General features: G+C 40.8%; 4 protein-coding genes across 6 annotated transcripts in view; 3 read left to right on the top strand and 1 right to left on the bottom strand.

Annotated features, from left to right (window-relative positions):
- Window positions 1–1481: 1481 nt before the first annotated feature.
- On the top strand, window positions 1482–14080 carry MDM2 (MDM2 proto-oncogene; the record flags this gene model as incomplete). Its single annotated transcript, XM_081996488.1, has 10 exons — window positions 1482–1550; window positions 3699–3773; window positions 4142–4275; window positions 4434–4483; window positions 5795–5862; window positions 6012–6105; window positions 8621–8781; window positions 9714–9869; window positions 11918–11995; window positions 13511–14080. The coding sequence occupies 10 exons, from the start codon at window positions 1482–1484 to the stop codon at window positions 14078–14080; spliced, it is 1455 nt and encodes a 484-aa protein (XP_081852614.1).
- Window positions 14081–21421: 7341 nt separating this feature from the next.
- Window positions 21422–57067, bottom strand: CPM (carboxypeptidase M; the record flags this gene model as incomplete). Its single annotated transcript, XM_082012606.1, has 9 exons — window positions 55974–57067; window positions 55645–55795; window positions 34949–35046; window positions 25929–26101; window positions 24458–24642; window positions 24062–24232; window positions 23602–23754; window positions 22404–22552; window positions 21422–21655 (listed from the first exon to the last, which is right to left on the bottom strand). Exons 1-9 carry the CDS (start codon window positions 56088–56090, stop codon window positions 21422–21424), a joined length of 1431 nt encoding a protein of 476 aa, XP_081868732.1. The 5' UTR covers window positions 56091–57067.
- Window positions 57068–92418: 35351 nt separating this feature from the next.
- Window positions 92419–111307, top strand: CPSF6 (cleavage and polyadenylation specific factor 6; the record flags this gene model as incomplete). Of its 2 annotated transcripts, none has more annotated exons than XM_082006510.1 (9): window positions 92419–92478; window positions 101521–101730; window positions 103543–103646; window positions 104426–104571; window positions 105269–105478; window positions 106542–107046; window positions 109365–109480; window positions 109811–109964; window positions 110998–111307. In XM_082006510.1, 9 exons carry the CDS (start codon window positions 92419–92421, stop codon window positions 111182–111184), a joined length of 1692 nt encoding a protein of 563 aa, XP_081862636.1. In that variant the 3' UTR covers window positions 111185–111307. The 2 variants fall into 2 exon arrangements, with proteins under 2 accessions (XP_081862636.1, XP_081862637.1); XM_082006511.1 differs by having other exon boundaries at window positions 105269–105442.
- Window positions 111308–142385: 31078 nt separating this feature from the next.
- YEATS4 (YEATS domain containing 4) overlaps window positions 142386–144179 on the top strand; it is a gene marked incomplete at its 5' end in the record, with an annotated part of 5340 nt that continues 3546 nt past the window's right edge. Inside the window, 4 exons of one of the 2 annotated variants that reach the window (XM_082014320.1) lie at window positions 142386–142436; window positions 142609–142728; window positions 143186–143252; window positions 143356–143450. In XM_082014320.1, coding sequence (XP_081870446.1) covers window positions 142386–142436; window positions 142609–142728; window positions 143186–143252; window positions 143356–143450 — 333 coding nt within the window. The remainder of the gene's footprint in view (window positions 142437–142608; window positions 142729–143185; window positions 143253–143355; window positions 143451–144179) is intronic. The other variant, XM_082014321.1, reaches the window with a different exon arrangement.

The following is a 144179-nucleotide window of genomic DNA, read 5'->3' on the forward strand; positions in this document are numbered from 1 at the left end:
AAGGCCTGATGTTTCAGAACTGGTGTTCATGAAATGGGGCCGCAGAGGGCTGCCACAGGCCAGAGGGCTGCACGGCCTCACCCCATGAGGGCAGGGCCGCGCCTCAAAACTGCCGGATGTGTCTGAGGGGAAGTCAGACAGATGTTCAACATCAACAGATTTTTTAAAATTTTTAGTAAAGTGAGGCTCTGTAGGCAACATTCATACTTTTATGCTCGCAGTTAGCAACAAACCCTGCTATACCAGCTCTGTCTCCTCAATGCTTCATATCCACAAGCTACAACATGTTTTGTTTACCACAACCAGACGGTTTTTGTGGAGTGGCCGTAAACACAGTCGGGAAGGGATAAAAGGGACAATGGAGTAGAAGAGGAGGGACGCAGGCGAGAAAAGAAAAAGCCGCCGGCAAAGCACAAACACAAGCCCCAGCCTCCCGCTTCCCGCAGCCCTCCGGGGCGGGTCTCATAGCGCCTGCAGCTGCCAGGCCTTCGCCTTCTTGTCCCTCAGCCCGGGGACCGCTTTTCTGTTCCGCCCGACGCCGCGCGCCCGGGCTCTGGCCCTCCATCCCCTAACGCCCCGGGGACGGAGGGTCAGCCCGGTCCGCCAGCCGCCCGTGGGAGAGGCGTCGCGCCAGCCTGGCGCGCGGCGCTCTACAGCCGTTACCTCGCTGCCGTTGCCCCGCTGCCTGCGCGCGGCGCGGGCGTTGCCCCGAGCCCGTTAGGGGGCGCTGGACAGAGCAGCGGCCCGCGCGGTGCGGTGGCTAAAATGGCGGCGTTGGGGGCGCAGCGCGCTGCGGCCTGCTAGGGCCCGCGGTCCTCCGCCCGCCGCGGGCCCGGCAGCGGAGCGAGCGCGGCTGGTGGTGCGTGGGGATTCCCGGCTCGCTCGGGGGCAGGGGCTTAGGGGTCGCTCGGGGCTCGCTTTTCGCGCGTGGCAGCCTCGGTGCTGGGGGAGGGGCGGCTGAAAGCGCGGCGGGGCCTCTCTCTCCGGGCGCGGCGCTGAGACGAGACCCGCGGCTTCCGCCCACCGGCGGAGCGACGCCGGCGGGGCATCAGGGGAGGGGGCGCGGAGACGCTGTTTCACCCCGCCGCCGCTCCGCTCCACCACCCCCCACGTCTGGCGGCCGCGGTGAGTCAGCGTCGGCCGCCGCCTGCCCCCCGTGGTAACCGGGCAGCGCCGCCGCTCCTGGTCATGCTCAGGCATGTCGGGCAGCGGCCGGCGGAAGAGCTAAGCCCCGACTTGCCTCCTCTTGGCAGCGCTATATAAGGCCTGGCCCGGCCCGACTCGTCTCAGATACCCGCTGCCGGAGCCCGGCGTGTGGGCTGGACGGGGGCGCACCGAGGTGAGTGGGCACCTCCGGGGTGTAGCAGCGTGGACCTGCGCTCGCCCTGTGGTGTTTCCGCGCGGGGCGGGGGCGGGGAGAAGCCGGGGTTGTGCAAATGTGTTCCACGTTTTGAGGTGGTTCTCCCTTTAATTGCAGGCAAATGTGCAATACCAAGATGTCCTCCCTTACGGATGCCTCTTCTGTTACCGCTTCGGAGCAAGAGGCGCTGGTCAGTAGCTCTGTTGCACGCGCGAGTTTTTCATGCTTTTTCCAGAATTCTTATCTGCTAATTCAGAGGGGCCGCTTTGCTCAGTGAGCGATGGTTAGAGAAAAGCCAGGAAATCAGGTGAAGATGAGGTCTCTTTGATCGTGTAGTTGTGAAGCAAACTTTTCTCATTCGTGGTTGAGAGGGTGATGGTTTAACTCTAGCCTCATGTTTCCTGGAGACCTTTAATGGTCAGGTTGCTTTCTTTTAATAAAAAGGATTTTATGGTCCGACTTGATCATGGTAAATGTTTCGTGTTGGAAATTGTTAACAGTTTGTAACTGAAGAGTTACGGAACATCTATGTTGTGCAAAATTTAACACTGTGAGATAATCTTGTTACAACTGAAGGCTTTTGAACTTGGTATTTTCACTTTAACCTCTATTGGATTTCATAAGTAAATTTTAGTAAGAGTCTTCATTTGTGTTTATGGCTTTGCATATCCAGGCTTTCCATGATACAGTGACAGTTACTGCTGTCCTGGCTTTCTGTGTAAGTTTTCCTGAGGATGGAAGCCTATGTGTTGTATCTGAGGTGCAAGTTAAAAACGGCATGTGTGTAATGACGGTTGAACTGCATTACTTTTTGTAGAAGAGTAAAGTGCAGACTGATAGCAGAACTTCAAAAAAGCGAAGTAAGAGAACAGCAGACTGTTGAAAGTTTTGTTTTGTTTTTTTCCGGTTTGTTTCTTATTTTTTGAAGTCGTAATGTGTTGCTACCGTCTGCTGTCAGATCTGCATGGCGGAAGAACTGCATACTTGCAGTAGTCGGGGAGAGAGGGCTGGGGAGTAAAAGGATCAGAACCCAGAGAGCTAGTTGTGGATTCGAAGATCTGAAACTGTACTTTCCTATATGCTCAGCTGTCATTCAATAAGTTACTGTTTGCTTCCTTTATGAAACACTAATATATGCTGCGTGCTCTAAATAATTCAGCACTTAGGAAGGGGGGAATAGACATTTAACGGCCACGAGCTTGTTTATTATTTTCATTATGTGTGATTCCTGCAACTCATCTCTTGTTAATGCATTAAAACTTAACATTGGTTTTAGCAGATATTTAGAAATTGAATGTAGGGAAGCTCCCTCCACACCCCTTAGGCGTTTATTCCTTGTCTGATATTTTATTCACGCTTTCCTATGAAGTTTCTTTTTTATATATTTTTTCTTATTTTAGGTAATATGTTAGGATAGGTAAATACTAGTCTGTTCTTAGAACGGTGATGCTGTTGTTAAAGTGGCAATACTGGGATATACTGCACTGGAACTGTCAGTGGCTCCATGGGCATTTTCCTTGCAGTTGTGGCAGCCCTTGCAGCTTGTTCTCATCTGCACTGGTACTGGCACTGTTGCTGGTGGAGCAGTGCAGTGAGTGGGGTCAGGACACTAGTCTGTCCAGAAGGCGGGGTTGGGGGGAAGGAGAGGGAAAGCTATTCTTATTTTTTAAAAACCTTTTCCTTCTTCTACTTCAGAAATTGTCGTAGACCAGCTGCAGATTTAAGTCTGCTGGCATAGCAGGTGGGAGGCCGTTGCGGAGTGAAATAAGGAGGTAGGAGTGATTGAAATAGGATGGAAAGGACCGGCTGCCTTTACCCCAGCTAAGAAAAGTCTTCAGAGGTAAAGCAGCCCAGCTGGCAAATGCAAAACCGCAGCCCCGGAAACTGTCACAGGAAGATACTAGGAAAGAGGTGGACCTATGCTTTGCGACTTGCACTCTGGACCTGACAGTCGCAAAGGTCCGTTTGCCTTCCTCCCTCCCCTTTGGGAGTCACCCTAATGACTAAAGGAGTTAAGTTGAATACCTCAGGACCCAGCCCTGCGCTCGGAGCCACCAAATGAATCCTGTGGCTCAAATCGAGGAATCTGTGTAACCAGTGAAAGATTGGGGTTTGAGCTAAGATGTACGGTGTATCAGAAGTTTAGTATGATTGGCTTGGTGTTATTTTCTTTTAAGTTTAACTTTGCAGAGTAAAAAACTTGGATGTGGATAGGTTTTCATGTAGTTGTGTATTTGTGTATCAGATCAATACAGGAGGAGGCAGCCAACCTGCATAAGTAGTGTTTTGTTTGGTGAATAATTGGTGCATGCTGTTCTTTTTCTTCTTCCCCACACAGGTTAAACCAAAGCCACTATTGTTGAAGTTGTTAAAGATAGCTGGTGCAGAAAAGGACACTTTTACTATGAAGGAGGTGAGAACTTTCAATCACTAACAGTAGATTACAGTGAATGCAGATAGATTATTCTTTTATTTTGGGTGAATGGGGGGCAGTGTAGTTCACAGCTTATCTGAACGATATTGAGACAAGGTAATGTTTTATTCTCCTGCTGACTTGTTAGGTGGTGTTTAGCAAGTTTCTCAAAATCTGAACAAAAGTATCTAGTGGTCAGTAGAATAGCAGAGTACTTGGGGAATGGTAGATAAAAATCACAGTTCAACAGGATTTTTAGGCAATCAAAGTCAGAACAGCTAATTTCAATGAATTTAATGTATTTTCTCTTACACTTGAGACAACGTAACCTGTGTATTTAATGTCTCTGTATGTCATTTATTTTACAGGTAATATTCTATCTTGGACAATATATTATGTCTAAACAATTATATGATGAAAAACAGCAACATATTGTACACTGTGCAAATGATCTCCTGGGGGATTTATTTGGAGTAACAAGCTTTTCAGTAAAAGAACACAGGTAAAATGGGATTCTTTTCTGAGAGTCTGGTTGTGAAATAATGGAGAACATAATGCGTATGGCCTTTTTTAACTCTTTGCATCTTCAGTGATGGTAAGCTATCTTTTATAATTACATGTAGCTAACTTGCAACATCTCTTTCTTTATCCCCATCTAAGGAGACTGTATTCAATGATTTCCAGAAATCTGATAGCAATCAATCAACAAGGTAAGCTAGTTTGGGAGGACCTTTTATTTTGGGAAATAGTAGTAGGGAAAATGTAATTTACATTTAATGCATCTTGCATGTAGTGATCAGATAACATCGATCTCTCCATAATTAGCTGTTTGGCTTTACACACTACTGTCCAGAGCGATCACAAATAGTGAATGAAAGCAAACACTGTTTCTCCTGGGTGAGAAAAAAACCTAAAATCAGCATTTGGGTAATTCAGACTAGAACCAGAACGAGCACAATCAGAGCTGAACACAAAGAGGACTAAATTGAAAAATTAGTAGTTTGCTTATATTTCTTACAGATAAAGCCCTCAACAACATAAACATTTTTAATATAAAAAATTGCAGAAAAAGTAAATGCTTTTTATTCTTTCTGTTAGTGTTCTGTTTTAATTCTCAAAAATGTATGTAGTACATTTAGAACTGGTCACCCTCAGCTGTACCCTCAGCTATGCTGAGTCCTCTATTAAAAGGTCTGTATACTTAAAAAAGTAGCTTTGTGCGAACTTTGTGGATAGCCCCTCCATAAATGGAGAATTGTTACATACAGTCATCTTTCCTGCAGTATGAAAATGCTCAACATAGCTGTAACTTTTGTCTAATACAAGGAGTGAACCAGAAGTTAAACAATGGAAGCCATTTTGTAAATTGGTTTCTAAATCCATATTGAGACACCCTTTGATTCTGATTCTTCCTAAAGGCGAGTGTTCAGCTGCTGAAGATGGGAAACATGCTCTCTGTCGTATCCCTTGTTGTTATGCTTGCAAAATTAAATTATCTTTTAAATTCTTTTCTTGAAAGATAATTTCTTAATTCAGGGTCTGTCTGGTAGTAAGCATATATAATTAACAACAGTTAATTTTTCTTCTATTTAATATCTTTTAAATTCTGTGTTCCCATAAGATGATAGCTAGTAAAACATACTTTGGAAAGGAAGAAGTGTAAAATATTTCCTGCCTGTGTTCTTTCATATCTGCAGAATCCCAGCTAATGCACAGCCTTCATCTGAAGGCATTTATAATAAAATTCTGAGCTACTTTGCAGTTGAGATTTATTCTTCCTCCCCACTTTCCCACTTCAGTAATGTTACAGGGAAGGTGCTGCACACACCTGAAAAGCGAAGGAATGGGCTGTTTTTTTCCATTGTTGCAAAATGTCCGGATTGTAAGTTCTGTTTAGAATGTGCTTTGTAAATGCTGTGTGCCATTAACTTTTCTCCCTTGCTTTTACTCTAATGCTGTTGAGCCTGAAATTGACTTTTTCTGTTGTGCTGTATTAGCTTTTTTTTTCGGTTTGATTTCAGACTCTACGCTTCCTGACACACCTGAGGATGATGCCAGATTTCAGCTTGAAGAAGAAAATGTTCTAAAGGTGACTTCCCCTCCACCCCCCACAATGTTTTGAGATGTAAATTCTATTTAGTTTTGCGTGATAGTGTCAATAGTTTAGATGCAATTAGTTGATTCTAGCCTTCTACCTCGTATTCATGCTCAGGCGTACTCGGTATTTCTGTTAACTAGGAGTCTATGCAAGAGTTAGAAGAGAAGCAGACTTCATCAAACGTGACTTCCAGACCAACTACGTCTTCTAGGAGGAGAACACACAGTGAATCTGGTATGTGCAGATTTATGATGCAGAACATTTAGTAGCTTGGCCACTTAGGGGGAAAAAAGTACGTTCTGTTGCCTTACTGACTTTGAAAGATGCTGTGAAATACTATTTGTGTTTCTCTGCTTATCTAAAACAAAATGTTCCGTCTGGAAGAAATACACAAGTCTTTGCGTTGCTCCAATATGATGTTACAGTTCAGATCTCTAGAACTGTTAGTAAGATGATGGAATAACTTGTTCCACAGATCTGTTAAACTTGTTCATATCAGTGGGACTTAATCTTGTTGTCTTCATGATGAGAACACTTTTGTTTGTAATAGACTGATGTAGTCAAAATAATTTCAGTTCCCTCTGTAGACAGCCACAAAATTTTACATTTTGTTTACTCTTGAAAAGCAGTTTTCATTGGATTTCAATTGGTGTCAAAGACATCAAAGGTCTAGTAGTAACATGGGATGATTTTACATATATTTAGGTACCTGACTGTTTCTTAAGCACTTTTTAAAAAGTCCGGTGACTTCAGCATCGTATTTGTCTCCTCTTTCTCTTTACTGTGGCAATTCAATAATCACTGGCAAATACATTTTCAAAATGTGGAATGTTTCTTCCAGTAATTAGCAAATAACAAGCTGGTCAGCATAAACCTGAATAACTTCAGATTTCTCAATGGAAGTGTTCTCTACGGTTCTACTTAAATACTATTCTGTGGAATTTCTTACGTTAGTTTGTTCCATCACTTACTTCTGTCACCTTGTGGCTTGACAGTTGTAATTACCTGGGCAGTGATAACCTTCTGCCACTGCATATAATTTTCTTTTCTTTGGTTGCTTGGGAACATTTTTCAGTTCCTCAGTTGTTTGGTTTTTTGGGGTTGGTTTTTTTTTTTGTGTTCATCGTAGGCCACTGTTAATGTTAGTCAGTCCAAAAACTGTGCTGCGTTGCTGAGCGGTTTGCACTAAATTAAAAGAACATTTTAATGTTGTAACAAAAACTGGTGAAAGGATGGAAAGTCTCGGTTAAACATCATAACCTGTAATATTTAGGCATGACACAGTGCATAAGGTTCTGTGTTGTGCTTACTTATTGTAGGTTTGATTATTAACTCTTGTCTTTGCATCCGTTTATTAGTTTGTTACAACCTTAAAAGTTCTTTTAATATAGTGTTTTTATATACACTTTTTTTCTAATTTATAGGAAATCTTCCTTTTAAACCACTATTCTTGTTAAATTGGGATGGTAGCGGCTCCTTTGGAGCCGCTTATATAGTGTATAGAAACCTTGTGGTGATACAGTATCAGTACGGCATGGAGCCATGACAACTAAATGAGGACAACGATGGACAGGAGCAACCCTTGGGCCTGGGGGCACCAAAATTGGTGGGGCTCTCAGGGCGGAAAAAGAAAAGAGAGGGGCTGAGCCAAGAAGCACCAAGGGAAAGTAAGAGAAGTCTCAAAGTATGTACAAGTGTTTTGTTCTCTTTTCTTTTACAATGAAAGATTCAAGACTTGAAGACTCGTGGATTGTCAGGGTGTGTTTTGCAAGGCAAGGGAGAAGCTGGGCAATAGAGGGTGGGTGCAAAAGGCACCTGTTAGGAGGGCAGCAGGCTCTTCTTAAGAGGTCTGCTGAACCAAGTTGTTAGGCCTCTTCGGGAGTTTTCACTCCACTGCACTTACATACTGACTTTGCAATGCCTTTTTAAATAGAACAGTTTCTTACCAAACACTCTAAAAGTCAGTGGAGCTGAATTTTGACTCACCTACCCCTAAAATGCTGTCCCCCTACTCCTTATGCTGCTGTAGGTGGTTGTTTCAAAATGTGATGTATTTAAAAAGCATTGTCTTTTTGCCTTCAAACTAATCATATTTAATAAGCACAACTTAAAGCAATGCTTTCAGGGTTCAGTTTTTACATAGTATGCCTTCAAGATTTTCTTGCCAGTGTGTGGTGAAAGTCGTAACTGTTTGTTACAAAAATCCTGTTGAGTGAATACATACAGTCCAACTATTAGCTTATACATTTGTTGAGGTATCTGAAACTTGAACCTGAACTTACCTTGCCTAGCATGAGGTCCTTTGTCTGCATGTGACATGGGAGCTAGTTGCTCTGTCTCCCTGCAAATTCTGGGATGGCCTCAGAAGCCCTCTGAAAGTGCCTGCCTGTCTACTGACTGTAGAGGGAGCTAGGACAATTAAGATCCTAACTGTATTCCTTAAAATTAGAAGGGGTTTAATGCGTCATATATGGAGCAAAAGTGGAGTAAAAATGCTTCCAAATTTGCAATTATTTCCTGCATGTGAAGACCGCCATTTACAAGCTGTACTGATGGGACAAGTGGGGAAAGCCAGCCCCCAAAATACTCGCTTTGGGAATGTTTCACACTTTCAATGTTTCTCAGTGTTACTATGTCTTATTTAAAAAAGTTTTTGGTGCCTTTACTGTTTTCCCCCATAAAATAATCTATTCAAAACTGCATATTGCATAGATGTTTTTGAATAATAAAAATTCTTGAATGTGCCCAGAAGAAAATTCTTCAGATGATCTGCACAGTGACAGAAGAAAACGACACAAGTCAGACAGCATTTCATTGACGTTTGATGAAAGTCTCTCATGGTGTGTAGTCAGTGGTCTGTGCCGTGAAAGAAGCAATAGCAGTGATTCAACAGATTCTCTTTCCATTCCTGTAAGTCAAAATACATATTTTCGTAGTACAAATTTTGCAGATACCACAAGTACAAATATGCATCTTAAAACATCATGTTCTTAATTAAAAGCAGCAGTGCCTTCAGTGGTGTCTGAGGAGGGAAAAGACGCCGAAAGAAAAATCGGTGTGTGGGTGGAGTGGCATCTTTTGTAGACCTGCTGACAAAGCTGAAGTGAAATTTTAAAAAATATAACTGTGAACATTCTTTTAAAAAACAGATTCTTACTGCTTGGCGCAGTATTGAAAAAAAACTGAGATATATTTTGTGTTTTAAATAAGTTTCTTAGAAGGCTAAGAGAAGAAAAGCAGTCACAGATGCTCCGTAATTCAGAATAGTGCTTCTGGTAGTTCTGGTACAGCCTCTGTAATTGTACATAGTACTGCCCTGATGATAATGCTGTATTCATTTTCCAGGCTTTTACTGTTTTTTATTGTTGTTTTCAGCAAACACTTGAGGCAAAGTATCTGTGGCTGGGAAACTAACAGTATTCCTAGTCATATACTGTATTCTTAATTGACAGAACTACTACTGTATTTTCTGTCATGGTATTTTATAATTATTTATCTACTGTCTCAAGGTTAACAAAGTTGATGAGAATAGGGAATTTAATGACATGCAGCCAAAAGACGGCATCTTCTTGCATCTGTTCTTTCACTCTACGATAGCCTTTGTGAAATAGTAGCAACAGTTTTCAAGCTGGCTGTAGGTTGACTGCAGCCTCTATTTTGACCTACCTATGATTCATTTATCCCATAAAAGAAGCTCTATCTAACAGCAGCTGGTCTCACTTCTTCCATAGTTAATTAAACTGAGTAGTTTGGTTTTATCTTAAGAGCCATCTTAACAGTAATGGTTATAGATATGGACTAGTGAAGTTGAGTGTGTACTTTCTTTCTTGACTTTTTTTCAGGATCTTGATGCCAGTTCATTAAGCGAAAACTCTGATTGGCTTGACCACAGTTCTGTTTCAGACCAGTTCAGTGTAGAGTTTGAAGTTGAGTCTATTTATTCAGAAGATTACAGCCATAATGAAGAAGGACAGGAGCTCACAGATGAAGATGATGAGGTATGTATTTTTGTTTGGGGTATTTTTGACTGAGGGAGGGGGAAGGAAACTTAACAGGAATACTTCACGCTGAGATTCCAACAAGAAGTAGTAACTTCAGGTTTATTTCAGGACTGCGTGTGCTATGTCACAAACTGCACCCAGTCGTTCATTAAATGAAATTACATGTCTGTGCAGTTGGGTCATCATTATACACCCACCAGGCAGCAACCAGAACAGTGCTAAGGCTTTCCGTAGGCTCTGAAACAAACTTTTGACAGTCTGGAAAAGTCCATTTAACTTCACTGACTAGCTGTTGGGGTTGGTGGCAGCACATGTACTTCAGTTTGTTTCTACATTTTTAATTATAGAAGTATGTGTGAGCTTTGACAACACTTTTCATACAGAAGGAGAACTTCTCTGGTAACTGTTTGCAAAGGGATATTTCTGAATCATTTGCCTTCATGAATATAAATGGTTCATAGAGATGCTGAAACACAATTTTAGAAATTTTCATTAGGAAGCAAGAAGACAGTAAAATTGTGGTTACCATCATATTAAAGAGCTCTAGATATCTGGGGTGTTAGGAATGAAATGGGAAATTTTTTTTTATTTTTTTTTTTCTGGGTTAGTTTTCTGTTACCTCAAAGAGGTGAATTAGCTCATGGCAAGATTGGGTAAGTACCAGAGGCAGAATTTGCCAGGGACATAGATGATTGTGATACTTGAGAGGCTGAATAGGACTGACTACTGATGTACAACCGGTTATAATGCTGCTGCGGAGCTGCACCCTGAGATAAGACGGTGATTTGGGGAAAGAAAGGCTGGAGATGTGTCCCTGCTCCAACAGCAGTGTGGAGAATTGCAGAATGGTTGAGGTTGGAAGGGGCTTCTGGAAGTCATCTTATCCACCTCAGGCAGAGCTGATTGTCCCGGGCCATGTCCTGATGACTTTTCAATATCTCTGAGGGTGGAGGCTCCACAGCTGCTCAGGGCAACCTGTGCCAGTGCTCGATCACCCTCACAGTAAAAAAAGTGTCTCCTGATGTTCAGACAGAACCTCCTGTGTTTTAATTTGAGCCAGTTGCCTCTTGTCCTGTTGCTGGACACCACTGAAAAGAGCCTGGCTCCATCTTTCCTACACCCTCCTTTCAGGTATTTATGCACACTCATAAGGTCTCCCTTGAGCCTTCTCTAGGCTGAACAGTTGCAGCTCTCTCAGCCTCATGTGAGAGCTCCTCCAATCCCATAATCGTCTTGGTGGCCCTTCGCTGGACTCTCTCCAGTAGCTCCATACCTCTCATGTACTGGGGAGCCCAGAGCTGGGCACAGTGCTCCAGGTGTGGCCTCATCAGCGCTGAGCGGAGCGAAAGGATCACCTCTGTTCTAGAAAGTGGTACCTTCTATCTGTGTAGTCTACATTTTTCTTCAAACTCTTGTGTTACAAATGTGAGCAGAAATCTTTTCCTCCAAACCAGTCATCAAATTTTGTGGAGTTACTTGCTAATGTAAATTAACAGGATGGAACACCTCTCCTATGAGGACAGGCTGAGAAAGTTGGGGTTGTTCAGTCTGAGAAGAGAAGGCTCTGGGGACACCTTGCAGCCTTCCAGTAGTTCAAGGGGGCCTATAAGAAAGATGGGGACAGGCTTCTTAGCAGGGCCTGCTGTCGTAAGACAATGGATAATGGTTTTGAAGTAAAAGAGGGTAGATTCAGACTTGGATCTAAGGAAGAAATTTTTCACAGTGAGGATGGTGAAACACTGGCACAGGTTGCACAGAGAGGTGGGAGATGCCCCATCCCTGGAAACATTCCAGGTCAGGTGGGACGGGGCTCTGAGCAACCTGATCTGGTTGAAGATGTCCCTGCTTATTGCAGGGCAGTTGGACTAGATGGCCTTTAAAAGTCCCTTCCAACCCAAACTGTTCTATGATTCTATGAGTGTACATGCGTTACTGCATTTGATTAAAAGTCTATCAGAAAATCTGTCAGATTAAAAATCTTACCAGATTTTTAATTGAATGCCAAAAACCAGTTGCATCAATAGTTTTTTTTTTATTTCAACCAGGTATATCAGCTGACTATTTACCAGGATGAAGATAGTGATGCTGATTCATTTGATGAAGATCCAGAGATTTCTCTAGCTGTGAGTAAAAACTTGACTGGCAGAACTTCATAAGTTGGGTGAACTGACAAAGTAGATCAAGGCATATAGATGAATTCTATTGCTACCAGTGATTTTTAAATAATTAAATCAGCTTCTTGTATGCTTGAAGATTCCAAGACACTGTTTTAATTATTGAACATGTGATTATTGAGGAACCTTGATTTTTTTGTTTGTTTGTTTAAATTCCTAATCCATTTAAGCAAAAACAAACACACTAACTTATGGTTTCACTGACTTAATGGAAGGAAATATTTTAGGAGCCAAAATCTGACTTTTTGCACAAAATGCAAAAAAACCCCAAACTTAGTCATGTATATTTAAAAAAACTCTTCCTATAAATTGTAATATCTAGTTGTATTGTCCAACCTGAATTAAGGAATCTGTAGCATACAGATGTGAAGGCAAACATGTTTTCAGAACAGCACTGTAAAATTAATAGATTTTGAGGCTTTTTCTAAATTCTGAGAGACCATTCTTGAAGCATGGGAAGAAATTCAGGGGGTTGAGCCAAAGTATGCAGACATGTGAAAAAAGCACACACTAGAATTAAAAAGCAGCGTATCTTTTAATTTTTGTTACATTTTTGGTGTTCAAAACAGTCAGAAGTGTTCTAGTCCCTTTATGGTTTCTCGAGCTGAGGGGCTTTACTATGCGTGTAAAACACAGGGCTAGCCACCATCTGAAAACATAGCACTACTTATGTGTGGAAAAACATGTTTCTATGTTATTTTTAGGAACTAAAATTGGTCTCTTAAGCTTTTGATGTCACTGATGTTATGCAGGACTCGAATAAGAAAGCGCTTTGAATCTCCTAAATAAGTTTTGGTTTGTTTCTTTTTTTTATTCCCCTTATGACATGCGTTATTACTAAAAAGGGGACTTATCTTTAAAAAGGAAATGTATTTTTAATGCGATAGTGGCTTATATTCAGTGTAGCATATGGAGTAACCTCGGAGACAGTGATGCAGCCTTTTTTTTTTTTTAATTAAATGGCCGATGGCTTCTACTATCTAATACTATTGTGTCAGAGTGCCCTCATCTGGCCATTGTGCACACCAACAGCTTAGCATCCCACAGGTTAAGTGTCCCTTCAATCTTGAATAGTTTCCATTTTGGAAGTCCGTTGTTGAAAATAACGGGAATGGTGGCCACTTTCTGAGAAAGAAGTTTTTCAGGAGGTTCTTTGAAGACTTTTTTGGTCTGGTTTCTTCAATTTTGCGTAAGAAATAATAAATCATGATTGTTCTACCTCTTTTTTTTATTTCACAAATCTACTGCAAAAAGAAAGAAAATCAGCAGTCTCGATTTTAAAAACTCGTTAATCTAGACTTGTAAAATGGGGCCAAACACTGAATGGAATTTTTAAATTATAAACAAGTCGATAGCTCAAGATAATTATTTTTTGGGCAGTAATAAATTGTTTATAATCTCTGAATACTTCAGTTGTAAGCATTCCAAGTAGCTTAAGCTGTTCCAACCTTTAATTCACTAAAGGATTATTGGAAGTGTCCTGAATGTAGCGAAATGAATCCTCCGCTTCCACGACATTGCCACAGATGCTGGGCCCTTCGTGAGGACTGGCTTCCAGATGAAAAGAGTGACAAATTGTTAAAGAGCAAATCAGAAAGTTCTTTCCCCCTAGAGTCTGAAGAAGGTTTTGATGTTCCTGACTGCAAGAAAGTGAAAATGACTGAAGATAAAGAACCATCTGTAGAGGAGAACGAGGATAAAGCAGTACAAATTTCTGAGTCCCAGGAGAGTGAAGATTATTCTCAGCCATCGACATCGAGCAGCATGTTTTGTAGCAGTCAGGAGGACTATAAGGAGCCTGAGAAGAGAGAAGTGCAAGACAAAGAGGAAAGCATGGAATCCAGTCTGCCTGTTTCCAGCATAGAGCCCTGTGTTATATGTCAGAGCAGACCTAAAAATGGCTGCATAGTACATGGCAAAACGGGACACCTCATGTCATGTTTTACATGCGCGAGAAAACTTAAGAAGAGGAACAAGCCCTGTCCGGTGTGCAGACAGCCCATACAAATGATTGTATTAACTTATTTTAGTTAGATGGATGTTGACTGGAAAGCAGAAAAAGAAACTTCATAAACTGGTTAAGAGAGTAAGAAACTATTTTTTTATGCTTATTGGAAAATTAATATTTTGGATCTCTTTACATTTGGTATGAAAAGTAATTGCTGAAATGAATGCACTGGAGCTGTTAAGAGGTTAGCCTAATATTTGTAAGTCAACTTGAAGATTTTAAATCCCTCTCAACAGAAAGAACCAATTCCTGTAAACTCTCTGCATCTCCAAGTGTTTTATGTTCCATACCAGTTAGTGATATTTGTTTTACTGGATTAAATACACGTGTTAAAAACCCAAATTCAGTGATTATGAGAGGCGAGACATGTTGAAGAGTTTGTTAATGTGAGTTCCTCCCCTTAAGAAGGTAGAAGATTCTCCAGATTCCAGTATCTGTTGCCTGGTTGAAGACACCAGGCTCAATCAGAACCCTCTGAATAAGTCAATAAAGTCAATAATGAGAATCTTGTCTCTCTCATTCCCCAAATGCAAATTTCTCCAAGTAACCAAATTAGGGGGGAGATCTTACCAGAAAGTGGGGGAAGATGCGATAGAAAATTGCATTTAAGGTTTTGGAAATAGAAAAGGGTACTGGGTGTTTTTTATAATGTACATTGTAAACTTCAGGGCTGTGTGTCCTGACAAGGCGTTTATTCCAGTTCTCTTAAACATCCTGAGAAACCAGCTTTTTAAAACACTTTGTGCGTTTGGAGGTCTGTACTGTCGCGCTTATTATTTTAGGAGTGTGAGAAAAGAACAGGCAAGATAAATGAAGGAGATGCTATGTAATACCAAGTCAGGTAATTTTAGAGGTCAGTTGTCATCTTTTTCTGCACTTATGTTTGACTTCAGCCGTATAGCATGCAGCTTGATCACTATATTCACTTGAATAAAAATAGTAAAGAAAAAGAAAAGTCCGCCTCCATCTGCAGAAACAAATAAGCTGTGTTGTTATCGTTCACATAGACATTCTTTAAATTTAGTAGTCTTTCCAACTTACACTGTTTGTGTCGCAAGAATTGTGAAAATCTGTTGCAAGGTGTTTAGCCAACTCAAAATTGGTCTCATTGGACCTGTCCTTTACCGCTGCTGGCTCTTGTCTCCTCACTGTACTTTGTCAAAGTTTAAAAACTCCTCCATGTTTAAAAACTTTGTGAAACTTACTAAGGAGTCTACTAACTGATGCAGTTCTGTGGTGCGTTCAGAGTAGGTAATATGAGTCTTTTCTTGTAAGCTCAGGTGTCTTCAGGGTAGAGTTGGGTTACTCATCTAAGCTGTTTTTCAGATGCAGATTTTCTGTACCAGTAAATTGTATTTATTCCTTTGGAAAACCAGATTACAAGAGGAGTTGCATGGTTTTAGGACCTTTTAATTTTGCAGGTAGTTGCTGATCATCTGCCCAACAGAGGATGGCAAATCAGTAGTTTCAGCATCAAGGGAGTGCCAGGAACAGAGACGTAGCCTAAATGCAGGAGTCGTGCCGCATTACCACCCTGCAGGCCAAGGTCACACAGCTTGCTTACCCCCACTAGTACGAAACTGCCTGACGCCTGTGTGCTAGCACAAAGACTTGTCCTGATGTAATTACCTTCATGGTGGAGTCAAAAAGTTATTCTGGTATAAAGTGTCTGTAAACTGGGGCTGCAGACACCTGGAATAGGAGGAAGTACCTAGGGAAAGGACGCAGAGCTGTACAGGAGAGGCTCGGTACACCCGTGGCGCTTACTTGCCTGCAAAGAGATACCTTTGTAGGTAAAGGCTGAATGACCGGGATCAGTCATGTTTCGTTCGTACATTGGAGCTCATTTTTGAAAAATACTACTAAAAGATACTGGTATCTCTCAAGTTTTAACATAATTCATTTCAGCTAAACAAAATGTAACCCCTAGTTGTATGCATTTCTTCAACTTCTGACTTGCAAGTTCCTTGCCCCTTAGAATTTATAAAGCAGCAGCAGGTAGCTGGAAGTTCTTGAAATTCTGTGGTCAGCAGTAACCTTTCATGGGGTTTGGTAGTCCTTCAGGCCAGGATAGAGAAGGCCTAGGGGCAGATAATAAAATTTTTCAAGTAGAGGTGCTTCTAATAGATGGTTTCCTGCCTTAATTCACACTGCTTCCTGTTTCTATTTCTTAATTTTTTATTTGATAAACTTAAGTGCAGGGAAGCTTGCAGAGGCTCTTCCATTGCACTTCCAGGTCGGAACCAAATAGCAGTCATGTCGTGTCTGGAATCTGCAGCCGAGAGAGAACTTGCAGAGGTGCATATTTGGGAGGAGCATTGATAACATGGGGACTGTACTTAAAAAACTTCGTCTGTTATGTTGCCTCCTAGACGTTACGCTTTTTCAGCGCAATACCTCCTCCACGGTTGCTGTGGTAGCTGCAGGGCTGCAGTCCTGGGAGAGCAGCTGCTCTTACTCCATTCCTGCAGATTGGGTTGTACCATCCTGCTCTTGACATTCTCTTCCGCTCCCCTTAAGTGACCTCCATGTTTAAAAAGCAAAACAAAACACCCTTCAGCTCTCAGAAAGGCAGGTATGGCCAGAGCAATGATCCGTGCTGTTCACAACCATGCAGCTCTGGGATTTTTCTTCAAAAACAGTTTCATCTGCCTAATACTTTATGCTTTGGCAAAAGATAAGAGCATACAGCGTAATGAATTTTCCCTTTTATGATCTAAAGTTGTATCTTCCCTGGCATGTCTTCTGTTACAGAGGATAGCCCTGGAAATACCCTTCGCTCCGTATGATACTGAGGAAATAATTTTGATTTCTGCATCTATGGCCAAACTGCTGTGTCAGAGTCAGTCTTTGTTCTGAATTATATTTTGTGGCTTAGTATTAATAACTTCTGGTAAAACGCTAGGGTTTGGTTGGTTTGGGGTTCTACCCACCTCCTGCTCCCCCCCAGCATGCCTTATAAATGAGGGAGTGATGAGTGTCGGTGTCTAGTCTGGTCCCTGTAGGAGATGCCGTCAGGCAAGTGGGCTCCTGGGGTTTGGGGGGTGTGTACGTAGCAGTGCTGCAGCCCCACCCTGGGGTCTTCAGCCCAAAATCCATGGGTCTGCCACTCGGCATCTGTGGGGTAAGTGGTGACCAGCCTCATGGTGATAGCTCTGTTTTTTCTGGTCTGTAAATGTGTTTCTGGCCTCAGGTGGTGGCAAAATTTTAGCACAAAAGTCTGGAATTGTTCTTAACTTGGTGAGGTCTTGGAGATCCATATTTAGTATCGTACGGATTTTAATCTTTAATTTATTGCAGTTTGTAAATATTCTTGTGCTTACAGTTAGTGTTTTGAGCTTTAATTTATTGAATTAGTCTATTGGTACGTGTGTAGATACATAAATATGCATACTTGGTAAATCACAGTCACAAGAACAATATTTAAGAAATTGTAGCATTAAAATAGAGAGAAATAATGAGATTATATGCAGAGTAAGAGGGGCATAGGAAGATTTATGGCTTTGATTTCTTTTTTTTTTTCCTTTTCTTAAAACAACTTATGCATTGAACCTGAACAACATCGACTAAATAGAGGTGGAGGCTGGTGCAGTGTTAGCAGAGTGAAAATGTTTTGATGGTGGTATTTTCCTTGGAATGCTTTTGCATCCCTGAGTATAGCCAAGAAGTTGACTGACTGCTTGGTTCTGCTGGTGACATTGGAGGTGACGATCTGGAAGATGCGGTGAGGGGGTGAGAGGCTTCCAGGTTGGTTTGCAACGGGTCGGAGTTGCTTTTGCCTTTGAACACATGGTCCAATGCTGACAAAATGTGACAGTGCACAACTTTCAATAATTGTCTCAGTCTGTTCCTTTGTGCACATAAGGTAGATGGTAGCTATGTGCAAATGCTACAGGAACTCGCATTTATTCTTGTTTTATAAAGTATAATAAACCCACTTTTTGATCAGATACGACTTTCGCTATGTAGCTATTTATTAGTATTGAAATTCAGCTCTCACCCCAAGGAGGCGAAGCGCAAAGTGAAGTACTCGAGGCAGGTGGCAAAATCGCTTTGTTTTAGTGTCTGACTTTCTCAAAAATGCTTGAAGCTTTGAATATTAAAATATTTGAGAACCTTTAATACTGCTTCTTCACTTAAGATTTATTAGTTACGGAGTTTGCTGCTTTGCTTTAGTCCTTCAAAAATCTCTGAAGCAGAAGTAGCTGGATTGCAGCATGAAAAATCAGCAAAGATTAGGCTTTCTGTTGAGCAGCACTCCTGGAATGCTGGTCGCTTATGTTTGCAGTGAGCACGGCGGAAGAAAGGTGTGCCGTGCCTTACCACGCAGGGGCTGTGGCAGCTGCTGCAGTCAGCAGGTTGATTGGAAAGGAGGAAAGTGCTACAAAATTTGAATTGATGGGAAACGTTACGGTTGTTGTAACAGCCTGGTACAGTTTATCACTGGGTTCTGTTGGCTGTAAAATTGTTTAAATGTCACTTTCTGAAATGCCTGTCCGTGGGTATGAAGCCACAGGCAAGACTTTAGGCAGATTTTGCTCCTTTAATATGAGGGAAAAACGATTCCTGATTCTTGCACAAGGTGTCAACAAGAGTAATCATTCCTGAAAATTGTGTTCTTACAAGAGGGAGATTAGAAAATTATTAGAGGCATAATGAAACTGAATAAACTGAAGTGAATAAACAGGATTAATACACAGGTGAAAAACTCTTATTTCCCGTTGTTATTTAATGCTGCTGTTGTGTCAGGGTGTAATTTCAGCAGCAGAATTTATGATTTTAAAGCAGTTAGTTAATTTGTTCAGCCCGTTAACTTGCCACGCATAGGGCAGGGCGCAGTTACCCCAGGAAGGTACGGCACTTCGCTGTGCAGCCTGAAGAGGGACATTCGCTGCTGTGGTGCTTCACGCTGGGAGAGAGCGGTGAGCGGGTGCACGGGGCTCGTGGCAGGGCAGTGCTCATACCTGCCCTGAGCTCCACCGGCTGCTCTCCTGGTCTGGCATGGTGCCGGCAGGTGGATGCAGGACTTGAGTGGCGGTAGGGTCACCTATGTATGTCATAAAGCGTGTTATGTAGCATGTTTGTACTCTTAATTTGTGCCCCCTGCATTCTTGTACATCCAACTCCTGCAGGTCAGCGCTTCCTTAGAGCTTTGGCTGTCCTGGCTGGCAGGTAACCCCTCTGTTCCGGGGTGTTACCTCCTGCCTAACAGAACTTTTCCAGCTCATTCATACCTCAAGCAAAGTCTTACTTTAAGTTACGTGTTGATTAAAAGTTGCGCAAGCAATGTAAAGCAAAAAATAATGCCCCCTGCCACAAAAACCTGGCTTTAAGGTACCTTTTAACAATGGATTGCACTTGGTGAACATTAAAAATGGTTGCTTTTAACCAACTAATGTGTGCTTTTTAGTACAGATGCACTAAAAGGTTAAGTGAATGCCTCTCTGTAGTGTGTGTGTATCTATCTATCTAATCTCCGACATGTAAAATTTGTTGATGATACTTAAAAAGGTGTTGTCTCCCCTTTTCAGTAGATGTTGCCTTAACTTAGCAGCCTGACTTCTAAAGGACAGTTCTTGTTTTTGAGCTAAATTAATGGCTGTCAGCACAACGATTACATAATAACTAAAATACCACATAGCTTTTCCAAAAGCAGAGTCTTAGTTGTCTGACTACACATAGCTGGAATGACTATTAAACAGACCAGTTTATAGTGAATTTAACTAACTATGCAATTCTGCCACTACTGATGATCACATTTTCCAGAACTTGTCATGGTGTGTACCTTCTAGATACCCAGTGCACATAGTACCACAGTTGGTAACTATTAACATGCAAATAAATATACAGCGTATAGATCCATTTATGAGAAGGATTTTCATGTGTACTGTGTTTGTCTTTTGGTTTCCAGTTTTTCCTTTTCTGAGGAAATGAAATAGTATGTTCCATTTAAAAGCTTTAAATAAAGATTTGTTTATATAATCTGTGATGTTCCTTTTTCATGTCAAGGACTTGATTGTTGAAAGTTCTGCTACTTGATTTTCATACAGTTTTTAATTCTCTGCCCTTGCTGAGCTGCTGGGCCACGGACTTCTCAGAGTTCATGCTTTTGGGGGATTTTAAACTGCAAGGGGCTCTAGTTCATCTTGCTGTGAGTGACAGAATGGGAACCGAGTGAGGGATTACTAGATAATTCTTTACTCCTCTGACTGGTAAACAGTCCCCCAGCAGTTGAGAGAAAGACATTAGAAAAATTAATACTAATTAGAAAATTAGTATTGCCAACTTCAGAAAACGATGGGCAGCTAAAGTGTTAAACACAGGAGAGGGTACATCCTGGCTTTTTGTGATAAATTTTGAGTTTATTGGACAGCTTCAAAGGGCCCCAGCAATGACTTGCACCTGTTCATTCTGCATGCAGTAGAGTCCAGCTGGGGAGCACGGGTGGTTCAGCCGTCACCAAAACCAGGGTCTGGTTTGCGTCCTGCTTGAGCGTGCCTGCCAGCCTTGGCCCAAACCAGGTAGTAGCAGGGCTGTGAAACGTCCTTAAGCAATCTAAAGCCATTGCTAGAACCATGCGGATTCAACAATTCTGAAGTGTACATGGTTCTGTTCCATGCTGAACTCAGTAAACGGACACCCGCAACAGTGTACAGCTGCCGCTGACCGTCACCGCATTGTTTTCAACAACTCTGTCTTAGGGGAACACCGTTTTCAGAGACCCACATTACTCTCTTTTGCCTGATGGCATAGATTAGCATCAGGCTTTCAGCAACACGGCCCTTTGGGGAGATCTTACACTTCATGTCTGTCTTATCTTACAATGTGTCCGTGCTGCTGGTCTTTACCTTATTTCAGCCCTGTGCAGTCTCATCTGTCCAGGTAAGAAAGAACATACATAAAAATGCCATTCCTCATTTTATAGCAATGGCTTTATTGTGAGAAATTAGGATTGAGCTAATTGCCACACAACTGTAAGCACATAAGGCTGGTTCAATGAGGAACCTGACTTTGCACAAAACATCTGCAGTACAATCCTAGACTTTGTTGAACTCAGGCAAATTCTTCAGAATGTGCCTTGTACTTCTGCATCAAAACCCTGCAGACAGATACCTCCATAGGCTGCACAGAACTTTTTTAGAGTAAAATACTTATGTAGAAAAATATGATAGTCATAACTAAAGTAAAACATTCAATTGTCAAGCCAGTATTTTACAAAATACAATAAACATGATGGATTGATTGATTGTAAATCTGAGAATTTGGTTTATAAAAAACAAACATTCTTTTGCACATACAATTCCTTGACCAAAAAGCCACATTTGAGAAGGAATATTTTGCCGTGCCATCTCACATCATGCCTGGCTTTATTTGAAAAGGGCAAGAATAACGGTCATTAAAACCAAGATATGTGGAGTTGGTTTTACCACAGCTGAAGCCTGTTGGAGCTCATGGTAGAGGGGAGTTTTGGGACACGAAGCAGCTCCTGATCTGATAGGGACTTCCGAGAAAGAGAAGTCATGTTTCAAAGCACTGAAGTTACCCGTATTGTCAGGTATTTCCACTGTCTTCAGCATCGATTTAAATCCCGGGACAGTAGCCTAGGGGCAAACAGGAAGGATTTCTTGGTGTGAAACATCGAGTTCAGCTATGAAACAATCATTGTCTAATGTGCTTATTTACACTTTCAATGTACAGGAAAAGTGTTCTAAACAGAAATTTGAGAACACAGAATGAGAAAAGAGCAAAGTGTTCCACATTACAGCAGTAAGACTAAACCCCAGAAGACCCTGAGAGGAAAACAGACTATTTATAATGGGGCTGCACCACATGCGGTACCAGAGAGGGAATCCTGCAGTTATGCTTAAGCATAAGCCCTCAGCTGGCAGCAGGCAGGGCCTACGCTGCGTACGTGTTCTCTAATACCAGCTACTGACAGTAGAAGCCATTTCCACCCAAGGAAATAACTGTCACTGGTGGCGTTGTCAACCCTGCGCTGCCTGGGGCTACATGGATCCCAGCCGCCACCTCCTCGCCCTTCAAGAGCTTTGGGGTTTGTTTCAAAACACCTCAAGCTAGCGTCACCGTGGTCGGGACACTCATCCCAGCTGGCTCCACCACCCAGGTCAGATGAGTGCTTATGTCTAGACATTCTGGGGACTCGAGATCTTACTGCATCGAAACAGTTCCTTTCTGCTGACTCATGTTTTAAAATACTATTTTCTTTTAAATCTGCTAAGGAGTCTTTACAGATCCTGTATATGACTTGAGCTCATTCATCTGTAAGGATGCAGTGCTTAGGAACTCGATGCAATTAGAAACAACAATTTAATAAGGCCGCACACTTACATTGATCACGTATGTCCCAGGCAAAAGGAGAAGAAAGTACTCCCCTTGTTCATTTGTTCGGTAAGGGCAGACATGAGGCCTTCCTTTGGCTTCCACGATGGCGTTGGGAATAGGATTCCCGTTCTTATCAGTCACTTGACCCTTGACACCTATGAAAAGGGGAGAGGAGAGAAAGATTGCAACCCATAACTGTGGTGAGCCTCCCTCTCTGAGAAAGTCAGATTATTCGTTGCTGGCTGCACTCAAAGGCTATTTCAGTCATTTTGAGCACATTTAGTATCACTAGTCACTTCCATCTTACTGAAGGGAATTAAAATAGAAAATCCTTTCTTGTTGTTGAATAGTTTACCCTCCCATTAAGTTAGAAAGCAGCGTTGTAATCTCTACTTCTAAAACTCATTTGCTGAAAGCATCCTATATACTTATTGTAGGTGTCTTTTACTGACAGGTTTCAATCTTCATTATTGGGGTTTTTTTTCCCCCCCTTTTTTAAAATCTAAAATAAGTCAGACAGCCTCTTATCTAGTACCTCCCAGTGGCAGAATACCAACAATGTCTGATTATGAAGTAGTTTCCTTAAGTCCTCACACACCACCGTAAGGGCAGTGCTGGCATTAAGCAAGGATAAAACAGCAGCCAGACATTCTGGGCAACAAAGTGCAAGATGAGCAACAATTTATGCAAACCCTTCAACTTCTCCTCAAGCACCACTGCCTCCTTAAGCAGCAGTTTGCTCTTGCAACTGCAAAGTCAAGATCACACCTGGAAAGGCCTTACAAAAACACCAAATCCAGGCAGCAAAGACCCATGAAACACTGTGCACCTGCACACACACGCGGAGCCCTCTGAAATGGACAACGGCCCCGAGGCAGCTCAGGAAAGCGGGCTCCCTGCGTGGGCTGTATGGTAAGATGGCCCCAGGGGCCTGTCCCCTGCCTTGACACATGTTAAGCCCCTTGCACTGCTGGAGCAGTGCCCATCGCCCCACACCTGACACACCTCCCTGTTCTCATCCCTCACCCATCCCCGGCCTTGTAGCACTTGCTATTCAGATCCTTCCCTGAAAGCGCTGGCTCCTAAGTTGACGCCAGAGCTCCTCACCTGTGAGCTCTGACGCTGACCCAGGCTGCTGAAGGGCTCCCACTTTGCCCACTGGCCCAGCCTCAGCTTTAGCTCCCTTCCTCGTTCACATACCCACCTAGATGTACTTGCTTTATATATTCAATCAGAGCAACTTTGTTGTCTCGCCAGAACTTTTCCAGCTGGTCTGCTGGAGGATATTTACAGCAGGACAGCTCCAATGTAATTTCAAAACATTGTCCCCAGACATAGTTGTAATCTTGCATTCCACCTAAAAAGTGAAATAAACCAAACAGTGTTCAGCTGCAAAGAAGCACCAGGTTCAAGCTAGAAAAAAACAGGAGAGTTAAAAATGTTGGTACTTGCCTCATGCCTGTAAGAAAAGTAAATCAGACAAATTATTTGTCTGCAAACACCCATGTCCTGCTCAGAGAATGCACATGAACGCATTGGCTTACTCCCCTCCTCAACCCTCTACTCTGGGCAAAATCCCAGTCCTTTCATCATCAAAAGGTGGCAGGAGAAAGCGAGAACTTCATATCTGAAGCAGCTGAAACAAATGCCACCAACACTCTTACCTTCCAGCTGGTACCAAGAATAGCCGTTGGTAATGCCTTCTGGAAAGGTTTGTCTGTTGCCACAGCCAGTCCCTTTGTACATGCTGGCATGATTGAAAGAATAGGTTTTCGCCAGGTGAATAAAGACATCGTCATCTGGAGACCTGCTATAGCCTTTCAAAGAGCCGGTAACTGCAGGATAAAGGGTAGATCACACAGTGCTGGCTTACATACAGGATAAACACCTCCCAAAATAGGCGTACCGGGCAGTGAATTTGGACCAGGTTTATCAAAGTCTGCCCATTCCAGTTCAAAAGCTGGAAAAAAACCCTTGCAGAAACCCGTATAAATGTTGCTCTGGAACAGCTAATGTTCCTAAACTGAATCAGCTGTGGAGAAAAAAGTTTATTAGCTTACCTGAGTTACCGTTATCAAAGGTGTAACTGGCAACCAGGGCACCCCCATGCAAGTTTGCTGAAAGAACAAATGTTTCATTTTTTATCCAGTTCATTACTGCTTGAGTCTCTGGCTGAATGCTAGCGTTGTTATTTTCAAAGGCATCAGGAAAATTTCTGTTCAGATCTTCTCCATTCTTATTGTACCTTAGAAAGAGAGAAGACATTCCTGTTGTGGTTTTGCCTATAGACACTTCCACATTGCCAGCCTCCCGGTACTTAAGATCTGTGGCATGCTAGTGTCTTCAGGAAACAGGCAAGATGACCATTGCAAATCTTCTCAAGCTTTAAGAAGATGGACTTTAGTCTGCTTTCTGGCAGCACTGGAATTTTCATAGGATACAATAAAACTATTCTTCTATTGTATTTCAGGTGGAAACAATGAATAATATTTAACATGCCTATAGCATGTACACACCTACACATACATGAATTAGAAAAACCTAAGCCAGATACGGAGGACGTTGTCCTTCTGTATGTGTTTTTCACACTTGTACAGAAGACCAAGGTAACTACTGGATGGCTGTGTCCCTTGTACTGCTGCCATTTTGAACACAGAGCAAAAAAATTGACTCAAAGACAGGATGTATCATCTTCCCCCAGTACCTGAATGTCCAGCTTGTGCAAATGCTTTCTTCCTTTGTCACTCAGGCGGGTCAGTACAGAGAGTAGAGAGGGTATTTAGCATCAGCTGTATTAATTTTTAAATTCAAACTCTGTCTATTTGACAGTGAGGGCATAAAAAAATACTACCTTCCATAAAAGTCCTATCTATTTGCTGAGGAATAAATTTCTTTCCTAATAAAAAGGAGGACCTACACAGGTGACCTAGAGGACTAAACTACCTAAACTACTTTTTCACTTGTTTCTGACATTGCCATGGCCAGTGATCCAAGAGAACCGCGTAAGTTTTTTTCTTAGTGCTAATATTAGCACAGCACCTACTATACGCAAGCTCTGCTTGCGTAACTCCTCCCTCTTGCTAGATCTGCATTCAACGTGATCTTTGGACACACTTCTAAAAGTCCATTCAACAAGCTTAGGCACACCTTTTTCTCATTAAGAAGGGTTACAGCATTCTCCAATTAAAATACATCCCCGTGGGTGGAGTTTTCCTTCTTTTTTTGTAGCACCCTAAAGGTCTAAACTGGTAGTTGTGCTTCTATTCACAATCTGGGTCTGCTGCCTAAAAGGTTAGGTCATTACACCATTCTGACCAATTTCTCTAGCATATAAACACACGTCTGACTCAGTCTTCCAAAAACTCTATGCCATAACAGTGCCGACTTCAGAACAGCACAGGCCAAAATTAGCGCTAACACATCCTCTAGGCTCTCCTCTCCACCGAGTGTGATTCAGTCTCTTGGCTATCTCCAATTATTACTCCCTACCCATTTCCTTTACCTACTCCCACCCCCCAAAGCCACTCTTACCTTCCTCGTGAGTAATAACAATCAGGCACTTTTGTAGCTTCAAATCCATCAGGGTTCATTGTTGGCATGATATGAATCCGGGTATTATTAAGCAACCGGGTAATAACTGGGTCACGTCTATAGCTGGTCACCAGGAAGTCTATCAAATGGAGCAGGATTTCTCTCCCAACAGTCTGTATAAAGAAGCAGAGATTTTATTTTAAGTCTGCTATGGAAGGAAAAAAGAAAGAAAGAAAGAAAGAAAGAAAGAAAAAAAAAGACCCACCACCTTACACTTACAGGTTTTTCTTACTGGATTACACAGACATACAAGAGTATTCTGGCCAACACTCCTTTGTTTCATGCACTCCCCTAAGTATACATAGATAAAAGAAGTCACTGAAGGTTTTTACAAGGGTTTTAAAGCCAGATCAATCAGAGCTTTTTCTGTAATGGGAAACTGTGTCAGCTGCACTGCTTAAGCCCTGCATGGGTAAGGCATAGCCTTATCAAAAACTAAAACCGCACAGGCTGCCTGTTAAAGACCACGTGTGCTTGGAGACACAGCGCTGCGTTCTCTCGGTTGCACTGTAGAGTCAGCTCTGTGCTGATGCCCGAGGGACCCTGGCCCCCGCACATAAGCGTCAGTGCTGTGCATCGCCACTTGGCAGTGATAGTTCAGAAGAAAGGAAGGAGACTCCTGTCACGTTTTCCAGGATACTACAGAGCAGATTTATTTTTTCTTGTTGATCCCTTTTTCTGGGAAGTCAACTTTAATACAGGCCCAAGAGAGGCTGACTCCCAATACAGGGAGAAGAGAAGCCTCGCTTCTGTTCTGTGCTCTGTTACAGCACTTCAATGCCAGGAACACAGGCACTGGAGAAATTAAACAGGTATACACACATCCTTAGAAAAACAGATGGAAAGATCATTCGGATGCAGCCTTTGGACGAAGGAAAGGCAGTGGCAGAGAAAAAGCTAAATATGTATTTTTGCTCATGTAAGTTTGTACAGGCTGTGAAAGCTGGCAGGACATCTCCCTTTGGTCTACTCTATCAGATTGCAACCAAAATAGCAGCAAGTTCTGGCTCCAGTGAGTTAAGAACAGTCCTATTCTACTCCAGAAGCCACTAGTACAGTGTTCACTGGACCATACTTTGCAGGAGCACTTTCTACAGCACTGTGACCTGCGCTGTAGGGTTCCTAAGCCCTGACTGGGATGGGAACAAATCAAGACTTGCAACTAGATATGCTCTGGAGATAATTTATCGCTACTTTATCTCCAGGAACAAAGCCTGGTAAATCACTGCAGGCTCCAGTTCAGAGCTACAGCGTCTCAGTATCTTTTAGAATGAATCTTACACCACTAAAGTGGAAATATTACAAAGATATTTTTTTTTTTTTCTAAAGTGAGGAACACGGAGTGGCATTACTGGATGAACCTGGTGTCGCAGATAAACATCTTCTTGCTTTCAGACTGGTACAGGCTAAGGTGAAATCAGGCAGGGGAAAAAGAATATTTATCCACAGCTATTTACTGCACTAATATCTTGTTGAATTTTTACATTGGTGTGTTTTGAGTGGCAAATCCTGCTCTGGGTTAAGGTAAGCAGGAACACAGACACTGTCCAGCAGGAGCTCTGCCTGTGGGAGCTGGGTTAGTACATGATGGGACAAAGAGAGCTGGATGTAACCGCTGTTTCAGGTTGGGAGCAAACCATGTCTTGCCAGTTAGCCTGCAATTGCTGTTTATTGCAGGAGGAACAAACAAACAACGTATTGCCAAACATGACTCCACTAAGTTGCAGAACACACCATTTTAAGTGTCATACTTGAAGGCAGCCACGGTCTCCGAATTGGTACTTGAGCAATTCTGCCATGCTGTTTGTACAGGGGAAAAAGAAGGATCTCTTCCCACTCTGCCTCCCCGCAGATTTGTTCCTAAGTTTTCTAATCCTTGCTTGTCAGCTCCTGGTGGTCTCCTGCAAGCCACCATCCAGTAATCTACTAGGGGAAGCTGTGTTACACAAATGCATTTACTGTACCAATAACTAAGCAGTTCTTTTGCTAGACACTACAGCAAATTGGCTTTGACAAGGAGGAAAAAGCACCTAATTTCCTTTGTTGCCAGTATCTTTCAAAACAGCACCTGAGTACATGAAAGCAGACTGCTCTACAGGTTTGATAAATTTACTCTGTGAAACCTAAGAAGGGATGGAACAGTGCTGGTTTTGACTGGGGTAGAGTTAATTTTCTTCCTAGTACCTAGTATGGGGCTATGTTTTGGATTTGTGCTGACAAGAGTTAATAACACTGGGATGTTTCTATTATTGCTGAGCTGGGCTTACACAGAGTCAAGGCCTTTTCTGCTTCTCACCTCACCCCATCAGCAAGTTGGCTGGGAGTGCGCAAGAAGTTGAGAGGGGACACAGCTGGGACAGCTGACCCCAACTGACCAAAGGGATATTCCATACCATATGGCATCATGCTTAGCATATAAAGCTGGGGGAACAAGGAAGTGGGGGGACACTTGGAGTTTTGGCATTCTGTCTTCCCAAGAAACCATTACGTATGATGCATGGAGATGGCTGAACACCTGCCTGCCCATGGGGAGTGGTGGATGAATTCCTTGTTTTGCTTTGCTTGTGTGTGCAGCTTTTGCTTTCCCTATTAAAACTGTCTTTATCGCAACACATGAGTTTTTTCACTTTTACCCTTCGGATTCTCTCCCCCATCCTGCGGGGGGGTGGTGGCAAGCAGCTGGGTAGTGCTTCATTGCCACCTGGGGTTAAACCACGACAGCAACAGAACCTGTCTTGTACAGGCAGCTTGGTTACAGCTCTGGGTGATAGAACAGATAGACCTTCTTGGGAAGCACGCAGAGTGGGAGCAAGAAAGGAGAGGAGAAAAGTCAGCCAAATCATGGCCCTGGGCATGAAAGATAAAGCAGACTCAGAAGCAACAAGAACAGCCCTACCACAGAGAGAGCTGAACTACAGACAAGACTGGACTGCTCTCTGGAGGAACTGGAAGAGTGCCTCTGTTCCTACTGTACTTCTCTTCAGTGCCTGACAAAAAGACATACAGAAAAGAAAGGGTAGAGCAGCAGGAAACAGGAAAGGGGAAAAAGGTAAAGAAAAGCAACCAGAGAAGGTGGTGGAAAAGGTCAATGTTTCTAAAGAATGGGAGTTGACCAGTTTGTCATAGATGACATTCTTTGCACTTGAGTTAAACCCAGACTTATTTACATATACAGTATTTTAAAAACTGACCCTATTTTATAGGATTCCTTGTATAGCTGCTGTTGTACCTGAGTACTTAGTACATTAAACAATTCAGCTAATCACCATCACAGAGTTGGTACTTTGATCATTCCCCGGTGGGGGAGAGTATTTATTACCATTCTGTTTTGGAGGGGTGACAGAGGAGTGGTTTTATTTTGTCCCGGAGTACTCTGCATTTCTTGAGAAAGCACATCTGGAAGTGTTTGAGGGGAGGATAAAGGAAAGTTCTCGTTTCTGGGAAAGTATAGGTCAAGTTTTGATCAAGCCCTTGGTAGGCACCTTCTGCCAGCCAAGCTTTACCCTGTTACTAGAGAGGTCATCTATACCTGTGGAGAAAAGTTACGAGAAATTTATTTTTACTTTAGAGCTTCAGATAAAGCATCTGGACACAGTGGAGATAGGTTGCTGACAATAAACTCAAGGACAGACAACTTAACCTGCCTGTAGTCTAATACAAAGATGTAGAGAGCAGGGGACAGCCTTTTTGTGCTCTGGGGCTTTGAGAAGACATGATGAACATTTGGTTTTAACTGCAGCACCCCAAGGGCAATGCCCAGATGTATGGTTTTGCTGTAGCTCAGATAAGGGGTGACACAAAAGCAAAGGAAAAACCCTTTCTCTCACCTCTAAGGACAGTTAGATATTAAGTTCCTCTGTGCACTTTCCTTGTGTGCCCCAAAGGGAGAAAGTCATCAGGAAAGGCTTTCAGTGATCCTCAGGGGAAGTCCTGAATGCAGAAGCATGCATGTGTCAGGGCATGGATCAACACCTTAGAAAAGGGTGTGACTACCATTTCTGTAGACATACCCGTTAAACTTGCTGACTATTGCTCCTGGTGTGGCTGGGTCAGCACCCTACTCTGCTACTGAAGGGCTTACCCAAGAAGGTAAGATTAGGGTTAGCTCCAATTGCACCTGCACTGTAACACTTCACTGCAGCACCCCTGTTTTTAAAATACCTTTGTTACCCCATGATAGAGAGCTAATACCAGGGGACTATGGGCGGAGACTCTGCCCATTTTTATGATTAAAATTCTTTCCTTAAACATGGCCTGGTTTTTAAGTTGAACTATGTTGAAAGAAAGATCCAAACCATCAGGTAGGACCTGTTTCAGAGCAACACGGTCTTGCCAGTCTCCTTGCTCCAGCCCTGACTGCTCTACAGACCTAGCATAGCATACCAGGCACAACCCCACCTAAGGAAGCAGAGTTACAGCAGAGAAACCGGTAGTCAGTCCTGGTTTACCACTTAAATGCCACACTTACAAGATGTTCTTTAACACTTGTACAGCACTAATTATTATGTATGGCTGTGACACACCAAACTGTGTTTGTCCTTCTTTACTAAAATACACCAGTGTTAAAGCAACTGTTTGTGCAAATACAGTTTGGCACATATACATTTATTTCCATAGCAGCAATCACTACTGAAATATGAGAACTAACACATGCATGACAGGGAATTGCAGTTCCTTGGTTTATCAGTGAAGGAAATAGCAACATAAAGCCTGCTTTTGAACTAGTAACTGGCGTAAGATGTTACCACCTGGACAAACGCCACAGGCTTCAGGCTTCTTAGCACAGGCTTCACCTGGCTGAGAAATGGATCACTTTTTCTTTTCCCACTCAGAAGAGTGGGAGTAAAGATAAGGAAAAAAGGTAACTGGGGTGAGGCAGCAGCCCTGTGTTGAAAGAGATCTCAGCAGCATCCAGCTTTTTTAAAGTCTGAGGTTAGCAAATAGGTTTGCTTGCTTTGAATTTTGAAATCTGTGGTGCCTCTGACCTTCTTTACATCACATCAGCTGATACTGAAGCCAGGTGGAAAATAGTTCCCTCGACAAGAAATATTTCTCCCCACCACCCCCTTCTCTTTTCTAGAGTAGATATCTGTTTCCCTGCCTCAACTCTTCCATACTATACTGCATAGTACAAAGGATGTAAGAAAACTCCTTATAGCAGATTGTATAGCATGTGGACATGACTTTTTGCCCGAGTGATTAAAAAAACAAGCCTTTTTTTAATAGTGGTATTTTGATAGTGTAAATGCAGCTTCCATTCATTTTTTTGGAAATGAGAGTGAGAAATTCTACACAAGACTCATTAATTTTTTGTTTGGTTGGTTTAAGCCCCGATTATATTGATCACAAATAAACCAACCCCAGTTCTCAGTCATACAAGTTACTGTATCTCAGCAAAACCCTTCTGTGGATACGACTATGTCTATAATGACATGGAAAATAGGGTCTAGTTGCTTTAACTTAAATCACAAGATAAGCCAGCAGGACAAACACATCCTTTCACATAGGCTAGCTCAGGCCTATCAGTACAGGCTCTGCTTCACATAATGAAAGAGGCAAAATACTTTTACATTAAAGAAAAGAAAGTGATCAGAAGCGGATGATTTAGGAGAAAAGGGTTGGTATCAGCATTACCATCCTGGGAAACAGTTTATCTTGTGATGGCCCAGTTACACTATAGCTGCACACAGTTAAGGAAGGCGTCTACTTAATACGTTAAAGGCAACAAGTAGAAATGCACAGGTCATTTACACTTTGTTCAGACATGTTTTTCCTTAGTTTTCCTGATGTGATATACCTGGTTTAGGAACAGCCTTCTAATTAGATCTTACAGTTCAGTTGTGTAGATTGGACTCGAGCCACCGGAACAGCTGGCCAAAAGGTGGTATTTCTGCTCCACTTAGGAGTGTTTGGGGGTTTGGTTGTGGTCAATGTTAAGTGTAATGTGTTCTTCCCCCGAGAGGAACATGTGAGTGTACACACTGAGGAAGAGAGGATCTTTCAAGTAAGAGTACAAGCCTGGGACAAGGGAGGCTGCTGCCTAATTTAGGCTGAGAGCTGCTCCAGAACAGCAGGCAACCTCTCCCTCATCTTCCTCAGTGCAGACTTTATTAATATTTCACAGGCTTATGCATTTTGTGCAGTCTATTAGTGCCACTTTAATCAAAGCCTCACGTGGCTGCAAGTGACTTGAACTACCGTTTTAATCTGACTTAGGTTAAACAGAAAGTACTGCTAAAAATGGTGTCCAACTTCATACAGGCACACAAAGAATGGGAGAAGCCTTCTGTTGCATCTCTGGGGATCATGGGGCAAAAGTTCACTCTATTTGGCAATGGTGATCACAAAACCTTGGCTGGTCACATCTTACAGTATCAAGAAAAATTAACCTACTTAAAAAAATATCTTTCCAGTTCTGAAAAAAATACTCTCTTCCTAGTATTGTGTACTCACATTATTTTATTAGAACTTCCCTGTTGGGCAGCTTTCCAAATAACCTAGGTTTTCTTCCAGCAGCATGTGTGAACAACCTGCACACATGCAATTCAGGGCTTCCTCCCCTCAACTTTTAGGTTTTAGGAGCAGCCAGCCAGCTGAGTCAAAAAAGAAAAATGTCATTTGTGTGATAATGACAGGTTAGAAGGGCAGCATCACCAAGCAACACTTGAGAACAGAACTTTTCTCATTTTGTACCATTTATGGTAAGCATCACTGAAGCACAAAAGACCTAACTAGATCAATGAAGCCATAATCCTGCAATTTTAAGTTATGAAAGACTGTGGAACACAAGCTGAAGCTTGTCATACAGTTAGTGCAAAACTTATCTGCTTAATATATTATAGGAGTAGTTGAATCTTTCCCCAGTGACTAGTCCAGCAGAATCTTAGATTATGGGAAAAAATATTCAAGCTCTCCAATGCTTCTCTGTATGAGGAATTCATTTCCTGCCATCTGAAATACATTTATGGTCAGATAGGAAAAACAAACACCAACTGTGCATTATATTCATACACACAAAAAACATCAGGCAAATATCACCATGAGGGCCTGAAAAGGAGGAATAGCTCTATTTCCAGAATCTTCCCTAGATGCATGTTTAGTCTAATGAACATGCTAGAATGTAGCATAGCACCTATTGCTATATGGTACCTAGGCAGCTCAAGGATCAACCCTGCTCAGGCAGTGCCAGATACTTAAAAAAAAATAGTCTTGCCTCATTTCCTCACAAAGTCAATATAAAAATTTAGATCCTAGGCAGTGACCCAGATTGCCTGCTCTCCAGCAATTCCAGACCCTGTGTATATGCAAACAGTGAGTGTCTCCACGGTCAAAGTTCCTTATGCGTATCCAGCTGGGCAGTGATAATGGCAGGAGTGCTTCATTGTGGAAGTTTCAATAGGAAGAGTTGCCTTCTGCAGTCCAGTAATATTGGATTGGAAAGCCAGGCCATTCTGGAGGAGTCCTGCCCTCCATCTCTTTCCCACCAAAACTGGGTCATCTGTAGCCATAGGTTTGCAATTCCCTTCAGCAGCCTGCAGGGATTGTCATATGGAGCCACAGTTCCCAGGCACCCTGGACTACCCTGCTGACACACGCCAGGTTTTAGGAGTTGCAAACCCTATCTTGGGCATCCAGTAACATGTGTACCCATTTGTAACCATGACTCAGCTTCCTCCCACACAGAATTAAATTCCAAAGCAGTCAGACTCTCAGCAGCACTTTGAGCATAGCCATTGTCAAACAAGGTGAAACTAGTCTAACTTGGGGAAAATTCTTGGCACATATGTCACAAGTGCCTGTAGGCGTGCAAGTGCTCATACACAGTATTGGTAATAGCAATAGCTTGTAAAGTGTAACATATGATAGGATAGAGGAAGTGGCCTTAAGTTGCACAAGGGGAGGTTTAGACTGGATATAGGAAAATTTTTTTCACTGAAAGAGTGGTCAAACATTGAAACAGGATGCCCAGGGAAGTGGTGGAGTCACCATCACTGGAGGTGTTCAAAAAACGTGTAGACGTGGCACTTCGGGACACGGGTTAGTGGGCTTGGTGGTGTTGGGTTGATGGTTGGACTTGATGATCTTAAAGGTCCTTCCCTTAATGATTCTATGATTCTGTATTACACAGGATACACTTCCAACTACACCTGTTTTTCTTAGTTTTAGAAATTTGCAGTCTAGCATTTATATATAAATTTTGCTATTTCTGTTGCATTATTTACCCTTCACATTAAAGACTGCATAGAAATATATTCTGTAGTTTAAACTTATCCTGAACATGACTAGGTAAAGCTAAAGAATAAGGGAAATAGAAAGCAAGAAGAGATCATAGAGAAGAGTGAAGCTTTGAGTCTTTCTGTTACAAATTTATGTACTACACCAGGAAGGATCATAATCACCATTTTCTCCTTTATCATTAATAAGTGGGCATTCTTTCCAGAGCAAGTTAAGCCTGAAATTGCTTTTTGTTTTGTATTCACTGTGTTATCTCAGGTGAATCTAGGTATTCCTATCTTAAGGTTCCCAAGAGAAGTTTTCTTAGTAAAATAAATAATTTGGTGCTTCACAGCAATTATTTTTCAATCTTAGGATTTATTTGAAGAGATTCATCAGTCATACTTCATGCTTAGGCAATAAAAATGTACAAGCAAACTACTGCATCTGACTCATTGCCAGGAAAGTTAAAGCCTCTGGGTTGATTCACGTGGAGAAGACAAAGCGCTCTACTTAAAAGAGGTCTTAGGTGTAGGATCTTTCACTGTGATGTAAGGTCTCCTGAAGCCCTTCCACCAAAACATGGGAACTTTATTCTTGAAACTCCTTAAGGAATACACATGTATTAGGTCCTCTTTGAGGTATGACATACCTCAATACTAAGTAGCACACGCCTGAGAGACGTTCACTCTAAATGTCTGGTAAGTGTATTTGGTATAAATGACATTGCAAAAGTTGAAACGTACCTCATCCCCATGCATATTAGCAACATACTTGAACTCTGGAATGCCAATCTTATGATGGGTTGGAAACCTTCCCAGAACAAGAACCCACAGGTCTCTACCTTTAAGAGGGGAAGGGGAAAAGACATTTTTTTAAACAAGTGTAAAATCGTTCAAACCTTAGAGAAAAAAAATAGAGTTGGTCATTAAGACCACTGTACAAATTCTCATATTGCATTGCTGGCCCATCAGTCCTAAGTAGACTGTGGGTTTTTTCTTCTGTGAGTACTTGCTAAATTAGTTATAGGAATAAATATGTTTTGCTTCTGACCAAAAGAGTGTAGTGAACCCTGCAATTTCAAAAGCATTTAACCAGTGCTAGAAAATAGTTTGGGGTTTTTTGTAATAAACATTTTTCAAATCAAGTTTAGTAAGCAAGATCTTGTCAAGCAGAGTCACCATGCAACTAAAGAGCATTTAAAATAAGACACTCTTACCACCAAAATATTAACGCATAAGGGTTTTCTGAAGTACATACAGAAGTTTTCATTATCACAAAGAGCAAGCATCTTTTTTGTATACAAAGACAACACAGAAAACCAAAACACATTCATGAGTTACTGCTCAGAAAACAGGAGATATTGGGCAGAGCTGTATCAGAGACCTATTCCAGAAAAACTCAGCAGGGAAAGAATTAATAGCTACAGAAAGAGCGTTAGGACCATTAAAGCTGCACAGGTTAAGTAACAAAATAAAGAAACATTTTGGAAGCCCTCATTTAAGGAGGGGAGTGATTTTTATTATTATTTTTAATGATATTGTGGCATTTCAGATCTCATCTGCAAAACTATGCTTCCCACTAGTCTGCTCAATGAAGTAGAAAGCTCTAGTTTCAGTAGATGGCAGCAATGAAACTGGACCAGCTCCTTGATAATAGCAGTCACAACCTATAGATTGCTAATGCCCAGACCTTGCATGCATGCTGCCTGTCCCCAGCTCTCACACAGGTCTTGTTGGGACCTGTGAGCTGTCTCAAGAGAAGTCCAGTCATCATTGTTACTTACAGGAAAGAAGAATGTAGTAGTACTGCTAGATGCAGTACTAGAGAAAGCATTATTTCCTAAATCTTTGTGGGATCATCAAAGCCGTGGTAAATAAACTCTGGAGCATAACAGTTTCCCAGAGGTAGAAGCCATGACCCTCATGGTAAAGCTGCAGTGAGCCAGTCACATAGTTAGAAACTGGAAAAAAAAAAACACTGTGGCAACTGCAGTACCTTCAGGAATGGGAGAAAAAAGTTGAAGAGGACAGAAGGAACACTACAAGATGCACTGAAACAACTGCAAAAGACTGAAGTCAGTGGTTGCCAAACTAATTTCTCACTTAACAGGTTGAATCAGAGTCTCAGGCTTAGAATCAGGAAGCAACAAGACAGCACTGAGAGCAGACGGATTCAACAAGGAGTGGTCTCAGGATCCCCTAGTTTTACGCAGTCACTCTAGAAGACAGGGATCTTAACTCCTATATCCATGTTATGCACAAAGCTGTGAGATGTTGTCCTTTAATGAAAGGGTCAGTAGCAATGTCAGCAAGCAATCCATATGTTTAAAAATGAGTTCATAGTGGGTGCTTTGGTGAGGAAACTAGTTATTTGTCTTTATTGTATGCAGAGCCATTGTTTCATTAAAAAAAAATAGTCTAGACTTACAGAATTCAAACAAGTTACAGAGTTGAGAAACCAGAGGTGCCAGCTTTTAAACACGTCCTTCTTCAAAAAGGAGAGGAAGAACCACCAATCCCCACCACCCTAGCCCTTCTCCCCTCCAAAACCTCCAGAGGTTCCTTCCAACTTCAACCATCCTGCAATTCTGTGAAAATAGAGGACAAGTCTTGCTGCAGTAGTATATGTTTAGAACTGAAAAAAATCCTAGTCATTAAAAAACATGCTACTTTTATTCATAATCAAGTGTGGAAAAATAATCTTAGTTTCCATCTGTGCAGTGTGTCCATAGCTGTATCCAGGGGCAATCTACAATGAAGTACCAAGGAAGTCCTTCCAGAGCACTCCTACGATTCTTTGTCCTTATGTCCCTCTAAGCCATTCTGCCCAGCTCTCCTTCCCTCTACTGGAATGAAATTTCAGGCATCCCTCCTTGGTGCCCAACTTGTCAATTGCCGTATGGACTGCTGCACCAAGAGGAACGTACCTGCTTACACTTGCAATTGCAACCTTTCTGCCACAGCCCAAACTTAAGACGAGTACTGTGAACCTGCAACGTGCAGCTGCCCTGCCTAGGGATCCATCAGACCAAGCTGCAGTGCCAAAGAGCACATGCAACACTTGGAAGATTAAGGTAGCAAAGGACCTATATTGGAGACCTGATGGTGTCCCAGCTGTCTCCTAGATGGAGGTGGATACAGCTAAACCATAAAACACACTGTTTCCTACAGAGGAGACATATGCCTTCTATACAGTTATAAATTCATTCATCCCTGGGACTTCCCATTATCAGCGTGAGTACCAAGCACACAGACAGGGCTTCAAAATATCTTGGAGCAAACAGGTTCAGTGAATTACGTGTAAAAAACCCTCTCAGAGAAAGTGAAGCAAGTGCCAGTTAAAAGCATTATTTTCCTCAAATCCTTCATAATTTCCTAAACAAGCACAAAGTAGTGACCTAGAAGGTAAGACAGCTTTGTGCAGATCAGGACATTAAACCAACCGATATATTTACTACATTTTATATTACCTTTCTGTACATAATTATCTCATATATAAAATATCTCACCAATCACAGCAGCCAAACAATATTGTAGTCCCTAGAACATGAAGCATCTTAATTTCACAAATAACTAGACATTAAGATTAGCCCTTAGTTTTATTTGAATGGAAGCAGATCACAAGGGCTATTTGAAATCCAACTACTAGCAATGACAATATCCACATCCATTGCGTATGGACGTTTTGGAGCATCTCATCAGCTGATATATAACAGTGCCATATTCTTTAGCCACTTCCCCATAGCAGCACTAGCACCGATTCAGTATTATATATACACTAAAGCAACAAGAGTCCAAGTACAGCTAAAATGCTATAGTTGTAGAAAGTCTTATAGGACAGAAACAAATATTGTATTCTGACTTCAGATTAGGAAAAAAAAAAAAAACAACCAGATTTCCAGTGCCTTGCCATCAGCAGTGCTCATTCCTGCTGCTATCACTACGAAATTGCACTCATGGGAAACACAAGGAAGAGCTAAGTATAGACTAGCATTAAGTACTGATTTAAGTTGGTCTTTCCAGCATTAGTGTTTAGACAGTTTACAGTTTGTGCTAGGGCCATCTAAATGATAAACACTCCCATGAACTGAGACACCAATTATTTCCTGGCATTTCCAGCTTGTGAGAAGTATTAAACCTACCATTAACAATTAAAATAAATTCCTGGGTCTGCTCAGCCTGCAGTACTGGATAGTGTACCCATGAATGTCGTAAGATTTCTTTCCATACAGCAGTAAGATACTGCATATAAAAAGATTCATCACTTAGATAAAGATTCCTTTAATCAGTAAAGGCTAGATAACTCTGTTTTTGTACCTGAAGTGAACAGCTAAGCTACCTCCCATGCTTTGACTCAACTGAATGTATATCAAAAAGGCATTTCTCCCTGCCAAACCAGAACTGACTTCAACTAATTAGTGAACTATATTTCAAGTTATCAAGACAAACACGTGTTTCTAACTGTGTGTCTCAGGACAAATAACAAGACATGTATTGGAACAGAGCCAGATCACACAGCTTCTAGTAGAATGACCAGTCTTTTTTTTAAGTTTTCTAGCATTGCCACATGTATAGGATCAGCATTCTAAAGAGACCTACAAAAACTGGGAATTAAGATGGAGAATTGAAATTGATCTCCAGATCTAGTGGGAAAGAAACCCAATCCTTTGTAGATGTTGCAGTCTGGATTGCACTCCCTGGTTCGTTTTGTTCTGAAACTTATTTCTACTTTTCTTCACTTTGTTCTTTACAGCTTCGTTTATGAAAAAGAACTGTTGTCATTTCAAAGTGGTGAAGTGAAATGACTAGGCAACACACCAGACCCACTGTCAGTGCCCCTCAAGCTAGGCTACTGATTCAAAAGTTTGCATGGAGGTCCACTTCGACCCAGAAAAAGCAATATGCTGACTACAGTCCTCCTGGGCTGGCCATGTGTTGCCACTGACTTCATGGGCAGGAACTGCAGTAATGCTGATCCATGTTGAGGGAGTCCCTACTTAGAAAGGCACAGGACAGAGAGAAAAGGAAGAAAGATTGACTCTCATTAGAATGCAAGGTCCAAGAACAATCATAGGAAAAAAAAAAGGACCAGGTTGGAAGGGACCTCAAAAGATCATCTGGTCCTACCTTTCATGGGAAAGGGAGTCTAGATGAGATTGAGCACCCTGTCCCATTGCATCTCGAAAACCTCCAGTGATGGGGACTCTACCACATCCCTGGGGAAGTTGTTCCAGTGAATGACTGTTCTCACTCTAAAAAATTTTTCTTATGTTGAGATGAAACCTCTCCTGGTGCAACTTATATACATTGCCCCTTGTCTTTATCCACGTGGCTCCTTGCGAAGGGAGAACCTCCATCCTCTTTGTAGTTACCCTCTCAGTACTAGAATCCTGTGATGAGGTTCCCCCCCACAAGATTTCTCTTCTCCAGGGAGAAAAGCCTGAACTCCTTCAGTCTTTCCTCAACTCCTTCAGTATTTCCCCTCACAGGGCAGGTTCTCCAGCCCTTCGATCATCTTTGTGCCACACTCCCGCTCCCCCCTTGAACCCTCTCCAGTCTGTCCACATCTTTCATGAATTGTGGGGGCCAGAACTGGACACAGTACTTCAGATGCAGCCTCAGTGCGCTGAGTGAGATTATGACATCTTTATCTTGGCTAGTAATGCCCCTGAAGATGCAGCCCAGGATCTGATTTGCCTTTGCTGCTGCAGCAGCACACCGCTGACTCACGTTCAGCTTGTTATCCACCAGGCTCTCCAGGTCCCTTTCCACAAGGCCGCTCCTCAGCCACACAGATCCTGGCCTGTACTGGGCTTTTTGGTTATTTTGTCCCAGGTGCAGAACTTGGCATTTGTCTTTGTTAAACTTCGTACTGTTCTTGCTAGCCTACTCTTCCAGCCTGTCCAGGTCTCTTCAAGATGACTTGCCCTTCTGACTTGTCCACCTCACTACCTAGTTTGAGGTCATCAGCAAGTGTGGTGACCGTGCTTTCAATCCCAACATCTTCATAAATGATCTGGATAATGACCAGTGTAGAGTCCAGTATGGATCCCCGGGGGACCCCACTTGTGTGAGGCTGCCAGCCCAAGTAAAACACATTGATGACCACCCTCTAAATATGGCTCGTTAGACAGCGTCCTACCTGTCTCTCAGACTACCTATCCAATCTGCATCTTGCCAGTTTGTCCAGGAGAAGGCTGTGGGAAATGGTGTCAAAAACAATCTACTCTGGCTCCAGATCTGACTGAATACCTATTGAATAGCACAACACTGAACATAGCTCATCCAAAACCTGTTCTGACACTGATTAGAAAATTAAGTTTTCAGATGTCTAAATCCAAGCCTCAGATATGAATCTGTTTGGATCCATCTACATTATCCATAAAACCCATAAAGCTAGATTATGAAAAAAAGACAACATGACGTTATACAAAATCAAAGTAATGACCTCAAAAAATACACTCTTGAGATTTAATACAAGCCACAACAATTTACTACTTTGTTTTTCATATCCTCTTCCTTGAAACTTACCAGTTTTTAACTCTTCCTTATCTCATGTTTGGCAACAAACTCTACAGGCCTAATAGCATATTATCAGGGTGGTTTGCATATTACCCAGAAAGATGCATCCCTAAACTGTAGGGAAGGTCACCTCAGTAGCAAGAAAAGATAGAGAAGTTAAATAGAAAGTGCAAACAACTTAAAATCTTTATCATTATTCTTCAGATTGTTATTGACTACTGATATTTCAGCAGTCCTGAGAACTTACACTACCAGGGCTTCATTCTATTGTTCTCCACACAAAATACATGTTTCTGACCCCCAAAGCATACAAACAAAAGCACTGCAAGGTAAGAAGGGTGACCAGACAGACAAGGTTTTGTTCAATGAGAACGTAAGAGGGTGGTGGCTATGCCTTAGGCATAGCTTGTATCAATCCTGCTCAATTCCAGTATAAGCAGAAGAGCTTCAGCCTAGATTCTACGATGAGAACACCAAGTAACAGTAGTGAAATAAACACACCAGCTGATTTTTATAACAGCTTCCACTGCAGGAGCAACCACTACATAATTATGGTTTGACAGAAGAAAGAGAAACGATGCAAATAACTAGCACCTGCATGACTTATACGTAATATTGTGGGGAGACGGGATGGCATGAGAGTCGCTCCTTGATAAATTCTTCTGTAGATATATACCACAGTTCCCACGTAATCTCTCATACACTCTTTAATCCACTTTAACTATGCATACTAATATTGGAAACACTTCCCTAACTGCATTTGGCAACATATTCTGCTATGTCTTTGGACACTTCATTGTTACTGGCTACCTGTAATACTAGCATAAATCTAGGTTAATTGTTACCATGCAAGATACTAAGGTATCTTTACAGTTTTCTTTTTATTGCAGAACTATGTCAGGGTATCTTCGCAGCTGTGTCTGACACCTATTTCTGAAACTAAGTCACATTATGCTTATTTCTACACAAACTTCCTTATCTTATAGGAAGAGAGAGGTTAAGAAATTAATCCTGGCTTTATCACTTCTAACTTCTATACCACACTTGTGGTAAATCTGTTTCCATGCTAACATAAACCAGGCTTATAAGTTTTGTGATCTGTACTTGCATTTACTGCAAAGCTCAGTACTGTCAGTATGTAACAGAGTAGTAAAATCACCCCCTGTGTGCACACACTCTCGTGGTATTTCTGAAAAGGGCAAGAAGATGGAAATACAAAGTTATTAAATACCTATGTAGCTTAGTATTGCACTCACAAGCTTCAATAGAGATAAAATGTTTGTTTCTCCATGATAACAGTGGGGCAACACAATGCCTTCTGGCAAAACACTACCACAGCTAATGAAGGACTTCAGGAGTAATTCCTTTTTGCTAAGCAAGCACCAGCAGCATCCTTGCTCTGTGGTAGTCTGACTTGCCATCATCAATTCAAGCTAGAAAGTCTAAAACTATTTTGGAACTTGTCTTCTGCAAAAGGACCGCCCAACAGCAGCACACACAGCTCGATTCAGATTCTAACAGAATTTGAGTTAACAACACATTTTTTTATATAACCAGAAATGTTTAATCAAAGTGACCGATATCATAGCATTGCAGAAGTAGCCTTACAAACATGAACAAATATGTGAGTTTAATCTAGCCAGACTATTGAGTAAAGCACCCTCCAGATTACGGTAAGTATTATAAATGTATCCTTTGGGGATATAAATTTTGTAAGTTATCAGCCAAAAAAAAGGCAGCTGTCTGTTCAGAGAACAGACACTCTAGATGAATAGTTTATACTCAGAATAACCTAAGTACCTGAAGCTGGGATCAGATAGACATCTGTATGAACAACTGTAGTATATCAGATTCTTTGTGAGAGTTTATCCTCATGTTCAGTTCTCATGGTCCACTGAGACAGAAAGGATTATCTAAAGGCTTGGCCTGGATTAGCATTAGTAATGAACAAAGTTGGTATCCCAAGAAGAACTAGGACACTGAAAATATAAGAGAGTCTTCAAGGTATTTTGAAGGATTAAAAAGGTACAGATCAATCACATACGTTAACCAGGCATATCTGGCAATATTCAGCACAGTGCATGGACAAGCAGAGCAAACTCAAAAGAGCGCAAGGTAATATTAGACTGCAGGTCTACCATGGACACCCCAAACTGACAGCACTTATTTGGGGAGTGGAGCAAAGGTTTTCCTACTTGTTTTTGTTTCCTAAAGTATCCTGTTTAATTGAGAGACTGTAAAAGAGATCATACTTAGCAAGAAACACTCTAACCACACTGTTCTTAACAAGCTATTGGAAAGAGTAAAAATCATTGATAAAGAAGCAAATGCTTGTTTGAGGATAACAGCAAGAGAGAGAAATTGGTACAGTACCTGTCCAGCATTTTAAAATTTTATTTCAAAGTGTTAGGACTATCCTGTGCTCTCTATTTCCACTTGTCAACTTTGAGTGCTAAATACAGACAGTCCCATCTCAGCCAATTTTTGGCATTTCTTGAGATACAAAGGATGAGAACGTTTCAGCAACGGATGCACTACCACTGACACAGTAACTATGCTGGGGCCACTGCTTAACTTAACACTTCTGGTCTCTTCCCATGTGCGCCTTCTTACAGGCATAAGGCCACCTCTCTCCCTTTGAAGGGAAAAATAAATAAAAGTAACAATTTTCCACTTATTAAGCACCTGTCTACTTCCAGAGGTTATACCAACCCATCCGATCTAGAGTCAGTACCTTATAAGCAGAACTGTAGGAATGACCAATGACTGTTTTAAAAAAAAAATAGATACTGTTTATTTGTAACCAAAGCACTTGAGAAGGTAAGGGAGTCAAAACAGTTTGTAGTTCATGTGCTTATCTTCCTAAAGGTTTACAAATCTTTGGTTGATTGGGACATCCATAGCTGCTTTAGACACTGTCATAGGACTTTATCTTATGAGAACAACAACCCTTTCTTTCCCACGTATACGTGACTCATGATGCTGTACCATTTCCAGTTCTCATAATCAAGCTGAGCACACTCTTCATCCACAAAAACATGAAAAATTGCCAATCCAGAGCACAGTCTCCACAACAGCACCTTATAGTTTATTTGAATACAAACCAAGAAATAAAAATAAATTTTAAAAGTCTAAACAAAAACAACCTAGAAGGGAAAACTGTTTTTAAATTAATATACACTAATCTTATTCAGTATTGCTCACTGAGAAGAGATCACCACAGACACATAGAATTAGCCTGAATAGGCTTTCCCCACTATTTACACTAATGGGTTTCATATTCACTCCCAGAAATCAAACAGACTATTTTTCCTTTTCACCAGCTCTTACTTCTATTACAGCAGGGTTTTTAAGACTAGTTCTAAAAATGTGTGCTTTATTTTCTGAGAAAGGTGTGGAACTGGTATGCATCTAGTAATTTTCAGAAGAGCTACTGTATACGTAAAAGAAAGTAATATTACCCATTCACAGTAGTACCATTGGATCATCATAAGCAAAGTGACTGCTTATAACACAAGCCAGGCACAAGGAGGGGGATGGTTTAAGTGCAATTTATCCAGATTCAGCAGTTTTATTTGGCCTACTCGTTTACCACCAGGGTCAGAGGAGGCCAAAACTATTCGCACCACTTGAAGGCAAGAGAGGGAATACGAAACCAGGAGGAGACTACAGGTTGTTGCTCCTACACAGCTGAGAAGTTACTGGTGTACTTAAGAGTTTCAGTGCATTGAAGCACCTCCTTGAAAGACTTGCTATGCATATCCTGTAAATATCCTTGGCAGATCCCAGACATTCTGTTTGCCCCAAGAATAGGAAGCTCCAAACAATATACATCTCAACACTAGCAAGCAAGCAGAGTCCTACAAATTCAGACAGTAAGCAGCTTCCCCCTGCCCCCCCCCCCTTTTTTTTTTTAACTGGCTGGAAGGGAAAAGCAGCAAGATAAATTACCTTTTTCAAAGGAATCCAATCCTTATCATAATCATCATCATCTGTTTCTGGTTTAGTTAACTAGCTATATTAGTTTGAATAGTTGCTTCCAGATTCTCTGTCAAAATGAGTAACAAAATATCTCCTTAGAAAAATTAGTGACTGCCTTTTAGGAAAGGCAACAGATGCTACAAGGAACTAAAATTCAGGCAGTGTTACTACCTGCAAACAGAGTAACTTCACCCTGTGTCTCAAAGAGACACATGTTCTGATGGCCTTTGCTTCTTCTTGGATTTTGAGATCAGCCTATTACAATTGTGTACCAAAGCAAGCTTTGTACTTTAACCTACTTAGGTCCAGCATGATTAGGAAATACGCTTTGTCAGGAACAGCCAGGTTGCACACTGCTAGAAGTGCATACTGGGGAAGTATTCTGTGCCTATCCTATTCCTAGACTTTCTCCAGCTATTCTTGGAAAAAAGAACACTGGACCAGGCTGGACTTTTGAACTGACACGATAGGGCTGTATATCTTATTGAGAAGACAGTTTGCTTTCATTTTAGCTTTAGGATAAATGTTACTTTTTCATATCTGCTCAAGCTCTGTTGAAAAGCCCCAGGTAACCGCAAGACCCATGGATGTAGAACAGATTGGCTAGGAACAAACAGGAAATGTAACTCAACTGTCCTAAAGCCACTGTGAGCTCAGCATGTTGCACAGCAGCTACAGCCATTTAATTAAATAACTCCAACTGCCATGGACTGACCTTTCCCATAACAAGTAAGCCCTAGACATCAAACCACAGAATCATCTGCTTAGAAGCATCCTCTAACCTCTGAACCACTGCATAGGTTATAAGAGTTATTGTGCCAGAAGTGGAACAGTTTACCGGGAGGGTAATCTCTCAGCTGCAAGGGGAAGAGAGCTACAGCCAGCCCTATGCATTATTTGTTTCCATCTCCGGTAGCTACCTGATTCATAAAAAGGTTCAGAAAGCAGAACTAGCAATCATGTGCATATCCAGCTTTCATTCAAAGAAAGAGCCAAGCCCTAAAAAAAACCCAAAAAACAAAAAACAAAAACCTAGGTCTCTCTTCTATGCAAAATCAGGCATAGAACAACTGCCCAAGGAACAAACGCTTCAGGGTAAGAAGTCACATCTTGCCTATCAACTAATGTATTATGAGTAGGTCTCCATTTGTACTTTTGTGACCTAGCTGAACACAACATCCCATACCATAACTACATATAGTAAAGCTTTAATTAGGCAGCCCTGAGAATCAGCAACATCGGTAGCTCCAAGGATCTACAGCCAGAGGTCCTAGGCAGAAAGGCCATCCAGAAGGGATGCAAGGCACACTGCTCTTGTCCTTTTGTGGGAAGTGAATAGAAAGCTGCTAGAAACACTCTTCTATTATAAAAAGCCTCATCCCCTGAAGCGGGGTAGGAGGGATGTCTTACTGTGCTCTCCTCAAGTAAGAGGAGAGAATGCAGATTGACCATCTGGGTAAAACACAGGCATAGGATAAGAGTTTTATTTCTTTAAGTAATTTTGCTATTAGAATTTATTTAAAAATTAACAACATTGTACTGAAAGGGCAATTCAACTCACATCACCGATCATTAACATCAATATTAACCCAATTTTCTCTATTCCTAGGGAAATGTAGGCCCTATAGCATGACTCAAAGACCAGCAAATGTAGGCTGTGACAGGCTAATAAAGAGACCTAATCCGGTGGTAGAAGACCCTTAATTGAAGGCCATCTCTTGATGTATGGTTATGTTTTATCCTTTTTTCTTCATTGGAGACTCTCCTTCTCTTCCTGTGCTACTCTACGGCATTCAAAAAACAGCAGTCTGAGGGAATGCATGTTTATTTAGGACCAATGTAAGTCAACACTGAGTTACTTATAAAAAGTAACACAAAGTGAGCGTACAGGTTTAGTTTTCCCCTTGCAATCAGCAGACCACAAATTAGAGTTAAATTGCCAGTGTAGTTATGAGCTATACAAAGGATCACAGGCCATGTTTCAAGATCACACCTTATTTACCTGGCTAAAAATTTATGTACAGTGCTCCAAAATGCAGAATCCTACAAGAAGCAAGGGGGGGCAGGGGGAAGGACCCAGTAATTTATCTGTCCATTGTGCACCATTCTTAGTATCCTGATCTCTGTGGTTTTGTGGTTGGTTGTTTTTCTTAAAAACCATCTTCTACATATTTACTTTCTCAACACCAGCTAAAGGATATGGAGATAGAGAAGAATCAAACTGCATCCATCAGCTGCAATTACTGATTCTATGTTACACAAGCTTCCCAGCATTGTCAACTTCACTGGTTTAAGTTACAGTATCCAGTTGTCTGTTTAGAAGTAGACAGAATTGACATGAGAAACTGCAAAGTCTTGCTGCGGGAAAACAAGGTGGCTGCAGGATTAAGACCTTTACTGCTCTGAAGAAAAGCTTGACAAATACATGCTGCAACTAGACAGCTACAAAGCAAGGGGTAGAGAGGAGGCAAGAGAGCAGAGATTTTTCCCAAAACACTGGTTTTAAACAAATGCTGCTTACAGGTAGACTATTTCTAAATAGATCAGATCATTCCATTGCAAAGTTACAACATAAATGTTCCAGTACTAGGTAACAGTTTTTATGCAAGAAGAAGCATATTGCTATATTGCTATGATAGGTTCCCTTCAAACAGATGCTCGCAACTTTTTTTTTTTTAAGGCTGGGACAGATATCTCCGATATGGCAGGTTTCACAGAAAAAACCTTCCCACAAGATTTTCTGCAAGAACCGCTTTCAAGTTTAATTTGTGTGTGTGCATGCATGTATGTAAAAGGAAACTGCACCACACATCCATTATTATTTTTAGGTGTAGAAGATAGCATAGAAGGCAAGACAAGGATGGTTGACCAATTCACTGGAAGCATAAAGAAAAGAAGATTTAAGCAAATTATTTTACTTTCACTGCATGAGAATAGGGACATGCTCAGAGTCAGTGACTTCATCTCAGAGTAACATCTTAGCATTGCTGTCAGTATGGCTATGCTTTTTATGCAAATAATTTATAAAAAGTACATAGCTTGGTCAGCATCAGATGTTTAAAAGATTGATAAGTTAAGTCATGTTATCATGAAACACCTCTCCTATGAAGAAAGGCTGAGAGAGTTGGGGATGTTCAGCGTGGAGAAGGCTCTGGGGAGAACTTGCAGCCTTCCAGTACTTACAGGGGGCTTATAAGCAAGACCTTTTAGCAGGGCCTGTTAGGATAGGACAAGAGGTAATGGTTTTAAACTAAAAGAGGGTAGATTAGACTAGATATAAGGAAGAAATTTTTCACCATGAGGGTAGTAAAACACTGGCACAGGTTGCCCAGAGAGGTGGAAGATGCCCCATCCCTGGAAACATTCAACACCAGGTTGGATGGGGCTCTGAGCAACCTGATCTAGTTGAAGATGTCCCTGTTCATTGCAGGGGCGCTGGACTAGATGGCCTTTAAAAGGTCCCTTCCAACCCAAACTATTCCATGATTCTATCATCAGGCAAAATTTTCGTACTTGCCTATTGGAAGACTGATTGCACACAAACTACTTGTGTCACATTACAGTAGTCAAACTACTGTAGGCAGAAGGTAGAAGTGCTATGCTTTTTCTCCTATAAGTAGACATGCACAGTATTCACATTTAAACAAATTCTGGTAACTAAATTGCTAGAAGTTGTAGTCAGATGAAATATGAAACTACATTTCAACATTTAAAGACTTTTTAGCTTCAGTTGCCAGTCCTCCTCTGTTCCCTTCCCCTTCCCATCACCATGACTCACACAACATACTGCAACTAGAGTTTACAAGGCTGTTAAGATCAAGCCCATCCATGCACCCAAACACCCTTTCAATAATTAAATTGACACATAAACCTACCTAGAATCTTGTTAACATACTTTTATATACCACAAGCACTGACAAAGGCTAGAACAAAGATAGTTATGAAGGAAGAGACCAAAAAGAGCAAGTGGCACATAAGGGGGGAAAAATTTCAGAAGCAAAGCAGGCAAGAATGGGTAAAATGTTAACTAATCACGATAAGTTTCAGAATGCCCATTTTTAATGAAACTCTGGACTTGAGCCAAGTGACTTTAGTATGCTTTACATGAGGCCCTCAGAGTGGGAAATGTCTCATTCATTCTTGTTTCTAAAAATGAACACTGAATATCTCAATGCTTATATTATCTACACATGCCATGCTTGTACGATGAGCCTTCAATTCACAGTACTAAGGAAGTTCATGGGGTGGGAGATGAGGAGGAGGGAAAGGAAGGGGAGACATTGTCAAGGACTAGAGATGGGAGGAAAGCCATCTGCAGCAGTCATTCAAAGGGAACAAGCAAGGTAATACTCTCCTATGCAAACATACCTCACATCATGTAACCACAGAAAAAATAATTACAATATTCTCTTTAACGACACCATATTCCCTATGGATTTTCCTCTAGACAATTTGTTTATTTTCAAGAGAAAGTCATCTTTGTCACTTTTTTTTTTTACTTCCTTTTTTAAAATTACACTGTTACTTGCATGTATTTTGTACAAACATTTAATACTGGATAACACTGAGAAACTTACCTCAAAGTACACTGGGCTATGTATAACCTTCTCATTCTATTTTTGTAGAGTGCCAGAACCCCTGAAACTAACCTAAGAACAATTCCAGTAGAGTACAAACACTTTATGGATACATATTTCAGTTTGTTTTCTCTAGCAGTAAAACTTGTTTTGTAATACTTTAAACAAAGTAAAAACACCCAGAAGATAAGTGTTTCTAACATAAATTCAATAAAATTTACAGTGCATTTTACTATTGATGGTAGCAACTCAAGCTCCTTCCATACTGTATCACAAGAAAGGTCTAAAAGTAAGTTCCTATTTTTCCCCAGGTAGACATCAGTTTCCAGCTACATAAATGGACTGTCAATATATAGACTAGACAAATACAACACCTGGTCTTTTATTACTAAATATTTTTACTGGAGTGCAATGAACCCAAAGTTAGCAGTCCTCTGTTCAATAGCGTCCCCATAAATGCCTGAAAGTATCAGTCACGCTGTATCAGAAAAGTCAGTAGATTTAAATTGATTCCTGGCATATCTTGGGCACACGTTCCACTGACGTTTGTGCAGAATGATGTCAGGGGCAGGTTAATTGCCTAGGTTCTCTGCCTACCCTATTACCAGGCAGGCACAGACTTCCCACTGCACTACCCGAGTCCTAATCCCTAGGGCACCCTTCCGCTGAAGTCTCAGCTGTTCATCAGATGGAAACCTGGGCACGCACCATTCCCTGCCATTTTCTGAGGAGGGAAGCCCATGAATGCAGGCAGGAAGGAGACACAATGAGCTCCAACAGGCACCTCGTCGAGCCACTGAGTAACCTGTGCTGCTAGGAGCCCTGCAGAGCACACCTTCCCTGTAGTACATAGTATCCTCTACACACACAGCACGTGGAAGTCCTGCATGATCTTTAAAAACCAAACCAACCAAACACCCTGCCCGCGCATGCTTCAGCGTCTCTGTTTATAGAGCAAGGATAGCAGAATGCTAATAAGTGAGGTGGTTTTTTTTTGGTGGACTAGTGGAAGTTAGCAAAGTGCTTAAGACTAATGTATGGAATGTGCCAGTTCAAGGACAATGGAGGGTGCAATTGAACAATAAGCAGCAGAATAGGATGATTAAACCATAGTTCTCACCTAAAAAAGAAGCTTTCGGGACAGCTTTTTTGCAAGATGACATTTCTGAATATTTCTAATGAAACCACAATAAAATCTGGTCAGTTTGTTTTGGTTTGTTTTTTTTCTCTCCAGTGGTAGAATCTGCCAAAGAGATATTAATCTATTAAGTCAACTTTGAAGCTCTTTGCTAGGTAGAGACAGAGGTACTTTAACCATACACAACTTTTTGCTCAGTGAGCAGGAACTGGCTTAAGCATGATGTTTATGACTGTTCCGATTTGACTGGAATTCTAAAAATGCACACTGGCCTCCAGAAAACCTAGATCTAAACCAAGCTGTAGTTGGCATGCTATCACTTTATCTGAATCCAGAGTATATCTGAAGAGAGTTTTTAAAGAGTGTGGATCTACTACAAAAGCCATTCAGCTCTTTCAACGTTGCTTGCCTTTGTTCTCCTAATAAAGTCATCAGGTCTATCTATTAGAATCCTTAAATCTGCTTCGCAACACCCTCTTTCTCCCCCCCCCCCCCCCCCCCCCAAGAAGAATAACAGCATGGTATCTTGAACAATGAAAAGCCACAGATCATACATTTACATCAAATATTTTCTTTTTGATAATGCACACTAAGATTTGTTCGCTGAAGAGTCAGTCTGTTTTTTGCTGGGGTGGTAATAGGCAGGACAGCTTAGTAGGATTACACCAGGCCCCATTCTCCAGACTGACACAGCTCTGCAGCCTCCTCTATTATTATAAAGCACATATACCGTACTAACGCCGGATATTGTGCATAGTAGAAAAAGGAGTTCCTGCCAAAGATCTTTTACAAGCTTATTCAACAACATATCTGAAACAATATAAAAGCATCAAGGTTTTTTTTAAGTCATCACACATCTCTGCCTACCTGCTTATAAGACCATATCGGGTCTCTCACAAACATACAAATTACCTACAAATCTTGAGGTATTTGAGGTTACCTACTAAATTAGACCAAACAGATAACACTCAGTTTTGTCAGCCAATGGGCTACATCTTTTCAAGCTCCCTTCTCCTCTCATTTAAGGAAAATAGCTTAGCAGATGAGATGCACAATTAAATATCATAGCTTCTGAATGTACAGACCTGGAGACCGAACAGGTCTTTGCCAGTCTAGAACACATTCTTCCCAGTAATCTGGCAGAGGTGTTCCAAGTAATCTGGCAGAGGGGCTGTGAATTTCCATATGGTGATGTAAACCACCACAAAACAGATTGGGCATCTTTTAGTTTGTTTTCCAGTGAGTACTGGTTACATTGTGTACATTGCTGTTACAGTCTATCTACATCAAATAAACACACTTTGTAAATCTTGCCTCAAATTTATCCATGACAAATCATACTTGACTGCTTACATTTTATGCAGAAATTACTGGCTTAGTGCGAGAGAGGGAAGTACTCTCATTTCTTCAGCCTTGACCTTAGCAAGGCTTTCAACAGAGTCAGTTAGAAGGGACCTTTGGAGGTCACCTGGTCTAACCCCCCTGCTCAAGCAGGGCCATCTACAGCCAGGTGCCCAGGACTGTGTCCTGATGGTTTTTGAATATTTCCAAGGGGACTCCACAGTCTCCCTGAGCAGCCTGTTCCAGTGCTCAGTCACCCTCATAGTATCTTTGTAAACAAGCTGGGAACATATGGATTAGATGAGTAGGCTATAGTGAGGTCAGAAGCTGGCTGGACTGAGTAATTGATGGTTCAAGTAACAGCAAATTACTATCGGCATTCCTCAAGGGTCAATACTGAAACTGATACCATTTAATACCTTCATCAGGGCCAGAGCTGCCATTCTGAGGGGCCTTGACAAGTTGAAGGAATTTCTCAACAGAAAACTCAGGAAGTCTGGCAAATGCAAAAGCAAAATCCTGTACCTGGAAGAACCCCATATTGGGATTATCAGCCCAAGAAGATAAGCCCATGCTTGTACAGGCTGCAGACTGGCTAGGTTGCAGCTCTGCAACCTAGGGCTTGCATGGAGTGGGAGGACTGTCCAGATAGACAAGATAAATGTGAGTCAGTAGTGTGCACTGGCAGCAGAAAAGGCAACCTGTATGCTGGGCTGTATCAGCAAGAACATAAGCCAGCATCTTGAGGGAAATTATTATTCCCCTCCATTCAGCATTAGTAAAGCCACAGCTGGAGCACTGTGTGCAGCTATGGGTTCCCTAGGACAAGAGGGGCAACACCATGCTGAAGGAAGTCCAGCAGAGGGTCACTGAGATGATTAGAAGGCTGAAGCACACTACATCTTGAGGAGAAGCTAGGGGAGGTCGGTTTGTTTGGCGTGGAGGATGATACGGCTACAACCTTCCACTACCTAAAGGGACATTATAGAAAAGACAGAGCGAGATCCTTCTTAGAGGTGCACAGCAAACGGACAGCTAATAACTCACAGCAAGGGAAATTCTATCTGGATGCAAGAAAACACATTGCCACAACAACAGTAGCTGGGCACTGGATCAGGTACCCAGAGACCATTGTAGAATCTCCACCCTTGCAGATACTCAAAACATGGGTGGAGAGGGCCCTGAGCATCATAATCTAACTTTCAAGTTAGCCTTGCTTTGACCAGGAGCTCAAACTAGATGGCCTCCAGACCTAAATTACTTTATGATCTGCCTGGAGCACCTGAGGCTTCTGACATGAAGGATGTTTAGGTATTTCTGTTAAAGAACTACATGCAATCACTTTCTGAAGTGGCAATACACAGGTCCCTACCACCCTCCACATTTTGGCTTCTAAGAGTTGATTCGATAACCTTGCAGAGCTCTGGGTCTACACATGCCAACCAAAAGTCAAGCCTTTACTTCTTCATAATCCAAGTCTAGATGGCAGTATATAATACTAGATTAGTAGATAAAATTAAAGTAAAACCTATATTAAAGAATAACATGGGAACAATAGCCATTCATGATCACAGTAAAGTTATGTCTGGTGGCTTTATAGCCACAACATGGATTCACAAGGTTTTGTACTCATCATCAACAATTTACATATCAGGAATGTCAACATCTTAACAGGAAGTTTACTACATCACATCAATCTCTGTTTTATAATATTTAAATTAATTTATTTCTCTTCATCAATAAATACAACTTGCTATCACGGTTTAGCTAATTGGTAATTGGACAGCACAAGTAAATCCATACAAGTAAGTGCACGTTCATACATACATTCTTGGTTGTGTCAGCTTAACTGAGAAAAGAGAAACAGAACTTCAGCCCATTGACCAAAATTGAAACTTCATTTTCACCAAAGTTATGTAAACACTGTTGTCAGAAAATTTTCTTTTAGTATGAGCAAAACAAATGAGACCCTAATTCAGTACCATTCTCTACCATATTTCAGGGGACTCTAAGGTCTTGTTTCATAATGGCAGTAGAAATCTCTTAACGTATAGAAAAAAGAATAGAGAAGCACTGAACATTTTTCACTGCCATTCTGCTCAACACGGCACTGAGAAAGTTTCCTCTGCCCACCTATTAGAGGAATACCACAGGCACGCAGGACATGCAAAAACTGTCACTGATCACTTTTTTGTGAATCATGGCGTGTAGCTGGCAGACCAAGGGAGAGCCCTTGTAATTCTCTTTTCTCACACAGTTTGTCAAAGCAGAAAGCAATATACCAAAACCTGAATAACGTTTCAGAACACTGCTCATTCACAGTCAAGAGATTATATATTTCCAGTTTTCATGCTGATGGAACTCATACAGGTTGAACACTTTGTGTTAGATACAAGATGGAATAGATGCCTACATACGTAAAAGCCAAGATTTCAACCTCTCAGGTTGGATGGAAGATTTTGTACTACCTGCACAAAGATAAGCCAGCAGAGTTCATGCCAGAGAAATCAGAATCTAGTCCTATCATTAAAACATTAGCTAAGTCCCCTCAAGGTAGGAAAATGAAGATGTGGATAATTGGTAGTTTGTACTGGAGGGAACTGTACTTCAAGGGACTAGCCTTCTCTTGTATGGATGAATAACACAATCCAATACAATCTTGCCTTTGATGAAACCAAGAACACAACTTAAATAACTTTAAGATTCATTGTCTACTTTGAGGTCTTCCTTGTCTAGTTTGAATTTTCCCACAAAACACATCAGTGCAGACAAGCACAGAGACAAGATCACATAACCCTAGCAACATGACAGCTGTTTGATACCTCCCTGAAACAGAACAAACTTTTAGTTGAAAAGAGATGTTCCAGACAAATACAAGTATATTAAAAAAATTTGCAGACACATATGATAACACAAGGGAGGAGGTATGAAAAGAAACTACTAGCATTCTTCATGATTAAAAAAAAAATACATCTTTCTCAGTGGATAAGCACAAGCATAGATTTGATAATAGATGCTACAGCTGTCTCCTTCCAGTGGTATGAAACAGAATTAGAGCAGCAGATGATGTTTCTGAAGAATGAACTTCTCTATCTAGTTTTATATCTCTTGTCAAAGCGATTTAGTTTTCTGAATTGAAATCTACTTATGGGGTTTTTTGCTTAAAACTGGACAGATTCACATTATTTGTTTGCTAATAAACACTGAACTTTCTGATCTCTTCAAACGAGTGAAAAAGTCCCTTTTTTCCTAGAAATTTATTGTAAGAAACTACCAATCCTAGAGAGATAAATTCAAATATCTATATAAGGCCAAAAAGGTGATTATTGATTTTGGCATATTTTCCTGTAGGGTTTGAGACGAAAATCCTATTCTTCATTTAAAACACAAGACCTTGTATCGGCACAGGATTTGAAATCCTTTTTCTAGTCGGTCCAGATTTACTGGAATAATAGGTAAAGCCAAAAGAGAAGATATTTTTAACATACCCGCAAGTTGGAAAACACACACTCGTGTTACAGCCCCACCTAGAACGGGCGCTTAGCAAACGCGGTACCACACGTTTTATGCTCTTTAAAGACAGCCCTGTTTCTGAAATTGCCACTCAGGAGTTTCCAATTCTCAAAAAAAAAAAAAAAAAAAAAAGAGGTGTTGGAAGAACTTCTACCCTAGCTGAAGCGTGAAACGTTTTGTTATTCACGCTTAAGCGAGGGGAAGAGGAAACTTCACAGAGATTATTTAAGCAGAGAGGCAGCCGACATTTGCGATTAGAGCGGCCCACCGGCAGCAAGCGCGCACGAAACCCCACCGCAGCCACCTTCACCCACGCTTATCCCGTTTTAAACAACACAGAAAGCCTTCGCGCCCCCCCCCCCCCTCACCTTCCACCGAACGCCCGATGCTGTGCAGGTATGTGAGGGAGGGGTACGCAGCATGAACCCCCTTCAGGTACGTCTCCAGCTCCTCAGCGTGGTGGTATTTGAAATCCAAAGAGGCCGCCAGAGAAAACAGACAGAGAATGCCCGCCACGTCCTAGAAAGAAACAGATGAACCAAACAGCAGTGGAGACCCGGACGGGAGCTTGTCGCTGCCGCGGCGGCAGAGCCGGGACAGCGACAAGCCCCCCGGAGGGAACCCTCCCGCCTCAACCCGTCTCCCCTCACACAGGGAGCAGGTGCCTTCCTCCTCCACCCACAACCGCCGCTCCTACCGCAGCGGCCGCCCGCATGGTGCCGCCGCTCTTCCACAACTGGAACCCCAAGGTCGGGCGAGGGCCGCCATCCCCCGTCGCCGGCCTCGCCCTACCCCTGACTGACGCGGGCTTCATCCACTCAGGTCCCCCCGGCCCGCCCAAGGGGCAGAGAGGGAGGGGGACACCCACCCGCCCCCCTCCTCTCCCTTCTCCCCTCCCTCCTTCCCGCCTCGCCAACGGCCCTCACCTGTGAGCGACACGGCTCCTGCCAGCGCTCCTGTCAGGGCGGCGCAGCCCCCCCGCTCTCCTCGGCAGCCCCTCGGGGTGAAGCCAACCCCCCTCCTCCTCCTCTTCCTCGTGTCCCTCCGTCTAGGTTGAGGGGAGGGAAAGGGCTGGAGCCGATGGCGGGCGGACGACTTCGTGTGGTCGCGGACCGGCTGGGGGGCCTGCTGCCGGGCGGTGTCCTGAATCCAAGAGCGCGGCCCCCTTTGGGCGAGTCCCCGTTGGTTTTGCCTCATTTTTCTTCCCGGAGAGGGTGAGAGGGAGTCTGGAGGGAAAATAAAAAAAGGGGAGGGCGGTGCAGAAGTTCACGTTTTGACTTTTGGTGATTGTTTTGACTCGCAAGAAGGGCTGTTAAAAAATGACTTTTTTCAAATTTTTAATTTTTTTCTTTTTTTTTAAGGGGAGGTGTGACAGCTGCCCGGCTCCGGCTGACACGTACCACCGCTCTTCTTCAGCGCCTCTGTTGTCCTGGGATGTAATCAGGGTGCCGGCACCTGAGGCCCAGAGACAAAACCTGCTGCATGCAGAGGGACTCTTGAGAGAATATAGCTGTCCAAATCTAACAAAATCTCTGCCTAGCATTTTTTGGCTTTTTTTTTTTAGATGAGTTTTTAATAGGCTTGTATTCACTTACTGAAAGGACTGGATTATATCTACAGAATCAAATGCTTTTCTTGGTTTTGCACTAACCACATTGCCTTGGGGATATCCTAGTCTTGGGATTCACCACAAAGACTTTTTCATCACCTTTTATTGTCTTTAAGATTGAAAAGGACTAAAAGAAAAAAGTGAAGCTGGCCTCCAGCAACAAAAATTAGCATAGCATCTAAATTTCTTTTAAAATATGATGTGCATATAGCAGAGTGTTAGAATACAACTATTTGTAAATTCTGCATCATTTTTCTGAGAAAGAAGAATTACCGTTTTCATGATAACTAGCCCCAGGATTTCATCCACCTTTTTCTGAAATTTGCTGTGCTGGTCCATGTCAGAAAAAGAATATTGAAGGAAATGAATGTATGAGCCAATCCCAAATAACAAGTCCTTCATTCCGAATAGGAGACACTGCATTTAATAAAAAGTTCTTGTTAAATAAAAAGTTACCCTTAAATTAAAAGGTAACTTTTTTTCTTTTTTACCCTATAGCTTTAAGGAAAAAATCCAACTATACTTTAATGCAAGTATCTGTAGTATCCCAATGTACCAGAAGCATATATATCTAAAAATGATGGCGAGATATCCACGTTCAGTCCCCTCAAGTATTCCTAGTTCATGGGAGGGACTTCCATATCATATATGACAAGGGATGTATGCAATGTGCAAGGCTACTTGGTTAAAAGAGATATATGAGGCTTCTGTTGAATAGTCTTCCTTCAGGCATGGCATTCTGGGGGAGGGGACAGCTCCAGAGCCTTTCTCCTATACTCTGACTCCACCATTTATAACTTGACAAGACCTTCTCTCACCTATCACAAAAGAAAATTCTTGCAAGACCTAAATATGGATGTCTTTTACCTTTTATTTTTATATATACATATAAAAGTTACTAGTTGGTTAGAGTTACTTGCATTTGCTAGATGGAATGGGAAAGAAACTGGGGGGTTACACTGCAAACATCTGCAGAGAAGCAGGAGGAAGGAGTGAAGTATGTGAGCTTCACATTTGAATTTGTGAGGCTTGAATGTATATATTTATAGGCTTCTTGAAAGATGATCTGGAGACACCACTTGAGTAAGCAGGGAAGAAAACACACTTAGGTGGTAATCCAACATATACATACTTGGAAACTGTCCCAAGATAATCACATGAAATCAGAGAATTCTGACTCCAAGACCGAGTAGGGTGTTGGCAACATGGTAATAATCACAGGGGGCTGTAAAGACTTAACCTCAGCGAAATGACTAAAATCACCTTTGATACTAGGTAATCACACAGCGTTATCTCCTTTGGAAATTACACCACCCTTTAACGTGGCCAACATAGTCATGGTTAAATGAGAGCATTACTGTACTTAGGAATGTTCAAAATGATAGATTGTTTCCATGCCAGGTGCTTGCAAGTTAAGACAAGCCAGCCTGTTTGGCAATATTTGAGTTACATGTGACAGAATCAAACTTTTTTTTTTTTTTCCCCCCAGCCTGCACAAAATTTGAAGATACCTATTGCTTTTGAATCACTTTTCAGAAGGTCGGTTTAATCCAACCTGGGCAAATAATTTTCTGGTACATGCAGTTGTGAGTAAAAGTCAGTACCGAAGACCAAATCCTGTATGAAATTAAGTCAGCGATAAATCTCCCATAGGCATTGGTGGTTCAACATCAGGGGCTATGTGCATTAAGACTGATACTGACTGCAGTTACTGTTCTCAGCACTGCAGTGGACAATGCCCCCCATGAGGAAAGCAAGAGAAATGAAGCCCTATTGCTGCAAACAGCATTAATAGTTCTCTCAGCGTCATTCCTGATCGTCCATTCAAAACTATCCGACCAGTAACTATTAATGCTAGCACCTGAGCATGGGGTTTGTAGGAAAGAAAAATGCAAATTTTGACGTGAAATTCTCACCCGTGGATTTCGTCAGAGTTGCTTGGGGTGGTGTGTATCTGGGTGGTGGACTATATCGGGGTGGTGTAAATGATGTGAGTAGCTGTGTTGCCCTCTAGTGACAGGTAAAGAAAATCCTATCACAAGCAACAGGTACGAAAAATTTTTCTTCATGCAATAGTTAGGTAGCACTGTAAGACTGACACCTCGCAGACACACCGTTAAGATCGGTCTCAGCAGTAAAAAGATCTTCTGGAAGCTTTTGTGATTTTGGAGAGACATTCACAGAGGCGATCCTGGAATTTGAAATCTTACTCTGTTTTATCATCTTTCAAGGAGGATTTCTGCACTTTCCAAAAATTAGTAAGAAAAATGAGTGTCCCACATTATAACTGGAGCTTCAAAATATTTTTGGCAAGAAATGTGACAAACAAGGATTTGGCAAGAGGTGACTAACAAGGATTAAATTTTTTAAGGATCTCCGCTGCTATTAAAACTTTCTCATTTGAAATCATGTCCTAGGCATACAGACTACAGCTTCATGTTCTTTGCACCAATGTAACACCAAGGACTGGACAATCAGATTTCTGGTGTGTGAGAAAAACACTAGATAAAGGTTTTCTCAAGTGAGACGAACCAGACAAGTGAGTTCAGTACAAGTGATGACACAGACACATGAATTTGATAGGACAGCACAGTCCTGGATTAGCAGAAACCCAGATACCAATCACCTAAATAAATGGCAATGAAGCCATTCTGGTGTGTAACACCCACAGCGATGAATTAACAGGCTGATATTGGTATGGCGAAAGATAGATTCCCTGCATAAAAGAGGACAAAAGCACCAGGAATCGCTTAAGCATTCACCAACTTATTAGCCATCTCTACCACACAGGCAATTCTCATCTGGGGCTTGCGTACTTGCTTCATGAATCTCCTCCCCTCCATCCCAGCATGAGGATTACCCCTGGAGAAGAAAGGGGTTCCCCACTGTGTCTGGTAATCTGCAATTAGAAAATGATCCCGAGGGGGACTATGAGCAGCTGGTATAGTTTAGAGCTGTCCAGACAAGCACTGAATTAGCTGGAGAATCTGGAACCACAACTAGCTGCCTGACAAGGCTCTTGCTCATCCCATCTTGCAAACAGCAAAATCTGCATACAGCAGAGATTTTGAGCTACCGTATGACAACACGTTGTCATGTGCTGTGGTGCAACAGGTCAGTTCTGCTCCACAGGGGGTTGAAGCATGGGAACATGGTCTTGTTCAAGACAAATGTCTTGAGTGTTGTGCGTTGTGTAGTGTAATGCGACTGTAAAATGTTTTGGTTTTATGTTTCTCCTCTTAAATTGGCTTATACTAGCCCTTTCAGCAGTTCACACAGAATTAGATGTAATTTGAAAATAAATTATCCTTGGAATGGCAGAACTTAATTTTGCACCTGTGGCATAATGGGTCCCTGGGTAGCTTAAGAGCACAGGACTAAGAATGGGGAAAGCCAGGAAGGTTTGATGGGAGCTTCAGTGGGCTGGGGACCAATGGATTTCAAGGAAGTGGATGGGAAGAAGGAAGGTGAGGAATGTCCACAGAGGTCTTGAGGAAGTGGCAGAACTGAAACTTGGGGAGAAGGGGCTGGTGGGCGGAAGGGTTATGTTATAGATACTGTTGTTGGGAAAAAACAGTTGAGAGGATTCAGGGCGGGTGTTCATATGGAAAAGGACTGAGTAATCTTTCTGCTTACTAACATCTTGCTAATCTGACCCCAGGATAACAAAAATTGAGGGTTTTAAGATGTTGACATAGCATCTGGTCAGGTTTGCTAATTTGTATATGAAATGCATTGCAGTTAATACCATGGAAATTGCAGAGATTCTTCACAGCTGATTTCTTGTTGATATTAAGCAATACTTTTGAGTAATCTGAAATTTGTCCCAAGAACTGGACTCATTTCAGCTTTTAACCTTTGGAAAATTTGTCAAGCTTTGGAATAGCATCTTGCCATTTTTGCTAATTACCTTCAGATCAAAATAGCCTCCTAATTGCCATTGTCAAGAACAATGCAACACTCTTACTCACAATGATGGCTAGTCTGTCTCCTTAAAAAAATTCCTCCAGGCCACTTAACGTATCTGTTTCAAGTAAACAACGGTGCCATTTCCTGAACAAGAAATTAAGACATTTTTGGAAAATGTCATTGTGTAATAAAACCATGCTCTATTTCTCTGCACTGATTTATGCATAATGGACCTCTACACAGACAACCAAGTATGCGCTGAAATCTCCTATCAGTGAAAAGTACACATTGTGATGTTTTGAACTAACCTTTTTCTTTTGGGAGAGAAATGAAAAGGGAACTTTCTAGATATACAATATTTATGAATTTGCTGATCAGCAGTTTAAAAATGAATGTTTAGTGGTGCAATAAAAAAATATGCCACTTGCTTGACCTCACTGAAAGCAGCTGGCAAGTCTTTTCTTGGATTAATCTGTACTGGCTGTGTACTGGTTAGACTGTCATTTATTAAACCATATGGCTGTGTGAAGGCTCCATTTCTCCGAAGATACAGGTATGGTTTTGTGGCCAGACTAAACCAACCTAAAACTGAGCTGTCCCTGGAAGAGGCATCCCTGCATCTAACCCTGCTGCCGGTGTAAGCACCGAAGCAGCCATGAGGTCAGTTGGATTGGGGAGCTGGTGCATCTGGAAGCTAACCCAAACACACACACACAAAATCAAAAAAATCTCTTCATTTTCACCTGTCTCAGCTCCCTGATCCAGCCCGTGCAAGCACTGGCCTTGGCTGAGGGAGCAGAAGGGCTAGATGGGCCACCATGGAGAGTGAGAATGAGCTGGCAGTGAACTACTGGCTAGAAGTAGATAGGTATGTGATACCACAGGTCAGCAGGGAGTTTCTTTGGAAGAATGAGCTGCGCTCAGAAGACAGAGACTCTTGTGCTCTGCCTCAGTTCTGGCAATGGCTTGTTCGTTAGAGACAGGCTGGACACGAAATCCTGTTACTCTCCTACCCCACTAATGACACGGGAATAGTAATGCTGAATTTAACTGTAGATAAATTAGTGCTTGTCAAGCAGTTTTGTAATACCAATTAAAGGAAAAGTAGAGAAAGAAAATGGTATTTCAAATATGGAAACCTCTGTTAGGCTTAGTCTGATGTTATTGCCTATTCTATACAGAAAGTGATAATATTCGGATAGTTCCTCCAGCCAAATGAGCCTTCCAAGGCAACCTGTCATGAGAGAAAGCTTATTAAGGTTATCTTGATACAATCAGTATTTACAAACACAATAACATAAACAAAAGAGCACTGGAAATAATAACTTTTATTCACAAATGTTTGTAAATCGACGGAGAAAAGCTGCTCCCATGGTAGTTATGAAGGCTGGCTAAAAAGCAGCACTTAACAAGACACAACCTGGAAAAAAAGAATCTTCCAGTCCTCAGGCTTTGAAGGTAGCTGATTGCAGGTCATACATAACCTCATCAGAAAATCAAAAATCAGGATGAAGAAATTTGCTGCTGACATTAGAGAACTTTTTTTTTTCCTAGTTCATGTTTTACAGATTGACTGGAAAACTATAAAAGTAGTCAAGGTTTGATATGGAGCAAGAAAGACCAGGTAAGATTTAATTTTGTCTTGGCTCATTGAACTTTTGTATGATTAAGCTTCTTCTAATGTTACTTATTTACAAAGACTTTAAAGTGATTTCTTGCTTTAGAATGCTTTGCACTTAAACTAAATCATGTAAGAAGAATTGTTTTGCTACCACAATGCTTGAGTAACCACTCAGCAATTTTTCCTGCAGAGTCAAATCCATGCTTAGAGAAGACGCGTAGGACGAGGGACGCTCTTGCATTCTTGGCACATCCTTGGAATGGGTGTTTCAAAACAACATGCATTACAGCAGCCTTGAGTAGGGTCATCAGGCACCAAACTGACATTTGAGCAAGCCCCAGATTGGAACAATTTCCGGTACCAGCTTCAGAAGGAGACAAATCTTGGGGGTCAAATGTCTTCATTTTTATTTTGTTAATATATGACTGTGTAAATGTAATATAAAATTCTCCATTGAGAATGAGGATTTCAAGTGTTTAAGAAAGAGTAGCCTCATCTCATTTGCCTTAGTAATCCTTTTTGGCAGTCTTCCATACAGGAAGCCTGAACATTCAGAAGAAGAAAAACATGAATTCCCCAGAGACCCTGTGGTAAGGAGATCACTAAATTAAGATAACTTGAAGGATGCCCTCAAGACATCTATTCAAGTCTCCATAACAGATAGCAAAGCTGAATGTTGCATGCACTGCAAAGACTGGCATACTGCATACCAAAAGCTTTTCTGTAGTCGACTGTTTTTCATGTAATTTTAATTATTGTTTGTCCTACAGGGTTTTTAATGGATGATTATGGAGCTTCAATCTGCCCTTTTCATTACACATTGAGTAACTTTTTTGAGCTTTTCCTTTACCTCGACTGCTCCTGTGCAAGCCTAGCTACATGAAGGATTTTGTCTTCGATCAAAGATTGGACTGTTCAGAGAATTATTTGGCCCTTAAAACTATCTTGTGGGATAACACTTCAAATTGTGCTATATATTACAAAAGTTGCCATAGATTGCTGTTGATATAGATATTTGATCATTCAAAAATTTCCAGTTCCCATATCTGCCTTCTTTGAACATAAATTATTTCATCTTGTCCTAATATTCATAGATCTGTTGTGCATAGATACATTCAGCATTTGATATTATTTCGAAGTGGCTATCACAATTATAAATGTATTACGATATTGCTGGTTTACAGACTTATGGTACAGATCTTAGCTTCATGGTGGCAGATAGATGTTTTACAGGACTGGAATGTTAGCCAGTTCTTATGTAAACTGAAGAAAGTTCTTGGTTTTATTTTACCTCTAATCATTTTAAATAATGGACTAAACTTAAAGGAGAACCTGAGATGGTAGAACTTGCATCTTCTCCTGATTCTATGATGTAAGCTATATTAATGTAAACTCAGATTTTTTACTTGTCTTGGTTCCCTTAGATTCACATTTGATGAGACTGGACCTCTAAACCTGGCCTTTTTAGTCTAAATGTAACTAAAATGGGTGGTTACTCTATTAGGTCATTTTACCAGACTTCTTTGTTTTTAAACAAAGGACTATTTCTTTTCACTGCATGTGAGGAAAAAACCACCAAAGATATTATTGCTTGCATAAGTTTATATCTAGGACATTATTCCTTATAAAAGGACCAAAATTTATTTCTTCCTCTCCAGTCAGTGTTGTCCTAATGACTCTCAATATTTTTGGTACTTTTGTCTAGATCTAGAATTACAAAAAAGATCTTTATCTGTTGTCCAGCCTTACCCAGCTGCAAATAGAGAATCTGAGCCAGTAAATCACACAACCATATGTTCAACAACTTTAAACTTATGCCAAAGTTCTCTTGACTTCAATCAGAGTTAAGCATATTATTAAGATGACGTGTGCTATCTTGCAGAAAAGGGAATAGGCTTGGGAGCTTTCACAGTTGGGGCTTCTACTGTTCTGGAAATGTCTGTTATCATTAGTCCCTCTAGAGTTTACATTGCTTTATATAAGACCAAAGTTGATCCATGGACATACGCATATGTAATTTCTATTGTGTCTTCTTTTAATCATTTGGGCTCAGAATTTTGGTCATCGTTATTTCCTCCCACCCTATTTTGAAACAAAATTTTAGTGAGTTGCTAGGCCAATAGTGATTTCATGAACTTTCCCTGTACCATATGACACTGTTTACTCTTGTTTGAAGATCTTTTCCTTTCTGTGTTCATGTTCTATTCGGAACTGATTAACGTGGAAAAAATTCTTACTCCAGTCTCTTCAAAGAATTAAAGAAGTGGGAATGATTTATCTTTCTGCTCCATTCAAGATTCTGGGCTCTCTAGACTCAGTTCTGCATTGTCATTTATGTACCCAGAGTAATTGAAGAGTGTGCAAAAGCGATAAATTAGCATTTTTCATACTTTTGGTGCTGATGTATTGATTGGGCCACGGAGAATCGGTCTACTATCATGTGACATTCTGCAAAGACCACAGGCAAATCAAATTAAAACAGAGCTGCTTGCAGAAGCTTTGTGTTTATTTAATTGCTGAATCATGTCAATAGTGTTAATTAGAAAGACATGGTACTTGTAGTTCTGCTGACTTTAGCTGAACTTGTAGGTAGCAATAGCTCATTCAGAAGGTTTACTGAAAATCAAAAATGCTCTAAAGACAAGGCAACAATGCATATAGCATAAACATGGTAATAACACTGGTTCATGTGTATGTAGTAACTGACGTCGAACTAGCAACCGTGTGACCTTCCACAGAATACAAAGGCTACGGTAAATGTGCTTTGCTTCTGGCTGCTGGGAAGCCAAACACCACCTTAGTATTGTCAGTGTGATGAACAGTTTTACTACTGGTTTTAATACTCACCACAATGCTGAGGGACGATTCCAGTATCTGAATGAACTTGAGACCAGAGGAACTAGAGTCCCTGGCCAGTGGCAAGGGCAGGCCTTGGAGATCATGGAGCTGTCTGGGGACTGAAAGAACCCTCAAGTTTACAGTTAGGGCTGGTCTGTAAGCATCTCTCACTCACTTCCTTTCTCTCTCTGGTCAGAAATTACCTCAAAAAATATCCATGGGAAAGTGTTATGAAAATAGGTATATTTCCACTAAATATTTTTTCTTTAATGAGACAGAATATGCAGCTGAAGTGCTTTGACAAACTCTGAATTTAACTAATTTTAATGGAAGATTTTAGTTTATATTCTGTACTTTGTTCTGCAAATCTCGGCCACGATTCTAATTTCAATATGGTTTGAAGTACAGAGGAATAGTTTTTAATACAATCTTTTAGTTTCTCCCTTTGAAGTATCTTCTATTCATGAGTTCATAAAGGTTTATGTAAAATCTCTTGTTATATATAGGATTAAGTTCTCTGAGGAGAACTGATAGTGTGTTGATCTCAGTTTATGTAGTGATCCTTTACCTGATATATACACAGAATTGAAAAAATATTAGCAGAGTTGTAAAACCTAGCATAGAATAAAGATTTAAAGAATAAATCTAGCATAGAATAAAGATTTCTGGCACAACAGTTACTCTGATACTTTGTGCCTATATTATGACATTTATTATATGAAGTAAATTTTTTTCTGTATCCAGGACCAGAGTACACAATCAGTAGTGCCACCTGATGAGAAACTATTTAATATTTTGTTTTATATTTTGTTTTATATTCATTTTTCAGAAGGTGGCCTGTTTTTGTCTGAGAGATCAGTCAACATTCAAGATCTTGTGGGTGTCCTTTTTAAAGGGGGAGACTAGTGATGGAATCAAGTGTTTTGTTAATTCAAACCCTTTAATTTAGAAAGAATGGACAGTCATGAAGTGATATGTTGCTGAACTCAGTAGGAGTCAGACAAGGAGCATTTTCTTCTCTTACATTTTCAAGCAACACTAGCATTAATTCTGCTGCTGTTAGTTTCTGTCCTGCTTCCGCTGGCATCTCCATCAAACAATACGTAGTCCCTCCAACTAACGTTCATCTAGACAGGGAGCTCAGCTTCTGACCAGCTTTGTACATAAACGGTATTTATAGCTGGCTTACTTTCACAAGAAGTGTAATCCTCCTATTTTGTATTCAAGGTGAACTTTAAAAACAATTTAATTTACATGATACTGGTACCTTTCACTAAGCCACTATTTTAACCATAAAAAGACATCCCAAACCTTGTTAGGAGGACCAAATTGTCAATTTCCTCAGGTTCTGTTTGTCATGTTCACAAAAACGGAATATGAATGATTCCCAATCATTAACATATTCATAAGCTTCTCTGAAAACTGATGTTAGCCTCATTTTAAGGAGATGAGGCACTGCAGCACAGAAAAAATAGGATCAAAAAGTTTTCCTCAGTCTTAGGAGCCAATCTGAAGTACCAGCGAACTGAGTTTTGAGGCTAGTTAGCATTATATTACTGTCTTTATGCTTAAAAGAAAACTATCACTGACTTCAGCTGCAGCTGTAAATACTAGAGATTTTTACAAATTTGACCCCTCCATATCAGTCTAGGTCCCCAAAAATAAGGAACACAGCACATCTGGTAAGTCATTTTACAAAGTGGCATCACACAGTAGAAGCAGAGGCGTAATCCTGTTCAGCTGGACAGTATTTGCAGCCTTAAACACATAAGTTTGTTTTCTTCCTGCACTCTTCCTGCACTGTCTAATCTTCTGCATGACCGATCCAAAACGAGTAGAAAGAACAGTTATCCTTTGAAATGTCATCCTCTGTACGGTTCATGAACAAGGTTGTGTTTGCTTTTTGCCAGTTATGTTAAGGAGATCAGCAACGGTTTATTATCTCTTGTGTCAACAGGTACATCTGGGACAGTGCCAGCACCTTTCAAAGATATTTGGTGCCAGTCGAGGTTTGGGAACCTCAGGGATCTTTTCTTGGCCTCGAGGAGGGCAGAGAAGCTGTTCGTACCCAGCTTGACTCCTCATACCCTCTGCACACCGACCTCCTCCTTTTCCAGTCTGATTCATCCTGGTGCTCGGCTTCTTTTTCCAGTTCCATTTTCTTTACTTAACAAGGCTCACAGAATGTACCGAAGACATTGCTAGGCCCAGTTTGCCTCCATTTGCCTGAAATAGGCTGTTGCATTACTTCTGTATTGTTTCACCCACTGTATTTACCGACTGATTTTTAGCCGTTTTCTGGATATAGAGGAGAAGGCACACACCTCCAACTGAAGCTGACACTGAGAAACCTGGACACTGAAAGTTCTCATCTGCCTCAAAGCTGTCCCTGTGACTTCTGTACAGACAACAGCAACAAAAAACATCCTCTCACTTTCAAGATCACGAGGCCTAGCAAATTTCTGTGCTTATGTTTCTATTCACAGCATTGTATCCAACTGAATACTTGAGGAATTCAAATAAACTGAACTCCTGCACCCCTGAAATGAATATAACTCTTGCCTGTCATGATAGGTAAATCTGGAGAACACTTAAATGCTTGCATGCCGTCTTTTTGCACAGTCAGGGTCCACAATATCAGTCAGTTAATTTGCTTGTTTCCTACCACTTCTGCCTACCTTACTTATAATGCGCAAGTGAATTATTGCACAAGTATTTGGTGCTATTCTCTTTGTAACATGGACTATCATCGTGTTTGCTAAAAGCCTAATAATCTGCAAAGACAGCACTGTGAAGCACTATAACAAACTCTCCTATTACAGAAGGATACTGTCACTTCATTACAACCAGAAAAGGCTTTAAATTGAATCATAAAAAAACCCCAAACTTATCCTGCCAGTGTAACATTGCTCCAGGGCACAGAACAGAGTTTGCAGCAGCCCTGTTGCACCTTTGGCTCTTTCAACTTGTACTTGTCAGCAAAGACTGAAATCCAGCTTGGTCCTCTGTTTGCTTAAAATGTATGTTTTATGGACATTTCCAAATGATCTGCCCAATTCTTTGGGAAAATTAGACACCAAACTAAAAACCACAAGAAGTATATAGTGAATCTGTAGTTACACCCTGCAAACAAACACAGAAAAAGAGGGTAAGTTTAGTATAGCCCTGTATGGAGTGCTGAAAACGCTGCTATTTTGCCTAAACTGCCATATATTCAATTTGGTCTTACCTTACAGGCACTCTGCACTTTACCCTGTAATAAATGCTGTAGCTCTGCTGATGTTACTGTAGCTGCTCAAACGGCAAGTTAAGGTAAAGAAAGAAAAATGCAGACAGGAGATTTAAAATGTGTGAACATATTATTCAGGAGGATTTATCCATTTAAGATGTTGTTACAACTCCCAAAAAGTGTTGTTAAAATTGAGACGATTTGCACTCTAGTACAGGATCAGGCCCTGACACAGGAGGCTAAGGTGACCCTTCGATTTTGCTGGGAAACAGATTGTTCGATCCACCGTTACATGGTGCTGAGACTCCTGAAATTGATTTGGGAACACCAGGCTCTTGCAAGCGATGGTGAGAATAACTCAATTCATTGCATGAGAAGTCACACAACAGTCGCCCTGTGTCAATAAATGATCATCTCTGGCTGTGGTGGCTTGCGTGGCTGCCACAAACTGACATTAGGCATTGCATATCTTTGTAACGACGAGGACCCTCTAGATAGTTTTTTCAACGAGTTTCCTGAGAAGACTCACACGTCAGGCTCCCTTACTCTTCACCAGCAGCCTTTTCAAAACCGCTCTGCTTTGCAGGCGTGTTTGTCTACGTTCTGAAAGATGTAATCCTGTCTGTAAGCCACTAACACAGCGCTATGGCCTTCTGGTACGGGCTGTTGCTGTGTGAGTCCTCTGTATTCACAGAAATAAGCTACAGTAGGGCTGTTGTCCTGCCTGTCTGGGATGCACATCACCCTGAGCCAATCTTGTCCTTTCACTGATGGTATCTGGACTGTTCTGACATCTGGGACACTGCGGTTTTGTTTCCATTTCTCTGACTATATGCTTTGTGATGCTGTTTCCTACCGGCACACCCTTTCCATTCTGGTACACAGGAATTTGGCCCCAGAATCGCTTTCTTTGGTTGAAGGCAAATTTCTACAAAATCTCTCCTGTTGCATCACAAACTTACTACTCTGAAAAGCAAGGAAGCTCAGAGAAGTGCTCTGTGACTCCAGGAGAAACTACTGCAGGGCCAGCCCATGAAACCTGGTTCACTGTCACCCGTCCTATAGCAGATACTGTTTCTGACGTTAGGTACACAGCGTTATTATGGGCAACCAAAACTTCCCCTCCGACAGTCTGCAAACTGCAAGCTATGTCACTCACAAGAACATGAAGGGTATTGCAAACACCCTTTTAGATAAAAGCTCCTGATCAGGACTGAGCAAAGGCTCTTCTAGGAGTCGTCTGCTCTCTCCTACCTGGTCCTGCCTCGTAATGACGGTTACAGGCTTGTGGATGGCCTGTAATTCTCCGCTGTGGTGTATTGCCATTACTCATTTTGCCAGGCATGTCACTTTTATAGCCAAAACAATTTGCGCAGTTAACGAAATCATTATAACAATTAAAATGACAACTGTAAAAGGGAAAGCCCCATTTGAAAATGCCTGTAGCTGTGGGAAGCCACCATTAGGAGGGATCCCCAGCATGGCTGCAATATGAGCAACCTCCTTGTTATTCTAACAGACTGTAATTTCTGGAAAGCTACCTAGCTGATGAATCCAATAAAGGCAGGGTGTTTTAGCATGTACCTCAGTGTTTTAGCAGGTACCTAAAGGCACTAGTTTAAAGTTATCAAACACCTGCCTTTATGTGATGGAGTTTCACGGTCATTTCTATGCATATCATGGAATTGTAATCATGACCCTTCATGAAGATACACGTATTTGTGTTACTTTATGCACTGAACAGATTTACGTACACAACTGACCCATTTCTAAACAATCTATAAGGCCACATATGATTAAGTTGAAATATAAGCAATCATCTGATGGCTGTACATGTAGGTCTTCACAGATGTTTTGCACAGGCTGATTTGCAATTTAAGCTAGCAATATCTGGACAGTAAAACCATCCAGGAAGTTTTCTTTTGCTCCAATCTATCTTGATAAATAGCAAGGTTAAAACAGAAGGTATTTTGCATTACCACACCCTGAATGAGCAGGTGGATTTACAATTATATGACCCCAGTGACAACATACTTTTCTTTTAACATTGCTATACATTTCTAACATTACCTGGTCAGCTCTTTTAGAAAAAAAACCCTTTTTTCATTAAATTGGAACGCTTGCGTATTGTACACATACAGCAAGTTTTGATTATCAGTCTCCACAAATGACAAACCTCTGCTTTTGACCATATATTTCCCTTCCACCAGTTTCCTCCCATAAGGATTTAAAAATACCCTCAACATAGCCCTGCACAAAGTGACTTTTTTTCTAACCTCAATGGTGCAAAATTACACATGACACTACACAATCTTTCAAAGTACTTTTTACCATAATAAGCATTTCTATACTTAACCTATTCACCTTTTCTTTTTTATAGTGCTCAACATTTTACAGACATGGTCACATCTACCTGTGTGTACTTTTTTACGCACAGAGACATTGTTTATTTATGTATTAGTGATCTGTTAGTCATGACTACTATTAATTATGGAGATACATTTATCCTCACTGAGAGAAACTGTTTAACGTGTTTGGAGGTGGAGGCATGGTTAAAACGGGATCTATTTCTCCATGTTACCTCAATTTGTTAATATTTTTGTCTTGTTTTTAAGTTCAGCTATAGCAATCAACCTGATAATAATATTATATCCTTTTCCCTTTCACTTGCAGATATGTGATAATAAAACCAGAAAAAAACCCAAAACAGTTAAAGCTAAGCAACCTCTCTCCACTGGTGAGTTTCTAGTGATCTGTTTATCAGTCTTTACTTTGTGTATGTTATCCATTGCTTCCACCTATAACAAAAGATGAACTTTATGGCTTAACTTCAATCAACAGTCCCTCTTTACAAAAGCAGAAAAATTGGCTTTAACACATCAGTAAGAAGCACACACTTACAGAGCTGACTTCTGGCTTTCACAGCCAACTGTATCGCTCTTCAATAAGAATATAATTCACTGTCTCCATCTCAAATCTTAAAATACAGTGCTAGACCCACAAATTCTCTCAGCTCTTAGCCACTTCAGTACCAACAGCACTTATTCAGGTTCTCATTTTAAACCTCTTTTTCCTTTCTTTCCACTGCTTACTGTGCAGCCAATGTACACACTCCTCCAAGATCTCTTTCATGCACGTACTCACATATTTACTTGAAAACACATTACTGATTTTGACAATACTACTTCCATTAAGACTGAACTATTAATCTTGATCTCAGATTTGCTTATCTTGAATCCCCCATTTTACTTGCCTTGAATTTGCTAATGATTGGGAGCTTTTTTGTGTATAGCTCTCTTTTACTTCCAAAACTTTTTGGAAGCCATGTTAGAGATTCCATGAATGTAAAAAAAAAGCAGCAAATGAAAAGATCAAAAAAAGAAACCCCAAGAAAAGCAAATTATTCTCTTTTTTTCTTCCATCTCAATTTTTTTTTTCATGAAGGTAGATATCTTGTATCTGGGCTTCTTCGTTATACTGCATGATATCATTGAATGTCAATAGCTGGCAGCTAATATCAAGCAATATCCCAATATCCAGAAGCCTCCAAGGACTTCTTGTTGCCTTTTCAGCCCCTAATTCCACCAGAATGGTAAGCCTTTCACAGTGGCCAAATTATAGTTTTACTATGAAGCCCCAGGAAGACCCTTTGTACAGATTCTAAATCATTCCTTTCTGTGGAGGTTTTCTTTCACTTGGTCATCTTTCTCCAGACTGGTACTGCTTTTCTCTTCTTTTTGCTATTTTCTGCCACAGTTTCTCTCTTGTGCCTTTCCCTCTGGGAATAGGGAGTAGAAAATTTTTTTCCTTCTCTTAAGAAGGTCTGTGCGTTTAGTGGAAGACAGCAACCTAGTCAGCACAGAAAAAAACATCTTTCACATGAACTACTCTTATCAATTACTAGCTGATTGCTACTTATCTGTTATCTTGGTAGCCAGAGTTTGTAGTTTATTCCAGCAGCAGCAGCAAGGAGGATGAACAGGCAAATAGCTTTCTAAAACTCACAGTCTCCATAAATTATGAGCGACTCGTATTTTTAATAGACAATTGCAATGCTCAAGATTTTTTTTTATACATATAATGAGATGTGCTTTGATTTGGACATCTGCAAAGAAACTGTGCTGTGGCTCTCAAAGCTAACTCTACCCCCATTCAATTAGGACAGTTTATTATTCATTGTCTCCCTCTCAAACCTTCAAATACACATGCAGCATTTGTTGCAGTGCCAGAACTTCATTGGCTTGGTAAGGAACAAGCACTCAGCCTAGTTCAGAGCGAAAGACCTCCTCTACTCTCCGGACAGCATCTGGCAATCTTCTCCCAATAAATCTTCCTCTTCTATCTTGTTGTCACAAAGCACACAGTTCACAACAATGAGGAACATATGACATCATTTTTGTTGATACATCTCCAGTTTGAAAAGTTTTGACAGCAGGCATAGACAAAACCGTTCCCTGTGTCAAAAGTACAGTTGATAAATTAATTAAGATTTCCAGTTTTATTGGAATGCTGAGCAGCATTTCAATAAAAAAAGGATACGGGATCTGCAATCAGGTTTAAAAACCAAAAACAAAGTGAGGGTCTATTTTTGTTTAGTGAATGGTTCCAGGTCTGGATTACAGCAGTTCCACGTGTTGATGTTGGACCTATGGGAAGACCTGCCCATGCAACATTATCCAGTTATGACTATGGGTTATTTACTCTTTTTAATGAGTTACAGATAAAATGCAACCTCAGACAAACCAACTTGATGAAGAAGACATAAATAATTTAAACCCTCTAACATGATGAATCTTCTCCTTTTATTGGAAATGTGCCACGAACTGTGCTTCTATGATCGCACGTCGTTTTGGTTTCCAGAGCTCTTCACTCCGAAGCCACGGAGGTAAATCTAATACCAAAAGATTGTGAAGGCTGTTTCTGCTGTGTCTTACCAGCAGTACCTGGGTGCGCTTATCTTGGTTTTGTTTGTACAAGAGCTTTGCATGCACATTTTGGGTGTGCTCAAAAACAGGGAACTATTGCTCCTTGCCATTATTTACATGTCTTTTATTCCTTTTTCAGATCTTGGTTGCTTGATGACCTCCCTATAGTGTATAGTGTATATAGCTCCTTCTAATGCACAGCAGGATTTTGGATATAGTCTTGGTGATCTAGTTGATGGGGTTTTGCCTCTGTAATGCCTGACGTGACAGTGGTGGTTCATCAGTAAAACTGTGGCCAAGATAACCCCCTCTAACTGATAATATATATGAAATTTTACAGATAGCAAAGACTGCCCTTAGGCTGCCACTACACTTGGCAGCAGAAGCAAAATAAAGCCACCTTCTGTCTGATTTGCCATCCACGCTGGGGAGGGCAGATGGAGGGACTCCAGGTGGGCCATGTGGCCCAGGGGGACCTACTCTGCCAGGGTCAGATGTCTCTGGATACCCACTTACTTCCAGAGATTCCATCCAAACCCTCCAGAATAAACCAGCGGGTGCCTCAAAACTTTTAAAAATACCATCAAGAAAGTATGCGGTGACAGAAGACTCTGCTGAAAGACAAGAATGGAGAGTCACCCTCTCAACCAAGATGGCTGCCAACAAAGGCACTGAGGCCCAGCTGAAAAAAATTACTGTAGTCACTTTGGAAATTAAAATCACAGTGTCCAACAATACTCTTAGATGCTACTTCAATTAGTTCTCCTTGGCAACACTTCTGGGGCAGACAAATGAACCTCAAGGGGGATATTTGTGGTGGAAGATGAAGTACAAGACATTCCTGTCCAGATCCAGAAAAGACTTCAAGACAGATACATCTTCTGTACAACTGAACTAGCCAAATCCTGCAGCCCACAAGGAAAGACAAACCCTTAAAGCTTGTCTTCCTGTTCCTAACAAAAATGCTCAGATGTCTGGTAGACGGTGAGTTTAATTCAGGAAAAGCTCTGCAACTGACTCCAGTTGCATTTGCCATGTACTGATATTTATGCATCTCAAATTGATTATGAGAGGGGAAAAAGCAACTCAGTGAAAAGAATTCTTTTGGGGATGTCACATTAAAAACAAATAATTTCCCACAATTTAGCAAAACACAGTATTGGACTGTAATCACCCCTTTAAAAACTAGGAAACCTGCCAGGTGGCAAGGTCTGAAACCTTTTTAATGAAGTTTCCAGTTCATCTCTATTTCCAGATCTGTGAGGAGCTGCATCTCTTGCAAAAGCTACTGGTTTCTTTAACTTCTAACAGCTCACCTGCTCACTGGAAATGTGAGAGTTACTTCTACTCTCAGTAAGACATCATGAAAAAATGTCAAGTGATAGCTCCAGCAGTCAACAGAACAGAAGAAGAGATCGGCATGGGATGATTCACATCATCTGTATGATCACCCGTTCCCATTCTTCAACTGCCTGTACCCTTCCTCGGTCCCCTCCCCTCCTCCTTTCTTTCTTCCCACTCATTCTTCCCTCCCACGGTTTCCATCACCCCACCCTCCCTTTGATTTAATCCCTGGTTCTCTATGCCCCTTTGCTCAGCTTCACGCACCGCATGAATCCAGACCTCCCATGCATGAACCTGGAGTAAAAAGCTTATAATAAAGAACCAGTCGCTGGACTTAATTGTTTGTTCTTTTTTGCTGCAGAAGTTTACAATTTGTCCCAGCAGTTAGATTCTTCCCCTGATAGCTGAACGTTTGCATGGGGAAAAGAGGCTGCCTGCTTATGAAGAATGGGGAAGGAGGACTCCCCTGAAGCCTCCCACTCCCCCAGCACATAACATCTCACTGAGAACACAAGGCTGTTGATGAGGGTATTCAAGCTGGCAAATGATAAATCACAGAGCCGGCATCATAGGCAGACACGTCCTCAGTTAAGGAGCATGCCTGCAGCATGTGAATCCGCTCGCTCAGCGTGCTCGCTGCTCAAGTGCTTAGCTCCTCCTGAGCCACTGAGACTGGCACCAGCAGAACCCCACCTTTAAGTGTGAGGTTCTTGCCTCTCGTCTACTCCCCTTTCACAGGGACAGTCTTATCAGTGAGAGCAAAATGCAATCTCAATTTTGAAGTCAGTTGCTTTCTCGAAACAGAAGTCTCTAAGAAATATAGCTGAAAACTGTGCTGAACTTTTGCTCCGCTCAGAAAAAATAAGATGCATGGATGGATGGGTGGATGGATGGATAGATGGATTGATGGGTAGCTGCACTAAACATTTCACCCCGTACTTGAAAGTTAATGGAAAACACATTCTGTGGCCCTGACAAATTAACAGAGCAGAGCAACCTAGTTTATATATCACAGTCTTATCATTTCCTGTTTTTCTAGTGAGTTTTGGCTTGGAAAGCAAAAAGACTTGTGCACAGATGAGTAATGTGTTTAGCTTTAGATTTGGCCAGAGAAGAAAATCCCGGAAGATCTTTTTACTTGGATGGGAATAATGTATATTACTGTGATGTTACTCTCTGGGATTCAGTTCTGTTCCTGCTTTTATAGCTGATTGCAATGTGCTAACGTGATAGGGCCAAATCTCAGAAGACTTAGTGAAGTCAGTGGGAGTTTTGACTGAGTAAAATTCAAACATATCTGAGGAAGGATGTTAGGACTTGATTTGTCGCAAGATTTTCACCAGCACCCTAAAACCTTTACGCCCTGAAAAAAATAAGATGTATTTTGGAAGAGTCCTAAACACTCTGTAACCGAGATGGTTTCAGGAGCACGGGCAGGCTCTAAGGAAAACAGCTGTAGGACTGTCTTCCAGTAACCCCAGCAGCCACAGTGCAAAGGGCACTGCAAGGACAGAGTAGAGGACAGTACGTCAGAAACACAGTCGCAGCACACAGCACTGATGTCAGGCGAGCTCTTGGGGCGAGCAGGGTAGCACGCAGAAGACAGTCAATGTCAGAGCCATCTGCCTTCTCGTGCTGGCCCCTCTACATTACTTAGGAAAGAGGGATGATCTACAGAGCAGGATCAGGAGTTCAGCGTTTCAGAAGAAAGCATCAGCTTTCTTCTCTCTTGAGCTGTGATTTCTGTTAATAAAAAGCAGAAACTCATGCCTTAGGTTTTGTGGGTTTAATCACCATCCTGCTGTAGAAGGTATTGATCCGGTTGGCCTAAAACTCCTGGGCCTGACTCTTACTTATACCAACGCCCTTCCGCAGTACAAAGGCCCCGTTCGCCAGTATGAAGACAAGCTCATAGCTTCATTGGAGTATACAATGGTCTCAGTTGCTATATGTTTGCTTTTTAAGTAGTTGCATTTTTCAATAGATTTCAGGCCTATGCAGCCAGAAAATGTGAACTGTATGGATTTAAAACCAGCACACCAACAAATAGGACATTTACTATTTTTAACCCCCCTATTTTTAAACTAATCTCATGATTCATTAGGTTCTGTCTCTGGGGGTTGGAAGAGTTGCGATTCACATCACTTCCCAGCTCCAGAGGGTGAGAACTGTTCAGTGTTCTCTCCTTGAAATTTACATTAAGTATATAGATTAGTGTATACTGCTATGACAGCTTTGTAATCAGAACTTCCTTTCATGAGAAGCTGGCTGGAGCCACAGATGTTTGTTGTATTACAGATCATAAAACACTCACCTGAATGTAAAATTCTAGCCTTTTTTAGACATTAATCTCAGTTGGGTGTTAGCCAGCTGGGTATTTTTGAGGCTCTCTGTTTAATCAGCAGTCCTCTACATTCTCTTCATCCTTCCACAAATATATATACACACATACAGCACGATTAAAAAACATAATTTAGGAATCCTGGTATGAATATTCTGAAGTATCGACATGAAGCCCCTGTATGCTTCTGACCTGTACATCTTCCTGAAGAACAATGTTGGTCACTGGCATACACCAGTATATAGACACACATTTTTCACTCTGAGGAGAGTTAGGCACTGCAACAGGTTTTCCAGAGATGGTGTGCAGTCTCCATCTTTGGAGATTTTCAAGACCTGACTGGAAGAAGACCTGAGTAACCTGGTCTGATCTCATGGCTGATGCTGCTTGGAGCAGGAGACTGGGCTGCAAACTTCCTGACATCCCTTCCAGTTTCAGTTATCATGTAATCCTGGGATTCTAGGACTATGCAGTGGATATATAGATAGATAGGTAGAGATAAAATGTTTTTTTCAGTGGCTTTGGGGACTTCTGCTATCAAATATTAGGCAATCTTCACACTGCTACATCACAAATCCTGGTTGTGTAAGCCAACAAAATCAGTACAATATCCTGTTTTTCCTTGAAGTTACGATGTTTGTGATAATTTTGACTATTCAAACTAGCAATGCCTAGAGTATAAATACTTTTACAAAACATGTTTAAAAATACACATTAAGGTTGTATTTCCCCCCACCCTGAAATACACAGGAAAAATATTTCAGTCTTTCCAGTTACCATAACTGCAAGTTCACACCATATATGACTAAGGATGCTTTTAGAGTAGAGATGTACCTGTTCACACACAGAAGGGTAAAAGTAGAGGATATAAACCAGAGATAAATCAGAACAGACAAAAGAATGGTGAATGCAAGAGAGAAGAAACAACATCTGGCGATACCTTTCCTCAGTTAACTAGTGTTCATTGCTGTCCTGAGAGTCGCTATTGCCAGCTTTAGACACCGATAGCATACAACTCCTGCTGATTCCCTTACAGAAGACATATCATGCCTCTTGTAACTTTTTTACTGTATCCTCTACTGTTCTTGGGTTCATCTTCCTTCCTTCTTTTGTTCCTTTCCATGGCCCTACAAGGACAGGATTTTTCTCCCCTCTCAGTTTACAACTTCTCAGAGTTCACACCCTTTTCATCCTCTCTCTCAAGAGCTCTCACAGTGACCTTTCCAGAAAAAATAAACTTTCAGATCGCACAGTGATTAGAGAGATTATCCACATTAAGCGTTACCCTTGTGAGCATGAAGGTAACAAAGGCTCATTTAAGAAACTCTAGCACGCTGCTGTAACTGGGAGAGGTATTGCCTACCTCCTGCAAAAATTACCCTTTTATTCCTCTGTTATATTTAATCAACCATTTGTGTCTGTCATCTCAGCAAGAAGCCCTTTTGCTTCCTGAGGTTTGTATGAGTTACAAACACTGCTGCTAAATCACCAGAACAATTATATTAGTTTCTAGTTTTTCTTTAGATTTCCTAGCTGCTTACCCTGTGCTTAGCCTATGCTGAGATCCAACTAATAATTAAAAGCTCACACCTATTCTTCTAAGGTGGGAAAGCATTAACTACAATGTCTGCAAGCAAACAGAAATGTCTGCTGTTTCTTGAGAACATTTCTCCCTGATGTTCTTCCCACCTCCATCACCGTAGGCATTAAAATGACACGGCATAAGACAGAACCAGAAGAAAAGTTCATTTACTAGAAGATTTGACTCCAGTGCAGAGAACTGTGTAAGTCATAACTCTTTTTAACATAATCAGGCCCTTTTTCCAAGAAGTATCCTGTTGTCCCAACAAATTATCTACAGGGCACAATTTGTCCAATAATTCATTTCTAAGATAAATATTTTGACATTTTTCCTCCTTTCAGAAAACACAGGCAATGAGGTGTTTTCAGTTAAGGCTAAAGAGTTTGCTGAGGATTTGGGAGATGCTTTTGAAGTTGGGAAAAAATCAGGGGACAACTCTGATCGCTTTGGCACGGCACCAAGAATTACAAACGCCAAGAAACCATGTGATTGCCCATTACTGCCGTCTCCAAATGCAAGTGTCACACTGAAGTTTTCCCTCTGTTCCTCTTAGTTTCTTAAGCTCTTCTGTTAAGTGAGTGTGCTTCATTTGGCTTATGGTTGTTAAATTCATCACAACAGGTGCAATATCAACATGCCTACAAGAAAACAGTCGTCTACTGAGGACTTAAATGTTGAATTTCCCTTAAAGAAAAATGAACAAAAAATGCCAGTAACTCCCATGTCAGTCATGGTCAATAAGGTCATGTATCACGCAATATGTAAAATCAAAGAATTATTATAAACTTGCTGTCCCTGGTATGTGTGCTAAACGCAATATAAAACATTCAGAATTTATTTTACTTTAAAAAAAATAATTCTAGATAAAGAAACATCCTTCACTGTATGAGAAAAAGTGTTTGCTCTCCATACTAGGAAGTATAAGCATTTTCATTTTGATCTATGGGTTACATTTCCCTGATCGTATAGGTAGAAAATTTCACTTATTGTCAGATTAAAACTGAGTCAAAGTGTATAGCAGCTCAATACACAAATTCAGCTTTTTAGCCAACTTTTAAAATCACAAGGCTTCAATTTAATACCAGTTTTGTGTATGTGTTACATTCCTACAAAAGAAGTATAAAGGACTAAATTTTTCCAGCCCCAGACGACGAGAAAACTGAAGAACTGAAAAAGAAGCAAGTGAAGATCAGGGACAGGCACTGCCTACATGAGTTTCCTTTTTAGGAAACAACCTGCAATACAAGTTTTGAGGGGTTAGAAAAGATATGTGCAAATAATGTATTTTAAAAAGTGATATAAACATTTTTAAATGAACCTTCCCATAAATAAAGTTGTTAGTCTGAATCACCCCAGACTGTTCAAGGGGTCAAAAGCAGGGCAGTTACACCACTTACTGATACCCAGTTGGTACAGATAATTTTTTTCAAGTATTTTCATAACCTCACATTGCCTGTGGAAGAAATAAAGGACTTTAGATAATTCTGGTGAAGTAGAATCAAACCATAGGTTGAGTACATCCATGGCGAGCTTGTTTTAATTTGTAAATCTGTTATGGGCGGATGAAAAGAATCATTCTCTTTATAAAATAAACATAACCGCTATTATAAGAACATATTTTCAAGATTATTCTTTCACTTATATATATAAATGGCTTATATTAAACCATAAACTTTACAGACACACATTCCTTAAAGGAGAACACCGCATCTAAGGATTCTGAACCTTTTATTTCGTATTTGTAGTTTACTGATGTAACAGTAACATCCAATAAGCAAGTTACATACTACCTATGTAATGTTTCAGTGAAATATATTAAAAAATTATAGCAGCCCAAGAAGGACCCTGACAGAGTTTGCATTAAGGCATGTAGTTCAGGAGCCCCTTGTTAACCGAGTGAATGAGGTTCCTCTGCAGCTAGCTCAGGGAGTCTTGCTTAGAAGCTTCTTACCAATAATTACACAAAGACCTTAAACATGAAGTGAAAACCCTCATCAAGTTAATTTTTAAGACAGGTTCCATAGACGGAAACACCTGTGAAACTAAAGATGAGTTCTCTCTACTGTATTTCATGATGGGTATAATTTCCTTAAAAAAGTGCATTGTAAATTTATTTTAAAATAGTCCTTGGTAACTGCTCTTTTTGGAATAAAAAACATGCCTGCAGTTTGCACTTATTTAGTTAGTCTTTCACTGTTTCAGTTATTTTTCTTACCCAGGCCCAGTTGTTTACTGTTTCAAATTATGTCTTGAATCATTTGAGGTTTCCTACGAGATTGTTTATGTGTCAAGGTAAGGCAAAAAATCCACCTCATGAAAAATGTACATTATGAATAACAGTTCTGAGGATTTTCTTTGTTTGCATAACAGTGTGCTCTCTGCTTTTATTCTGGCAATCTAGTGTACCCTAGTGCAAACCTGAATCATGGAAAATTTAGCTTTTGGAAAGGCTTTGTGAGCTCTTTGCCAAACTTTGCCATATTCCTAAGGCAGCAATATTTTGTTCTCTCTGACTTTCAGATTCATCTCTTGGTGTCTTTAAATTCTTTTTTTGTACTAGAAAAACATGTCCTTGCATTATAGGAAGTACTACCAGCAGCATAATTGGTCTGATGAACACAGTCATATAGACACCAATGAAATATAATAAAAAATACCAGTAATAAATGCACTTCTTGAACACTGACAAAAAACCTTACACCTCAAGATCTGGTTTTATTTTGGCTGTGTATTACTGAAGAAATAAAGGTCCATACATATTCCAAATTATCTTGAAGAAAGCGATGACCCTTATGGAATGCAGTAGCTGCCACAGCTGTATTTCAATATACATTGGACAATAAAATGATACATTATGGGAAGGTTTACATCTCTTATGCTTTCTTGTGGAACTACTTCTGCTTCTTGGAGACAGTCAACTTGTATATTAAATATATTATCAAGCCAGAGAATTAATTTATTTATAGCTCTGTGATTTTTTTCAATACACTGGAAAGAAGTTTAGTAACAGGAAAGAGGTTCATTAACACCTACAAATGCCTTAGCTTTGTCTAAAGGAATCACCTTTATTTCAGATATCCAGCATTTAGAGCCTCTTCCAAAGTATACAGGGCTTAACAGTGAGACTCGCTTCAGACTAAGCCTTCGTTCTGCAAAACACCATAACAACCTAAATACCAGTGTAGAGGAATGTGAACTATTTTCTTCAAAAGGGATACACAGAACAAAAATGTGCTCTATGCATATCTGAGACATAGATATATTCCATATATAATGCAAGTCTCCATTCTAACACAGTCCCTGCGTGAATGAGGTGAAGCTATTAGTTCTATCTGTTCTTTGATTTTCTATTTGGAAATATGAATAACATTGCTATCCTACCTCCTGGGATATTATGAGAGCACAAGCAGTAAATAATTTTGGGGTGCTCCAATATTATGGGCACAGGGTCAGACACACATTCTACCTCAGATCAAATTAATGTGCAAATACTGAGTATGTGCAGTATCACTCCAGGATGTGATCCTCCCAATTTATAGCAAGACATGATTGTTTCAGTTAGCAATAACAAGATAGCAAGATTATATCATGATGTTGTATGTTGCAGATAGCAATCTAAAGATTTTCACAGATTTTAATAGAGAAAAAAAGATGTATGTGTTTTCAGATGAAATATTAAAAGGAACAAAAATAAGTCTCTGAGTGGAGAAATGCAAGCAGATGGAAAAACTATTATAGTTTTCCTAGGGAAACAATTTGACCTGAAAAATCTAAAACTGAAATTTGGCCACGACACAGATGCATGCTGGAGGCCTGATCCTTACTTACTTTGTTGGAATGTTCTTTAAAATTGCACAAAGAATCCCATTATTTAGAGGTCTGTAAGATCCCAGTTCAGCTGACTTGCTCACTTGACTTAAGTTATAGTGCCATCTACTGCAGTAGATAGTCCAGATATATTATAAAATTTCCCTGTCCTGAGCTTATTTTTCAATTATTTTCCACTGTAGCTGTAATCAAATCAAGCTATGAACTTAGAAGCACTCAAAATAGCATCAGATATGAATATAAATAGAAGGGACATCCAGAGTTACAACATAGTTAGAACACGCTACTAGGAAACCAGACAGATGTACAAACTACAATGACGACCTTTTGAGGGTGTATAACTTGCTTTGCAGTTCAGAATGGCCAAAAACCGCTAGTCTTTAAATACTAAAATTAGAAGGAAATTTTCCTGCTGTTGGGTTTTCCTATACCTGCCAGGTCTGGAGTTTTCACAGCTTCTTTTGAAACTTCTGAGAGTGCAGCTGCTGAAGAGGATACCCTGAAGGATGAACCATTCTGCTGCAAGAGGATTTTTTTTTCCTGTACTCTGCAGAGTTAGGACAGACGCTAGTTAGAGACAGTTCCCCTGATTCAAGCAATGTGGAGAAAGATAGAGAGTAGCCTCCGGAGAGCCTTCTGCCATGTTGGTATCACGACTGGGACATAACCAACTCTTAGGACAGGGACAGTCGACACACAGCGCAGTTTTGCAGCCCATGTGTTCGTGGTGCACCCGTAGTCTGGACAGCCCTGCAGAGTAGTCAATGACATACAATCATCCCATTTTTCTACATGCTTATTTGACCAGAAGCAATTATGTTCCAGAGACCCTCTACATCGATGCAAATGAAGAAAATGGTGCTAGCACTACTTCTGTATCAGACTTTAGTTTTCTAAATGCAAAGAAAGAATTCTTCACTCTGAAGAGTGAGTAAGCATTTGTAGTCTATGATTTCTGTTCATACTCCAGACAACATCCATTTATTTACTGAATTTGTAGCCAAATAACATTTTATATCTTCCTCAAAACCACTGCATCAGTTTCCAAGTAAATTCAGGATGATTCACATCTAAAATGCACCTGGTTGTGTCACCGAACATCAAATTCAACACAAGACTATACTACTTTTTGTTTCAGTTGATGGGGCTCTGTTCTTTTTGCTACCTACTTCTTGAAACCAGCCTGAACTTTCTGCTGATTCCTCAGACTGTTTTGCAGCTGATGGCTGCACCACAAAGACAGCGGAGATTTACAGCTGGTTAATTCTCTCTTTCCAGTGAGCTGCATTGTATGACCTTCTCTTTTTCGCTTGTATTGCGAATGATTCCCCTGTTGGATTTTTTACTGAGCAATGGGAAGACAATCTTAAAGAAACACACGATAGTGTAGCTCACTGAGAGGCCATCTCACATAAAGACTGGTGTGAGTCAGTTGCGTCCAAGATGGGGTTTCCTAAGGATTTAATTCCGTTTCAACAGGTTGAGTTTGACACTGGCCATTTTTGTAAGCCTGTGTGAAAACACTTTGCTGCTTGAAGGCACTCTTCTCTGAAAATCCTCTGTTCAACACATTTATAGCATCCACAGCTGAAAAAAAACGGCTATTTTTCATTGAGTATGGCACCTTCCCACACTTCCGGAGAAAAAAACCCCAAACCTTTAACAAACTAAAAGGCAGGCTAATGTGCTAAGCAAGGCCATAGTTTCACAGTTGTTTGGAACATAAACCAAGAACTGCCACTGAAAGAGGTCACCCTGCCCTTCCCCGACCCTTGCGTGCATGGCCTCTGCCACTCCCACCCGCTCACACAAAGGCTTGTACGGCCTCATGTCAGCTTTCTTCTTTTTACCACGGTAATGCCAAGCCAGACCACTGCTCTGACCCAGATCGCCATGCTCTAACAGGTTATGACTTCATTGCCAATTAAGAAAGTGCCAAGCTGTGCAGAGGGACTTGCAGCTATTCTCTTTACGGTTGGTCACCTCTAGAGAACAGCTTCTTCCCCCCACAAAACACCTGGTCCTCACTCTTCTATACAGATCACACATAGTGCCGTCGTGGGCCCAAGACTTAATTACTCTTTTGTGTGGTTTTTTTCAGTTCAGAGAGTCTGAAAGAATGGGATGGCCACGTTGCAGCTTACGAGGAGAGGTTTTTTATTGCATGAAGCAGTGGGTATGTGTTACAGGCTCTGTGATAACGTGGGCAGGGGTTGATGAGGACAGAGTAAAATTGGGGGACTGTGTAGGACAGAAGGAACCAGAATTAGCAAAGTCTCATCCAACCTGCCCGGTCAGGCGGGTCCTGGAGTGAACTACATCAGCAGCCCGCCCCGGCACAAAGAGGGGAGGTGCAGGCAGAAGGAAGGGCTGCAGAAGGGCAGCTTGCTTTCCTCCGGCGGCAGTGTCCACTTCAAGTGCCTGGAGGACTTCAACTGGTCTTGGAAGGGCATCGTGACTCTCACAGCAATGTTGTGTTATAAACCGGTCTTAACGAAAGCGAATGTAATTCAAGAGAGTTAAAAGCTGCTGAGTCGGCTTTGGCATACATAAAAGACGGGTGGGCACCGGTGGGCTTTAGTTCAGGAAAGAAATGGATCAGGGCTCTGGTTTATTGCCCAGGGCAGGGCGGCTGAGACTCTACTGGGGACCAGTCCTTGTCCATAAAAGTTGTTGCAGGTGATCCGTGTGAAATTATACAACGGTAATACTGAATCTTTACATGCTCAAGTTTGGGGCAGAGAATATCATTTGGAGTGCGTGCTAGTAGACAGCAACGTTAATGTCCCTGCTGAAAAAAAAATGCCGATTTTATCTTCAGAGCCATTCATTTTTAGTTGCCATAGAAACAGCCATTAGAGCCATTTTATATCTGGCTGACAAACCCCAGGTTTTCTGATCCTGCTTTTCTGATTTCTCTTGCTTTTCTTTCCTTTTTTTTCTTTCATGCCTGATTTTTATTTCAATGCAAAATGTCGGACAGAAACATAACTTCTACCTGAAACACGAATACAAATTTATTATTTTTGTCCATGAAATTCTCCATTGCTCCTCACATATATGTGCTCAGTTCATAATAAAAATACCTATTTCTAGTTAAAAAACAATCAAAGAAAAGGAATAAAGGCGTACACGAAACAAAATTAGTTATACATAATTTTCTTTTCCTTTTCTGTTGCAATAAAGTGACTATCAGATTAATATTAGGATGATATCTCCCTTCTAATGAATCTACTATAGATTCTCATTTATTCTCCTAGTTTGCTCATTTTCAGTCATACCAGATGGGTTACAAACACAAAACAGGAGTTTCTATTTACTTACTTGCATTTTAAATGAGTCAAGTTGTATGATTATTGTGATTGTTTTCATTCATTGAGGTCTTCTTCCAGTATTTCTGAAATGTTCTACTTCTTTTTTTTCCGCTTTAGTTAATGTTACCTTATTACCTCACACCTGCAGAAAGAGAAAAATCAATGTTTTTAAAAATGTCCACTCATTCTGAGTAGCTCAAATACATAAACATGCTAAATTCCATGAGGTTTACTGACTTCAGCTAATACTGCTGTGGCTGGCTCTCTAGATTCCAGATTCTCACAAATTCAGTGGGTGGAAATTTGGGCTCAAATGTCTCCTTTGATTAAAATAAATATCATGGTATACCTACCTAACTTACAGAGTTAATGACTATATTATAACATTTGCAAACTATGATGTAATAAACTCAGATTTAAAGTGTTTGGAAAATGCAAAATAATTATGCGTACTTGGTGTATTTTTTGTAACACAAAACGAAGTTGGGCTAAAACTGTATGAGACCTTACACACCAGAAGTTAATTATTACATATTAATATTATTTATTCCTAAAACAGCCTTAACATTCCTAAAAAATAACCTTGTTGAGAATAAGGAATACGTTTCTGCCCCTACGCCGTTAACAGCAAAAGCATGTTCTATTTAGACACGTGAAAACAACACTGCAGCACGCCTCGAGAATGGCCTTGAAGCAGCTTTGCTGCATTACAAGTATTCTGACAGTACGTCTGATGGTGTCAGCTCGCCAGTGCAGGCAGCTTTCATCAATTCACATTCTGCTTATTTAAATCTTTAAATCTAAACCTTTGTCCTGTAATAACTGTAACCAGCGCGCACACAATTGCGATTTATGGTATGGGCTGCGGTTGACGGCTCCTCCTCTGAGGCGAGTCCCCTCCACCCTGAATTGTAGGGCAGCAAGAAGCTGCCACGGGAGTTACAGCGGTGATTTGTTCTGCAGCACCCTCAAACCAAACCCCCGGGGCTATCTGCGCAGCCTCATCCCCGGGGCGCTCCCAGGATACGCTGGAAGGAAAACCTTTGAACCGCCATCCCTCTCCACGGTCTCTGCAGGCAGGACGGCCCCCGAGAGAGCCGCCGATGAGAGCGATCCCTGTTCCTCGTTGCACTTCTGCAAAGGTGCCTGGCGCAGCCGGTCCCGCTGCACCTGCCCGTCCTGCCCTGGCACAGCCACTCCTTAAAATCTCGGTGGTACAAACGGGACACCCAAGCCCTCTGCTGCAATCCCAGCAGCGGGATAGGGGTTGGGACTTGCCACACCACACAAAACACCATCCCTGCAGCAGGAGGGGTGAGATCCCGGAGCCCATCGGCATGGGCATGTCCCCTCTGACCACCGCTGACCGCTCACGTGGACATCACCCAGCAGAGCTGCGTGGACGTGCGCGAGGACCAGTGTAAGACAGGACGGCATATGCAGTTTGAGTAACATACACTGCTTTCCAGTTACAGACTAATTCTGCTTATTTATACCACAGTAATGATACATATTGCCACTCCTAAAACTTGGAAGTGTACAAGCTTCAAAAAACCAAACGTGAATGTTATGGAAGAGGCTTCTCTTGTCTGAAACTGTCTCTCTAAACAGATAAGCCTGAAAGAGAGGAGCCTGGAGAAGTGTTGTACCAGCCTGGGCTCAAAGTGCTAATGCAAGTGCAACACATGAGTGAGCAGTAAAGATTTTTTTCAAATTCAGAGTGACTCCCGATATCAGAAGTAGACAGAAATTAAAAAGGAAAAAGAGAATGAACAGAAACTTATGCAACTAAGTTATTCCAGAGCTTACATTCTTTGAAAAATCAAAACCATCTGAAAGTGATCTTGACAGTGCTATTCCTTTGTTTGTATAGGCATATAGCCCATTCAGAGAAAGAAAGATATGTTTAATGCACTTAACATGTTTAGGAGGTTTCAGTCAATTTAGGAGATTAAGTGCAGAAAGGTATTGCAAAAAATACATTAGTGCCAATCTTAAGGGTAAAAATGAAATTTTGGAGAGAGGTTTTTAAACAAAGAGAAAGTGAAGCTATCAAAAAATAGTATGCAATTTAAAGCTGAAAATTCAATTTCATACTTTTTCTAGAAGTAACTGAGCCTTCTGTAGCTCATACGGAAGTGGATTCAAACATGGCAACTGAATTTATTATCACCTCTTGCACTATACTTACCTACTCTAATACACCTTCCTGCCTTGAGGGTTGGGATATATTCATGCCATTTACAAATCATCTCCTGATTACCCATAATTTTCAACCTGGCTCTGAACCAGAGAGTGAATAGCTGAACCAAGAGAATGAGCAGACTGGTGGGCAGTTATAGGGGAGGGAGGGGGGAAATGATGGAACACTATGCTCACCTGTATGAGCCCAGAACAATTGAATACCTACAAAAAGACAAGTCTGGGCAAGGGATTAATAATACCAGCTCTTTTCTTACAGTAGCTGTGTCAGTAGGAGGTCTTGTAGATGCCCCTCAGATGCAGTTTCATGTTACACTCCATCCAATCTAACTGTAAGCTGCAACCAGATGATGAGGTAATACACCCCCTTTCCCAGCACAGGCTGTTGCTACCTTTGTTTGGGAATGGGAACATGACTGTTCCTTTTCTTGTCATGCTGCAGTTACATTAAAGTTAATAAAACTTGAAATTTTGGCCTTTGAAAGCAAGCATGCAGTCAAGGATTTGTGCCTATTTGCCACCTCATTTGGAACACAACATTTTTTCTCAGTTGTTTTCTGAGCAGTTTTATAGACAGGCATTGCAGTGGAAAAGACAATTTCTTACAGTTTAGAGTATACAGACTTTTACCACTTGGATTACTTTACTGGGAGAAAAACAACAAAAGAACGCGCACAGTGGAACTAGGCAGCTTTGGAAAGATCAAAAGCTTCAGGACTTCAACTAAAGAAACAAAACATATTCAATGCAGTTGGACTAAGATAGCTAGGACTTAAGTTTATACAACAGAACATACATTGCAGATCTCAACTAAGCTGAGGCCTCTTCTAATTTTGAGTACTCTCCTGATTAACACAGCATTTTTTCTCACATCTTATCTTTTCACTTTGTTGTCTACAACATTACTGCATGATATTAAAATAAAAGGTTCATTTGAAAATTCCTGTACCACTCTCACTCTTGATTCCTCAGGGAAACTTCGAATATAAATTACCTTTTTTTAATATATATAAAGAAATATCTTTGCTGTGTTGATGTTAGCAAAAATAGATTATTTTTAAAAAACGTTATTACATTGAAACTGGTTCTGCCACTCTTACCTAAAGTAATAAATTTAAATGTATTTTGAAGTAATCACATATAATAAAAATGGGTGGAAAAAGCATTCTCCTCCCCTTTGTCTTGCAGCAGTAACATCCCAGTAGAAAAGGTTACGAAAGGCCTTGGAGACGAAAGCGTGGAGAGGCCTTGTGGGCTAACACGACACATGCCTCATAAGGTTCTCAGAGCACCAGCTGCTGCTTTTATGTTCAAAATGAGGATTATACTTGAATTTCCATTGTTACCTCATGAAAGACCAAAGAAACAATATACAAATAAATAGGCTCTTGTGGATCCATAAGAAACAGGGACTTAATGTATAGGCCACTTTCTTATGTAGAGCTTGCCAGTGTCCCTTTTTCCTCCTGCTTTTGGCATCAAGGGAGCTCCAGCTGTTGCTGTCAGATGAAAGAACATCCCGTGGTGTGAAAGAAGAACTGATGGAAGACACTAGTCCATCTGCTGCCACTTGTTCTCATGGTGGGTTTGGAAGGTGTGCAATTACTTCAAAACCTGTGGCTTTTGCTGTCCCCAACAAACCCTACCAGGTCTTTTTTCCCAGACCAAGCTGTACCATCGATAACTCTTTCTCTCATGACCCCACTTCTACTTCAGCCCATGCTCCACCTCAGCCTTCTAAATTTTACCAGGTAAAGGCCATATTTAGTCTAAATAATTTTGATGTGTACAAACCACGAAGATTAACATTTTCACTAGAGTGGATCAACTCTGAAGTTGCTCCATGGAGAGAGAATAATTCACAAAGAAGCTATTGCTAACCACAAGAAAGATGAAGACATATTTAGTAAGTTTACTCATGAAAAGAATGAAAACACAGCAGAAAATACGTAAAGCAGCTTGCATAATATTTAGTCTGCTACACTATTTACAGAATTTGCTTAATGGTAAGTATACAAGAATAAAAATTACCATAGCCTGTTTTGTAAATGCCTGTGGGCAGTGAATCTAGCAAGTCAAACTATTTAGAAAGGGTCCAAAGTGGAAAAGCCTCCTGAGCACAAAACACAGCACGGAGAGGGGGTACAAGGGCTTCATTGATCACCCTTCATTATCTTAAAGAGCAAAGAAGAGGTGATGTCTTTTCCTCTTCAAAGACCCCCGGAGGGGTCCTTCAAATGCTAGTTGCAATCCCTGAGGTGGTTTCTGAAGTGACTCTAATGACTTTCTCATTCGTATTTAATTTCCTTGCCCTTTTAAACATCATTACAATCGATGTATAACTTCCTTAATATTCAGTCGCATATAAAACATTAAACTGCACACAATCTGTGAATTCTCCTGTGAGTTTTTGTCAGATCACTAGGATAGCAAGGGTAAAGTTTTCTTGACTTCAGTAACTTTGTTCAGTGCAGCCAGAAATACGGTCACAGTGCTTCATTTTGTTCTGTAGCAGACTAGTCACTAAACCAGTTCATCATTAAGCAAATATATGAACTCAGTTAAGATCTCAATACTTTAACAGTACCTGTAGGCACTGTGGCAAATCCAGAAGTGAGTCTTTCTTGCAAAACCAATGAGTCATTTAATTCACATGTGACTTGTGCATTCATAGATGTGAACCTGTACTTTTAACCTGTGATCAGACACGGTGTTATCAATCTTAATGGTAACCAACACTAAAAGTTCAATTAAGGCTTTTGGTTTGTTTGTTCCTATATATCATCTTTAAAACTTTTTTTTCAGGTGATACTCTGAACTTTTCCAAAGGGTAAGGGATCTGCTTGTTCCTCTAACCAGGAAACTGCAATAGAGTTGAAAACAAGCTCAATTACGGCATTTCTGTCTTCCAGAATTATTAATACCAGGAATGACATGAGGTCTGCTGCTAAATTTTGACGTGATACAAGCTGGATAAGAACTCCAGGAATAATGCTGAACCACCTCTGTGCCTGAGGTATACCCGGACTGTTGGCAGGTATGCTCCACAGCATATCCCTTGTTGTGGTTCTCTGATTGTTCAGCTCTTTTCTGGTCTTTTCACCTTTCCTTCCAATGAAGACTAAAATCTCTGGGCAGCAAGGTAGACAAGGATGGTCTAGACCCAAGTCCTGGACCCAGCATGAAGTCAGGGCAGTTTGGGACGTGGATGCTGATCCAGGAACTGGAAGTACTCCTAGAGAAGGAAAAAGAAATTTTGAGTCAAGCTAAAAATAACACAGCATTTTTATTCCTTGCAGTGATGTTTTTACATTATTTTAAATCAGTCTGAGAAACACAAGCTTCTTAGCGTCACCTGAGGTAAAAAAGCTTTATTTTTCGATGTGCAACATCATGTACAAGATCGAACATAATCTACGATGTAGAACATTATGTGCATTGTTCGTTATGCTCCAGGAGACGCTCACTGGTTTCTAAATAGCTGGAGCTTAAATGTGGATCTGGGTAATAGCCCCATTCACTCAAAAATAACCTGAAGCTGTCTTTGCAACCCTAACAATTCCGCATGCATGGAAGAAAAAAAATCTCTTGATTTGACACTAATTTTCTTCACTTTGTGATGTTAAAACCGAGCTCTGTAACAGCAGCATGAATTTCAGAGTCCGGCTAACCGCAGAACAGCGTGCGATTGTTCACATCCTTTCTGTACGTTGCGCTGTGCTGCTGAGCCCAGCATGTGCATCCCTGGTTTGAAGATGTAGCATGCCGCTTCATTTTACAGATGTTAATTAAAGTCCTGGGCTATTAAGCAAATAACACGCTTTCCCTCCGCTGGGCAGCACTTGCCTGGGAGCTGAGGCAGTGAAGCCGAGCGAGAAGCACGAGTAAGCACCCAGCAGAGGTTGCATGAGCCCCATCCCCCGAGGCAGAAGAGCCCCCGGCAGCCGCTTCGCGGTACACCCCGTACGGGCAGAGCCCGGCGCCGCCTGCACTGGGCACCGGGGCCCCCTCACACGCTGAGGCGCCGCGAGGCAGCGGCCTAACATGGCCGTGCAGGGAAGAACGAACGAGCGATGAGACCCGGGGGCGGGCAGCGGCCCTCACGCACGGAGCGGGGCGGGGCCGGACGGGACGGGACGGGACGGGACGGGACGGGACGGGACGGGACGGGACGGGACGGGACGGGACGGGACAGGGCGGGACGGGGCGGGACAGGGCGGTCCCCCCGCCTCGGGCAGCCGCCACTTCTGCAGCTGCCGGAAGTTCCCCCCCGCACGGAAGTGACGCCTTGCGCCCCACCCCCTCGCTCCCTCGCTCCCTCCCTCCCCCCTCCCGGCGGCGGCGGCGGCTCCGGAGCCGGGCGCGGCTGGCGGCGGCCCGAGGCGCGGCCGGGCGGGATCATGGCGGACGGCGTGGACCACATCGACATCTACGCTGATGTGGGCGAGGAATTCAACCAGGTACGCGCGGTCGGCGGGCACGGCGCGGCCCCTCCCCTCCTTTCCCTTCCCTCGCCCGCCTTCGCCGCCGCGCCGCCTGCAGGGCCCTCAGCGCGGTGGCCGGCCGGGCCGCGCCGCCGCCGCCATTGTTCGGCCGGCTCCGCCGCCAGGCTTTCCCCCTGCCGCCGGGTGCGCGGATGCGCGCGGAACGGGGCGGGGACAAGCCGTGCCTCAGGCCTGTCCCGTCCCGCGGGGGCTGCGGGAGCCCGGCTGGGCGGGGAGCGCCGCGCTCTCTGAGGGGACGCTGCTGGCGGGCAGGGCGCGGGAGAGGCCGCGGTGCGCCGGGAGCCAGCGCCTCGCCTCACTCCCTCTCCCGTCTCAAGTGCCCGCGCGGGAGCGGCTCCAGATCCCTTTCCTGCGCCGGCGCGGAGACGGCCGTAGAGGATGGGACCCTCCCGGATGCGGTGAGGAGAGCAGTCCCTGCCCAGCGGCGGAGGGGAAATGCTGCCATTGTTCGCAGACGAGTAAAAAAGCCGCCGAGCGGTAGCAGTTTCTCGGCCGCTTTTTGCAGGGGGGGATGGAGGCAGCACTAGTGCAGCACTTTATTCTGCAGCACTGGAGGAGCTATCTACCTCTTTTGGTTTTTTATTCGTTATTTTTTTCTAGTCGTTAAAAAAGTCAGGCAGCTGTTCTTTAGAGGAGGAGCTCTATTTTGGTGAGGAAGTGTGGATGAAATAAGCAGAACTTCCCTGGGTTACAAGTAGTCCTCTCTTCTAGTTCTTTTTTTACCCCTCATCTTTCCCGAAAAGCCGCGTGCATACTTTCCTGTCGAAATCTGATGTTCATCTTAGGTTTGTGTGCCATCTGTCCTGTTTGTGACTCTTGCACTTCTCCAGGTTATGTTGCCCCAGATTGCATTGTTCCTGCCCTCGAACATAAATAAACGAGAACAACTGCACTTTCACACATTTACTGGGCTTACTGAGTGATGCCCAACTGTATGTCTGCCTGCCCTACAAAGAATTGGGAAATGGGTAATAGGTTATGGAAGTCACAGTTAATGTGGATAGCAACTTATAACTATCTCAGGAAACTTGAATAATTTAGATATTTATTGATAAAGTAATTCCGAAGATTATACCTCATAAAAGTATACTATAAAATAATGCCATACCAGAGAGCAGATGATGGAAAGGACTGATTTTCTCTTAGTTTGTCTACATGTGAAGCTTTCTCCCTTACAACTGAAGACCCGTTACATGAATTTAAACGGGGGTGAAACCTAGCACAAATATCATTTAGTATGAGTACATCTCTTCAGTTTCTTTAATAACTTGGTTTTGTTTTTATCAGTTCCAGGTAAAACACTGATAACAAATCCAGTTTTTCAGAAAAAATAATTTGAATCCAGTAGTGTTTGTGTAAATTCACGTGTGCAGAAGCCTTCAGAGTAGAATAGTTCTGCTGTAAGTATACTGCCAGAACAAAAGTGATGGGAATGCTCTGCTGCGCTCACACGGTCCTGGCCTACTCAGGTTGTGCTTAATATTGATGTTCCCTATAGCCATGATGCAAGGAAAGATGGTGGTATAGATGAAGAGAGCCTTGTGATAATTTGCTTTTAGCTTATTCCAGCAGTCAGGAGACCCCTTTGCTCTTTCTGCTGTATTCATCCCAGTTGCTCTCCTGCTGGGGCTGCGTTTCTGCAGTCTGCTTCCTCAGTTTGTGAACCTTGCAGAGTATAGGGCAGAAAAGTGAGAAGAGGCTAGTGCCTCTTTTCCCTCAGCTTGGCTTTGGTTTTTGTTGGGGGTTTTTTGGGGGGATGTTTTTTGTTGCTGGGGTTTTTTTCCCCCCAAAATTTTGCTATTTGTTTTTTTCCAAGTTTCATTTTTGTGACTTTCATGTTGTCTCAGGACCTGCTCAATTGTACTATATTACTTTAAAATAGAAAGTTTTACTGGGAGAGATTGAAACCTCTGCTCTTTTCCATTTCCTTCTGTCAAGTACAAAAGAAGGCTAGTTGTTCCTAGCAACTGCAGTATTACTTACTACCTCTGATTCTGAACATCATTGTGATGGGTCCTCTAGAAGCTTCTGTTCATGAATTACTGTTTCTGATTTGAAGCTGGCAGCTTAAATTGATAAGACAGGACATGGTTCTGCATATCTGTGGATGGTTGAAGATGACAGTTGTGAAAATGCTGTAGGGAGAAAGTGATTCGCATTATTAATTTGTTTATGTAGTGGACATTTCCTTACAAATATGGTGTTCCATAAAAAATTGCTTTATGTGTAAAGCAATAAGCTATTTTTTTTTAATTGTGTTGCACTGCGTTCATTTGACTTATTAATATTTGTTTGAGTTGGACTGTAGGAACCATTTCCACTAGTTTTGCCAGTAGCAGGGACTGAAAGATATACTGTGTAGCTTTGTTGTTCTGGGTACAGTGTAACTGTATTTATACCCAAGCTGGGACAAAACTTTTGTTTGCATCTGAAGTAAATGTGTCGTTTAGGACTTATGGCTGGATGACCTTCCATTGGCTGTTTTGTCTTGTTCTGGGCCTCAAAGTACTCATCCTTGAGGCTCTTTTGGATTTTTTTTTAATGCCTTTTTCCAGGAGAAAGGCGGGGAGGGATGTTCTGCTTGATTAGCGCTAAATGAACCACATGTTATAAGGGTGAAATAAAGACCACAAAGCCATGGGTTTAGAAGCTGGCTAAGGCGGATGACAACTGAGAACTGTCATGGGTTGTATTCAATGTTGGTTGCAATGAGCTGACTAACTTGACTTGAAGTCAAATCTTTTTAGTGAAACTGCATCTTTCCCGTTCCATCTGGAGCTCATCAAAACTATGTCTGTCAGTGTTGCCTCTTACTCTTTCATTAACTTATTGTTCATCATAATAATTTTCTTTGTCCTTGGGCTTACAGCTTTACTCAATTTGGCTCCAACCGGTTGTATTTATTTTTTTTAATTGTGCTTTCCATTTTTTTTGTCTCTTTTTTTCTTTTTTCTTTTGTTTTCTTAGAACTTGGTTGAGTCATTTTCCATTTTGTTCTTCTAAGCTGGCTTCCCCATCCAGTGGTCTTTCATATTTATTTAAAATCTCCTTTTGAGATGAGAGTCTCATAAATGTGATACTTCCTGCATACATTGCTTGTGAGCTGTAAAAAATAGGTACTGCATGGCATATTGTACTTTGACCATCTCCCTACACATTACACATCTTGCTCTTCAAGAAGAAGATCTGCGCTGTACATGAGAACTGCATTATCTGCATACAAATGGCTGAGGCTGACATTCTCTTGATGGCAGAAGACTGCAGTAAGATTAGGGGCACTTTAGCAAATGTTAGGGTGTGTTTTTGTACGCAAAAACCTAGAGTATTGTTGTGGTTTAGCCTCTGCCAGCAACTAAGTGCCACACGGCTGCTTGCTTGTCTCCCCCTCCCCAGGTGGGTTGGGGAGGACATTTTAAAAAAACCCAACCCTCTTGGGTTGAATTTAAAAACAGTTTAATAGGACAGCAAAGGAGGAGGAAATAATAATAATTTAATATTACTGATAAAGGAAAATACAAAACCAAGTGATGCACAATGCAACAATTGCTCACCACCCGGTGATCGATAGCCTGACCCTGAGCAGCAGTTCCTGCCTCCCAGCCAACTCCAGTTTCTATACTGAGCGTGACATGGTATGGTATGGAATATCCCTTTGGCCAGCCTGGGTCAGCTGCCCTGTCTGTGCCTCCTCCCAGCTTCTTGTGCACCTCCCTGCTGACAGAGCATGGGAAGCTGAAAAGTCCTTAATTTAGTATAAGCACTACAACTACTTAGCAACAACTAAAAACATCAGTGTGTTATCAACATTATTCTCATACTAAATCCAAACCATAGCACTAAACCAGCTATTAGGAAGAAAATCGACTATCCCAGCTGAAACCAGGCTGAGTCTCAGTGCACGATACTGAGGATCCTGTGCATGAGGGCAGCGTGGGTCTGACTCAAGGTTGCCTGGAACTTTAGCTAGCAAATTGGGTTACTTTCCTGCAGTCATGAAGATGGGACTCTGCATTTGTCAAGTTCTCTGATGCTCTGATCAGCTTTGCATTTCCAAGTTTTTTTCACATACATACCTGCACATAATTAAACAGTTAAAAAACTGTTTTTATTATACATATGTGTACCTATAAAAATCCTTCTGACCAAGCAGAGGATACAAAACAATTTAAAGATTTCTTATTTTAATGCTGTGGAAGAAGTGCTTGCTTTGTTTATACTCTAATGAGTATATAATTGTGTAGTTGCGTTGTGGATACATCTGAACATGCCTGTACTGTTCTAGTTTGATATTTAAATGCTAACAAATTAGAAATGAAAGAGTTTTGACTCTGTATTTTGTAGCTGGATAATAGAAGTGATTTAGATGAAGTAAGCAGCTAAGAAGTTAATTATCTGGAAACCTCTGTGGCTACAGATTCTTAGGAATGTGTTAGTTACTCCCTTGATTTCTTGTCTGTAACAGAAAAAGATTTTTTTTTACTAATAAATAATAAAAGCTAGCATTTAACGGCAACAGAAAACAGGTTATTAAAAACAGCCTTTATGTCAAGAAGACTGTTGTTTCATTGTGGGAGAGGATGGACACACTGTGGTGTAATAAATTTCTACTCAGAAGGGCACAGCTGTCCTGGTCATAAAAATCATAAGCAGGCAGACCTGCATTTATTATAAAATGTATGTGCAATACATTATTATATATGTATTTCATCAGTTCTCTTGGTCTGCTGAAGGGGCCTGGGGAAGACATAACCTTCGTATATTTGCAGATATCAAACTGCAAAGAAAACTTGAGACCATCTCATCTGGTGCCTCTTAGCTTTGTTCTAATGCAAATGGCAATACTACCTACATTTAATTTATACTTTTGACTATTTGTGAATTTTTAGCTACTCTATTTGACAAGGAATCAGATTGCTTAAATTTTAATGGCATGCCAGTTGTAGAGCTGAGTGCGTTTGGGCTCGTAGAGTAAACATGAATCTTACGGTCTTAACAAACTTGTCCACTGTGGTGGATGTTTCTGCCACAGGCAGTGTGCTATTTTAGAAACATCAAAGGCCTGCTGTTTTGTTGAGGTTCCAGTTTGTGTGTTCAGACAGCTAATTGAGACCAGAAAGATCTTTGCTTATCTCTTGAGCTGGTTATTCTTCAGGACCTTCACAAACTTTTTTTTTAAAGTGAGGATGCTAAGGTGTATTTAGAGTTTTTGACTACAAATATTGTAGCTTGAATGAAAAAAGTCGTAAAGGAGATGGGAAATTTGCTTTTTCTTAACAGAATTTTTTTTTTTTTCAGAAACAATAGTAAAATTTTTCATGAAATTTTGTTTATATCAATGATTTTTTAAATGCCTTTTTGGAGGTATAATTTAGTGTTTAACTCATTAAATTTAATAGAGTTGTGCCAAAGAAGCATGTATGTGCAGGTTAAAGAAATTTTATTTAAAAAATAAAAGCCATTTCCAAAACAACTTTGTAAAGGGAGTGACCAGTTCTCTCCAACTCTGGGGAGTATGGCTGCTAAGTTCCAAAAAGAAATAACACTTCTAATTTGTCCCTTCTGGACATGACCGTGGTGTTCCATGTATTTATGGCTTTCATATTTGAATATTGCAAAACACTGCAAGCAGTAATTAAAAACAATATTGAGGAAGGGCTGAGTAACTGGAAGTGTAACAGCTAGTCTGGTATGAATCTTTGACAGCGTATCTTTTCAGTACCCTTTTTATTCACCCAGTCCCACTTAATCCCATAGAATGTGGCATTTCAGTCCTGATTTTCTAGAGCAAATGATCTAGTGTTTTAGACTGTGGTCTAGTTAAAACATGGGCTTTGGAAATGCATTGCTACTCTGATTTGGTTGTAGAGGGGCCCAGAATAACAATGCTAACTTTGTTTCTTAGCATGTTTATCTGCAAGGTTGTGAATCACTATAATTGAGCAGAAATAATTTCTCTTCGTGCTTGATGGTCTTTTCTTAACTAAGGAAGTCGGAAGAGGTCAAAAACAATTCCTGGTATGGGCAGAGCATTTGTTAAAATGGCTACGGCTAGAAAAGTAACACTTCCTGTATTCTTTTTTTTACTCGCCTGCACCTAGGAAAGCAGGGTGCGTTTAGGTAAGTTTCCGTGGTACAGGTATGAAGGAGAAAGGCTTGTTGGATCTTGTGCAACAGCCATCGAGACACCTCTCTCCCATCTACGCTTGCAGTTGCTGACTCAGATCATTCTTGATCATCTAACCACACACCTTGTTGACAGACTGTTAACTGAATGAATTCCATGCTGGCTGCAAAACCAGCATGATGTCAGAGGAGATTCTGGAGAACAGCATTAGGTTTTCTGTTGTGTCTTTATTGATTTAAATTAAGGCACTGATGCTATTGGGCACTTTGCATGGTGTGCCACCCCCCCCCCGCCCCCCAGTTACTTGCAGACTGTGCTGCCCTAATAGTTCTCTCTCTCCTTTGATGGTGACCTGAAAGCCTATGTGATAGAAACTTGATCTGTTTCAGAGGAGTTTCTTGCCACTAGGGCAGTGCAGCAGAGCTGTGTGTGGACCGCTGCCTACTCTGGTATTTTGGCAATGCTGACCTCAGCCTTCTTGGAGAGATAGGTTAGTGTGCATCTGCTGTGAGACTGGTGGCTGCCTGTTTGGATCTGTCTACCAAGACTAAATTCTACTTCCCTGAAGTCATCATCCATACACACAGATGAGTAGAATTACTGCACGTTTAGCAGAGGATTTCTTTAATTGCCTTGTGACATCGTCCTTAATCTTGCTGTAAGATGTCATGCTTAGGCCTGTCCCAGGCAGTTTTTTGAATCCACTTACATTAGCTATGACAATAGGAGGAATCAAACTGAGACAGAGAACTGGTGAAATAGAATAGGTGAAAATATGAAACCCTCATTTTAATGATGGTAATTTTGCCTTAAGAGAGAGAAATTTTCTGTTGAAGTTTAGAGGGTATTGGGACAGTGCAGTTTACTGAGGATCAAATCCACTTGGTTGACAATGGCAAAACTGAGCTTATCTGGGATTTTTTGTTGGAGTTTTTTGAATTTTATTTTAATTTAGTGATACTTTATTTGTATGAGTAGCAGTTGATAATGTTTTCATATTTTCAAGACAGCTGATCATCTGATGATGGTTGTGGATACATTGGGTTTTCAACCAAGATTACTAGCTTTGCAGCCCGTTTTTTGCGGAATCCAGCTTGATTCTCTAGTCGCTGTATCTGGTACCTTTGGCTATTCTATCTAGGATGCTTATGTGAATTTCTGGGTACAGATTCACAAGACAGTGGATGCTGAAATATCTCTGATATCAAAACCTGATGAGGTGGTTTCTGTTCTGGATCAGGGCAGAAGAGTCCAGGAACCCTCTGCAGGCTTTTGAAGTCCAACTTTTGCATGTGGCAAAGCAACCTGTGAAAGTCAGTATAAAAGCTGAAGGTTAACACTAAACGCTGCTAGGCTCTCCTAAGCTTTGTCAGACCACTGTTGTTCACTGAGAAGTTATTGCCTTCATGTCAGTAGACATTTAGGTGATGCGCCTCTCTCACACAGATTGGGCTGTTTTATCATAAGTGGTTGCTATAGTAAAAAATGATAGCAGCATCCCATTGTGGAATTGATCACCATTGAATATGATGAGTGACAGTATATAAGATGAGAAATGGCAAGTATCAAAATAAGTCTTTGTTTTAAAAATAATTTAAAATAATTTAAAATAATTATAATTTAATAATAATAATTTAAAAATAATTTAAAAATGCAAATACACAACACCAGCTTCATTTGTATTTGGAATTAAGTGATCCCACTGATTAAGGTTACACTGTGTTTTAAAAAAAGTTTTTTCATGTTTTTGTGAAGGAAATTATTATCATTTACAGTCCACATGTTTTACCCTTGTCTTAATTGTCTGTCTTTGGTGATGACAGTACAGCTGTCTCTAATAAAAAGTAGTATGACTTGGTAGTAGCACATCAGCAGATTGAGGCAGTTGGTGCTTAGGCCTCTCTGTCTCCCTAACATACTGTGTGCATGGTCTGCTTCAGACTAAATTTAGTCTGGCCTTTTGGACCAAATATTCCTACCACACCTATGATTCAAAGTGGTCTGAAGGACCACTGATTGATCTTGACCTGTCTGTTCCCATTTAGCAGGTAGGATGCAGTTGCTGAGCACATGAAGCAGAGCTGCTGGAAAGAAACTCTCATTCCCTTTCCCTCTGAAAGGAATCTAGTTCACTTGGCCAGAACTGTGCTGTAACCTGTACCAGCCCAAGGGAGAAGGGATGGATTCACTCCAAAACCCTACAGTGCTTTTCTGAACCAAAATATTCCAGAGGCTGCCTTGATGCTGTAGAGTAGTCCCTCTGACGTCCATGAATAAATAAATGGTTAATAAATAGAAACCTTGGGTTTATTAAATTTAATGAAACAAAATAGGATTTTGTCCCTGTCTGGCTCCTCTGTGAATGAGGAGATAAAAATCAAGTTAGGAATGCAGTAGAAATCTGAATGGTAGAATGCTGAATTTGTCAGTGGGACTCTTGAATCTTGATCTGTTCACTCTACCAAATGTTTTGATGGAAAAAAAGATTTGCTTGAGAACGGATGTTAGCCTCTCATTTTGCATGTTGCTCATGCTCGCTCATGTCTCCAATTCGGGGAGTAGGGCTTGTGGGATTTTTGGATTTCTCTTTATAGTACAAGGGCAAAAGTATTGCAAAACTGGCCAGAGGTATCTTTTGTGGGTATTTTTTCCCCTGTCAGTTTAGATTATAGAATATAATAGAGGTCATAAGAATTCTATATCCTTTAATGTGGATGAAACTTGGGGGGTAGCGTTTCAGCAGGGACGCTGTGTAGGTGTTGGATTAGACCTACCATGTCCGTGGAACATGGCAGCTATCACAGTGTTTTGTTGCAAGTAAGTTTTAAGAGTGTTTAATGTTAAATATAATCAATGTGTCTTTTGTATTTTAGGAAGCTGAATATGGTGGACATGATCAGATTGATTTATACGATGATGTAATTTCTCCATCTGCGAATAATGGAGATGCCCCAGAAGATCGTGATTACATGGATTCTCTCCCACCATCTGTTGGGGATGATGTCGGTAAAGGAGCTGCACCAAATGTTGTTTATACCTATACTGGAAAAAGAATTGCCTTGTACATCGGAAATCTTACTTGGGTAAGTATCTTATTACTATTTAGGTGTAGCCAGGAATTTTTAAATTATGAACATAGTTCTTTGTAAATATGTTAGAGTACAGCAAAACAAGTGTTTTGGTTTTGTTGTTTTTTTCTTTAACCTGAAATTTAGTAAGCCTGTCTGGAGCTGTCTTGATGTCTAAAAAAATTGAGAAAATGTTCAGTAAATATGAACTTCAAAAGTTTCCTTTTGTGTTTTAAGTGTTACAAAGGGGTATTTGTGCTACCATCTTCTTAAGGTTTTCAGAGAACTGCATGAAAAAGGATCAAATACTTTATGCCTACTGAATGAAACTATTTTTTAGTAAACCCTTGCTGAAGTTTTAGTTTAAAAAGGAACTGGAAGGTTCTCTGGGATATTCTGGAAATTATGTTTCACCTTTTTCCAGGACCTTTTTCCACTTCCCTTTTTCCAGGGCAGTGACTCTTGCAACACAACTGTTTTCAGGTATTTGCCTTGAGGCTTATTTCTGCTGTCCTAGGAGTAACAGGTTTGGGATAACTTGCTGAACTGAGGTTACCCTTAAGACAATTACTGTTAGCATTAGAGCATTTTAAAATCAATTGCAGTCAAGCAAAGAAAGTGCAAGCGCTGGTCAGTAGCTGAATTAACTGGAGTTTATATCTGTTTACCTGAAATTGAATTCTTCCAAGCCCATGTGTGAAAAGCATCATTCAGGGCTTTTTCCCATCTGATTAATTTCTTACTAGTGCTAAACTTGGAAAAGACTGCTTTTGCTTTATGGGTGCTTAGATGTTTTTTCATTACTTACTACAGTACCTTAATTTCAGGAGCCAATAGGTAAGTAAAGGTGCAGTTGACTTAACAGTTGTACCATTCTAAAATGTATGAATGGAATCAGTAAAACACGCATGAATTAGCTGAACTCCAAGTCAAATGTCACAATTTCTAAAGCAGGTGGCCCAGTGTGCAGCAGTTTGTACCTATGACTCATTATTTGGCATCACAAATGAAGTTATACACAAAAAGTGCATTCATTTACTTTATCTTTGTTACTGTGTTTGCTTTCTTTGCATTTAGCTCTGGGGAGAGTAATTTGTTGAATTTCTAACAGAAGCCTTGATTTGAGAGAGTTCAGATAAGTAGTTCAGAATCTTGAAAGCCTACTTTGCACTTCCCATATGAAATTTAAAGAGGTGATGGAGTTACAGAAGTAGGAAGACAATTATAAGTATTGGTGTATTTGTGTATCTTTGGATATGAGTGAAATTGTTAAACTTTACAGAGTAATTAAGAGGAAATAGGTTTGGTTAAGTAGAAGCAGTTGTTTCTAACCACAGTTTCTGTACTAGTTTCCCTTCTTTTGTCTGTAAATCCTGCTATTTTTGTGCAAATAATAGGTAGTTCCCTAAGGTCTCATTAGTCAAAGTTCTTGTAAAGAGCACCTGTTTAACATGGCATTTAAAATTGACTTTTGTGTGTAAATAATAGAATCTGTGGGAGAAAAAATGGATCAGGTGTGGAAAAAGTAACAGCTACTGAAATAGTTCAGTTGAAGCCTTGCGCTCTCAGAAACAAAAGTTACTTAAATTCAAATAATTTGATGCAATGTAGCATATAAGGAAGTGTGTATATTTTAAAAATTAGTTTTCTGAGAATTGTAAAATATGAATGACTGCTTTCCAAAAGTCAGAAAATATTGATAGCCTGAATAAAGTATTCCTCGACCCATTTCACACACCAAAAAAAAAAAGGCATGGAAAACTTAGTTGCCCTTTTCATGGTGTATTAGACAAGTTTTCATAGTTTAATATTAAAAATATTTTTCAGTGGACAACAGATGAAGACTTAACTGAAGCAGTTCACTCCCTGGGGGTAAATGATATTTTGGAGATAAAATTTTTTGAAAATCGTGCTAATGGCCAGTCTAAAGGGTAAGAACTTCTCATTTGTTTGTTTTGGTGTGGGTTTTTGTGAGGTTTTTTGTTTTTTTGGTTTTTTTTGTAAATGGGCTGAAGTTTGGGAGGGTGGAAATGGGGAAAGAGTTCTCAATTTTCGTAGCTGTCAGTATGTGAATCTTTGTTTCTTGATATCCAACAATGTTTGGGTGTATAATTTCATACTAATGACTTAAATTTCAGGCATACATTTTTCTGACGGTTTTGTGTGTCTCATTTTGTGAGTTAAATCTCGTTGGCAATCTTCATTAAGACTCTATTCCTAGATTTCAGTTACTATGGAGGTGATACTTGTTGTTCCTCATAGTGTAAATACTATTCCCACAACCTCCATTATTAAATCTTTCTTTATATGCTTTATTTTCTATTAACTGTTGAAAATGAGTGCTTGAGCCCATTTTTCACTGGCAACCTAATCCTTCTTGCATGAATGTGCCTTTCTCTCTCCTTAATAGTAATGAGAACACACTGAATGCTTAATAATAAACTTGATTGTATGAATTTGTATATTGATACTGTACCAAAAAATTGCTTTTGTTGTGATATATTTTGATGCATCTTGTACTTGCACTTATGGTAGTTCTTAGGTGTCCTAGAATGAACAATTGTATCTATTTGAAAATTGGACTAAAACCTGTGAGACTGTTTCTGTATGTAGTTTTCAAGTATTCTTTTGCTTACTGTGTGTAACCTTTTTCATGAGGCATTGGGATATCCAGGAAGTGGAAAAACTGTGATGTAACTTTTTTTTTTAGGTTTGCCCTTGTGGGTGTGGGATCAGAAGCATCCTCCAAAAAATTGATGGATTTATTGCCTAAAAGAGAATTGCATGGGCAGAATCCTGTTGTGACTCCATGTAATAAGCAATTTCTGAGTCAGTTCGAAATGCAATCAAGGAAAAGTAAGCCTTTCTCACGTACTGTCTTGCAAAAATAGAAATTTATTCCAAAAGTAGTACTGCAGCTTTTCTCTCAGCATCTGATAATTTCTACATGGTTTAAAATACCTATAAAGTACTTCCAGTAAGGGGAATCACTTAATATACTTAAGATCTGTTGTTTTGTCAAGAGAGAGCACTCACTTGAAAGAGGGTTGCAGCGTTGTGAAACTCTTGTTTACAGTTGGAGAAGCTTTCTTATTTTCTCGTTTTCTTGTGGATTTAATTATTTTTTTAAGAGCACAACAGCATTTAGAAATTTAACATTTTTAGACCAATCAGACTAAATTCTGACGTCTGGATAACTTGTGCTTCTGGTAAAATGGGGAAGAGAGATTCTGTGTTGTGGTTTCCTCCAGCACCTTGTCTTGCGCTTCCTAGTCCTAACGTGTAAATATGTTCCTTTGTGGCCTTAGGCTCCACTAAAGGGAGGTCTGACAGTCTCCCCAGAGGTTATCCCATTAGTATGGGGACACAGGAACACTGACATATTTTAGCAAAGCACTTTTTCTTTCCCAGATAGCTTTGGGTTTGGGTACAGAGGAAACAAGCTTCTGTTCATAAGGTCATGCTTTAGTGCTGCGTAAAACTTTCAGTCAAAAGTTGAAAAGCTTTAACCTATTTTGCTTTATGTAATTATACTTTTGCTTTTCCATTGCAGCCACACAGTCTGGCCAGATGTCTGGGGAAGGTAAAGCTGGTCCCCCAGGAGGAAGCTCACGAGCAGCATTTCCACCTAGTAACAGAGGGAGAGGTCGTTTTCCAGGTGCCATTCCAGGTGGAGACAGATTCCCTGGACCAGCAGGGCCAGGAGGGCCACCACCACCTTTCCCAGGTAAAATAATTCATACGTGGCATTTCAGTTTCATGTGTGTTTTCTTGTATTAATGCAGCATACTTATTTGGGGAATTATAGTGCTATGTGTAGTAATGTGCTATGATCAGTGTTCACAGCTGGATTGTAGGATTCGATAATTTCTTTGTCGAACAGAGAGTTGTACTTCACAAATTTGACAGCAGTATAACAACATTTTTTAGAGACAGTCTTTATAACTTGTCAATGTACATATTTTTAAAGTATGAAAAAATTAAGATAGCTCATGTTAGCAAGTAGACTAGTCTTTAGTGCAGTCTAGTTCAGATTTTCCAGTTTGCTGTATGAGGTGAGAATGCCCGTGTTGCAGAGCGTAAAGTAACTCTTTTCCTTACTGCATTACAAGTTTGCACATCATCAGAAACTCAGCTTTGATTCATGCCTGCTGAAAGGTCAGTTAGTTGGCCCTTAGAATGCCACAGATTTGAAGAGGAGGTGTTCGTATTTAGTCCAGTATCTGATATGGGAGAAATCTCTGTTAAACAATCAGGCTTGCATTGCAGTGAAGCTCTCATTTCAGCTTAAGTATTTTTAATGTCATTTAGAGGTAGATTGTCTACTAATAGTCAAAGGATCAAATTGAAAAAACCACTAATGAGGACCTGAAAGTAGGTTTGGATACTGCATTTATCTTACCTTCTCCAATATAGCTTTTCCCATATTTTTAATATATATTATATCTTATGCCCCATATGAAAGACTAGCTGCAGGTATAAGTAGGATGCAATGTTTTCTAGTTTTTGTAAGCTTTTGGGGGTTTTGGTAACGATAGCGGGTGATTAAGTGATTGGGGGGGCGGGTTGTCAGTTTTCAAGTTAATGTTGTTCTCTTTAGATATTGATAGTCAAGCAACTGTTAAAAATTTTCTAAGCTACTAGACCCAAAGTGAGACCATACGTGTCTTGTGTAAGTTGCAAATTGTTCAGTGAGGGTTGTTTTGGGGTTTTTTTGTTTTGTTTTTAAGAAAAAAAAAAGGCAAGAATTTTAACTATTCTGGTATCTCTTTTAATTCTTTATGTTTATTAACCCTATTTATTTACTTATTTATTTTTTATTTTAGCTGGACAAACTCCCCCACGTCCACCTTTAGGTCCTCCTGGCCCACCAGGCCCACCAGGCCCTCCACCTCCTGGTCAGGTCCTCCCACCTCCATTAGCTGGACCTCCTAATCGTGGTGACCGTCCACCACCACCAGTTCTGTTTCCAGGACAGCCTTTTGGTCAGCCTCCGCTTGGGCCACTTCCTCCAGGCCCTCCACCACCAGTTCCAGGCTATGGGCCACCACCAGGTCCGCCGCCACCTCAGCAGGGTCCACCTCCACCTCCGGGTCCATTTCCCCCTCGTCCACCTGGCCCTCTTGGGCCACCCCTGACTCTTGCTCCTCCTCCACATCTCCCTGGGCCACCTCCAGGTGCTCCTCCACCTGCACCACATGTGAATCCAGCTTTCTTCCCCCCACCTGCCAATAGTGGCATACCTACTTCAGACAGCCGTGGCCCACCTCCGACAGATCCATATGGCCGACCTCCACCATATGACAGAGGTGACTATGGGCCACCTGGAAGGTGAGTGCTTTTGGTGTTATGTGCTTGGTAGCAGATTTTACTCCTCTTGTAGGAAGCATTTGTTTTTCCCTTTTAATGCAAATGTTAGAAATAATGAAAAATAGCGCTGGAAGGGATCCCAACAGTCTTCTAATTTGCCCCCTTTCACTTCTGTCAGTGAAATACCTCTCAGAAACATGTGTGTAGCAGTAAGAAAATCCTGAAATGCAACACCAGTAATTTCACTTTCCCTTTTCAGCTCTGAACTGTTTATCTTCACTGTTTGTATTTGGCAGTGTCATCATTCCATGTGTTCTACATGCAAACTTACATATCACTTCTTAGGCAGCAGCTTCTGGTTGTGCTTCTGTCTTAACTTGAAATTCTGACTTTTATCACTGTGCTTTGCAAGCTGTCTTTTTAGAATGCACTGGAGTTAGCCTTTTTGAATATGTGCATATGTTGAGTACGGTGCCATACCAAGCTCATGCCATTTTCATCTTTCAGCAGCTCTGCTTGTCCCTTTTTTCTTCAGGATTCAATTCAAAATTAGTCTTTGCCTCAAAAGCCAGGTGTGAATTTACTGCAAGACTTTTATCTTCCTTTCCTGTCAAGATGCTTCTGCTCATTTGGTGCAATCTTGCTGTTTGTAGTAGTGGCTTTTCCTATGGTTAATCCTATCTGGGACAGAGTTTTTGGTCTCTCTGACTTGCCTTGTCAAGTTTTTCACATCTTGTTTGAAACATCTTTTTCATCTGTGCTTTCAAGCATTTCTGTCTTGCTGTTGTTTATTGATTTTTATTTTTTCATCATATTTGTATTTGCCACAGAAAATTTTGGGATATTTTGTAAGAAAGATGCTTTTTACATAGTTCCATTTGGATTTTTCAGTTGTGATTTTACTGCTAGCATGAGACATTTCTCTTGCTTAAAATGTTTTCTGCAAAGACCCTTTGCTTTGATTCTTCTTTTATCACATAGTTTAAAAAACCCCATGCATCTGTACATACTGTGTTCGTACAGAAACTATAGAAATTCAAGCATTTGGCTTAACTGCCTGAAATATTATAAAACAATAAGGTGTTGGTTGTTTTTTGATGGACAAAATCAAGGTTGTCTGCAGTTTATAGAATGTCTGGGGAGGGAAGGAGTGGGAATAGGACAGTATAACTTACTGTCCAGTATTTTCATTAATGATGTTAAAACTACCATCCATAACTATTTAAATTGTCATTAATTATATATCATAGGCGTTTCACTGGAAATAACATGTCCATAAGAGAAAAATTACATATTCCATTCTATGGGAGGCACACGAAAAATAATACTCAAAACTCAGGGAGGTATGAATTTTTAGACATTTCCTCTTATGCTAAACTGGCTATAGGATCTTGTTCCACTTCTTGCAATTAAGAGGATAGCATTGCTTATTATTCTGCATTTTCTTTCTACCGGAAGAACTAACACTGTTCTAGAAATATCAAGCAGTGGGCCAGTTTAACAGTCTCAACATTTGTCTCTAACACATTTCTCCAAATTTTCTATATGATACAGAGACTGGCTAATAGGACACTGCAAAAATTTTGGGAAAACTTTTGTATAGGTTAACTCTGTTACTTTGGAAACCCTATCTAGGTAGCTAATAATTAAAGTAAAAAAGTGCAATGAGTATGAGGATTCTGCTTTATTGTTTCCTCCTTACTGTGACTGGTTTGAGATCAAATTGGAGCACCTTGAACTTGACCAGAAATTTAAAAAAAAAAAAAAAAAAAAAGGTTGTAAAATGTTGAAGTATCATTCAGAAAATTGGGTGGTTTAAAGACGATAAACTATATATGCTTTTCATAAGTTATAGCATTCTGGTCTTAGTTAAAATCTGGGAAACAGGATCATATAGTTCTAATTCCAGTACTGTTATAAAAATGATCTCTAATTTTGCTCAAAGTCGCATTGCCTATGTACATGTATTTCCACATCCATTCAATTGGGATTGTATCTGTTTACATACCTTCAAGGATTTTATGAAAATTATACATATTTGTAAAGCACCATATTAAATGGTGCTGAAGCTTCAAAATAGATGGGATGAACAACAATAAGTCTGTTTATACAGCAATGTCTTAATTGTTTTTTATCTTTTGTTTTGTTTTGTTTTCTTTTTAGCTTTCAGGATTTTATACTGTAACATGGTCTTTAACAAAACCCAAAACCAAACCCAGATCCTGCTTTCTTTTCTGTTTGTCACTTTGCTTAAAGTTGCAAACTTGGATTGTTAAAACTGCAATGATATCTTCTGAAGTTTTTCTTAATCTTTTAAATACTAGTTTTATTGCTTGCAGAGAAATGGATGCTGCAAGGACACCTCTAAGTGAAGCAGAATTTGAAGAAATCATGAATAGAAATAGGGCGATCTCAAGCAGTGCCATTTCAAGAGCTGTATCAGATGCCAGTGCTGGTTAGTAAAACTCAATTTATGTGTTTGCCATTCTACCCAACTGAAAAGAGTTTATAGTTTTTGTATTGGGAAACTGGCAGCCCTGAAGCCACATTTTCCTAACAGGCTGAATTTAGGTACAGCCTATAACTGATATTGTGCTGTGCTCCAGCTAGTTTCTGAGAATGCCTTCTGAGTACTGACCTGAATGGTATTTTAATATTTGGTTCTACAGGAAATTATCTGGATGGCTGTTGAAGAGAAGATACTAGAAATAGTAATACTATTACAGAAAAAAATATTTGCTTTAATTTGAACAATTTTCTGATTGGGATTTTCTGTCATTTTCAGGGGACTATGGAAGTGCTATAGAGACCTTGGTAACTGCAATTTCCTTAATTAAACAGTCCAAAGTATCTGCAGATGATCGCTGTAAAGTACTTATTAGCTCTCTTCAGGACTGCCTTCATGGAATTGAGTCCAAGTCTTATGGTTCTGGATCCAGGTAAAACTTTCCTTTTCCATCTGCCCTTACTTATAAAAGGGAAGGTGTAGCACGGGACTAGTTCCTAGAGAAGAAAATAGGTCATGTAAGAAACATAGTGATTTGCTGAGTTGCACAAGAAGTATGTGAAAGAACCAAATACGGATTTCCCAAACGTAGCTGCCTTTTAATTAACCCTCTTTTCAAAATTGATCTGACTAGCTTAAATTTAACTCTTAGTTTTATTTAGTATCCTTTCCTCCATGGTACTCTTGCACTGTGTAAGCTTCAAAATAGAATTATCCTTTAGTAATTAAGATGTCCAGTAATAACTTTTATTAGACTTTGCTGTTGAAAATTAAGATTGAGGATGTTTGGTGCCAGTTTTCATTTTGCTTAAAAGTAATTTTCTTCACACGTGTCCCAGTAGAAATACACTTGAGTTGGGGGAAAAGAAGCTGGGCAGAATGATTTTTGCTGTTGTCCTTTTTCATACAACTAAAAATTGAGAGTAGGTAGATTTGAAATTCATGAACACTTCTACCTAATACAAGTAAGAGATTGGTATTTCTTTCAAAACTTAAGTAATGCCCCTTTCAAAGTTAGGGCAAACACTGAGCCAGCAGTTCATTTGGCTACTGTAGCAGTAGTGTAGTTGGCCTTGAATATTAAAAACACAAAGACAGCTGGTTTTGGCACGTACTTTCAGTGCACAGATTAGCAGCCATGTTGTAGTGATTGTTTGAGGTATGATGTACTCCCCCCAGGTGATTTCAGCCATCTCGTCCTCCATTCTGAGTGTGTGCTTCCTGACTTTTCCTTGATAGATTAGACAGTGGATGCACCTTACTGTCTGTAACTGAGTTCTTAGCTAGTATAAAAGGTGGTGGCTATCTTTCATGTTACATACAAAATCATACCTGCATCACAGTGAACAGATATTTCTGTCATGTCCTTTTTTGATGAAATTCGTACTCATAAACTGAATACAAAATTGGCATGCGACTGGCTTGTATTTTCAAGAAAAATTTAATGAAGTAATTTCTTTTAGAAGACGTGAGCGATCCAGAGAGAGGGACCACAGTAGGTCACGAGAAAAAAGTAGGCGCCACAAATCACGTAGTAGAGATCGTCATGATGACTATTATCGGGAAAGAAGCCGTGAAAGAGAGAGGCATCGTGATCGCGACAGAGATCGCGACAGAGAACGAGACAGAGAGAGAGAATATCGTCATCGTTAAAGAAGGTGAGCATTTGTTTCATGTTGTTGAACTTAACTGTTACTGACTTACTAAAAATAACTACTCTAGGTTTGGGATTATTTACACCATTAATATCTGCATTTAAATGGTCCTGCAGTATGTACTGAATCACTTTCTTCTTGCAGCATCTGACATGAATGTAGGTAAGTAATGACAGGTAACTGGTCTTGGGAGGGAGTATTTGTGTGATTATCTTCTGCAGTTTGCATGCTGCCTTTTTAATTTTAGGTGGTATTAATGTTTGCAGATTGTATGAAATGCAATTATACAAACTCTTAAAAAAAGCAGTAACCCAGACTGGTAAATCTGCTTTTTTTATAATCTTAGAAGTTTGTATTAAATTTATGGTTGTATTTCTTATTTGTATTGTAAAAAACTAATCTTGCATTTAAAAAATATACTTGTGTAAGGACTGCAGCATTTAGCCCTTCAGATGTCATGTGTGGATTATTTCAATTTAGGGAACACATGTACATACAGTTGCTGTCCTTGCATAAGTATGGCATTGCTTTGTTGTTTTGGTTTTTTTTTTGTTTTTTTGTTTTGGTTTTTTTTTATTTGGGTTTTTTTTGTTTTGGCGTGGGTTTTTTTTTTTTGTTTTGGTTTTTTTTGGTTGGGTTTTTTTTTATTCCAGTGAGTTTTACTCAAATTCAGGAAATATACCCAGACTTTGCTCTTTATTTTATGAAATGTGACCTGTCAGTATCTTCTGCCTTTTAGCTAAATTCAGGTGTTATGATCAGTTGTTCCTCACCACCCTGATCTTTTACTTCCTCCCCACTCTGATAGCAAAGTCATTTTCTGAAGACTAGTAAACAAATGTATTATACAAGGATTGTTTCTTTGCTGGTTGTTCATAAACTAATGTGTTCTTTTATTTCATGTATCTGCAGTCTTGCATGCATAAAATGTCTAGATAGCTACAGAGTAGCATGCTAAATAATGCTTTTTTCAGTGTACTCCGGAGAGCTTTAAAATACATAGAAATGTTCATCATGTTATATAATGTACCATTTTGAGGATTGGGAATTCAAGCTATCCATGGTTCCTTACATTTGACAATTGGAAAAAAACCTACGTATTAGTTTCTCTGCAGTAGTCTTTTTCCCTCTCCCTCTACATCTACACTAAAATTGAAGCTTGCAGACTTGCCTGTCTGCCCAACTTCCATTTCTTACATTTACCCTCAGATTTAGCTTCCAGATTTGCATGTGATATTTATTGATGGAAGTTCATTTACAGAAGTTTAGTGCAAAACATTTTAGAAATCATACAAAATGTAGTATACTCCTAAATGAAAGTAGAATTTTGTATTAGTTAAATGTCAGTTTTTCAGTCAGGCTTTTGTGTCAGTGACTACTTTGGGAAAGAACAAATGCTCTAGTGTACTGAGTATTAAGTGGGGTGTTGTCTTGGGTTCATACACTAACAGGACACACAAAACAGTAATTGACCTAGGGAAGGGGAGTCAAAGGCTTAAACAGGAAGGTAAAAGTTGGCAGTATATATCTGCTAATGCTACTTTTTGCTATGAAAAGTGGATTGGTAGAAATACTTCTGAAATTGCATAAAAATAGCAACTGTGGTTCTTAATTCTAAAATACCAGAACATAAAAATACAGTTTTAACAAAAGTAAATGTAATTTCTTTTGTTGAACTGGATTTTTACCTTTTATGAGAAATGAGTGGTGGTGATATTTGCAAACAGTTGTTATTAATAGGAGGTAACCATTGAGCTGAGTGATGGATGCATTTCCAGAGTGTCTTCCTTCTGGTGGAGATGAGCAAGCCATACTAAAAATTGTTAATAACCTGTAATTTAAGATAATTTTTTTTCCCTTGGCATACTTTATTAATCTAGCTTTAATTTTTGTGTGTTTAGTGTTGTGCATGTAGATACAGAGTTGTTGTGCTAAGTACAGATTCCCTACTCTGTCACCCCAAGAAAACATATCAAATAGCATTAGGTTGCATTTTATAGTTTCCAAAGCACAATTTTAAAGTGAGACTGTGGTTTCAGTCTCGGTTCAGGTGGGATTTATGTATGCAACTTCAACTTTGTTGTGTGCTGGGACTTCTCTTTGCTTTCCAGAGGGGTTGCATAGGTGAGATTCCCTTGTGCAAAGAAGAAAATAGGTCCTAAGAACTTGATTTAAAGGGCAAACTTAGTATTCTGCATGTAAATGAAAGCATTTGGTATTTTTTTAAAGTTAAGTTGTAAACATTTTGTCTTGTTGCTGTCTTAATGAAGGGCTTTATTGTAGTTTTGTTTTTATATATTTATACACACACACAAGAGAAATAGTTATCTCCTGGTTTGTATGTTTCATTTTCACGAAGATGTATGTTGCCATACATTTTTTGTTTCGTTCTTTACATTGATTAATATTCATAAACGGATTTAACAGTCTCAGTCATTTAATAAATAGCAGCAGTGCTGAAAAGAGTTATTCCCCATATTACTGTGTTTTGCCAGGTAACATAAAGTTGCCTCTGTGCCTGCACTCTATGAATGGCACCTATACTTCTTCTTATTGTGTACCTATAGTCATAACTGTGATACTGTACTGGCATTTTTTTTGAAGTGTTACACATCTAGTTTAGAAGAATTTTAAAGGTCCATTGTGAACATTTTTGTATACAGTGAAATTCAGTTTGTACTGTATTACATTTATAGAGATGGGTTAAATTGGAATAACTTACTAAATGTGGTCGTAATAATAAAACTCTATTAAAAAGTTTAGATGTACCTTAGCAGGTATTTACACTTCTGTTTGTACACTTCATGTTATAAAATGAAATTCTTCCAAGACTTCTGCGCCTTCACTTGAGTAAGGCTTCGTGTACATTGATAATCCATTCGACAGAATTACTATAAACTGAATGTTTCCTTGAAACATCTTGCCTTTGCTTGTAGAAAGCCTATAGATATAAAAGAGAACAATGGATTTAAAACAAATGTCTCACCTGTATTAGTCAAGAAAACTAAGGATCCATTAGAATGGTATTTAGAAAGATAAACAGCAAAATTAATGTGTACAAACAGAATACTAATGTAACTTCATCAGCATGAGTCCTGACTTTTTTTAGACAGAAACTTTTTTTAGTTTAACTGATACTCAATGATGTATTTCTAGCTGATACATTGTCCCAATCTTAATCTGTCTGAATTTCTATAACTGCTGAATGTTAAGTTTTTCATTTTATGTTTTTGTTATTGGGTTGATTGATTATTTCCTATTTAAACTGGATTTGGACTGAATTGCAAAGACAAAAACACACTAACATTGTAACAGTTGATATGTATGTAGACTTTGTACTCCATATTTCATGTTTTTTTCTCTGGTTTTTCTGCTCTCAAACCACTGTAAGCAAAATAATTTAAAATCTAATGTGCTTCTGAGGCTTCTTCAAAAACTCCTCTCAGCTCTCTCTGAAATAGTTCCAGCTTTGGAGTGATCTAAGAACTAACATGGTTGGAATTTTTTTGGTGTCAGTAGGAGGGGAAATGGTACTGATAGTTGAAGTAATATTCATTATATTTTTGCTTGTATAAGCAGGAACTGTCCTGTAAGAGTGTGTTAACAACCACTTAAACATCAAGTGAATTATGAAATTAGCCTTTTAAGAAACCTTGTAAATGAATAGGAAAATGCGTATTTTTCTAAGTTATTTAATAATAAGCTTCTAGTTAATAACAGAACTTTTAAGTGAACTGTGTCGTAGCACTGTTCAAGACCGGGGTATATGTACCTGTCTAGGATTATTTCAGATCTTGTTAGTATTAAGTTATTAGGAACACTATTTACCTGATCTCTTCTTTTTTAAAATGTGTATTTTTGAGGAAGCACATATGTGGGGCTGGCACTATTCTATTGCATTTAGCATTCATCAGAGAAATCATGCCTTGTGCATCTGATTCAGGATTTGAAATCCATTGTAGAGTCAAAGAGGTAAGCAGTGCCACTGTTTTCTGTGCTTCTTAAAGCCTATTTTATGTCTATTCTGGTGCTTTACAGAAACATATATTTTGTTTCTTAATGTTCAGTGATTTCTCTCATTTTCTTGAGGGTGAAGACATGATTGGGAAAATGAACTGAAAATCTTACTCTGTTTATTTTCAAATGCATAACTGCATAACTTTAATTTTTTCCATGAACATGTTGCTGTAATTTTGTTGTCTTCTGAGCTGTCTTTAGACACGCTTATATTTTTGTATTCCCTACATCCTGTGCTTTTTTCCTTTGGTTTGTGAAATCAGTAGTTTTGACAAATTTGAGCTGTGTGGAAGTTCCCCAAGAAACTTTTAAGGCTTTATAGCATTTGAAACATAAATAAGTTACTTGCCAGTGAAAATGTTGGTTTGATGCAGTCTTCTCCAAAGAATGAACAAAGTCATTTTTTTCCTTTGCTCATTGTGGTTTGAGAACTAAGATTTCTTTTTACAAAAAAAAAAAAAAGATATCTTCATTTTTATGTTTTTCTGTGGCAGCCTGATCTATCTTTTTGTGTCTTCCTCATATATTAATGTGAAAGATACTTGCCAATAATTCACATCTTCTAATTTGTAAACTAAAGATTGAGTTTTCTGAACACACCTCTCTGTTCATCAGTTATTTTTGGTGAATAGACAGGCTGGGATAGTAGGAAAAAGGCGTATGATGAGTGAAACTAGTTTGGGAGCGTTCTTTTTCTTCCTATGTAAAATTATTTATAAAATCAGGAAATTGTTCTGGTGTTGATCTTAAATTACACACTAAGATTGAACAAAGATACCAGGTAAGTACAATAATAATAGGGGTGGAAAAATGCAACAAATGGAAGAAGGTGCTAGTGGTGGTAAAATAGTCTGATTGTACATGTATGACGGACAGAATCACATATGTATCTCAGCTTACATGCAGAAAGAAGAATACAGAGTCAAGTTTGAAATTCCTTCTTTCTAACTGTGTTATAGCTAAAGCATCACAGTATTTGGAGGCTTGTGATGTTCTGGAATATAGGTTAAGGTAAAACAAATTTTGGCTTTCAAGCTGATACTTTCTGTGGGATTTTTGCTTTGTGTATTTTTTTCTTTATGTATAGAGTAAAATAAAGGAGAATTACGTGAAGTAATTCTTAGGAGCTGTTAGGATATAATGACAAATGTTTATCTTGCATTTTACTGAAATGTGAACATGTTGGGACATTGAAATTCAGTCTCTGAAAATATCAGAAATTACTACACTACTATAACTAAACTTGATGGGTGTATGCACATACAGCTTTAAAATACTGTAGGATTTTAACACTTCTAAAAGCTGTTTAAAGCTTTTACATGCTTATTTGGATAATTGGAATTAAAGGGAAAAAATTAGTGTTGCTACTGCAAGATGCTTTATGTAAGAAATCTTCTGGGTTTTGTTGCAAGAGTCTGTCTTTGTGGGAAAAAAAAATGCTCAAGTTGCATCTTGCATAAATATAAAAATGTTTAATCACTTAAGTTCTGGGATTTCATTTATGATATGTTCTGGCGTAGAACCCTAACTTCTAAACCACAAAATAACCCCAAATTTCAGACTTATCTGTTAAATAGTTTATTAGTAGAAATGTTGAGAAACTGATTGCTGTATGGTGTTAAATTGTACAAACCTAACACATGCTTGGGACAGATAGCTTTTATGAGCTTGAGGCAGATGGAAAACAGCATTGCCGAGCAGTACTGACTAGAGATTTAATCTTTTTTTTTTTTAAGTTGTTTTTTACTTCAATATTCTACTTGCTTGTAGAATACTGAAAAGAGCTGAGCATGAAGGTATAATCCATACTGATTTATTTCCTTTTTTTGGAACCACAAAGGTTTCTGGTTTTGCCAAAATACAGTGGCAGAATACTTGGAAACAAAATGTACACTCCTTTGGATTTTAGTTGGTCATGTTTTTCAAAGTGAAGGTTCAGTGTGGTGCTGACCATCTTAAGAGCCCTATACTGAAAAGTATTAATCCTGAGTCCAGTTTATTATGCATTCTTTAAAGTTCCTGTAGATCCATAAGTACCCTTAGAAATCTAGCAAATTATTCCCAGGAAGTGAAGTTTTCTTATGCTAGTATTTTAAGTCATATAAATGGTGCTTTGGATCTGTTAACTGTTGCCACAGAAGTCTTAAAGATCCATAATTCTTGCCGCAGCAATTGTATGAGAGCAGCAAATTCTGACATGCAGTCTCACAGCTGTCATATACTTACTTTCTCCACTAAAAAAATTAGATTCTCCCCTGTCTGTGCTAACTTAGCTTGCAACTCTGAACACATCTTCTGGTGGAGACAGCACTTTGTCATTTTGCTACTAATTAAAAAGTACATAATGCCTATGGAAACTTTGGTCTCTGGGGAAGGAACTTCCCCAAAAGTAGTTGCTGGTCAGTACAGCCATGTCTTGGGAACAAAGTCTGCAAATAAGAAAAGAAATTCCAGTTACTGCTTTGGATTTGGACTAATTTATGTGCATACTGTAGCGTATAGACCCTACTTGGTTATACGGGTTTTTTTTAAAGTTTTTATTATTAAAAGTTACTTTGAGGAAAGGAAGAAGAAATGTGTCAATTGTTCATGCAAAAATTGAGTGCTTTGTTTTCCCAACTGCTTTGAAATTATTATACTCGTAGAAGAATATTTGACAGCTGTGTACTGGTGCACGTTCACGAAATTGCTCCTCTAAATGTCTTGTTTTTCAAATGAACAATTTAATGTGTTGGTTTTTTGAACAATTTGATTTAAACTATTTTGAAATTACTGAATGTTGAAATTGTGAATTATTAATGAAATGAAGATAGCTAATTGCTTTGTAATGGAATTCAACTGAAATCCAGTGTATGGAATTATACCATCCCAAGTATTTTGTGAACTCTTTGAGTAATTAACTCTGGTGTGGTTCCTTAATTTGCCAAAATAGATGAGAGTAGGAAGTAGGGCTTGGGGTTTTTTCTAGGGCAAGTAGGTGAGGAAACCTGCAAATCTATATTGTATTATTTGAAAAGTGGGTTCTTGTGATTAAACTGCAGGCGCCTATTTTTAGCTGTGTGAATCCCATCCTGCTTGCTGCTAATCTGAAAATTTTGAAGTACTGGTATCAGTTTCTGTGCACTTTTAAATGTTAATGAGCTGTGAGCCATCCACTTCATTATGCAATCAGTGCCTTACTTAAATGTCAAACCAGCTTAAAACTTCTGTAAGTGGGCAGGTAAAAATGTAAAAAACCTAGCTGTGGCAAAATTACCTTACGTGCTTGTTAGTTTACTCTTGTAGAATGCATACCTTAGGAAATGTTCTATATAAATGTTTCTATCAGTCACAGGAACAGTAGCTATTTCTTCCTTTATCGTTCAGTACTTCCACTGTGAAATTGATACTCTTTCAACTTTGTTGTACAACAACATTAATTTTATTTTTAACTATTGTATTAGAAGACAATTTCGTGCACACGCAAGTAGCTACTGCTTCTGGGTATTTTGTGTTAGTTTATATTATGGTGACGTAGATGCACGACTTGTGTATGTATAGATAAGGCAACAATTTTCTGTGTATTATGGGGACTAGCAAAATCTACATCACAAATTTTGACACATTACAGCTGAAGGAAGAGGAACAGCGTGCAAGACAAGATACATTCTTCAAGGAAAGATGTTTGTCCAGCAGTTTGCTTCATGTGATTGAACTGAGCCTGTAAGGATTCATGGATAAAATGAACAGGAATAGATCTGAATAAAGCAAATCTGCATACATGGTAACCAGTAGCTCTTTTACTTTTTTATGTTGCTTAACTGTTTTATTTGAGGGAAACCTGTGTGATTTAAACCTTATAGCTTTTGCAACTTTATTACTGGTTATATACATTTGGCAATTATAATGTGCAAGCAATTGGAAAAAGTCAAGTAAATGCTTGTTTTTATAGTAGTTTGTTCATGTTAAACTGTTCATATGATAATGTCTGTACACAGCACCACTTTGATTACAGTAGATGTAGTGTTGTAATAAACTGTTTAATGGGGCTGATGTGTAAAGCTGTTCAAGTTATTTGATGTTTACACCTCAGGGAAAGTCTTGTGTTCAGCAATATTTAAAGATAATGTTACAATGAAAACATTGATGCTGTCTTTAAAAACATCGCAATAGTTCTTGCATATGCCTCAACCTAATCTTGCATTCAGTGAGTTAAACATACTAATGTTGCTCTCACGTTCAGTTTTTATATGAAAATAGGTGGTTACATAAAATCTTTAATGCTATTTTGCTTTCTAGCAGTGTTTACCTAGGTGGCTTGTGAATTTGCTAATTGACATATAAAACTGTAAAAACTGCAGCTCTTTGTGGTCTGTTTCGAGAATAGGTGGTCTCAGGTCTGTGGTTTTAGCACGCTGAAAATTTTCTGTCTCATACAGCCTTGATCCTGATTGACACGACAGTTTATACTAACTTAAGCTGTTCATATGAACTTAAACTGTCCATAATAAGGGGTGGAAAGGTTAGCTTTAAAACAAAACAAAAGAAAACCCTGCAGTTGTTTACAGTTTTATTTAATAGTGCTTGTGTGTGTCCCCCCTCTACCCCCAAGGCCGTAGCAGACTGTACATAGTTGTATATTAGAAATGTGCCAGAAGAAACCAGATGTTCCCATTTTTCAGACTTTATGGGCTTGGTATTTTCTTAATACCTCGGGGTTATTCACACATGCACATAAAAGAGAAGGTACACTTGTATGTCCTTGTTCAGTAATGGGCAATATTTAAATGTTTTAGCAAAAAGTGGCACTAATTAAATGTCAGATGAGGTTTTGTAAATTTACCTAAAAACAAATTATTGGAGCTCACAGTGAAAGTTGACTTCAAATTATAATCACTTGTTTTCAATTTCATTAAGTGTGAAATGCGAGTGAATAGAAAGTTCATGTAAGCTGCGAAAACTTAAGTTTCTGGCAGCCTTGCACAAAGGCTCGCTTTCAGTCTATTGTAAATTGTTATGCAACGAATTTATTCTTGGAGTTTTCACTCATTCAAATAGCTGCACTTAATGTTTTAAGTTAAGTTTCAAGACCTCAGATGGCTTTAAGAGGCAACTCTTAAACAACTCTTGATTCCCTTTTTTTTTTTTTTTTTACCGATTTTGAAGATTTTTTTTACAGCCAACCTAAAATGTTACCCTGTGCAGGAAAGCACTTAAATCCATTTGGTTTTCCAGAGCATTGAAAGCATGTGCTTGCATTCCATAGGTTTCAAGGAATGTAAACATAAGCTTTAAGTACCTTATTTGCTTACCTGCATGACTCTTATGCTTTATTGAGTTGGGACCAGTAGCCTGTGTGACCACAGAAGTTTTGCATAAGTCTGAAATGCTCTCATATTTTTGTCACCTGCCACTCAGCCAGTTTTCCTGCAGCCAGGTTGATGCTGTTGGCGACAGCTTCAGACTCTCCCCCTTTTTTTCCTTAAATTGTGTACCTCAGTTCCTCATACATGGGATCACTGGTCTTTATTGAACTATTTGCTACTGAGAAGATATTTAACATGTTTGTTTAATCCTGTTTGAAAATGAAAACTGCCTTTTAAAATTTTGTAAAACTGAAAGTTGTATCAAACAAGTCATGACTCATTTCCTGCTTTTTGTGAATAGGTGTTGGTTACAAACAGTACAGTTGTAATATTTTTTCTTTACTTAAAAACATTGTTTACTGCTGTGTGTAATAAGTTTAAGGAAGAAATAACCTGCCTTGTAGCTGTTACAAGGGGAATAGCTAATACTGGAGAGGCAGCAGGTAAGTAATGTTCCATTGCATAGATATATTAAATCTTAAAATAAAAAAATGAACTTACAAGCATTTTATGCAGGAACTGATATTTTACTCCACATTGAAATAGATTTAAGGAGACTTGCTCTTTTTACACTGAGTGCAATTTCTCACTTGCGTATAGATTTCCATTGCTGGCAATGGAAATAGCAGGGAGGGAGTAGCAGGGGGGAAAATAACATAAGTTAAACTGAGCGATCATTGTGACTTGAGAGATGAAGTCACTGTATAAAGCCCCTTATTTCTGCTTGTTCTCCGAATACTTTGTTTTAACTGATAGATGTACTGTGTTGGAATGTAGATAATACTCTCTTCCTATTGTGCATTTCATTTGTTAGATTTTCTTAAACAAAAAATGTACAGAAAATCCAAAGACCCTGATAGACACCAAAAAGGAGTATGTCTAATGCACATCATGTATAACTGGATCTGTAGTAGAATTTTTACCAGGTTTTGGTTTATTAAAGGTTAGTGGCAATTTCCTGTGCAATCAGGAAATAGTTCGGTAATTTACTGATTGGTGATGATGCCACAATGCCTACTGCTGTGCTCTTTGTTCATCCAATTGTATTTCATCTCTTTTTGCTGATGAAAGGACAAAATAGTCTGTGAGGAAATCCTTTATTTCTTTCAAATACTGGTATTTTGTAAGTAACATTGAAAATAATATCTTAAGGCTGTGTCCTTTAAAGTCTTGAAAGAGAAAACCCAACAAGAGTGGTGGTGCTTCAGCAACAGAAGCTGGAGGTTTATTTTTTAGAAGTAGAGTGTTTTGGTTTTTTAAAGTAAAATTTCTACTGGACTGTATGTTTTGACAGGTTAAAATTACTTCTTCGGAAGAAGGACATAGCATTTTTGAAACTGTACAGTCTTTTTTCCTCATTCCCTGTTTGCTTTCTGTGCCAATAATTTCAGTTCTGATTGCGTTTTGAAAAGAGTTTGTCAGAACTTCTTCAAATTTTTATTTACAATGTGGCTTATAAGCTTGGTTAGTTGTTGGTTTTGTGTTAAACAAGATATCTTATTAAATTTAGGAGTTAGCTTGATTTTTTTTTTTTGAGTGAGTTTTTTGTATTTTTGTTCCTTTGAAATTGGTGAGGCTTAGTTTTTCTAACTGTATTTTTTTACCTGATTGTTTAGTTGCATACCCAAACCCTTGTAAATGTTTTTCTAGTTGTATGTAGATAATTGGAGATTTAAATGTTGTATATACTTGTCATCTGTGTTTCTAGTAAAAATACATGGTATTCTTTATAGAAATACTTAATTCCTGATTTCCTTTTCTAATCCACTTGCTGTCTGTGTACAGGTTAAACAGCTTTTGCTTCTGTTTTTATTTATAGAATTTTATACATAACCCTTAAAGTTATCATTGGTTCTTGTGCAAACTGAGGTACAGCCTTAAATCTCCTAACATAATGCCCATTAAGATACTGTTAGGCACGTACATTCAAGTACAAAACATGCATGTTTTAAGACTGATACACCTCAGATCCAAGACACTAAATTGCTTCTGCACTGAAATAGAAACTCTTCAGGATCTTAGAGAAGGAAAGTGCAGGTCAGTGTGCATATGCTTAAAGAAGATTGAATTCTTTCCAAAATACATACTTGATGTAGGAAAAAAGCAACATGCATTTGTTTAGGATTTAAGTTGTTTTGGTAATTGACTGCATAAGTCTTAAACATAAAGGTTGCAGCATGCTAATTAGTCATGATTATGCAGAAATACTCTCTCTTGCAACTGTTCACTATGATGCCTTGCAATTAATATTGCAGACAGGCTTGGGGTGGGTGGGGGTGTTGAGGTGGGTTTGTTTTTGTTGTTGTGTCGTGTCCCCTCTCCCGGCCCCCTCAAAATGAAGATCTGACAGGCTATGTACTTTCGGATTCATTTTAGCTTTAGAGGATGAATTACAAAGGAGCAGTTTGGAGCATAGAAGTTCCTCAATTTGTTCTCGTGGGATGTTTTCTTTTTTTTCTTATTCTGTTTGTATATTATGCACTTGTTAGTTCTTGAATCCTTTCTATAGCCTCAGTCATTGCAGTGGGTTTTAGGTTCTGGTATGACCTATGTCTGTGCGTAAATCTTTTAAAGCTTCTTTGGAAATACGCTAGTTTTATTGGAGCCTCTTGGACATAGTAAACAGTATACCTTTGATCCCAATGAAATGGAGCCTTTAAGTTGTAAAAATTCCCGTCTATTCATACCATGTAATGTGATTTTACATGATTCAGTGCTAACACTTTGGAGTATATTCAAGTAATAGACTTTGGCCTCACCCTCTTGTATACTGTATTTTGTAATAGAAAATATTTTAAACTGTGCATATTATTACTACATTATGAAACAGACATTCCCTTGCTCTTCAAATGTAAGAAAATGAGGAATGTGTGTGCTTTTATAAATACAAGTGCTTGCAAATTCAGTTTCCTTACTACTGCAGGTGTCCTTTTTTTAAAATAAAAATTAAAAAAAGGGAAAGAAAAAAAAAAGGCAAGTGTTTTTAAAGGTGAAATACATTCCTATTTGGTAAACCTTAACATTTTTATGATGATTACCAGCACTGCTGACTTTCTAAACAAAAGGCTGTATTGTCTTCCTGTACCATTCCATTTCCCGATTCCCATTTTGCGCAAGGATGTATGAGTAAACTATTCAAGAAATGGTTTTGAAGTACAGCAGGAGGGCTCTCTCAGTTGGAGTGCAGAATTGCGATGCAAAATGTGAGGAAATGGATGTCTGTCAGAATGCCTGACTCCAAAGGATTTTATACATATAGTAAACAGTTTCCTGGTACCGGCAGGCCAAAGAGTCTGTTGAATACTTGAGTTTCTGGAGACCTCTGTTTCTCAACAAGGTAAGATGGCATCCTAGCAAATGCGGATTTTAATACATTTTCAGCAGAGGTACCTAGTTAAGTTTAGGGATCATTTACTCTTTTCTTTAGATGTTATACTTGAAATATTGCATAACTTTTAGCTTTTATGGGTTTCTTTTTTTTCAGCCCTTAGGAGACTGTTAAGCAATTTGCTGTCCAACTTTTGTGTTGGTCTTAAAACTGCAATAGTAGTTTACCTTGTATTGAAGAAATAAAGACCATTTTTATATTAAAAAATACTTTTGTCTGTCTTCATTTCAGTTTCTCTAATATCTTTGCAGTGCTCATTATGTCAGAGTCTTTTCAAATATTCAGATGTTAAAACTTAAAGCATGGACATTCTAGTGTAGTTGTAGCTAGATTCTGTGCTCTAATTATTTCTGAATATAGACACAGTTCATTTCATACTAGCTCTTGTCCTTCTCATCTGGTCTTTATTAAAATCAGTGAGAAGTGCAGACTTTTTTTAAGCCAACTTTTTTTTTTTCTTTTTTTTTTGGTCAGTCATTTTTCTGTAAAATGCAGTGACCCATGTGTAATATGTCAACTGAGGAAAAAACTAAAAGCCAGCTGTATAAAGCAATTTTGGTCTCCTAAACTTACATTTTCAGGATCAAACATGTACTAATGACTGGAGCTGTGGGTTTGCTATACAGGAGGCATTAAACCAGTGATGATAAACCTTTTTATTTTGATCTGGCTTCTTGAGTTGACTAACTCTGACAAATGTTAATCATTATAAAGCACATGTGTGTTAAACACAACAGTGGCAAAACAGGTGGATGGCAGGTTGAACTGCTGTCAGCTCATCTCATGCAGACAGTTGGTCTGGTACCAATGACAGTATCCATCCTGTAAGGATTTAAAAATAGTTTTGGCGCTGGTTTCATGGTCAAACGTTTCGCTCTGCTGCTAAATCTGAACATTGTATATGTAAAACACATATCTGTATGTTATATACAAAAAGTAATTAGCACTGGCATACTGTGCCATACTAATGGTGAACTTTTCATTATTCGTAATATTTGAAGTTCACTTACTGTACCACAAAATGAGCTCTATCCATTGTACCATCTTAGATTTCTGGTGCCATTTTGCACTGTTGTCAGCTCCAGCTTTTGTCTGTGACGAGCCTCCAGCATTTGGCAGTGGTAAGATTATGTGAGAATGCTGATTTTCATTTGGAGAAAATACTTTTTTTTTTTAAATTTTAATAGCTTCAAAAAGAAGTCTGAAATGCAATCTGATTGGCTTGGAAAATCACAACATTCATGGTTTTATTTAAACACGATTTTTGAATGAATGAAGTTGGGTGATTGTATGGCTCTGTGTAGAGGAAACAAAACGCTCATTAGAAAATGAACCTGAATTTCCTTGGCCAGTGCTCTAAACCTATAACAAGAAAAATAATATTTGCTTAAAGGGTTCAAATTTCAGTTGTTCAATAGAGCAAGCAACAGGCTAGGAAAACTAACTTGGCCACTGATTACTTACTGCACTATGTCTGAATTTCACAGCTAAGCTGGGTTTTTAACTAGATGAGCATGGGTTGCAGCTCGGCTGCACTGACAGAGTGAAGGTTTGGATGGAGGTGGAAGAGGCGTTTGGCTGCAGCTGGTGGGGTTCAGGGGACTCCAGGCTTCCCTCTGGGTGGAGAGCACAGGGGAAAATCATTGCTATCTCTTTATTTTAAAGTGCTTTCTTGCAATTTTCCTCTAGGTTAGGGTGTTCAGCAGTTCCTGTTGCTGAATGGGAGAGGATTGTAAAGCATTCTGTCCCCAAAAACACAGGATGTGTACTCTTAAGATAAACACAGTGAGGACTCGGTAGTACATGGATGAATTCGTTGTGGAAGCATTCGCACATAGGTTAATTAACCAGGATGCCAGATCATCAAGGTCCGATTCAAAGCAGTTATCGGAACGACGAGGAAGGTAAGTACACTGAATATGGGTTAGTTTTTCTTCCATTAAGCTCTGTGGGGAAAATATCATCCCTTGAACTGGAGACAAGGAAATTGATGATGCTTTTTAGGAAATCTGTTTCTTGTTCAATTCTACTTAAAAGAACCTTGCCTCCGATGTTCTTCAGTGTCCTCTCCATAGCTGCTGCAGATTGGAAGGCCCAGAACCTGAGGCAAACCGGAGGGAGAGATCCTGCTAGAAGCCAGGCTTCAGCAGCATTGCTGTCCTTGCTTCTTCCCCTCTTCCAGTGCCCACCAAAGTGGGAACTGGTGCAGAAGCCTCCTCTGCCACCTCTTCGTGCAGGCTGGCTGGCCTCAGAAGGCTAACCCTTCCCATCTACCCTATCCTCTGAGGGCTACAGGCTTTAAAAAAAAAACCCATACCAAAACCCATGAACAAAAGAAAACGCAGAAGCACCCCCACCAGGGTGAATCGGTTTCTAAGCATAGTTGTACTGGCTGAGTAACGTTACTGCATGCCCCTTAACACTGACTGGCAGTTTTTTGGGAGGAGAGGGAGGTGAAAGGCATCTGTGCGGTTTAGCAGGGGAGCCTAAAACATGTTTTGGTGAGCCATGAGTTCTTAGGCTAGCTGCAATTGAAGGGAAGTTTTTGGACTGCAAGAGCTGTTTCTGTGAGGTAGCTCTGGAGTTCTTGTGCAGATGTTCTGCTGCAGGTTTTGCAGCCCAGGGAGTGGGATGGGCAAAGCCCCCAGGATGTCTTTATGAAAAAGAAAGTCTGCCCTTCTGCTGCTGCACCCGTTCAGAGCCAGCCTTGCTGAAGGCACTGCAGAACCTTCTCCTCTTGCAAAGCTGGCATCTTGCTTCACCTCTTCTCAACAGAGGAGTGTTACTGATTGGGGAGAGGCTTGAGTTTTTGAAATTTGTGGAAATGAAAGGTACCTAGGCACCTGCTGCGAAGCAGACTTCGAGTAAGTAGTTAAAAGTGTCCTTTTTGACCCCTGTTACCCTAGGGGAGGGAAGAGATGCTCAAAGTATTAGTGCTGTTCTCTATCTTTTTTATTCTCCCCTGCTTTGTCCTTCAAACCTTTTCATAATATTGTAGCTGGTCTGGGGGAGATAGTAAGCTGCAGAAGAGCAGAGCAGCAGAATGCAAATAAATTTCCAAAAATCAGTGAAGTCAAGTCTGTATGAAGCTGTGAAAGCTAAGTTTGTCCAGTGCAGGCCGAGTAAAGGAAGATTGAGGTATACGTATAGCTTATGATCACAAAGATTCCTTTTTTACAAACATTATTACAGAAAAATCTGATGCAGGTACCTGAATGTCTTTATTCCCAACTTACCCTGAAATGCTGGACTATTAACAAATCATCACATTCCAGGAAAGGAAACACTGACTTAATTTTGGGGCCAGAACGTCTGTTTTGCATTGGCTGAGTTGCAATTGGCTGAGTCTTCTTGAAGGCCTGTAGCATCACATTCTCGGAAATAAAACGGTCAACTGAGAAACATGTTTGCCAAGTTAACATCTGCATTTTTCCACCGATAACCACCTGGTAGCATAGCATATTTGTTAAAGGAATGTAGTCTGCACACTCAACACCTCCGACAGTGGGTTGGGCATTTCCTAAAGTAGTTCAAGCATGACACATGTACTTGACTTTCTGAGGGCATCTTGATTAACAACATAGGTTATCCCAAACATACTGAAGAATTTAATTTTAAAGAGTTGATGCTCACTCGTGCTCTACGAGAGCAGGTAAGGCCACTGCTGCTCAGGAGAGTTTGCTGAGTAAGAGATGGACAGTTAACTGGGAGTGCAAGAGGAAGAAAGTGTATCAGTCACATGGAATTTTTATCTGTTTTAGCTCTTGAAAAGATCCAAAAGCAAGCAGTTGCTTCTGAAAAATGTGAGTAAATGCCTGGAGGTGGGGACATAAGTCTGCCCCACATCCTAGAAAAATTAACTTGTTGGGAGATGTAGAAGAGACAGCCTTTAGAAAGGCAACAGAGAAAAAGGCCAAAGTACAAGTGAGGTGGGAATATCGTTCCTTTCTTAGACTGAAGATGAAAGGAGGGGTTTGGGAAAGGTGCAGAAGTGGCTTGATGCACTGAGGCTGCGAGGGGGTCTATTTTTGAGGATGTTGCAAGCTGAGGTGTGATGCTGTCAGTAGGCTGAGGGAGGGAGGGAGAAGGGCTGGTGCTAACTGGACAGGTGAAACTTCTGCTGGTTAAGTTTGAGCTGGAAGTGAGAGAAGAAATTCTCCCTTTTGGTCATGTAACATAATGTATATTATAGAAAACAGTGAGATGCCAATCAATTCATGCTTTTAATGCTGAGACACCAAGTATATAGTGTTCAAAAGTAAACAAAAATTTTCTGCCTTTCTTACTCTGTTCTTCTGCTCCCGGAGAAATGGTCTGAAAAACAATTGCAGATCACTTTTATTTGCAGAAATACAGGTCATTTTGCTGCAGGTAGAAGATTGCTGTCCCTTTTAATTATCTGAATCTGTTTAGCCATCTCTCCTGAACAATTTGCAAAAAATTGTATTAGCACTTGGCTTCCCATCAGTCTGCAGTAGCTGTAAGTCCTGTAAACCTTGTGCCCTTTTTATAAGTGGGAAATGGAAATAGAATTAATTTCTCCCCAAACAGGGTTTCGCAATTTTAAAGAAATGACTCAATGTAAACAGGTGTTTTGAAATACTTTATATATTGCTGAACGTTTTTTCCAAACCATTTGAATCTGCTTAGTGCTGGTACTCATTGAGTAGATTTTTCTCTTTTTATCCTGCATATTAATGGTGAAGTTAGGCCCGTAGGTGTTCTGTCACACAAGGAAAGATATGTTCAAAACGGTGCAATGTCAGAAGTGGTGTAAGAGGGTCCCCTCCTGCCATCTAGTGGCATGAGAAAACCTCTTTGCTTAATTCCTCATCTTGGGAATTGTGATGTCAGTGGCCCTTGCCTAATTACTGTGACGTCCTCACATTTGGTCATTTAGCCCACATATCCACCTCTTTATGAGTTACAGGCTTTGTCAGGAGAACCAGATTTGATAATCCTCAGCTGCCCTGAATTTAAGAAAAGATGGCAGTTGCTTCTTCACCTTTTTCCACAAAATGAACAAGCTGTATTTTCTTTTTGTCCTTGCCGTCACACCTCATGAAAAAGTCAGTCTTTCATGCCTTACTTTCTGCATGTTATTTTGAATGCCTTTTGAGCACGCTGCTGTTAAATTCCCGTGCATGTGTTCCTATATAATACACTTGGAGTGAAAGAAACACTTTAATGCTCAGAAGCCTTTATTTTGACTCTGAAAACACCGGAAGATACTGTTCAGACAGGCTGAGAAAATGTTGGCTGTATTCAAATGCATCTCCAAAACCCGGCAGAAGGTGGGTGGGCTCCCATGTGGAACAGGCAGTGTTGGTGTTGGCCTCTGAAGGAGCAGGAAGCTTTACAGACTTACTGTATTTCAGAATGGTTAAACTGATTCTTAAAACTGATTTCTAAAGCTCACTGGTATCCCCTTTCCCTGTTTAGCCATCCACTGCCTTTTACAAACCGCAGACTGTGCTTCACTGAAAAAAATACGTGGCTCTGCCTGGATGCGTTACAACTCCACACTGGTGGGAGGGGATGAAAACAGAGACCATTGATCCCAAACAGAATCCTTATTCATAGGTCAAGCTGTAAGGGACTTGGGCTTCCACCTCAAAAAGTTAATTGTAGCTATACATAATTAAAATTGCAGTTCTCACTTTCCTAAATCATGTAGCCTGGAATCTTTGCAAGATGTAGGTTCACAGCCCCCATTTTCTCAAAGACCTGTACTGTAAGGGCAACGAAAATGGTGAATCGTGTAGAATGGCCAACAGAGCCCTGGAGAATAAACTGTTGGAAATAATGTCTAAACTGTGTGGTGGTGATTGTTTTTTTTAATATATAAAGTACTTCGAATGAAAAGGGTCAGAGAAGGCCAACTTTTTATTATCAGCTATAAAAACAGATGTGTGATTAGCCTTTTTCTGTATAAGAAAAATGTATTTTGAGCTTCTCTGTGTAAGCATAAATTTGCCATAATGATTAAAACTATCTGCTGGCTGGCTTCCATCTCAGCTGGAGTCCAGGAAGATTTTCTTGGTGTTTCTTTCACAGTGGTAACAGTATGATACTTCAGAAAAATAACTGGGGTTTTTCTGTCATGTGGGATCCCTGCTGTGCCGCCCTAATTTTAAGTTATCCCCTGACTGTTCAATTCAGTTAAGTTATTTATAATATAAAAAAAGTAATTTTATGCCTTTTACTCAAAATGAATTTAGAAATAAAACTCTTAACCTCTACATTATCACCTCCTTCAGCATTTTTTTGTTACAATTACAGCAATAACTAGCTCGGATTTTTAACTGTGAGAGGCTCGAGTGCATTACTGAAGAAGGGAAGGTTTTTAAAAATTGAAGTCTTTCTTTAGAAAACTGGTAAGTTGCCAAAACCAAAAAAGCATTAGCACCAAATTAAATTAATAGTCTGTTAAAACCATTGGGGCTAGCAAGAGGGACAGCAGTTTAGTGTTCATTGCTGGAGCCAGGTTTGTGCTACCCCCAGCTGTGCCTGATCCCTGGAGCAGGTGGCCTCTTCCACCACTCAGGTTCATCCTTTCCAGGACTTGGAAGAATTTTGAGGAAAGTCTTGTATGACACATGTGCAAGGTCAGCTCCTGTGAGGTTGTATGTAATGCCCTTGCAAAGAATAAAAAAGTTCCCCCCTCTTTTTAACTTGACAAAATTGGTAAATTTAAAACCACAATTCTGGAATTAAATCTTGGATTGACCTAACCTGGGTAAGGATGCTGAGGTCCATGATAATTTTGCTGAGAGTCTGGAGTTGGAACTTGTTCTGTATTTACTGAATATGCTGGTACCTGTGTGCTGTCTGAGGGAGCTGTGAAATGTAAAGGCGGCTGGCAGGTGAGGGACTCAGCTATGTGAGGAGCAGCCAGCTGCCTGTATGTGGCTCATTTCTTTCACAACAGCTGCATATGATAAAGCTTTCACTGCATGCTTGGGCAGAGGCTGAGCTCAACAGTTACATCAGATCAGGTGTGGCAGCCCCCAAAAGGGGGTTGGCAGAAGCAGGCTCAGCACCTGTGTTCTTCAGGGTGCTCCCAGCCTGTAGGCAAGAACCTGGGTAACATACTCTAGTTCAAACAATCCTGTCCCCTTCCAGTCCTTCCCACATCATCTCGTTGTGCAGATTTTTTTCATTCTGCTTTTGTTGCTACAAAGGTTTTGCCCTGTAGCTGGCCTTATGCCATAACCTACTTGTGACTCTGAAAGTGCCTGCTTTGAAGACTGCCCCATTTGAGGGGATTTCCTTTATTTCAGTAGGTGCAGAGCATGTGTCCAGTGCCACTTTTTCCAGTTCTGCCACTTTTCCCCCCCCCCCTTTTTTTTTTCAAATGTGCCTCCATGCTGGTAACAACATTCAGGCCTGTGAACATTCAGACAATGAATCCATTAATCTCTTGGTGATCAAATCATTGTATGAGGTTTAAAAAAAAAAAAAAAGGAACTTACTACTTTTTTCATTCTCCCATACCAGTCTTCTGTATGACAAGTCATGTCCAACATGGCAGATTAAAGGTAAGAGGGATTGAGAGTGGGGTGGGTGTCTTTTAGCCTTGTATACTTCATTGCAAGGCCACAGGCGAAAGTGAAGTAGCAACACAGGACTGGAAAATATTGCCTGGGATGTGAAGTTCAGTCCCCTCCTGGGGCAGCTAACCACATCTTATAACCCCTTCCGAGACTCATCTTAAGACCAGATAGGGTCTGCCTGGGGTTTCTGCTCCTGCTGTTCCTACAGGAAGGCACTGTTCCCCTGTGCCAGTGGTTACAAACCTTCTGATTTGCTGCCTGAATTTCTTGGCCTGGTTATATTAATTTGACTTTGTGTTGATACTGTTCTCTATATAGTTATTTCCCTTCCTATTGTACTTAAGCCCTTAAGGCATTTACAACTAGTTAACAATTCCTCTGCCTTTATTTTGGCAAATTTGTTTAAAAAGGCTTTTCCCTTCTTTAGGACAGACTGTGTTACACTCACTTGCCCCATTCTTGCATACTTGCCTTTCAGTTCATTTTTCCTATAGCAGGAGAGAATATACATTCCTGTAACAGAAACATACATGCTATTCCAGATGGGGTTTTAGCAGGGTTTGTATGGTGGCATTACGATTTAGTTAATTTACTGATACTACCTTCCCTGCTGCAGCATCATGTAGATCCTAGCATCACTTGGGGTACGTAGTCTTGTCAGGTATTTATGGTAGATGATTTTTTTGTCTCAGCAGAGCCCTTTTGTGCTTTGATGCTTTTAAATTGTTCTGTTCCTACTAGCCATTTTCTAGGAACACCTCAATGACCTATATGAAATACTTGTTGTCTGTTCCTTCTAAGTTTGTGTCTTCAACAAATACTAACCTCTTTTCATGTCTTCAGCAGCTGTTTAATACTTCAATCTCTTTTCCTCCCATCCTGTTGCTGTCACTGGAACTGGAGTTGCCGCAATTTTGCAATGAAAGATTTTTGGCTGAAAGCCGCCTGCCACTCGCTATTCCAGCCAGTTCACCTAACTGTTTGGAGTGATCCCTAAAATACTAGAGGAACATTGTCACAGAGTTTGTGCATTTTATTGCTCCCGCTATGTAGTTACTTTGAAATAACACGTAAACACTGTAATAAATTTTGCTGGGGTTTCCAGCTTGTCTTTGTCCTTCACAAAGGTTGTTTAATGTTTCATCCTTTATAATCTTGGCAAACTGTACCACCGTCCATCATGAGAGAAGTCTGTCTTTCCTGCTTCCTTCTCTTAAGTCACCAAGGGAGATGAGATCACCAGCAATCCAGCAGATTTCAGGGCAGGCAGGCTGACATCAAGTGAGATACAGGTGAAGTGGTTGTCTAGCTCTAGAACTAAGAAATAATAAAGCTGCAGCAAACAGTGTTGCAGGATTTATATAGGCACACCCCAGGTAGTTTGCCAAAGCCACTCCACAGCGCTTCACTTGTAAAATCAGTCGGAACTAACCTTCCCCAGGAACTGCGTGCAGAATGGAAAATGATAAAATAGGAGATGGCAGAGTAACACTTATTGCTCTCTGCTGACCAAGCAGTGATTGCACTTGCATCCACACATTTGAAATGAGGGATGCTCTCTGCTGATGGGGTGCACAGGCGGTGATGTTCTGTTACCATCCTGCCTGTTCATTAACATCACCCAGCAGTGTGTTACCTTATCCAAAGAACATGCCCAAGCTAAAGCAAAGCTGCTTGTTTTCTGTACATTGTCAAGCCTTTGCTACTGATCTGACCAATGCTTCCCTGGTGCTTATGTGTAATTAATTACATCTCTATTTCCCTATGATTTGGAGTCTGAACTGCCGGATTAGAAGGGAATTGTTTTCATTGTCAGGATATGCAGGGATGCAACAAGGAAGGCCAAGGCCCTGTTGGAACTAAATCTGGCAAAGGAAGTAAAAGAGAACAAGAAGAGCTTCTTCAAGTATATCAGTGGTAAAATGAAGGCTAGAGAAAATGTGGGACCTTTGGCGAATGAAGTGGGAGCCCTGGTGACAGAGGAGGCAAAGAAGGCAGAGTTAGTGAATGCCTTTTTCACTTCAGTCTTTACTGCTAAGACTACTCCTCAGCAATCCCAGTCCCTGGAGATAAGTGAAAAAGCCTGGAGGGAGGAAAACTCTCCACTTGTCAATGAAGTTTGGGGTAGAGATCATTTAGCTGAACTGAACACTCTCAAATCCATGGGCCCTGACGGGATGCACCTGTGAGTGCTGAGGGAGCTGGCTGATGTTGTTGCAACACCTCTCTCCACCATTTTTGAAAAATCAAGGAGAACGGGAGAGGTGCCTGAGGACTGCAGGAAAGCCAATGTCACCCGAGTCTTCAAAAAGAGCAAGAAGGAAGACCCAGGAAATTATAGACCAGTCAACCTCACCTCCATCCCTGGGAAGGTGATGGAACAGCTCCTTCTGGAGACCATCTCTAGGCACATGGTTGAAAAGAAAGCTATCGATCAGGAGTAGTCAGCATGGATTCACCAAGGGGAGATCGTGCTTGACCAACCTGATAGCCTTCTATGATGGAGTGACTAGCTGGGTAGATGAAGGGAGAGCAGTGGATGTGGTTTACCTTGACTTCAGTAAGGCTTTTGACGCTGTCTCCCATAACATCCTCATAGTGAAGCTCAGGAAGTATGGGTTGGATGAGTGGACTGTGAGGTGGATCAAGAACTGGCTAAGCAAGGGTTCAAAGGGTTGTGGTCAGCGGCACAGAGTCCAGTTGGAGGCCTGTAGCTAGTGGTGTTCCCCAGGGATCAGTTCTGGGTCCGGTTTTGTTCAACATCTTCATCAATGACCTAGGTGAAGGGTTGGAATGTACCCTCAGCAAGTTTGCTCATGATACAAAACTGGGAGGAGTGGCTGATACACCCAGGGGCTGTGCGGCCATTCAACAGGGTCTGGACAGACTGGAGAGTTGGGCGGAGGGGAACCTCATGAAATTTAACAAGGACAAGTGTAGAGTTCTGCACCTGGGGAGGAACAACCAGTACAGGTTGCGGGTTGACCTGCTGGAAAGCAGCTCCATGGAGAAGAACACTGGAGTCCTGGTAGACAGTAAGTTATCCATGGGACAGCAATATGCCCTGGTGGCCAAGAGGGCCAATGGTGTCCTGGGGTGCATTAAGAAGAGTGTGACCAGCAGGTCAAGAGAGGTTATCCTCCCCCTCTACTCTGTGCTGGTGAGGCCTTATCTGGAGTATCGTGTCCAGTTCTGGGCTCCCCAGTTCAAGAGAGACAGGGAACTTTTGGAGAGAGCCCCCAATGGAGGGCTACAAGGATGATTAAGGGACTGGAACGTCTCTTGTAGGAGGAAAGGCTGAGAGACCTGGGGCTGCTTGGTCTGAAGAAGAGAAGGCTGAGAGGGGACCGTATAAATGTCTATAAATATCTGAGGGGTGGCTGTCAGGAGGATGAAGCCAGTCTCTTTTCAGTACTGCCCAGTGATAGGACGAGGGGCAATGGGCACAAACTACAGCACAGGAAGTTCCACCTCCACAAGAAAAAACTTCTTTACTGTGAGGGTGATGGAGCACTGGAACAGGCTGCCCAGGGAGGCTGTGGAATCTCCTTCTCTGGAGACCTTCAAAACCTGACCGGACGCGTTCCTGTGCAACCTGCCCTAGGTGATCCTGCCGTGGCAGGGAGGTTGGACCAGATGATCTTCAGAGGTCCCTTCCAACCCCTACCATTCTGTGATTCTGTGAAGGGAAGTTCTAATTCTAAATTAGTTGGGAATTTATCCATTAGCTCTAAGACTAGATCTTCCTTTAACGATGCTGTTTCTTGTGAGCTTTTCTCTGTGTGTGAATATAGAATTGCCTTTGCTGTTTTCTCTCTTTCATGCACTCAGGACCATTTTCGATACCAGAGAAAAAGAGGAGCATTCTTCTCAGCACAGGGTGAGTTGTTACACCTACCAAATAACGGATATGGTCCCAAAAGTTCATAGCTTCAGGCTCTGGACAGTCAGAAACTGTGTATACAGTATTAGGCTTCTTTAAATGCAGCTGTTAAAAAAGAAAGGTGTTCCTGGCCAAGACACTACTAATTAGTATTCTCATGGTAGGATAGTTTGACAGGGTGAGGGACAATAAATGAAGGTAGTTTCTCCTCTCCTGCTTTCCTTCCTGCACCCCAAAGAAATGAAGGAGAAAGTGGCATCTTCCATCCATCATTATTACTACGACAGGCTGGAAAATACTCTTCGGCTCCAGCCACAGGAGTGTCTCAAAGCCTCTGTGAATGCACTCACTCAACCGTGATAAAAGCATATTCTGAATAACATGTTTTGGGTTTATAGAATCAACCTGAACTGGAAGTAAAACTAATGCTTTCAAGTTTTACTTCCCTGGGGATGCATTGGGGTTATTTTCCAGCTCAAAAGATAAAGTTGAGCTGACATGCGGAAACAAACTTCACAGCTCAAAAGAGTTATAAAGTAGATATGTTTATTACAGTGCTGGACGCATGGGGGATATCTCCTCCTAACATGCGTGCACTGAAACAAAAGTTCATCCTTTATATACCTTAAAGATGTGAATATTCACACGTTTTCCAAGAAATCACCACCTCCTTCCTTATCTATTACATTTACATAATGCTGGTGTTGCAAAACTACACTACACATGCGCGGGGGTCTCGCGTGGTCGTCGGTGGTTGTTTGGGGAGTTAGCCCCCTACTCCTTTTGCCCTTTTATGGTCACGGGTCTCTTGAGGATAATTTCTTCTCCTTGGATGTTTGCCCTTTCTGTTGTCTAGCCAAGCGGTTCCTTCATATCATCCTTGTTAAGAGCATTCCTGCCAGTCTGTCTCTATGCTCAAGGTTAAGATATCTTCTCTGTTTTCTTTAATCTCTCAGTCCTTGCTCTTAACTCTTCTTTGTTTTAATTTTCATGAGGCCTGCTTTAGTCGTGATTAACCGTTTACACATAGTTACAATGTTGGCATTGAGGAAATACAGCCTAAGCACTATGAGAGTAGGTCATTAAACATAATCACATAGTTATTAGGCTAAAGAATTCTATACTAAAGTCAAACTAATCACGTAATCAATAACCTTCCATATATTAAGGAATTTGCAAAACTTAAGAGTTGATTAGTAACATGCTAAAACCTTTTAATTGTTTTAGATCCTTGTTTCAGAGCAACTATACAGAGGACGTAGAAAAGCAGTTAGTTCCCCAATGACTGTAGCTGGAGATAATTAGGGGGGGGATTTGCCTGTAAATATTGTAATTTTCAGTCAATACTTTGGTGAACAATTTTGCTTCAGCTTTCTGAGCTTTCATTGAAAGACAGACAAAACCTTCCTTTGTATCCCCCTCAAAACTGTAGCTTCCCAAGGAATAAGGATATCATAAAGTAATTATAAATGTGAATCAAAGCAGTACTGTTTTCCAGAATTTCCCCACAGCCTGAAGCAACAGTTCTGAGATGCACAAATGGGATATTGAATGCTGAAGTTTGAACATGATATTTAGAATGTCAGTATTGCTAATTACTTCAAATGCTCATTATTTTAGCAAAATTTGCAGCCACCATGCTTCCCCAGCATTCTCACACCGTGAACGGTTATGCTATTGAAAATTCAGTTCCTCCCCTGACTACTCTTAAAGCAGTTGTGATGAGCAGGACAGGACCTTTCTTAAAGGTAACCTTTCATGAAGGAAAATTTTACTTTTCATTAAATAGAGAAAAAATGGAGAGAATGAAGATGTATGTCATTTTCCCCAACAGCAAATTTAGCAGACCTGAATTTCAAAGTCTAGTCAAAAGTAACCAGCTTTGAATGCTGTTAGAAAGTAGATCTGCTCGTTGTAGTTCAGCTTCCCTATGCCCACTGAAAAAACAAAACTGTACAATCTGAACCTCAGGGCTCCAGATTAGCTGTAAACCCCACTTTTCCATATTAATTCTACTATCAAAACATGAATAATATGTAGGTACCGGTGGCTGGTGCAGAGGGGTTTTCATGCTTCACCATGTGGGAAGATCTTAGAGGAGGGTTGATTGATCGTGGGTGTTAAGGAGGCTCCATGTTCTTCTTCCTCCCCCTTTACTCCTGTGTGATGCTCTGTCTCACTTGCTAGTGAATGGCTCCACGGCCACCTTGCACCCCGAGCCCTGATAAACCCGGCGTTGCTCCTGACGCCGTGTAAGACACAGCAGCAGCATGACAAGGTTGCTCGTACCGATACGCAAATGATGTGTTGCCATACTTCAGCACTTGACTAGAAGAAGCACCTTTGCAGAGCCAGAGGATAACATAGTAATTATGCCAATTAAAACTTCTTTATCTCCTAAGGCTATCTTTGTTAGGGCGTTAGTGGCGATAGATTTGTGATGAGCAGTAACTGTCCATTAAGACCAGGACTTTGATGGTAATTTCTTAATAAATCTGAGTAGCAGAGTTTAGATAGCCAACCCTCTCTTGGGTAGGTATTGCAACAGAGTTTAAACAAAATTCTTCTGACATAACGTTACTTTGTCCTCCTATGGCTTTCCACATTGTATAATACAATTTTGGAGCAATGTTTTAAGTAGTGCCCCTGTACTGAAGAGGCTGCCTTTCTGGTTACTATGGAGCAGAGGAACCAAAAGGGGGTGGGAAAAGGTTAAGAGAGGAGGCAAGCGCAGGAGAGCCTGCGGTCTTGGTGTTAAGAGGCTGTGTGTGCTATGCTGGCAGCATCAAGTCTTGGCTAATCCTTGTGTTTTTCCTCCTACTCTTGGCTGCTCCGGGGAAGGTCTACGAGAGGTGTGAGCTGGCAGCAGCTATGAAGCGTCTTGGACCAAATAACTTCTGCGGACACAGCCTGGGACTCTGTAAGTCCAGGGGGCGCATGGGGTGGGAATTTCTATTTGTTAATTGTTAAAGTGAGCAAGTCCACATGAATGCTGGAGGTTAGAGGTTAGGATCTCGTCGGCTTAGTCCATCTCTGCTGGCACAGACTGCAGGTATTTTCTCTTTACCCTCTCTTTCCCTGCCACTCTTCCACAGTCTAATAGAGCTGTGGTCATCAGGAAGCTTTTCCTAGAAGCAGCGTGTCTCATCATACCTCCCCAGTTCCTAACTGCGCTGCTTTTACTCGCTGCAGCTCCTTCCTCCACTGGTCACCTGCCTGCAGTGGCTCTGCTGCTGGAGCAGGGCAGGCGAAGCTGTGGAGCAAGCAGGAGTGGGAGTGCAGAGCAAAACAGGCGGCCGGGCAGAGGCGCTGCTGTGGGATCCTAGAGACAAGTAGTGGGCAGTGGCAATGGACTGTTGTCAAACCTACTTCCTTCAGAGGGAAATGCACACAGGCTCTCATGCCAGGTCTGGGGAACAATCCATTTGTTGGCCATGAGATGTTCATGTTCCAAATGAGAATCGCTGTCCCCATCCTTCCACCTTCCTGCTGCTCTGATGCAGATACAGCACAACATCAATAAGACAAAATAGGGCAGGTAAGTCATACGAGGGGAAGGGCAAAGCCCTGAGCATGGTCCTTCACCAAAACCTCTGCCCCTGCCTCGGTGAGCAGGCATTTGTGCAGCAAGAAGCTCCACAGGAGCGTGCCTGGTGGCAGGAGCAAGGTGAGCAGGTCTGCTTGGGTATGTCTGCAGTGGCCAAAAGCACCCTTGGGGCCACCCGTGAGACCAGCTCTGCCTGCTACGGCTATTGACAGCTTCAAGGCGTGACAGGAGCTGCTGCTGCAGAGCACACCCTGCCTGCCAAGCCCACCCACTAGTCCATGTCCTGTGAGATGGGTGTGCAGCTCAGCCGCCCACACTCACACAGGCAGCAGCCAGCAAAGAAACAAGGTTATCTTCGGCAGGAATTATTATTTTGGCCATTCCCAGTGTCTGCATTTTCACCCTTAGGGCAGTAACAGCGGTGAGAGAGAGCCAACACTGCACTGGTTTCCCAAGTTTGCTTACTTGTGCTCCATTTTTGTTCAGGCGAAGGCCAGCATTGATTAAATGTGGTCGGAACCACTACATAAATTGGATGTGGTAGTATTTTCTTCTGTTGTTTTTGTGGAAATATATGTTGGGCTCGATTTGTGCTTCTATATATAGACAGCAATGTACAGAAGCATACTTGAATTTATTTACAGGAGTAGAAATCCTGTGTTGAGTTTTCCGAAGACATTTTGAGGTTAAGACAAATTGCATGTGTTTTTCGTATTTGGTTGGATTAAAGAATAAAAGGACCACCTCCCATCATGTGCATTCCCTACACCATCAACTCTTTGATTCTCTGTATCAGAATCACAGATCTTACAGACCAACAGCTGCTGCTGGTGCAATGGTGGCAGGGCCCTGAGGGACAAGCACGTGTGCAGTATCCCCTGCTCAGGTGAGCTCAGCTTCTACAGATGGTGTTGCGATGGGCTGCCCTCTCATATTGCAGTTGCATATAGATTAGCAAAGGCTGATTACATCCCCATCTTTAAAATACAAACCAGAACAACTTTGAAGCCCACTGTTCCCCCTTTCCAAAGGGAGATCTGCAGCGCAGTTGTCACACACAGGAGGAAAAGGTTTCTTTACAGCTGGAACTTCATCATTCCCCTTTTTGTCTGTCTTAACGTTTCCAGACTAAAGAGGTTTCCGTAGAAGCCATTTATTAATTACCAGTGACACTAACCTTGGGAAATGTAATTTTTCTCTGAAGACAGTGAGAACTTGACCGTTCACAAAAGAGTGTCCCACATGCCAGTGTCGCCAGCTTGCGTCGTTTTAACAAGAAGATATATAACAATAATACTTCAGAGCTGGGCAGTGCTGTCCATCTGAGATGCAGTTCATGCAAGGAAAGGGGCAGGGAATTTCTGCTTCCTGGAAGCGGGTTAGGCATGGCGTTCACCATCTTCTTGTCTGGCAGGAGCCCTGGCACATGCTTCGGGGGTCACAGGACTGGGGGCTCTGGGGAGCAGTTTGCAGGCAGGGTCTGGCTGCGGCTCCCCAGAGGAGTCCCCCGATCCATCATGGACAGAACTGGGCTGACCAGAGAGTGCAGACAGGGTACAGAGCAACCCCGCAAATCAGCAGCCCCCTCAGACTCATCCTCTCCTGAAATGGAGAAATTGATTACCCTTGGGTCAGCACAGCACCACATGTATGACCCTGCTTAGGAGCCACATGGGCAGTGCTTCTCAGTCACCAGCAGTTCAGGGAGAGCTGGTGGGCTCATTCAGAGATATAGCGCAAACCCACGTCAGCTTCATTCAGCCCAGCAGGCACACACGCTCCCGGCCCCAAAGTGAATCAGTAATGCAAAGTAACATCACATGCTCTTCAGGCCTGCCACTTCAGGTCATTAATGTGGTTTTAAGAGTCATCTGTTCTCTGCTGCTGTTTGGAGTACTGCGGTCTGCTTTCCTACAGGAACAATGAAACGTTTTGATCATATGTTCCCTTATGTTCAGCTGTACTAGAAACCAATGTAAATAACGGGTCCTGCTAAGCCGTCTTCATTTTGACAAAGACAAAGACCGCCGACACAAGCTGCTCAGACCTAAGCAGGGTGAAACCGTGTCAGTTACTTTTTAATACCTTGCTCACCCAAAGAACCGTCAGCTTCACAGAGCAAATAAAATGGAAGCGACTGGAATCTCTCCTCATGCCTTTTTATATTTTTTTTAATTATTGGTGTTACTTGTGTACAACTTCGAACCAGTGGCGTAACTTGTTAGCGTGTGGTGTGATAACCCTTTTGCTGTACTACAGCACAACTGAATAGTTATTTAGCATAAAGACCAACTGACAACCCAGTTATTTACCCATGGACAAAGGAGCTTGGTTGCAGATTAGTGGATTAGCAATTAAACAGTAGCAGAAACCAGACTGGTCATGAAATGCAGCACCCTCTTGCAACTCCTTCAGTGGACTTACTCTGCTTGTATTCTGGTAATTGAAAGTTGCCAGAAGGAAGTTCTTTGCTTTTCCTCAGAAACTAGAAAGAGGAGAACACAGAAATCGCCACACATCTCAGCCTTTTGGTTCTTGTTGTCTGGAAGACAACAGGATGATGTCTTACCACAGAAGGTGATATCCTGTATGTTCCAGAGAGGTACAAAGATTTCTGGAGCAGTCAGCCCATAGACTGAATATTCTGAAGTTCAGAGCGGCTGCACAACTTTTAGCATGCTCGCCACCTTCCTCTTCCCCCTTTTTTAGTGTCTAATATAGGCTTTTCCCTTCCATTGTATCTGTCTTGTCAGCACACACCGTACTGCCATTGGGACTGCCCTGTTTGTGCAGGACGTCCCATTTACCAGGCACCACGTGGGTCCTGGGGAATGGCACCGAACGAAAGTGGTGAACACCGACGCACAGCACCGTGTTTGAAGACTATTAAAGTAAAAATATGAAAAAAAGAAAAAATCTCAACATAATTCCCAGCCTCCTTTTTTAAGCACTACTGATCCCGGACAGAACAGCGTCTGCGACCCGGGCACGGAGGCTGTCAGCGATGGGAAGGGCACGAACACGCGGTAGGTTGCGGTCGGTGAAAAAGGCTAGGCCGCGTTCGCGGAACGGCGGCGGCCAAGGAAGGGAACGCCATTTTAAGTTAACCGCGCTCCGAGAGGACAAGCACATTCTGGCGGTCTTTTGCTTACCGCTTTCCAGCCCGCCTGAGCAGCAGCGAAGCCGAGGGGCGGCGAGACAACGGGTTGCAGCTGCGACACCCTCGACGCTCTCCACACCGCGACAGGCGCCAAACGCCTCAGCGCCGGCGGCCTCACCTAGCCGCCCCGCCCCGCCCCGCCGTGACGCCAGCCCGCCGCCGGAAGCCGCAGGGCATGGCGGTTGCGCGGCGGCGGGGGCCGTGCCAGGGGCTGCGGCGGGGCCGGGCGGGGCCTGGCCTCCGCGGCGCGGGAGCTGAGCGCGGGCGGCGCGGCTGCGGGCGGCGCCCCCCCTCCGGGGCAATATGTTCAAGAGAATGGCTGAGTTCGGGCCTGACTCCGGGGGCAGGGTGAAGGTGCGGCCCCGGCCCAGGGGGGCGGGATGGGGTGCTGGCCGCGGCGGAGGACGCGAGTTGCTCCGTGGAGCCTCTGCAGACACCGGCTTGATTCGGGCTACGGCCCGCAAACGCCATGCACAACGTATCGGGGTTGGTTTTTCCTCTTTTTTTTTTTTTTTTTTTTTTTAAGGGCGTTACCATCGTGAAACCGATCGTGTATGGAAACGTCGCGCGGTATTTTGGGAAGAAAAGGGAAGAAGATGGTCACACTCACCAGTGGACGGTTTACGTCAAGCCTTACCGAAACGAGGTGCGGTGTTAACGTGGTCGCCGACCTTATAAGGGGTCGTGGAAGGACGGCACCGCTGGCGTCATGCTTGGGGCTGCAGGGCTAGGGGGAGAGAGCCTGGGTGGGAACGTGCCGGGCAACGCGCTGCAGCGGCGAATGGCGGGTTTAAGAAGCCGGGATTTGAGGAATAGGCTGAAGGCTGGTTTTCCAAGAAGGAAAAAGAGGGAACGACACTTTTATATGTTTTTGGAGCGATCTCCAGATCGGGGAAAACCGGCGAGCATTCTTGGGGACAAAATATGGACAGATGCCTGTGGCAGTACTAATTCTTGGATTTACTGTCTTGCTTTCCTCTGTTCTTAAAGGTAGCTATGTCAGAAGAAATGATGGGCCAGCGGGAGGGAGAGAGGGGTGGAAGAGTAAAGAGTAGTTTGGTGTGCTGTGTAAGTAATCAGAAGTAATGATGTTTCTGTTTCAGGATATGTCTGCCTATGTGAAGAAAATTCAGTTCAAGCTGCATGAAAGCTATGGTAACCCTTTACGAGGTGGGTTTTGCATTTGGGCATTCGTTCCTAGAACTGGGATTTTGATTAGTTCCCCCCTGAGGCTTTGTCACCTGTATTAACACTTCCGTGTTTCCTACTGCAGTTGTTACCAAACCACCGTATGAAATCACCGAAACAGGCTGGGGTGAATTTGAAATAATCATTAAGATATTTTTCATTGATCCAAACGAAAGACCTGTAAGTACATTGAACTTTTAACAACACTTAATTAATTATGATGGCCTCAAGCTGTGGTGTAGGATATTGCTGATCAAAATAAGTCCCATCAAGCTGGGAAGTAATGAGGCCTGTTTTTCCAGGACATGTATTTAACGGTTGGCCACATTTTTCCTGTTTCTGTGCTTTACTACTGGCGTTTGTGATGGCTTTTCCTGCAGTTGGCTTCTCTGATGTTTACTGATACATGACTGCACGTCGCACCTTACCTGGGTTGAGCACGACTGAGAATTTAGCTTCTGTGTGGCTTCCTAGATACAGTATTTTAGAATATTTTCATTATTTTCTTTATTTTTGTCCATGAGATTTGGTCAAAATCAGTCAAAAAGCAGCAAAGGTAGTATGCTAGCATTAGCCTCTTTCCTAAGAACACCAGGTTAACATACTTGTCTAGTTGAATAAAGTGTTGGAATGAATTTCTTTCTTCCCGTCCTGTGTTTTAGACATATTTTGCAGGTTTGTGTATCCACGTTTAGGTAGGAAACTCGATTACCGTATTTTAGGGGAAGGGGATGGTTATTTCTGGAAAGACTTGAGTTCTTTCTGTCACACGAACTACAGCAATCCTTTTGCTTTAGCCATTTTTTTGCCAAATGAGGGGAGAACTGAATTTTAGGTTTTTCTTGGATATATGAAAATTGATACAAGACTAGAAAGGGCTTCCTGTGCTGTTGTGCTTGGTAGCATCCT

Source organism: Phaethon aethereus (assembly GCF_964289735.1).
Source record: "Phaethon aethereus genome assembly, chromosome: 1".
Taxonomy (NCBI): domain Eukaryota; kingdom Metazoa; phylum Chordata; class Aves; order Phaethontiformes; family Phaethontidae; genus Phaethon; species Phaethon aethereus.